The sequence below is a fragment of the Amblyomma mixtum genome, chromosome 7 (assembly GCF_055824585.1).
Source record: "Amblyomma mixtum isolate Tamu chromosome 7, ASM5582458v1, whole genome shotgun sequence".
In the NCBI taxonomy this organism is placed as follows: domain Eukaryota; kingdom Metazoa; phylum Arthropoda; class Arachnida; order Ixodida; family Ixodidae; genus Amblyomma; species Amblyomma mixtum.
The window spans coordinates 83433250-83569487 of NC_143018.1; the positions used below are offsets into that span (position 1 = coordinate 83433250).

A 136238-nucleotide genomic window follows, 5' to 3' on the forward strand; every position below is an offset into this window, starting at 1 on the left:
CGGCATCAGCAGCCAAACGTCAGGGCCACTGAGACACCGCGGCGGATAGTAAACATTAATTAGTATATCAGTCTTTTACTGTACCGAGAACACGAGCGGAAAGAAAGGGTGGACGCTTGCGTTCAATGCTTACACCTACTTATGCTAATGAAATGAACATACATCGTCCAATACTTGGAAGATAACATACACCGGCACTTCTCTGAATTCCTCTTTAGAGACTTTGTCTTATTTGCGTTGCAGTTCATCAACCGTTCTTTTACCGATACAAAGCACAGCTTCATTATCCCCTCGCCTTCAATACTGGCGGAAAAGAACTAAAAGGGCTCGAAGTTTTCGATTAGGACAGACATTTCATCGTATAAAATCTTGTTAATGGCAAAGTATACGTTCCTCTTTGAGAGCTATTTAGACGCATCTTAATCGCAATGAGCTGTTTATGATGGGAACCTAGAAAATTTTGAAGGTATAGCCCAATAAGAGTTCGCTTGAACGTATCGTCTCTCGTGCCATAAAGATGTTTGTTAAACAGAGTTAGAAAAATTGCATATAACGTGAATGAACACTGCGGTGTGTTCGTGATGGAAAAAGAAGTACTAGCCCGCAGAAATACGATTCATCGGCAGCGCCCGATATCTTTTGCACGTCACAAGAGGAAGGGTTGACATTCAACGCTCTACCTATAGGTGACGCCACCAGCTCGTGCGGCGTCCGGTAGTCGCTTGCGTCAGTGTATATTTCATGCGTTAAAGAAAAAAATTCTCCTTCTTATTATTCTTTAGAAGTTCGTTGGCTGAATTTAGCAGTTATACTATAAGGACAGCTTCTGTGGTTAGGTTTCAGAAAACACTTAACGCTAATGAAAGTTGTTTAGATTTTAATTGCGGAGCTCTAGCGCGTCCCAAGCCTCAAAACTCTCTATGCCAAATGTTTTCATGTTAGAAAAAAGAATGAAATGAAGGCAGATGACGACTTTGAGCCTTCACAAGATAATGGGTAAGGTCTTGGATCCACTTTTCCTGGTCTACTTGAGAGCTCTGTACGCGCCACCTATCGTAAACTGAACGGACCTCATAAAAGGGGGGGCATAGCCCTCCGAAGTTCTGCGTCGCTCACCCGCGCATGCCACTAGGCGTGGCTTAGCTGTCACAGACTCCGTTGTTATCCCGTACAACACGCATCAGTTATCTGCGAACGAGTTGAACTAATTCTCTGTCAGCTGACGCTTATTTCTTGTACGAAGGAAAATGAAAGAATATCCTGTACAATATAACTTCGCTGCACTTTGACCAACGTTATTAAAGTACTCATTTTTATTATAGTATTCACTGAACTGTGACGCTAAGACACTATGACCCATATGCATATTCACCTTTCCTAGTGGCCCATTCTTCCTTTAATGAAACCATGATATAAGCTTCCTACTAGCGAAAGGGGCTATCAAAGAATCTTGACTGAGGTAACCAGCACGTCCTTACTTGGATTTTACATGCATCATCCTTTAGAGTGCCGCCAGCGATTCTCGTGAGCATGGCATATGAAAAATAAATTAAATATATCATTCACGCTAGAGTCGTTTCCTCATTATGGAGAATTCCGACCACAGTATAGCGTCGGAAACTTCGGAGCGTTATTCTGCTACATCATAGCCGGCTCCGATGCAGCCTTACTCAATTCCATCGATTCGAGTCAATATCCGCGTCACGTGCTCACCGAAGACCTTCCTAGACCTTAAAACCAAACGTACAGCTACTATGATACCCCGCCGGTTAGATAGGGCGCATTGAAAACGCAATGAAAGCGCAATATCTCTATCAAGGCCCAACTTTATAAACCCATCCTCTATGAAGAGCTCCATGCTTTCATTTCCTACAGCTTCTACGGGGTTCCAAAGTCTGAGTTCTACTTTTAGCATCTAATTTCGACAATGCATGCGGTCAGCGAAGGCAAGGAAAGGATGAGAGGGGGGGGGGGGGGGGGCGAGAGGTCATTGGGAAGGGTACATGGAATAGACAGGGTGGGTCAGACGGGCGTAGTACAACACTCAGGCACCCACTAATGTACTCACGTGATGCTGTTCCCGTTACCGGACGCCGGTGCCTTGCGTTCACTCGCTTGGCTTCGGCGTCGGCGGGTGTCCTGTGTGCGCCGAATGCGTCACGCCCGCTTCCTTTTTTTTCCTCCTGGAATTGATCGTCGAGTCCCCACGAGGCCGATTCAGAAGATCAGAAGTGAACTGGCCAACCAACCACGGCAGCAACGCATTCGGTAGAAGAGGTAGTGGTAACAGGAGGACCGGCGACAGCAACTCGCGAGAACTAGTCCCGTAGGCCTCGGCCGTTGCGATTCCTCTTTTGTCCTTCTGCACAGGCTTCGGCGACACGACGCAGAAGGCCCGGCCCGGTAGTCACACGGCACGGTGCACTCGAATGCGGCAGTTCTAGGCCACATTTCTCTCCCCTTCAACGGTAAAGGAACTACGCGCCAGCTTCCCTTCCCTGCGTAGGATAAAGGCCTTCGGCCATCGTGACGCCGCCAGCTCGGCTACGGAGCGCCTAACGCGCCTCGGACTCCCGGCCTCTGATGACGCGACGCCGGGAAGCCAGGGGGAGCTGCTGCTAGCGTTTGCGCATGCGCAGATCCCAATCTAGGGAGCGCTCGAGCAGTGCTTCCTCGTGACGCGTGTCGCCCCGAGGCGAGAGAATGGGAGCGGGAGAGGAGGAAGTGAGGGGACGGCGAAGCGAACGAAGAGGGAAGGCGAAGTGAGCGGAAGAAACGAAGAGGCGGCGAAAAGAACGAAATTCCAGACTTCGAGCAGCAACGAAAGAATTGAAAGAGCGACGAGGAACGGCGTCAGGAAAAGGAAAAAGGGGAATGAACGAAGGTGCCAGGGTTTCTTTCCTCAAACGAAATCTACGGAGGCACGCACTGTTCGTAGAAAGAATTAGTCTGAATGAGACTTCGTGGACCGCGCTTTAAAACTATTTCTTTCTGTCCTGTTTTCTCTCTTTTTGTTGAGCTAGGGAAAAAAGAATTGAAGTACACGACAAGCAAAACCACAAGTTGCGATCCGATGGACAACAAAAAGAAATATAGAGAAAAGGACAGCCACTACCCTGTAGTCTATTGCACTCTCCCGCGCCTCTTTCACCGTCTGCCACATTATTCCCCCTCTACGCCAGCGCCTCCCCGTGGCCCTGAGAACGCCGCGCCGTCTGCCGGCTCCCGTCCCAACTAGGCAGCCGTAGGGAGGCAGGCCCGTACCGTTGTGTTGCGTCGAAACTTTTCAGGCTCCGCCGAGGACCCCGAAAGAACCCTTCGTACATATACCGCCTCTTTGCCATCGATTGAATGGGAGCAAGAAAGGGTGAGGGAAGCGGCTGGGGGAAGAAAAGTGCAAGTAGGGAGAGGAAGCAGCGCATGCGCGCACGAGACGGTGACGTATCTCCCGTGCTTGTCTTTTCAGCCGCCTGAAACTTTCCCTCTCCCTCTATCAACCTCTCCCTCACGTCGTCGAGCCGGCACCACGGCTGCCACACGACGCACGTGGTGGTTCCTTCGATCGAAGCGGCGCTGTGGATCGATAGACGGCGCGGCTCCTGCACGGTCGGCTGGCGTGCTTTCCCTTTCTCTCTCCGTCTAGGGAAAAAAGGGAAGCGAACGGGTAAACCGGCGCACCTCCTCGCCTGACGAGTGGCGAACTCGCTCCTGGCTGCTCTCCAGCTTTGCCTGTGTACGCCTTCTTCCTTTTGATTTCTAAAGTTGTACCCTGTTTTCTTAGCAAGGAGAACCATCCCTTTTATTTTATTGTAAAGCATAAAGAAACTTCTGCTGTTTCTTTTCCTTAAAGTGGCCGTTCAGCCTCTCTAGTTGTCGTCATAAAATCCTGCTCTTCCTTTCGCATTTTCTTGCCCAAAGCTCTCGTCCAGCTACCTTCTAACAGGTTTTGCCTCTATTTTTCTTTTCCTCTTTGAAGGGAAAGGGTGACAGGATAAGGAGGCAGAACCCTTTGTGTTGTTCATACATCCCTAAAGTCCCGTTAAGTGCCCCTACACACGCTCGTAAGGATCTCTCTCGCCTCTTTCATTTCCCTAAAACCGGTACTCCTGCCAGGTAGGTTCCAGATGGTTATTCCCTCATTTTTCTTTCGTGGCATGAGGGGATCGAACGGGAACAGTTCTATCCGCTCTGTGGAACACAACTCCTCTCTCCTCCACGAAGTCTTGCCGCAACCTTTTGTGCCCTCCCTCTGAACGAGCTTATCATCCCCTGCGTTCCACTTTCCCCACAACAGCCGGTTGCATGTCGTACATCTCGAGATGTTACGGCCCGTAACATCCTGCGCGTGCTCTTCGTCTCTTCTTTTCCTTTTTTGGCGGGAGACACGTCCTCCATTTCCCACAAAGAAGTCCGCCCTTGCTTTCTGCTGCCTTGCCCCCTTCCTTAGCTCCTCAGAATCCCCTCCCTCTCAGCCGTCTTTTCCCGTTTCCACCTAGAAACTCTTTCTAGTATTACCTTCCTAGAGCCCGTTCTCTGATCCCGTCACGCTAGCTTAGCGTTTTATTTTCCCCCGTGCTAGAACCTCGTTTCTTAGCGTCGGCCTCGCAGCAGCAGGTGCGCTCTCGGCGACGTTAGCGAGGTCCTATTATGCGGGTCGTAACTCCGAGGCGCGGCCGGTGGCTGTGCACGGCCGGCTCTATGGCAACGTCCCGAATAGATGGGAAGAGCGCTCGTCTCGCCCGCTGCGCGCCAGGTGTAGCGATAGGATGGAGTAGGGAAAGTCCTTCCCCTCTTCTCGTTCCCTTTTTAGGGAACGACAGGAACGCTCTCCCCCTCACTCCTTTTCCCGCGTGCAACCCCCTCCCCCCTACTCCTGAGGCATTTCTTGAAAAGCCTCCGGTGCTCTTCGGTGACGCGGCAAATGGCAGCTCGTTTCTTTAGGCTCGGAGGCTCGCGTTTATTCTGTGGTTCCCGTCGTTAGTTACATGCGTGCACGCCTCCCAGTGGCGGTAAATTGCGTGCACCGCATTCGGAACACGGCGAGGTGGGCGTATACCGAGTTGCGTGTATCAGTTGAGGCATAATTCTCGCCCTACATGACGACTGCTGCTTGCTATTTACGTCGTCTTCTCTCGAAGATGTGCAGCTTGTTTCTTCCAAATGTTGCCGCGAGCAGGAAACACTCCAACAGTGCAGTTTGAGTGCTGATATAGCGTGCATACCCTGCACAACGAAGTGCGCGGAAACGTTGAGCCCGAGTGCACACTACACCACCCGATGTTATAGAGTCCCGGTGCGAGAGGGAACGGCGAACGTAGGAAGGGACGTGCTTAACGACAACGCTAAAGCGTTCGTGCCCGTGCTTTGTAGGGTGTGCGGAGTCTTTCAATGCCGCCGCTCGTGCCAGCTGTCGTCTTCGGAATGCTTAAGTGCTGCACATACGAACGAGCAAGCAGATTTTTGTGTGTGCGGTTGCCAGCCCGGGAACGGAGAGGGAAACGAAAGGAGGTGGAGAGGGAGCGAGGCACCCATTTCTTTGTCCAGGACAGTGCATCAAAATTTTATGAAGCGTCGCTAGGTGCAACGATCTGCTGTTTGTTGAGCGTGAAATGAAAAGGGAGCGGCGTGTTTAATGACGAAAAGGTACTAGAGGTCGGGTAAGGGAACATCCCTCCGCCATGTTCTGGAAAACGGGAATTCGGGAAAGCATGCTGGAGGAACATGGGGAGAAGGAAGGTGTCAATGCGCGGGGGGTGAGGGCACGAACGATTTGAATTTAGTGCGAAGCTGCTGTTTATCACGCGTATATGAAGAGGGAACATCGTTGATGATAATGATAAATAAGTGCGACAGCGTGTGAATTAAGGGACGGAAGGAAACCAATTATGTTAGGAGCATCTGTCTCATCCGCAGCGTAGAGAAATACAAATGATAACGATGGAGGATTTCAAATGATACGAAATTAAGAATGGGCCAAATGTTGAAAGATGAGTCCTGTAAACTGGGTTCGAAGCAACGCACTTGTGCCCACATCTATCCAGGACCACTAACACTACATCAAGAGCAGTTCCGGTGGTCTCAGGTTCTGCATTACGAAAAGTTCTCGTTCACGCACAGTCGTGTACACAGCATTCCAAAAAACTCAAAGGACGGTTGGTAGTATACAGATGATCTGCGATGTATGCGTTTTGTGCTTATGCATTTGCTTTCGCACTGCGGCGGCTTGCCTTGCGGATGCGCAGAGTGTTGAGACGGTGTCACCACCATCATTGTTGACATTTCCGAGCCCCTTCTTATCACTATAGTATGCCGCGTCACAACGACGAGCTTCCACCACGTTGTTGTTCTGGTTTATCCTTGACATTGCTATTAGTGCGGCTCACCTACAACGTCGGCACTGTGGGAATGTCTTTCCCGTCAGAACGTACAGTTTTATTTATGATCAGTTTATTTATGAGCCGCTCTGTCGCTTCTTCTGCTGCGGCACACTTTATATGCACCGCCCCTTCGCTTCTGCTGAGGCCCCTTAAGGCGCCACCTATCTGCGCTACAGCGTCACTTCCACTCCGGCGCATACACACTCCTTGACCTCTCCCTGTCCTATACCTCCTTTTCCGATTTCTTTTTTCACTTTGTTCGAACCCCTGCCACATCTTCTTCACAGCGCACGCATTCTGCCCCAATACCTGCGTATCGCGGATGCTTGGGGGGACGGCGGCCGAAGCGAATGCGGGGGAGCATGCCTATAACAGCTAGCGCTGTAAAGGGCTGTAAACATGTAGTACAAAAAAAAAGAAGCGCTATGTAATAACGGTTGTGGACACAGCCGATTTGATAGTAGGCTAGCGTGCACGTAGATGCAAATGAAGTGACACTGTGGACTGTGCTGTCCATACAAAGCATGGTCATAAGTAAACTGGAGGCCGGTGACATTTACTGCACTATAATCACTGCTTTGAGTTACCACTAACGCAATCTCCCAACGTACTAAAAAAGGGAATTGAGCAGCTCTCCTTGATCAGCAACTTAGACTTACCCAGTGGGGCCTGCCTTGAGGTTCCCGTTTCTTCCAATTATTAACAATCCAAGCCCTAATTATTGAGAGAAAGCGAGGGAAGGAGAAAGGAGGTTCTTCCTCCTCTTGCTTCTCTCTCTTTATTCTTTCTGCAGGTGTATTCGATGGCAGCGAGGACTGGGATGTAACCCGCATTCAGAACAGACGTTCCAACAGTTTTCACGGGTCGCGATGTCATATCAACTTCCTAGAGAAAGTGAACATGGAATGCCAAGTCGAGCCGCCTCTCTCATGGTAATTTGCTTCAACAGTTATACGTTTTTTTCTGGCCCTATATTTGGTAGGTTACATATACTGCTTGCATCGTCGTCAGCTCAGGTATCTTTTCCCAAAGGAAGCGCCGATTCTTTCCTCGAAAGTTTAATATTAAACCTGAGACCTTTAACTTCAGTCACGGCAACACGAAACCCTTTCATACCGACCGAAGGACTGCCAATAGTTTACTTGCCTATATTTTCATCAAAGTATTACGTATGTATAAAGTAGAAGCAAGTTGTGTGGTTACGAAGGCGGCTTGACTTTCATTTTCGATGATATCTGAGAGGTCGGGAGCGTTATAGAAGTAAAATAAGAGAAATTCTACCCGAGATGCAGAGAGGAAATAATCAACATCAGAGCGATAAAAATCGCTATTATCAAGACTGTTCGCGCCGGCAATGACGCGGCGTCAGGATTCAACAGAAAAAATGTATTGAAAAACAGCTGCGTAACATGCACCGGTGCTTGTTGCAACGGGCATTAAATTTGTGTCTGACCTTAGCCATGGGAATATCATTTGCGGGGCTAAGCCTACCGCAATCCTTGACTTAGTAGAGTACAGATAGCGGGAAGTAGATAGCAAAATTAAGCGCAGCAGTTCAACCCAAAGAAGTAAACAATATACAAATGAATTAAACGCATGTAAATTATTTCCTGAGGGTACTTATCTGGACCTTGAGGTGCGTAGATTTATGGATTTTATCTTTGTCGAGATTATTTTGTTCGATAAAGACGGGTTGCGCTTTTGGACTTTCAACATCGAAAAAAATAATGGGGCTAAAGTGGGTTTTTTTTCTTTAAAACAAATGTTCTGATCAGAAGGGATCAATTACTCCATCCGCACATAGCTTTGGGGCACATCGTACAACGCCCTTTATTTCTAAGTTTTATTTTATCCAGAATTCAGGGAGTAAAAATTGGACGATATTTTTAAGTTCAAATTCGGGTACTAATCGGGTAATTCAATGAAAATTTCCATAATTTTGATTTCTTCGGCCCCTTTCTTTCGAGGAAAAAAAATTTACTACAAGCGCTCATTCTTGTGCAGGACACAAATTACCCCATTCTTTGCTCAGTATTTCACAAACATGGAAATGACAGGTCCGCAGAAAAAAACTTCACCAACTTAATTTTTTTTCCTCTATTACAATTATTTCGTTGCGCAAATTGTCCATCTCCTACGCAGCAAATCACGTGCATGCGAGACCTGCCTCTCTTGTACATTGCCAAAGCAGTCATTAAACGTAACAGAGGCTATTTTGAACAGGCAAGAGACCTCAAGCAGGACGTCGTTAGTGTGGTTAGCACTTTATACACGATGCCGAATAAATTCCTGGCCAATACCCGTGTTTTGGCCTCTCGCTTCTAAACAGTACTTTTCGAACATATATCCTCAAATTAAGCCACATACTGAATAGCAAGCGTCAAAACAGGTCTAAAATCGCGAGTTGAACGAACACTCCTCTGTAATAATTACACATGATATCCGCTAATATCCACGCGGTGTCTTCAGCTTTGTTCAGGAAAACGTACGTTCTCTATGCCCTTCATATATACGTGTATTCTGAACAGCAACTCATTCCCTTGCCCTTGTGTGTTCTCTAGAAGGGGAATTTTCGGGAAGCAATCGAGTTTAACCCGATTTTTAAGAAATGTCTTTGCGTTGCAAGAGTCGGGTGAAATTGAGTTTCACCTCAAAATGGAGGGCTGTACGTACACACGACGGGCTTCGGAGCTGACAAGGTTAGACCGGTGAGGTCGGCGATACGATTTGTGCTTGCCAGAAGCTGCCATTTTAAAGTTCTCGAACAGGCCTTCCCTTATAGAAAGCTCAGTAGACTGTCTCTAGACTTCTTACATGCTGTATTGCTTAAATATAAATATTTAATTTCGTCTATTCATTGTATATAAACTTTCTATAGACAAAAGTACACTAAAAGTGTATGGCCATAAATCGTCTATAGACTGTCTATAGGATCTGTATTGTCTATAGACTAGTATATAGGATTTATTTATAGAAAGTTCACACACTTCATAGCCAAAAGCCTATGGACAATCTATAGACTGTCTAGTAAAGTGCTTGGCTTTATTAGGCGCAACCTGCACTTCGCCAACTCATCTACAAAGATTACGGCATGCACTATTTCAAGCCCGCTCAAAACTCGAATACGCGTCGCTCATAAGGAATCCACATCATGGTTATCTAATAAATAAAGTTTAACCTCTTCAAAATAGGGCTACCCGGTTCGTCTCAAACAAATACTCACGCACAGCAAGCATGGCTGAAATAAGAAATAGGTACGCTAACTTACCACTCCTCGAGAAACGAAGGTTTTTGTGGTTTCAACTCTTGTCCTTCTTTCACAAGCTTTATCATAGTCGTTCAGCCTTTTCTGCGCTACATATAACTCCAGCCAACCGAGTATTACCGCGACTTGATCACAAGCACAAAGTACAGCACATTTCTTCCCGTACAAACCTTTTTTTCAGTCATCGCTTCTTCTCGCCATTCGTTACTAGAATCAGCTCTCGGAGAAGATTGTGTGAATAAGTCTTCTTGGCGCACTGTCGTTCGCTAAAAATCATGGCTGCATCTTCACCATGTGAATGCTATTGTGCGGGCTCATCCTAATATTGGTTTCACATGTTTCCATTTAAACATTCATTCTGCAAGAAACAAAGAGGAAGAACATTCTTTTCTGCTAGACGAGTTTAAATTCCACTTTGACTCAATTATGCTCACTGAGACGTGGTATACGTGTGATGGCCACATTTACAGGCGAGAAAACTATCAGACTTTTTTTTCTTAAACCGATCGAGCAGACAAGGGGGCGGGCTTGCAATCCTAATAGAAGATGGATTCGACTAGGACATCGTTTCCGAATTCACTTTTGTGAATAAAGAAGTCGAATTTCTAACGCTTATTTCACACAGCCAGGTTTTTTTCTGCTATGTATCGACCGGCTGATTCTCATTTAAATTACTTTATTGATCGCTTAGAAAGCTTGTTCAACTATATTACTGACAAACACTTAACTGATTCTTGGGGGCGATTTTAATATACATTTATCGAAGCCCTATTCTACTCAGGCGATGATTTTATCAACTCAACTGGAAAAAATTATTTTAGCAAGCACAGCGTCACATCATGTCACACTGCGCGACACTCATTGCTTTCTTTATCAGCAAAATCAACCAAATCACTTTGCTATCAGAATAAGTATGCAGTCACTTAAGCGACCATTTTCCCATATATATGGCCGTCGAATACGTAGACCAAAAATGTTGCGACAACTTTGAAAAGTTAATAACAGCACAGACTATTACATTTCTGACTTTTGATGGTTTTCGTTCAAGCCTCATAAATGAAAATTGTAATGCCGCATTTGCTGCAGATACAGCAGATGCTGCGTATGAAGCATTCACTGTCATCTCCAAGCATCTTTACCACGACCATTTTAAGGAGAGATCCGATAAAAAGAAGAGTAGAAATCGCAAACCATGGATCATCAAAGAATGCCTGAAGATGATAAAAAAATCGAAATATACCAGAAGTTTCCAAAGACTAAGTCATCCAGTGATTCAACAGAATACAAACGATGCCGCAATAAAGTAACCGCCTTTTTTAGAAGCGAGAAAAGGAAATACTTGCATGAAATACTTGCATGGTCCTATTTTCACACCCAATATGTCATGGTCCAAACATATAGATTTCATAACCTCAAAGGAACTTAAAAAGTTAGGATACCTCCGACGCACAATAAGAGCTGCTCCTTACGAAACTACTAATGTTTAAATCGCTAATCCGTCCACTACTTGAATACGCCTCCCCTGTATCGAACACGCACAAACAACGCGAAATTAACGAAATCGAGGCAGTGCAGAAGAAAGCCGTTCGCTTCATATGCCACAGGTTTGGTAGGGATTTTTCGCCTGCCACAGCACTTTCATCACTGGGCCTGCAACCACTCTCATCTCGACGAAGGAGGACTGAGTTTTTAAAATTTCTGTATTGCATTATTAACTCTTCCTGCCGGACCTCTGCAAATGATTACCTAATCCCTGCTGTACCACCTAAAAGTATAAGTCACCACAGCCTAAACATCACGCCTTATTTTGCGCGCACTGACACTTTTAAATACAGTTTCTTTCCGCGTGTAATCGAATGTTGGAATAGTTTACCCGGTTCTACTCGCTCTCTTCCTTTAGAGCTGTTTTTAGCGGCTATTGAATAGTTTTTTCCGTTTTTTGCATTTCACTCATACTGTATCGGATGTTTGCCATTGTTGTGCCCCATGTTTTTCTACATTGTTTTGTTCACACCCACCCCTGCAATAGCCCAATAGGGCTGCAGTATGTATAAATAAATAAATAAACAACACTTCCAAATGGACTGCCGTAAGGGCAGCGCTCAAATATGGCAAATCCTAATAAACTGCTTTACCGCACAACATGCACTGCACGTATAAGACAACTTATCGTTGAGGGCCAATCGCTACAGGGATCAGTACTTGCCGAAAGATTTGATAAATTCCTTAGGGATGCTGTGAGCAGTGTACCATGTTCTCAAGTGCAGATGCATGGGGATAAGAGACAAAACAAAACTATATTCCTTGAACCTACCGATGAGCAGAAAGTAAGCAGCATATTTTTTCTTTGCTTAATAATAGCAAAGCACGTGATACAGATGGGATTCAAGTTGCTCCTGTTAAATATATTTTAAACGTTATAACTCCTGTGCTTTCATATATCTATAACCTTGCCTTATCAACAGGATGCTTCCCAAAACTGATGCGGTGTCAAAACTCATTGTAATTTTTTTTAAACGGAGATAAGAAGGACGTGCTAAACTATAGACCGATATCTATTTTGCCAATTTTTTCCAAAGGTTTAGAAAAAATTATTTGTAACTGACTATTCATATACTGCAGCAAATTAAACTTGCTGTCTGCCTCTCAACATGGTTTTGTGCAAGGCCGATCTACCGAAACGGCTTCACTGGAGCAAAAGAGATAATTCTTGAAGCGTTTGAAAATACAGGGGTATGCACAGGAAACTTCATTAATTTTTCAAAATCCTTCGGTCGCCTCAATCGCCATAGACTAGTACAGAAACTTGAACTCTATGGCTTACGTGGAAAAACACTCCTCCTCCTAGAATCTTATGTGAAACACTGTTTCCGATGCGTCGATATAGGAAATGACTGCCTCCTTTCAGCAAATCACGAATGGGGTTCCACAGGGAACTATTTTAGGACCATTACTTTTCATCTTTTTCAATAATAACATTGTCAAAATAAGTAATAAGCCACAATATGTCATTTATGCAGACGGTACCAGTATCTTTTTTAAGGGCAGTACTATCGAATCCCTTGTCCCAATCATTGACAGTACGTTAGATGGCCTGAAAGACTGGAGTGCCCCGCCGCGGTGGCTCAGTGGTTACGGCGCCCGGCTGCTCACCCGAAAGACGCGGGTTCGATCCCGGCCGCGGCGGTCGAATTGCGATGGAGGCGGAATTCTAGAGGCCCGGACACTCTGCGATGTCAGTGCACGTTAAAGAGCCCCAGACGGTCGAAATTTCCGGAGCCCTCCACTACGGCGTCCCTCGTAGCCTGAGTCGCTTTGGGACGTTAATCCCCAATAAACCAACCAATAAACACTGGAAAGAAGAAAACTGCCTTGTTCTAAACGCAAAGAAGACAAAAGCTGCTATTTTCCACGCACGATATAGGGGGATCATGTCAGAATTTCAGTTTACCATTGGAAATTCGGCCATAGAAATTGTAGATACCGTCATAACACTTGGACAATTTTTCGATAAGACTATGGTCTGGGACGCTCACGTTGTTACAGTTCTATGTAGTCTTGCAAAATGTGTAGGAGATTTCGGTACTTTGCTCCGACGAGTAAAATAAAATGATGATCTACCTCACTTAAATTACTGCTTCTTGGTATGGGGAAATATAAAGCAGGCATATATCAATCAAATATTCATGCTGCAAAAGAAAGCTGTCCAACAGATAGCGAATGTGGATTACCGCGCGCACAGAGAAAAATTGTTTGCTCGCTTTCACGCCACACCAGTTCGGGATCTATACGAATGTAATTTAGAATTTAGCTGTATCCGTTACAACGAAAATACCTTTTTAGAAATATCCTGCCTCAAAGCAACCATTCCAACATATGCATTTCGCAATCATTTATTTTGGTGCATTCCCTTCTCCCGCACAGAATGCGGACGTTCGAAGTTGGGTTTCGCTGTTCCACATTTATTAAATGGTTTGGTTTATTGGGATTTAACGTCCCAAAGCGACTGAGGCTATGAGGGACGCCGTAGTGAAGGGCTCCGGAAATTTCGACCACCTGGGGTTCTTTAACGTGCACTGCCATCGCACAGTATTAAATAAACTGCTGAGTAAACGCATATCTGTGAAAAGAGCAGAACGCGTGAAATTCGTGACGCTCTGATACGGTGACTTTCATGCTTTCTTTGATATACGTGCTGAGATACACGAGATTTTTTTTACCTTTTTTGCTTAGCCAAAGTTTTATGCATACATTTTCCGCCATAAAATGACATGTAAATAGTCTCAGTAAGTTTCTTTATCTGCGTATTGTCTCTTTTTTTTTCCTTATCAGATGTACCCGCACTGTTAAATGTTGTTGACTTCATCTTCCTTCTTGCCCAGCTAATCTGTAGTGTACAGAGGGCAAAACACATGCCTAGAACATCCAAACTGTGTGTTCCACAGCTCCCAAAGCCGCTGCGATGAAGAAGGCAAAAAATGACGATGAAATTCTATGAGTTTAACTGCACGTGTTTACAACCAGACCATTTTCAACCAAATATTATCGCTAGTTATCGTGTGTTAAGCATGAAACACTATCAGAACGTGTTCTAGACATGTGTTTTGCCCTCTGTACATCAGTTATTCAGCATGCTCTGTCGTTTTCATAGTATTTTGTCTTGTACGAGGGTGCTCGGGCTGCTTCAAGTGAATGGTGTTTCACTTTTTTGTTCGGGCCTACCTACATCGTCCTAATGTAAATAAAGACGACTTGACGACTTAATGTGGCGTTTAGAGAGAGAGAAAGAGCTCTTTAATGAAAAAAAAAGAACAGATCTTAGCCGGCGAGAATATTCGCTGGCATGCTACTCTTTGTAGGTAAGGGAACAGGGGAGTAAAGATGGAAGAAGGGCGGTAGAAAAAAGTGCACTCACTGAAGAGGGCTGTAAGCAATAGGTCACTGCATGATGGATTTTTGGATGAGGCTGAAGTCAAGTTCTGTGCATGTACAACGGGGTGATCAAGTGTTCGGCAATTTAGAGTCTGTCTACAACAGCGATAGCCTTCAAATAGGCAAATAAGAATATCGTTGCACGTCGCTGCTGTCTGTAGCAGCCTAAAGGACCTGTATATAGAGTCCACTGTGAGTGGCACTTGGGTGACGGACTGCATGCATTGTTCGCAGTGCGCACGTTCGTTGGCGTACGCTGGACATGCGAAGAGAATATGAAGTACAGTCTCAATTGAGCCGCTGTTGTCACAATACGGACTGCCTGCTTGCTTGAAACGGTACTGTGGACTGTTCTGGACTGTTCGTAAACGCAACATTAATACGGTGGCGATAAGTTGTTTCTAGATGACGCGAAAGGTTTTATTCAAGTGATGTGACAAAGGCAATGACAGTCTCAATTGCAGATCTCTGATGACGAAACCCGTTGGTAATTGACCATGAAACGTGGCGTCTATAATTGGCCATGAAACATTTATTGATAGCCTGAAGTGTTTCATGAGGCTGTGAATAGTCTTGGAGCTGCACATTTTTACTTGCAATGACGTGTTTACTTCATGTACGAACTATCTGAAGTTCGCTTCTTATTGTGTATGTTCTCCATATTAAACTTTTATTGCAACCCCCTCCACCTCCATGTAATGCCCGCTCGGGTCCTTACGGTAATTGAGTAAATAAATAATAATAAATGGACGATGAAATTTTTGTAAGAGAATTGCCATTGCGCGTCACTGCAAGTGAAGAAGCGCGCTTTCATTGATAGCTTCGTGCATTAGATCTTGCATCTCCTGTTGTTGTGGCTTGCTCTTTGTTTTTTTTTTTGCATGAGCGGCCTGTTGTGATTATTCTGTTCTCTTTCAGTTAAAGTCCGAGTTGCCAGTGCAGCGCTGTCCAGCTCACATTCGGAAGACTGCATTTTGCTGGTCAACCGGGCAAAAGCGGCGGCAAAAACCAGTGGGCTCCTGTATTGAGGGCCCGCCCAACCATTATATGCATTAAACGTTTCTCTCTCTCTATGTTGTTTATACGTTGTGTTCTTTCGGCTTCGTTCTCGGTGCGCTGTTTATCCGCCAGAATGAGGCCTGTTTGACTCACAGTGTGAACTCGGTTTATGAAGGGGAAAAATGAAGTAGTTTTTAATTAACTGCAGAAAGGCCAACGACCAGCATTCATTTTCTGCTTCCTTTGCCACCGGCAACAGCCACTCTCGACCCCTATTCTAGCGCTGTGAATAACAGAACCTTAACGCGAGGTGAACACGTAAGCATGGGACGATTTAAAAGAGGCCGGCAAGCGAGAACCTGTATTTTTTGTTTAGTTGCAACACCTTTGGCGCCTTGAGAGAGCAGCTTCCAGCGGGAAAACTCCACAGGAATATTTCAAACAAATATAAACAAGCTTTATCTGTGAAAGGTCGTCTTTAAGGTCACTACGCCACTTGCCCCGAGTGTTCAGTCCCCCAAAAAAAGAGAGCAGTATATGGGCCAGTCGGTGCGTCACGACTTGAACCTAACAGAGGTGAAGGGCAGAAGGTTTGTTTGGTTTGATTTAAGGGGTTTAACGTCCCAAAGCGACTAAGGCTATGAGAGACGCCGTAGTGGAGGGCTCCGGAAATTTCGACCACCTGGGGTTCTTTAACGTGCATTGACATCGCACACTACACGGGCCTCTGGAATTTCTCCTCCAAAGAAAGTCAACCGCCGCGACCGGGATCGAACCCGCGTCTTACGGGTCAGCAGCCGAGTACCATAACCACTGATCCACCGCGGCAGAAGGTTTGACTGGACCGCTATCATCATCATCAGCCTGACTAGGCGCACTGCAGGGCAAAGGCCTCTCCAATTAACCTTGTCCTTTCCCAGTTGCGGCCACCGTATCCCCGCAAACTTCTTAACCTCATCTGCCCACCTAACTTTCTGCCGCCCCCTGCTACGCTTGACTTCTCTTGGAATCCACTCCGTTACACTTAAGGACCACCGGTTATCTTGCCTTCGCATTACATGCCCTGCCCAAGCCCACTTCTTCCTTTTGATTTCGACTACGATGTCATCAACCCACGTTTGTTCCCTCACCCACTCCGCCCGCTTCCGATCTCCTAACGTTACACCTATCATTTTTCTTTCCATATCTCGCTGCGTTGTCCTTAACTTAAGCTGAACCCTCTTTGTTAGCCTCCATGTTTCTGACCCATAGGTGAGTACCGGTAGGATACAGCTGTTGTACACATTTCTCTTGAGGGATATTGGTAGACTGCCATCCATGATCTGAGATAACCTGCCATATGCGCTCCACCCGATTCTTATTCGTCTAGTTATTTCCCTCTCATGATCCGGATCAGCGGTCACTACCTGCCCTAAGTAGACATATTCTCTTACTACTTACAGCACCTCGCTAAAAATTACGAACTGATGTTCCCTTGCTAGACTGCTGAAGATTACTTAGGTTTTCTGCACGTTAATTTTTAGCCCCACCGTTCTGCTCTGCCTGTCTAACTCATTGATCATGATTTGCAGTTCATGTCATAAGTGACTTAGCAAGGCAATGTCATCAGCGAGTCGCAGATTACTTAGGTATTCTCCATTAGCTGCACTCCATTCCTAGGTATTCTCCATTCCTTGCAATTTCTGAACCAGTGAAAGTAACGAGCAGCATTTTCGCATTCGCTTTGCCAGTGCGGCGCGCGGCCACCGCACCTCTGTATGCGTTTTTGTGCAAGTGCAGCTGTAGCGCAGCACTGTGGCGGAGCCAATGTGTAAGAGAAGACATGACCGCAGTCTTAACGAAATGACAGTTCTTTCTTGATATGAGAAGGTTAGTGGCTGTTAGTGGCTTCAGAATTGTGAAGCTAAGCGGTCAAGTTTGATTGATTTGATTTGATTTAATTTGATTTATTTTTCGTTTAAAGAAAATGGTGGAAACTGAGGCAAAAGCTGCATAAAGCAGCTTGAAAGGCCCTCAGTCCCAGTACAGTTTAGTAAGTTTAGCCCCGTGGGCTGCATCTAGGAGCATATTCGTAAATCATCTGTGCGGCATACATGTAACGACTTTTTTTTTTCAGTAAAACGAAGATTTCCTGGGGCTGGTTCATGCCAACACTTGCTGCGATTTCCTGTTTGAAAATTCTTCACGTGGTTCAGCATTTTGGCGGCCGTTGATGTCGATAGCACGCAGCTGGCTGTCATTTGGTGGCGGCACCAAGGCTAGCAGACGACTAGGCCTGCACTCGACTATACGTTTTGGAAGCTGCCATGGCGGCAAGCTGCATTTGAACTGATGAACTTGACGGAACTGGTGCATCGAGTGCAGCCAAATCGAAGGTACCTTATGGGTGAGCACATGAACTGCGCCGTGAGGGAAGGGATGAAAGAGTGAAAGAAGGGAGAGAGAAAAGGATGCAAGGGTACAGCCTCGGTTAGAGGCCTTCGCCAATATAGTTTGCTTATGGGCTGTAGAGTTAGCCACTTGCGGCATCCCTGAGCACTAAAACATCTTGAAAGAAAATAACGAGATTTCGCCACCCCCCCCCCCCCCCTCTTACGGAGATTAGAGCTTCAGCGGTGGCGCAGGAGGAGGAGGAGGAATAAGAGTAAAGGCAGGGAGGTTAACGGGAAGAATAATCGTTTTGCTACCCTATACGGGGGGAAAAGGGAGAGAGGATAAAAAAATGAAAGAGAAAGGAGAGTAGAAGAAAACTGAGGTAACTATGAAAAATCAGCGTTCGTTAAAGTCACAGCCTATCATGCAGGCCAGAAGTTCTCAAGAAGCGGAGCAGTGCCTTGGAGGCCTTCACCGCCGACGATCGCCGCGGCCAGTCGCCGAGTATCTTCATTTCCGTCAGTGGGCGTGGATCTAGACGCTTCAGCGCACGGCTGAGAGGCTGCCTTTCGGCGCTATAGGCAGGGCAGTCACAAAGAATAATGGTGATGTAGTACACGGCTGAAAAACAAGCCACGTGACCTGAAGACCATTGACCGAGACTGCACATATCATGCACAGTCTAGTGCATGTGTGGGCGAGTCTAACCTAGGGACAAGGGATCCGCAGCTCACAACACACCTGCACTTGGCACGCACCTCCTAAAAGAGGGACTCAAATAAGTAGCAAGATCGCAAGAGATAGAGCACAAGACGCACAACACTCGTCCTCGTTTGCGTCCTGCTTGATGCTGCCTGATGAGTTGTGAAGCTCAAGTAACGTTGTCCCTAACTGCTCCAAGACCTCGATGTGAACCCCCTGCATTATGAGGCCTCGCCTGAACGCTCGGCTCCACGAAAGGCTCTGCGCGAATCACAGGCACGCACGGGTCTATCCATAAATGGGGCCGCCGTTAATTCATAGTAGCTCCTCGTGGTTCGCGCTTCATGGTAAGCAGGCAAGAATAAGGCACAAAATTTGCGTTCCCAATAGTTATTACAGCAGGCCACTGACGATTCCGAGAGCGCCACCGTTAATCCTGAGTTCCTTTCATGCAAATAACAGCTGTAAAAAAAGTATTTATTTCCGCGTTACAAGTTCGGCGCTACGAGGTACCTGTTTAACCTACCGCGTCCTTAATGTGTTGGAACCAGCAAGGGCCAGAAAGACTACGCTATATTGTCGCTGGGGAGAGCGGTTCATGCGTGAAAGCCGGGTGGGCAATGTTGGGGAAAAGGGGAGAAAAGGAGGGGGGCAAAGAGTAGGCAGTGCAGTCGGAACTGTATACACCTAGTCGGGGCCAGAGGGTGCGAATCCCGCAGCGCGAGGACCCGCGGGAAGAGAGGGCAGCGGCAAAAGGGCATATCCGTGCCCGGCGCTTTCCAGCGCCACGCTTCGAGCGGAGATGGCGGAGGTTCGGGAGACGCGGGAGGGGGGAATAGGGAGGAAGGGAGGAAGCCCGTCCCGGTGCTGCGCAGCGGTCCTCCGACGGAACGCAGGGTGCGCCGTTGCCCCTGGCAACGGAGGAGCCGGCAACGGCTGTGGAGGAGGCCGGAGGGATAGCAGGCACCTCGGAATCGATACCACGCGACTGTAACGGGTTCAATTTCCAGAGCCGCTGCTAGAGCGAGCCTCCCGGCCAAGCCAGGGGGCTGCCCGGCCGCTGCCACGGCCGACGACCATACGTGTACGGTGCTTGCGTTGCAAGCGCAGCTCTGGCAGTGGACGCTCTGTGGGCTCCAACTCCGGCGTGGTGTACCGTACCTACCCGTCCCATAACATACGCGCCTGTGCAGCCAACACGGGCAAGCCTTTTTTTTTTTAAGAAACGCTGGTCAGCCTGTGAGGTCAGCTGCTGGGTATAGCTTGTTCTCGATGGAGGTCAACAAGCTCTTTATTTTAAAGCAAATAGTTTTGCTTTACAGGAGCCTAGACAGTAATTTTTGAATGTGTGACTTTTTTTTTAATAGTGCGCAAGGCAGTTGCAAACGTGAGACATGACGCGGAATTCTTCAACGCTAGCTGGCTAATTTATAACTTAATTGTTTTTTTTATGTTGTGTCGTTTCGGTTTCACTTTCAACAACTGAGCGATGACTTTGATGTACAAAAAGAGATGTCGCGCGAGGCATACAAAAGATGCGACATTATCGCTGCTTGTTCATTTCTTCTAATTCTAGCTCTTGGGCAGGCTTGCGTAAAAGTTGGTGTGAAGTTAAACGAAGGAAGCTGTGACCACGAATTAATGACTGAATGAATAAATTTATAAGATGGATAAAGCCTGGAGCGTCCCTGGTAGGGAAAAAGGGAAGCGACCATAGTGCAGTAATTTCATGCCTAAAGTAAACCAAACTCACCTCTTAAGTCAGAGACAAGGTTCGGCTGTTGAAACCGAAACTGAAACAGCCTAAGAGATAAAAAATTGATAGGGGCTTAATGTAGTTAAACAGACTAGACCTGCGAAAGCAATGCTCATTCTTCAATTGGAGAGGGCACTTAGACTCCGCCTTAGGGGTGTGGCATGATATCTTTAGTGGGTTAATTCCCATGTATGCTGTATTGGTATTTCCTACTGAAGACTCATAGATGGCAGCGAGTCCTCATATACCACTACCAGCGCAACGGTTAAGCGATGCGCCACTGCACTGGCAGGTGGCTGTTCCTATCCCAGCCACCTACCGTCGGGATTGTGCGACCCATGTTGCTCTTCCCGAGCAACCTCTCGCACAGATGGCGCGACGCTCGTCCGAACTTACCCGAGTTACTACCCGAGCTTACCCGAGTAACTCGTGTAAGCTCGGGCAGTAAGTCGGGTTGCTAGGCAACAGCAACGGGTTTGGTAGCCGCACCGCCACGAGGATATGCGACGAGCCGAGCTGAGCTCCAGTAGTGTTGCTTCCGCAACAAAAGGTCAATTATAAATTATTTGCAACTTGCGGACGCAACCCACATGGCTGTCCTGTTCATATTTTCTGCAGGTCATCATTGCAAAGAAAGAACGAAAAACTAAAATTTGATGCCTCTACTCTGAAGTACAGTACAGTGAACATGCTACAGTGTGCGTAGAAAGGTGTTCAGGGAGTCTATACAGTCCTCTATTGAGCAGTCAAGCAATTTCATACCTCCAGCTTACAAAATATACTGTTGGTTCCGCGGCACTTGCACATATTAGAGAGTTTTAGCATGGCGGATACGTACAAGCGCAGAAACACCCTGAACCAGTACGTGTGCAATGGCAGGTGTGCGCCGCCACACTGTCACTGCACACGTTCACATGGCACCGGTATACGTCTATACTCTGGCACGTATTCGTTTGGCACTGCGCTAAAACTCTCCAATATATTTTTCAGCGCCCGAAAGGCGCGTTAAGCGAAAATATTTTACACTTTAACCTTATTGCTTCTTCTCATCTTTACTGTTTCTCATGTTACTTCGATCACGCTGGATCACGTTGGCAACGTTAGAAACGGCCAGTGCCCAATCGCAAAAGCGTCCGTGGCGAGCGGGAACCCACGAGTTCATATCGGCTTCCCTGAGACATTCGAAACGTCTGAACGCGCAAATGGCTCTTTATCGAAACTGATAATTGGATCCCGTCAGTTAATTTATCAGTTAATCAAATTTGTTTTACATTAACTACACATGCCCGGGACGCCCAAAAAAACGCTCTCCTCCCGAACCCAAATAAAAAAAACGAATAGTGGAAGAGCTGATAACGGCGTGAGTCCTTTCTAAGAATGTCGCATCTGGTAGTTGCAGAACGCAAGTTTGAGACCAATACTGTTAAGTCCCTAGTGAAACCAATACTGCGAACTTCAATCGTTTCGCTTTATTATTAGAGTAAAATGAACGCCGTTACTTCTAGAGTACTTAATTTTGCTCGCGCTTAGAGTTATCTACTACTGCACGTAGCACACGCTTGACGTGTGCAATCATAAGGAGCGCCACAGGATATTTTTGATGGTCTTCCGGCGCAGAAGAAATGCTTCTTCCAGCTCCTCATATGTTGATTGCCCTTTTCTTTAGCTTTCTTTCTTAGTGGCTCTGAAGCTAGGGGCACGTGAAAGGCTGCCTATGACCGGGGCAGGGAGCAAAGTCTGGCCGCGCCACCACACGACAACTAATTGCTGACCGCGAACAGTTTTGTCTTGCGGAACACTCAGAGTTTGGCTTGGACAAGGATTTATAGCTCTCTGGACAATTGTCACCATACCTATCTAGAGAGGATGCATCCGTCCGTACGTTCGTGCACCTGTCTGCCTGTCTCCCAGTTTGTCTGTGTCTTGGCACGGACAGGGACATTTCTTTTAATGCGTTAGCATTAGAGCCCGCGAATTGGAAAAACCTGTCCGTCCGTCCGACCGTCCGTCTGAAGCCTCGGCTGGCAGACGGCAAAGTGGAGCGAGAGAAATGCCCCTCTCCACTTTTAGGGGAGGGGAGGGGAAGGGAAAGTGGGAAATTAAGAGGAAAAGAGGGTGAGGGCGACGGATGGGGTGGAGGAGAGTAGAGAGGGGGTACGGCGTGTCGCGCGGTGGCTGGTGGACTGGATCACGCACCTCTTTCTCGCTGTCGGAACCTGTCAGCGACACCGGCTGCTGCGTCCGGGGCAACACTCATGCTAACGCACACCTTGTCGCATAAATCGCTCGTCGCAGCATACTCTGCCTGCCTGCCTGCCTGCCTGCCTGCCTGCCTGCCTGCCTGCCTGCCTGCCTGCCTGCCTGCCTGCCTGCCTGCCTGCCTGCCTGCCTGCCTGCCTGCCTGCCTGCCTGCCTGCCTGCCTGCCTGCCTGCCTGCCTGCCTGCCTGCCTGCCTGCCTGTCTGCCTGTCTGTCTGTCTGTCTGTCTGTCTGTCTGTCTGTCTGTCTGTCTGTCTGTCTGTCTGTCTGTCTGTCTCCTATTGCTCCTCAACAAGCGAACAGTGAACGATAAAAAAAAAACCCTTTAATTTCATAGCTGGAGAATAAAGTTTTAACAGGCGCTTCTGCCTAGCTGTGTCCGATGTTTTCCCGGACTCCTTCTTTGTTCAAAAAGCTGCACAGTGGCACTGGCATTATCGCAGGTATAAGGGAACGTATTCGTACCGTGGAGAAGAGCGGCGCACCCGTTACAGCCGGGTACAAACGGTACACGCAGCTCTGGCGCAATATTCCAGACAGGCCCAGCACCGAACGCCTCCTTCTCCCCTCCGACGCAATATTCACGCCTCGTGGACACCACACTTGCGTTGCCCCTCGCCTGTGCATGTGCGCTGCCGCTTGCTGTTCGGTCTGGCGGAATGCCTCTGTTCCCCGGCAATGTCTTGCTGCCGGCCCGCACTCTTCTTTGCGAGCCTGTCTTTCCTCTGGTACGGGTCAATGTTTGCGTGCTGTAGCTGCCGCGGAAACCCGCTTTTATTTCCTGCTTTGTTGTCTCTTTCTTCGCCGCTGAGAGTTTTGTTTGTTTCGGTTCTCGCTCACGCACTTCGTGCGGCGGCAATCCCTTTCTCGTGTATTCTCGCACTGCTCGCGCTTTTACGGCACGTCTGCCCGTAATAAAAACACGGCCCGAGAGCAGTTTCAATATGAAGTGACTGGCGAGAGAAAAAAAAAATCGCTTACTGGCCGTAAACACGACGTCGACGGTTTGTTGTTGTTTTTTTATTCGTTTAGTGGAAATTTCTTTTATTCTTTTCGCCGACGACAGGAAAGAAAGTAAGGAAGCAGAAAAATGCAAATGAATGAGAGGAGGCTGAAATGTAACAAGAGAGAGAGAATGAATAGAGAGGACTGTACTCTTGGCCTTCGGCATATTCACTTTTCCTGGGCGGAACAGCGGGGATATACTTATGGGGCGAGTAGGCGTGAGTTCAGTACATATACTGCGGTAAGCTTCGCTCCGATTTGCGCGACTTTGAAAGCGCAGTATCAAGGCCACGCCTAAACCGACGCTATCTGTGGATCTAGCAGCAACCTGATAGAGGGAACAACATAGATTGTTGGCAGGGAAAGAAATAAATAAAAAAGAAAGAAACAGTCACTAAAAACTTGCGGGATACTTAAGTTCCCCTTAAGAGTATGACCCTATAGCGTTAAGGGTCCCTACGGTCGCTTGGAGGTCCACTGGAGCACCCTTTCGTGGACATTGATGCGCTCGTTGTCACCACATACACTGATTTAATGCACATCATCGTCCATATTAATTGGTGACGCTAATCAGTGACCCTAATTAACTAAGTGTTCCTGTAATCTAGTTCGCCTACTACGCAGTGTAAAGTATTAGTACAAGGCCCCCATTTGTCCCACTGAACTAACGTTCCTCAATGGTGTAGAGGTAGAGCTCCTCCCTTACAAATTTTTTAGACAGTCTATAGACTGTCTATAGACCTTTGTCTATAATGTCTATAGACTCTCTATAGACAAATCCTCGAGAATGGTCTATAGGCAATACAAATGCTACAGACAGTCTATAGACAATCTTTAGATTTATGGCCATGCACTTTTAGTAGACTTTTGTCTATAGACAGTCTGTAAACTATGAATAGACAAAAGGAAATATCCATAGGAAGGCAATAGAGTATACGAGTATAAGAAGTTATAAGAAGTTTATAAGAAGTCTTTATAGACCATTTTTATAAGGACTGGCCCCCGACCCAAAGGAGAGCGGTTCGATTCCGCTTAACCACCTTTCCGATTTTCAGGCAGGCTGCTTTTTACGGCGGTTCCTCTCGACCAATCAGGATTTTCCAGACACGAGACCGGCGTCGTGTTTTCCGCCTAGCGAGACCTTCATCACTATGGCGTTAAAACCGCTAAAACGGAGAACTCAAGAACACTCGGTAGAGACAATATATTAAGACTATATAACTGCATTAGACTATAACTATATTGGACTATATTGGAATATATAAAACCAGGTCTTATCTTTTCCCTCGGTTTCCCTTATCTTTTCCCTTGGAAGTTGGATCGAGCCACCGTAGCCTCGACACAGAAGAAAAAGCGGATAAGGAGGTGTCACGAGTCCTAGTCATTTTATATAATCTGTTCTTGTTTTATATATTCTATAATCTGCTCGGTGCCCCATATACTACGTTAGCGACTATTCAACAATTAGCCTTCAGTGCACCTATTGGTAGCCCTACAGACAGTAGAAGTTTAGAACGGCCTTGTGATACGTCAAACAAAGAGATAACTTATTTTTCTGCACTTATCTTAAAGCTTTTCCGTGGTTTCTACCTCCCACGTGTTCAGAAAAAGCAAGAAGTGAAGGGGAAAAAAGAATTAAACTGAGCGGTTCCAAGCAGTAACAGTATAAAGCAGTAACAGTATAGTTTCCCTCGGCATTAAACGAACTGTGCACGATATAGTGCGCAATAAAAAGAAAGTGATTGCGTTTAAGCGATTACGGCGGATTACATTTCGCTCAGCAGAAAAGGAAAAATTAAATCAGTCTACCAGGCAAAGGGAATTTATACATAACAGCGCGACGTTCGGTGCGCGGTACTTCAAAAGGCCGAGCACTGGGCAGGAGAAAAAAAAATGGTGCGCCAATGTTCCGCGGACGTTTTTCACTTTAATGAATACATGCGCCTCAGATATCGGGTACGGAAAAGAAATAATTATGAGGCAATGCGGGCGAGAAGCGAATAAAGAAACTCGCAAAAGTGCAGCTTTCTTAATAGAGCTCGGCTAAGTAAGACAGACAGCCTGCAGTTACACCAACCACTTACTATAACAAGAGCCTCTTAACGAGAAAAACGCTATAACCAAACTGAAAAGCCACTGTATGTGCGCTGAGTCCTGCATTTTACTAAACCACGGATCATATCGAATTCCCTTCTGCCTTCTTGACTTTGCAGTTACGAACATCTGTATAGTGTCAACGTTTAGAGCGTAAAAAAAACACTACCGAAAACACACTAACGTCCACTCTGGACCGCTCGCACATCTGCGCATGCTCGGTCCCGTTTACATCCAAGCGCACAACCATGTGATAAGCCGAGACGTTGTATGGTTGCACGCTCCCGTCAAAGCCGCAACGGTTTTCAACGCCGGCGCTTCTGAAAACAAAACCACAAATATGCGTTCCTGCTCCTTCTGCTGAATGTACGCCCGTCGGCCGTGAATTATTCATTCGCGTCACTCGGCGACAGAGTCTGTTTACTTGCGTACGGTACACGTCACAACGATATGGAAAGAGACGCAGAATGACTGACTCCCTTAACGCTACGCGCAAGCGGCGAAGCGATGCTATGTTCACAAGTAAAACGAAATGAGTCTGAGGAGGTGGGTCTTTCATGCAACGAAAACAAAAGGAGATCGTGCCCGAGACGCTGTGAAGAACAGTGACATAGCAGTAAGCACGCGATGACAGCGAACGTTCTACCGCATCGGCCCACCACCGCCAACCCGCCCACAAGGACCCGGCGGGCTTCTTTGAACCCAGCATCCGTCGACGTCTTCTGGAATGGGCGGAGAAACAACCATCGACTGCGACGTACAAGCAAAGTCGGGAGCACAAAGGGAAATCCGGCAAAATGGGGAGAACGGGGCAAGGCAGTGAGAGGGGAAATGGGGAAAAGGGAAGAGGCAGTAGCGCGGTCTAGGGAAACGAAAGCCAAAAAAAAGAACTCACACGCACGCACACAAAGAAACCCATGCTGAGGGATGTGGCGGCTGCTGGCTGGTCGATATAGAAGAACCCCCTCCTCCCACAATCCCTCCCCTCCCCATCCTCCCCTTTAGCCCTGCCACCACCGCTCCCGTTGTTCCCGTCGGCGCGGGTGCTCCCTCCTTTTCCCCATTCTCTTCCCGAACTCCCGGCCAGTCGCCATGGCAACGGAGGCACGGGATCTCGGTTCCGCACCAGCCGCTGCCTCGCAGACGGTCATCAGCGCGGACGTCGTCTGCGCTTTCGCGGCAAAGACGAGCCTCTTTTTTCCCTCTCCCTCCCTTCGCATCCTGTACACAGCCCGTCGCGCTGAGCGTGCCAGCGCCTCTTAAATTGTTGATGGCAGGCGTTGGACGTAAAATAATTCACCGCTCGTGACACCCCTCGGCGTGGAACGGCCGCCGAGCGCATAGCTGTACGCATACGGTGGAAGAGGCGGGGTGCTGAGCCTCAACCGGCGTATGCGCGCTTGTATACGTAGTTGCTGAAACGAGCGGTTTCTTGAGGAGACCCGTAATGGAGAGTGTCTAGCGCAGAGCTTTCAGAAACCATGACGCTTCGCCTGGATGAGCTCTGCGAGCAGTGGCGAGAGCCAGAAGCATTGTCATATTCGCAGGGAGACGTCTGCGCCTTCGGTGCAGTACTGGTCGTCACAAAGTGTCATCACTACCCGTATACGGATCGCTAACTGCATTTTTACCCGCGTCACGTGAGGCATAAAGCTACGACAACTTATGAAAAAGGAGATACTGCGCAGACAAGCCAAGGAAAGCTCCAGGTGACAGCGATAAGGAATGTTGTGAAATGCAGGGCTCGTACAACAACCCCCCCACCACCACCCCAAGAAAAAAAAAGAAATGCGCGCGCTCCAGGTAGTTCACGTGACAGTTGCTGAGATATGTATATCGTAACATACACATCTTCGCTTGCAAGCATAAGGTGCCGCTTCCCTAATGTCCAAAAACACCAGGTGAGAATAAGTCAGTAGAGCCAGTCCGCAATGCGCAATGACAGAAGTGACTATCTTCTACAATGACAAAAACGGTTGCAAATGCAAATTGCGCGTTCATAGTCCTCCCGAACATTGCAGACTGTGAACATAGAGGAGTGCTCGACTGTCTAGTTTTTAAATAAAAGGTGATCTACATAAGCAACATTCAAACGTACGCTGAAGCTTTGTGCGGGTTTTGTGCAAGCGCTACATAGTGCTGCGCGTGTACACAATTGTGCGCATGCTGTACCAATAAGCAGGCTTAGTCAGCTTAGTTAGGCTAAGTTACGAGGTTGCTGCGAGGTACTGTGCAAAACGGTGCAAGGACACAAAATAAAAGGCCAATACGCACGTATATAAGCGGAGACTTTCTGGCGCGTAAAATACGGGCGGCGAACCTGATCCTAAGCTACACTTAATAAAAACGAAAACAGAAGAAACGAGCAGAACTGTAGCTGTGAAAAAAGCGAGCAAAAAGTTATAAGGACGCGTCCGAATGGAATGCGATAGCGTTAAATTTCACCTTTATCGCAGCTTCTCTTGCAACTGTGCTATGCTGTGACGGGGCCGACATAAGTATATATCATTATTTCCTATCATTTTTTATTTTGATTCTCTATGCTGCTCACAACTGGGTGGGCAGGTTGTGATGACGTCACAAGGTCACGTGACCTTTCTCGATCAATCATTAATTTAACTGGTGGACAGCTCGTGATGGCGTCACAAGGTCGCGTGACCTGTGTAGACTAATCAGGGTGGCCCATCAGGACATGTCGTGGTCGTCTCACAAGGTCACGTGATCTCTATCGACCAATCAGCGAATTTCATGACTCCACAAATCGGCGGAGCTTTGCACATCAAGCTGGACAGGTGATAAAACCTGAGTAGTCGTTTAAGGATGCAAAAAAAGGTTTTACGGATCATTAATAATTTGCCTAAGTTTCACTCAAGTAAACTTATCTTCAGAAATCTTAAGGTCATTCCAATAACTAATAAGTATCATTATAAACTCCTACACGAATATAAACTCAGCATCATGAAAAATCAAAGGCTGTTTTTGGACATATCGAACTTAGAATTAATAGGCAACGCGGCCTATAATACGAGGACAACAGACCGTTGGAACATCGCAAGTGTGCGATGTTTCAGAAGCCGACTGAGCCGAACAAACAGTCCGTGAGACCAGAAATGGTGCCTTATGTGCACAGGGTCGCGCACAATGTGAAGAAAGTGGCAAAGCGACATGGCGTGCCGGTCGTGTTTCCTGCCCCACGAAAGCTTGGCCAGCTATGCGCGCGCATTGGGAGCGATATAAAGAGCTCCTGCAACAAAAAGCATGGCAAGCAGTACGTGAAGTGCTGCACAGGTGGGGTGTATGAAATACCACCGACCTGCGGAAAAGCCAATGTGGGGCCAAACGAGGCGGTGCGTTAATGACCGCGCGGCTGAGCACGCCCGATCTCTAACAAATCTAGGAGGTGCACATCTTTCGCAGCACTGCGCTGAGTGCTTCGTGTGTAATCATGCGGCAGAACATGGGCCGGGGCAAAAAAGATGCCAGCAATGCAAGAAGTGTGAGCCACGGCTTCGGGAGATAAAGATTCTGGGCAGGAGTGGAGATATGAAGGCGCGGAAGCTTTTGGAAGCATTCCACATTAGGAAGAGGGGATTAGATTGCGTGAGTGATAGTCCGCCTTTTCAAGACTGAGATATCATATCTTGAACAGTTTTGCTGATGCCTGTTGTACCTGTGTTTTTTTTTGCGCATGCCTTGAATTTTCTATATATTTGCTGGCTTTTTAGTAAATAAAATCAGATGAAGTTAGCGCATGTCCTGTGTCAGTCTTTCTTGTTTACGTTAAGGTTATTGCAGCGCTTTTACCATTTCTGTCTCAAATAATGCACCATCTAGCCCAAATTGACGTTCTTCAAAACTGTCCTTATATGCGCGAGCTGCACCGCAGAGATTCTGTGTGGAAGGTTTTCGATACAGCTTTTCTTGGCAATGAAAGGAAGGCTACCGGTCCTACGTAATTGTCACTACGCCATACAGTTCGGCCGCACGGCGGTACTCCTGCCTGCCTGTCATCACGTCGCAGGAGCTGCTGGCGCCATCTGCTGAAGCTTCTTGTAATTAAACGTGCCTAGTAAATTTGTTGAAATCAAGGAAGTTCTCTATCCCTTGACTTTCAACGCTGATAGTTGGCAGTTTTGTTAAAAAGATGTATTAAATAACGAATATTGTCATATAGGCATGCTATAAAAGGGAACTATTAACTCCACGCGGGGACTATTCCGCTGCGAAAGGGAAGGGATGGCATGTTTAGGCTCCGTAGCCTTCGCTAATTAGCAGAAGAGCGTACAGGGTATTCACATGACGTCACTCTACAGAGGTGAAGGCCAAAGAGGAGTGGCGATAAGCACACTTAACACGAGGCTGTCTTTCGCCGTGCTCCATGTACAAAAAAAAAATGGTGGCCACAATGGCCTAGGTGAATACCCCCTATAGCTCCTTCTCGATCCTATTTATAAGTGAAACGAGAGCCGTACTTCTTTGCATTTCTTCGCTTTCTTTTGTTTTGGTTTTCTGTCACCCGCGTACTGTGCGATGTCAGTGCCCGTTAAGGAACCCCAGGTGGTCGAAGTTATCTGGAGCCCTCCACTACGGCGTCCCTAATAGCCTGTGTCGCTTTGGAACGTCAAACCCCATAAACCACATGTCATAGCTTCACGTTGCCGTAGGCCGTAGCGGACTCCAGTGAGAGAGGATCAAACCCTAGACCAATTTAAAGAGACTCCATAGATTGTCTATGGACTGTCTGAAGAAAATTTTGTGAGGGAGAAAGCAGTAAGATGGAAATTGGCAGTGGTTTAGCTCTGGTTAAACCTGGAGGATTGCGAAAGCAACGAGGAGAGAGAGAGAGAGGCGATGGAGAGCGCGCGGCAGCGGCCTCGGCACGCTAGCTATGCGCCGCTACTGCGCATGCGCAACTGGCAAGCGCGGCGGCGGCGCTCCAGCTGTGCGCCGTGTGACGTCACTGCTCCTCGCGCATGCGCAGTATATGGCCCTTCGTCAGCTCCGTGAAATGGCTAGGCTACTCGCATAGTGTTGCTTACGCAACAAAATTTCACGAAATACGGCCCCTGTGCCCTGAAAATGTGGTTCGCGTCCAAAAGACCAGAAATTAGTGGTCAAGTCACAAGGCAGTGATCCTGGCAGAATTACAGTTGAAGCTTGTTATGATGAGGTTGAAGAGCCCCCGCGATTTCTTCGTTATGTCCGTTGTTTCGTCACAGCCGCGTACGATTTTGGCAGTAACAGTCGCATGAAAGCGGGCTAACCCGCCATCGTGTATAACAAGTACTACATAGCAGGCGTTTGGTCTACTTACCTGTATGTGCCTTGAGCCTTCAGCAAGAGCACTGACAGCTCACCACGTGGCCGAATATGCGTACATGAACCGAATGTGTCAGCCTTTATAACGCGCCCTTTTCCGCAGGCAGAATAGCCTACAAAACGGGTCTTGGAAAGAATAACATCGCATAGTAGCAATGCTGTGTGGCTAATGAGTACAGCGGCGTATAATGCGTATACCTACTCTGAAAGCCCTACCTGCTGCCTGAAACCTGGTGCCTTGCAGTCACTCTTCTCCTCCAGCTGCATCAGGACCAGTATATCCACACCCTCATGGCCATCGCACCCCTGAAGCTTCCAACTTAAGCCGTGATCTGCCGCTACCTTCAGGTCAGGATGATTTTTCTGATTCGTCAGATTCTTCTATCATCTACATGGACACTACTGCGAAGTCCGGATAAGGGTCTGAGAGATTTATTCACGTGCCTTCAAAGCGTCGTCGAAGCTCAAAGCGGTCACTTTTGAGTGTAGACACTCCGAACGTGTCGCAGCTCAAAGCGGTCACTTGTCAGTCGGTCAGTGTAGACACTCCGGACGTAACTCAAACACCTAGACACAACCTTACAGTTGTCATCAAGCAGGTGGATTCTGGACACGGCGTTACCCGCTTCAATCCACTGATATTGAGGCAAGGATTCTAATATATGGCTCCAGACGATGTTCTTCAAGTTCGTCCCAACGAGCGCCTAAACCTTCTGGCAGTTGACACCCATACAGCGCACGCTACTGAACGCCTTTTGCAAATAACAAGTATAGCTGGAGTTGCAGTTCAAGCCTATGAGCCCCGTCCCAGCAACTGCGGTGTTGGTGTCATCAAGGGTGTCCCCCTGGGTCTTCCTCAATCACAGATCTACTCTGCACTGCTACAGAGAGCTCTGATCAAATCTGTCCGCTGCTTGGCAATTCAGAAAACATCCGCATTATATTTGCGACAGAATCTGCGCCGCAATACGTTATTCTCGGCTATACGAGGTACCGTGTGTGCAAGTACATTCAAAAACCACGCCAGTGCACCAAATGAGCGCTTCGGCCATGTGGCTATAGCTTGTCGATTGCCTTGCGCTGCTCCCGTTGTGGTGGCAGCCATGACCGAAATGAATGTGCAAGTGATAACCCCCTTTGTCCTAACAGCGGTAACCAGCATGAGGCGACGTTTATCCGCTGCACTGCCCACCAAAAGGAGATCATCTACGAATGCAAGAACTCCAATAATACAAATTATAAGACAGCAAAAACTGCTTTAATTGAGCAAAATCAAATCCGGGGAAGTCACCGCAGAAAAAATTCAACGACGGGGAAGAAAGCTTCGCAACCACCGGACAAAGATAAAGCAAGTCACCTGCGCATTGAGGGCGTGGTTGAGTTGCCTCCTCTTCCACCACGCCAAAACGTTGAGCCACCTCCAGTAGCGAGTGCACATGGAATACTCTACGGCAGCCGCAGTATGCAACCTGGAACCACTCGCGCGAAGGATCTATTCGCCAAAACTCCGACAGTACCAGTTTTCTACTGTGCTCGCTTGTTGAGGCTTGCTGTGCTCGCTTGTTGTTGACAACACTCCTCGCCGGTGGCGCAGGCCATCCTTACAATCCTTTACTTCATTTCACCTCTACTTGCACAATGGTGGTAGCAGTCAATAGACCAGCTACTCTCCCTAGCGTGCAATGCACCCGTAACAAAGCCACCATCTTCCAATGGAATGCCTGCAGCCTTCGTTCACGATTGTCTGATTTGCGACAATTTGTCTCAGAGCACCGTTCCCCGATTATTCGAGCAATTCGCCACAGGTGCAGAGAGACGAGCACGCAGCACGAATAATAGAGAAGACTTCAGCGTTGCTAGGCGCGCACAGAAGCATGTTCAGCGCGACTTGGACAAGCTGGCAAGACGGGAATGGCGATCCTTCAGCGCAAAGCTTGATCCCAGAGAGCCTCTTTTTAAGGTATGAAGCACTGTACACAGCCTCAGTAGTCAGCCCGCGCCATTAAATCCTTTTCAGTGCGTAGCTGTGAACGCGAATATTTCTCGTCTCGACGCAGCGGAGGCTTTCGGTTCTAACATCACTGCTCAATTAACAGCCATATATGTGCCATTACCTCCCCAAAGCTTTATCCCTTCACCTAACACTGCCCTTCTTGACGAACCGTTCACTATGGATGAACTTCCAGCGGCTCTGGCAGCTACCAATAAAAGATCCTGTCCAGGACCAGACGGTGTAAGCTGCACTACCATATCTCACCTGACAATTAGGGCCAAAGTTCAGCTGCTCGCAGTTTATAACACCTCCTGGGAGTTCGGCTTCCTTGAAACGTGCTACCTATCCTCAAGCCTGGAAAACCATCAACTGACTTAAGCACCTACCACCCCATAGCGCTTCTAAGCTGCGTTCGAAATCTGATGGAGAAAATGGTACACTCCCACCTAACCTGGGACCTGACGAACAGGACGATTTACCCTCCGACATATGTCTGGTTTCCGAAAAGGACGCAGCAGCATTGACAGCGTTATTGCCCTTGCCAATTGAGTCAAACGCAGCAAGGCAGTGCGGTCTACTACCATTGCTGTGTTCCTTGACGTGAAGGGAGCCTTTGATAACGTCACACATGAGGCAATTCACTCAGCTTTACAATCAATTGGCAGTAGTGGGTGAATGTATAACTGGCTGCGTGACTATCTTCATGAAAGATCGGTTTCTATGTCAATAAGTGAAGGTGATACAGCTCTGCATCAAATATCTCGCAGAGTACCTCAGGGGGGTCCCACCCTTTTCAATATCTCACATGTTGGCTTGGAAAAATGCTTGCCACCCACAGTTGAAATCTCCCTTTATGCTGGTGACATCTGTATATGGTGTTCCGGACGCAATAGGCGCATTGTGCATGCCCGACTACCGAGGGCAATAGGCTGCATTAAATCATTCTTAAGTAAGCGCGGCCTCACCATGTAGTCAGATGAAAGCTGAGCAATCGCATTTTCGAGGCGCGATCTTTCGCGCTACGTGCAGAAAGTTGCAGGAACTCCAATACCGTACGTCACATGTCATAAATTTGGTAACGTTTGACAGGTCACCGTCATGGTCCCCAGATGTGCAACAGCTGAAAATCAAGCTCTGCTCTTACGCCTATATGTTTTTGTATGCTCTCCACCATCAGAAGAGGTTGTTCTACACCTTCATTACTTCGACTGTATGGAGCGCTCTGTGAAGTCCTTCTGCGCTGCAGTCTCCCAGCTATTCAGGGTATTTCGCAAACAAATATTAAAATCCTTGAAGCTATGCAAGCTAAAGCCTTGCCAATCTGTCTCGGCCTCCTCAAAAACACCTCCACTGTGGGTATTCGAGCAGAGAGCAGACGTCTATCTGCATCAGTACTGTTAACCCAGGAGCTCCTTCGTGCCCAGGTGCGGTTTGTGGCTCGTGTACCTAACCATCCACTCGCAGAGTACTGCATAGAGGAAGTTTCTGACATTCTCCCATCCCAGTACCAGCGCCTTGTCTCAACCTCCTCCGCACCTTGGAGGTACGCAGCATGGCAAATCAAGACCAAAGTTCCTGGCAATAAAAAAAGAAACACCCTCATCCTACACTAAAATGCTTTGATCTTGAGCACATTTATGGTTGCTACAGTCCCAACAAACACAAAACCTCCTTAGAAACTCCAAAAAAGGATGGAATGTCCCAGACCCAGTACAGCATTTATCAAACGTTTCCAGACCATAGAGGCAAGACATAGAAACACAAGAAAAAAGGCAGTGCTCCCTCTAAAGGACTCGAAAAGTTCTTTCGAGAGTTTTAAGGAGCAACAAAAAAGAATTAATGCATTTTGGTCTCAGAAAGGTAACTGGGTATAACGTTTTCGGGACCAATGGTTTTCAACAAGAAATAAAAATTGACAGCTCGCTCTCTTTTCTCTCTCCCGCGCGCCACAAGCTGCGGGGAGAGAAGGTTTTCCTCTTGCACTCGCCGTTTTGAGAGATGAAACAGCAGTTTCATTCGAACAGCCGAAGGAAACGGTAAACCCCGCATCTCTCTCGGCGCATGCGTTTCTCGCACGTGGGCCGTCGGCTCCATGCTGCAGGCAGGCGGCGGCGGTCTGCATTTTCATCGCGCCGCCGGCAGCGGCGGTCACCAGCTTTCACGTCTTCTAGCGTTTTCTCAGCTTGCGCCCAACTTCAACATTGTGTGGTGGTCACTCCAGGCGTCTCCGACTATCGGCACTCCTCGCTGCGCCGCTGTCTAGCAGAAGTGCAGTAATGGCCTCCCGTCACTCGCCCGGTTTCCTCGCTGGACGGACGCCATTTTGCGCACGCTTATTCGCGCTGCCCCAGACGTTCGAGCACAAGCCCCAGCGCCCGGCAGTTCTTGCTCTCGTCACTGCGCCAACTGGAGTGTCGTGGACTTCGTAGCTACGGATTCACGGAAGTTTTCCCGCGCACCTCGGCGTGCCCACACCATTCCATTTGGAACTAATGCCGCGGCGGCGCATCGCAAGTCCTTTGCGCAGCTCCACGGCCCTACTGATGCCGCTGTTCGAGGCGGCGTTCGCGGCAGCGGAGTTCGTGGCAATAGGTGACTCCTCGCACGCACCCTGCATTCCTCAGCGCTTCCGACGACTGCAGCACGTTGGTGGTGGCAGCGTGGCCGTCTACTACGGTCCGAGGCGGGAAGGACCTTCGGAGACCCACCACTCTCTTTCTGCGAGTGCCCATGGATTAGCCTGCTCTACCTACTTCGCCACCGCGCAGCCATCCTGCCGCAGCGGTATAGTTTGTGCAGTGTTCGCGTGGTTATATTGACTCTCTCCCACTGGATTAATCGTGCCTTGATCTCGACTCCCAAGCTGGACTGTGCCGCATGCGCGGTCTGCCGCACCATGGATGCAGCGCGCCACCGCACGTACCTGAGCACGTTCACCTTCCCGCCTGGCTCCAAGCAGTCTTATCCCCACACTTAGTCACAAGAAAATAAAACTCCCAGGATCGTTACGAGGGTGTAACGCGTATGTTTGAGCGCTCGCTGTGCTGTGAGAAGGCGCAGGACAGAAGCCTGCGTTTAATTTATGGTTTCAGCTGTTGCAGCCTTGTATTTCATCCCTGGGTTTCCGTAGGCAACGTCGTCAAGGTATGTTGGTTTATTTATTTATTTATTTATTTATTTATTTATTTATTTATTTATTTATTTATTTATTTATTTATTTATTTATTTATTTAAGCATACTGCAGGCCCTTTTCGCACTTTCTTTATTTTCGCCTAGTAGAACTAATATTTTTTTTCTGTTTTGATAACACGTCGCTGAAGCTTGCTCCGAGTCTCTAAGCGTGAGGGGGGTTTCAACTTGAAGAAAATCCGTGATCTGAAACTGCTTGTCTGCAGCGTACGCCCATCTCGTCTTTTCTTCTGTCACCCAAGTTGCTCTTTGCATACGTTTGCTTTTGCGTGTGCATATCTGCTTTTGTAGCCCTTAGAATGCTCGTTTAAGGTGCATCAACTTTCAGCCTGTATTCTGTTTTACTTGCTTCATATTGCAGATTTCTCAGGGCTGGAGAAAAAAGTGGCCATCATTATATGCATGGCGCCGTAGTGTTATGTACACTGTGTATTAAATGGTGCATACGTTTGCGTCTGCTGTTTGTATTCATTCAGATTTGCGCCGTTGAACGTAAGTTTTCTTCGGCACGGACTTTCAATTCGGTCTGTATTGTTTTTTGTTTGACTGAAACATGAATGCATTTTGATTGTGGTGGTGTATGGTGCGGTCGCCGGCATGGACGACAGGATGCAATTTGTGCTGAGAGCGCAGCTAGTAAACTGAAATTACTGCTGTATGGCGCTGCTATTTGCTCTTATATGGGCCAAATCGGGCGAGTTTTTGAGTTCATATTTCCTTTGTGTGTAAAATGCCAAAACATTTCACGTAAACGGATAAGTGCAGAACGGCCGAGCCAGCACGCATTCAGACGAGTGGAAAGGTGGATTACACCACCTGTAACGTAAGTATGCACCTGAAATTTGGCGCATATGTGCGCTTGGATGCCTGCAGGCTGCATGAAAAAGGAGGAATAATTTTATGGAACCAGAGCCGAGAAATCGAGCATTAACCTTTTGGGGCTTTCCATGGGACGCACAACTTTTTGGACATTGCTAGTTGTGGGGACGTTTTTTAGATGTGTTCGGGAAAAATGAGCACCTCCTGGGGAGATTCCAGATGTCCCGATGGGTCATTTTTGGGAGATTTTGAGGAGGTTTTGTGTTTGTTGGGGTGCGTACCGCCACATCTACACTGATGGCTCTGTCACGTCCTTCTCATCAGCGATTGGCGTCTGGATTCCGTCAACTCGCACCACAATTTAAACGACACTCAGTCACCGAACCTCGACTACTGCTATCGAGCTGACTGCTCTGCAAGCAGCATTTACTTACATTCTACAACAATCGCCAATAGCGTGGGTTATCTTCAGTGACTCTCGCGATGCACTACAATCGATAAAGTCATCAGGAAGCCTTCAGGAGCAGACCATCGATGACTCGAACAGATTACACACAGAGGCCTGTGAGCTACGTCACCGTGTTGAGCTTCAGTGGTTACCTGCACACTGCGGCCTCGCAGGCAACGATCGTGCTGACGGTGCAGCGAGGTCGGCGCATGGCGACTCCTCCTTGCTCGTAGCATACCCTTTTCTCGTAGTGATGGCGCGAGACTAGTCATCATCATCAGCTTGACTACGCCCACTGCAGGGCCTCTCCCATGTCTCTCCAATTAATCCTGTCCTTTGTCAGTTGCGCAAACTTCTTAATCTCATCCGCCCACCTAACTTTCTGCCGCCCCCTGCTACGTTTGCCTTCTCTTGGAATACACTTTGTTATAACCCTTAAGGACCAGCGGTCATCTTGCCTTCGCATTACATGCCCTGCCCAAGCCCACTTCTTCCTCTTGATTTGTCATTAACCCGCGTTTGTTCCCTCACCCACTGTTTGTTTTTTTGTTTTTTTTTTTTTTTGCTGGCAGCGGAGGAGAGGAACGAAATACTGCCGCGACCAAACAAGCTTGATTACGAGGCAGCTTGGCGACGTCGGAAGGGGAACGAAGAGGATTCCGCGTGAGTGAGCCCAAATGAGTCGCGAGTTGAGATTAGTCATAAACACCTCTTTTTGGGCTAGTTGGTGCATACCTGAAGTGGTGAAAAAAAAGCGCCAAACCATGCAAACCACTAGAAATAACGAAGACGAGACACAGGAGCTTACTGACAACTCACAACGCAGGTATGCAGAATAACAGAATGTTGAATGGTGTTGTTACCTTCTTTAGGCACAATAGCCTTAATCTTGTTCAAGAGAGTCTGGGTTTGTCGTTATGCCTGATGATCTGGACAATCAGAAAGTGCATGTGGCAGTCATTAAGAACTTTGTACAGGTCAAGAAAAGTGCTGTTAGATTTAAGACTGAATTCCTAAACCTTTGCAAAAATTTAAATCTGGAAACTCTTGCCAGGGATATAAAAAAGAGCAGAGGTAGTAGCCTGAATGCCTTCTTTACAGCCAAGACCCACAAGCCAGAAATACCATTCCGAACTATTGTCAAGGAAGAAGGATCGTGGCAAAAGAAAATAAGTCGTTTCTTGCAAAAGCATCTTAAATTACTCGTTTTGGATGACCCCTTCCTCACAAAAAAAATGTCGCTGAGTACCTACAGAGTACTGACGATATCAGCTTTGGGTTTCCGGTAGATGCGCAAGATTTGTTTTAATCTGTTCCTCAAGAGCAGCTTTTGCTGGCTGTAAAGGAATGCATAGAAGCAAACAGCGACGTGTCTTTCCAGAATTCTTCAGGTTAATTTGTCGGTTGATAATTTTACCGCTTTATTGCAGTTTTACCTAAGTTCTACTTTTATACATTTTAACCTGCCTTTTTTGCAGGGCAACTGTGTGCAAGGGTCCTGCGTGGCCCCTATCCTTTGCGACATTTTCTTAACAAAAGTTGATCAATCTTTAGAAATTTTTAGGGGGGGGGGGGGCGGGAGGGTTTAAGGTTTTTAGGCATGTGGACGATTTTTTAGTGTTAAAAAAAAGCAGACTTCCTTCACCCACCGCTCTACAATAGGTGAAGTTTTAAACGCTTTTGACAAATATGGACTTGGGCTCTCTTTTGCCCATGAACTGCCCGACACTAGTGTTTTACAGTTTTTAGACTTAAAACTAACCTTCCTTAAAAGACACGTTTGATGAGGCTGTAACCCGCGTGCAAAAAAAAAAAATTCCGAGGGACACTTTGCTCTCACTTAAGTGCGATGAGGCGAAAGCCATTTCCACCTCTGTTGCCCCTGTTACTTTGGGAATGACGTCATGGGTGACGTCACGCACAATACATTTCCAGTTGCGACATACTGTGCCATTTGATGACGTCATCCGGTCTTGTTAATTATTTTTACTAATTTTTAAAGTTCTTTCATGAATTCTAATTTCACGTTGCGACATACTACGCAGTGTAGATGACGTCATTGTTATTATTTTGATTTTTAATTGATTTTGTGTTACGGCATACCAGACCATATTAATGACACCATCAGCTTTTAATTGACAGCTAAGGTGAGACAATTTCGTGTTACGACATACTACGCCATGCTGACGACGTCATCAGTTTGACAGCTAGGTTAGGACAACTTCAGCGGAAGCACACGCCGGCGAGTCATGAGCCTATAAGGCCTTTCGCCTTAACTTACGATTCGGTGCACTCCAAGATTAAAAAAAGCAATAGTGTCGCGCTGCTTAGTCTTCTTTCCAGAAATCGTGCGCGAATCCGTTGCAAGCTAGCTTCCAAAAATCAGATCGGAGGCTGGGTTCCCCTGCTCTGTGTTGATTGCTGTTTGCAAAACCCTCCTTCGAAAGCTTAAGCACGGAACACGAAGAGATATCGGAGAGGATCGTCGGAGGACACAGAAGCCGCTGGTTGTGCCTTACTCACACAGAACCTTACACAGCTTGAGGAAAGTGGCCAACAGGCATGGCGTGAGTGTCATTTTTTCGGCTCCTAACAAGCTGGCAAAGTTGCTCCCCCGAATCTGCAACTCAAGAAAGCGGGGATGCCAGATAAAGCACGACACTACGTTTACCAAGTGTTCCGCAGGAGTGGTCTGCGCCATCCCCTTAACGTCTGGAAAGTTCTATGTCGGCCAAACTGGCCGCTGCATCCACGAGCGTTTGGGGGACCATGCTCGAAATTTATCAGAATTAAAGGATAAGTACACACATTCGGTTGCGCACGTAGTGAATTGCGACAGATGCGAGGCACGGTTAAATGAGACGAAGATTCTTGGCAAGAGCACAGATAAAACGACACGTGCTTGTCTGGAGGCGTTTCACATAAAAAAAATTTTGCAGTATAGGTGTGTCAGCGCCCCATCATAATCTCTTTTTGTCTCCGAATTCAAATTTTTAGTTGCAGCTATGAACCTATTTTTTTCTTTTTGTGCTTTTTTGGCTGCTTGCTTGCATTTCTTACCTAGATGGTCGTATTTGTTCACTCCTCCTTTCTACCCTTCTTTCCCCTTGGATATTCACCTCATGTAAGGTGTAAGAGAACTTCTTGCCGGGCTAGTTGGTAATTCATTGTAAAAGTAAAGGCGCCAAAAACCACACACACACACACAAGACAAGAGAACGGGACAGAGTGCCACTCACAACTGTTGTGAGTGGCGCTCTGTCTCGTTCTCTTGTCTTGTGTGTGGTTTTTGGCGCCTTTTTCATGGTGCCTCCTCGGTTCAATAAAATTTTAGCTGTGAGTAAGCGCCTGTGTCTAGACTTCGTTTTGTCTTGTGGTTTGCATGGTTTCGCGCTATTTTTTCAGCAATTTGAGATGAGTCAGTGAGCCCAAAATGAGTCGCTAGTCGAAATGAGTCATTGAGCTCAAAGTAATTGACTTGAATTGAGTTGTGAGTCCTGACGAATGGCTGGCCTCGGATTAGTCGTGAGTTCACATGAGCTGTGAGCCTAACAGAGTCTGAGCTCACGAGTTCGAGTGAGCCCGAGACTGTGTTAGTCTGAGTGAACCCATTGGTTGACAAATGTTTTGTGAGTGAGCACTCGTGATTTTACCGAGGTATGCCAAACTGCGAAAACGGTAACATACTGCATACGGCACACAAGAAGCAAAGAGCGCTCGCAGCGGGCCGTGTGCAGCAAGGAGGTTGGTAATGTGTACAGGAGAACTCGGTCCAGACGCAGCGTTGCATCGTTAGCGAGCAGTCCACCTGATTTTCGGCAATTGCCGTCATCGACGGCAGACCACGTGTCGAAGCTCACGGAACATCCAGAGAAACATTCCATGCAGGCCCCGCTTGAGGAGGGGAAGTTTTCCGCTTGTTTTGTGCGGTATTAAACGAGCACGGAATGCCCGGTAATTTGCCACATGGAACGGGTTAGGAAGTGTTAACACCGTTACAAATCGGCATGCTTAACTCGAAATGGCGAGTGGGGTTCATTGAGCTTGGTTATATTCGTTTGCCGGAAAACTTTGCTAGATAAAAACGAGTTAGCAAATACATGGGCTTTATGGGAGCTTTATGGCTGTTTTCCTTCATTGCATACATTTTCCTATAAACCGTTTTCTTATAGCGAGGTTTGACTGTATCCCTGTCGCCATTATATGGCAATGGCCACCCTCCCCTTGGTGAACAATGGTCGCCATTATAGGCAAGAGGAAGGGGTGTACATTTTGTCCTTTTTTCACCTGTTTCCCCAAAGACATGACCTGGAAGCAGTTGTCATGCACTGTGACCACCCTCACGTACTGTTAGAAGCGAGCAAGAGCTGCACTTTTTTTTAGTAAATAAACTTTGCCTCGTTCCTCATGGAGGAACCTGTGTACGACAATGGTTAGACTTTTTTGCGAAATTTCGTATCGAGGTTAAAATGAATTATGCTTAAGGAACACCGAGGACAAATAGATGTTGCCCTGTATCGATAGAGTGTAGTGTTCTGATCACAGAGACCACTCTCATCGAAAACGGAGCTATCGTAAGCTAGTAAACAAAAAAAAACGGAGTAGAGGTGTCGCCATCACCGGCCGAATTCCCAAGTAAAATGTGTGTGGCGACACCGATTTCGTGTCACAGAACCTAGAGGCTACACTGTAAACAAAAATAAACCCAATAGGGAGTGTAAATGGTGGCAGCCACCCTTTTTACTCCATTTGTGAAAACATTTTCTCCATGAGTGTGTAGTAAAAAGGTGGACTGTCCTCCATTTTACTTTCATGAGAGAATAATAGAGTAAAAATGAGGATTTACCTTCCTTTACTCCTGTCTTGAAAGGGAGCTAATTGTGCCAAATACTCCACCAGTGCCAAAATGGAGTAAAAAAACACCACTTTGTGCAATTTGCCCCGCCACCTAGCGTCTCATCTGCTTCTGGTTATTCGTCTGATAATGGCGGTGAGTGAAGACCGCTTGGTTACCATCGTCGCTGGATCTCTGCTCACTTCTGCTCCTTCACGGGCGCCTGCCGCGGTACAAGATATCGGCTTGTCGCCATTTTCAGCTACAGTATGCTACATAATTGAATTGCTCCTGTGAAGCCTCCAGTGCTCTAACCATACCTGACTTTCCTTTGTTAGTGTCACCACCACATTACAGCCCCTGCTTAGGCCTAATTCTCACAGGCTTTTTTCAGTGTGGCTCTTGCAGTGTGTTGCAGCAGATTATGTGTTGCATGGACATGGAACTGTGACAGAACATAGTGTCAATGCTGAGCTCTTGGTTGAGCTCACGAGGCTACATTTTTCTTCAGTCATATTGAAAAGCCAAGCCTTAATGAACTTAATATGAAAGCAAACACTGCCATTCCAAACTACCATCAGAGGCGCTTTCAAATTTTCTGCGCTGGTTTTTAGTCTAATATAGCGTGGTGCATGACCGTGAAAGCAACCCAGCAACTCCTTTTCAGTTTTGAACTATTGGTTATAATGGTACATCCCTTTATCTACAAACACGTCCAACCAAACGAGCTTGTACAGCAAAAAGAGACGACAAGCAGACGACTCCGCCGCCTACGCCGCCGCTGGGCTTGCAGACTGCGAACAGAATGCGTGACGCGGGGTCACATTAGGGCAGCGCAGTTTCCCAAGTTGGGTTGCAGGCGGCCCGCAGAGCTACTGCCCGTTTCCGCCGCTGTCACTGCTGTAAGAATGAGGATAAACAAACATGACGCCATTTTTAAGGCGGAAGCCTTTAATGTCTCATCGTTGTAAGCAGCAGTTGTCGACAGAAAATGTCACGCTTTTCAATTGGTCGAAACGGTCGTGACGTCACAGTGCGCGAATTTCAAACGGGGCCAATTGTACTTTGGCTAGTAACTATGCAACCAATTGAAGGGATCGTATATTGATGCTCCAAGTAAGTGGGACTGAGCTTAGTTAATTGCCTAATTACCCAATTAGCCTAGTTAGCTTTGCTAGTCAGGCCATATAAATAAATAAAACCGATTAAGAAATTGGTCGAGCTCAGGAATCGAACCCCGGTCTTCGACGTGAGAGACGAGCATGCTATCCACTCCACCATGCCAGCTCGATGGTTTGGAATGAACAAAGGCGCGTCTAGTATATTACGGTGTCTTCACTCACTCTCATCCTCCTCCATTCCCTTCCGGCGAGGTTTAGGTGTCCACCAACAAATGAGAGACAGATACATTTCCTTTCCTCAAAAACCAATTTACCGGCGAGCGAGGCGTAGAACCGAATGGGCTATGGCGTTCTATGGACTCCTTGGCAGCGTTGCAAGACGCTGTCGCGTTCCACTCTTAGGGGCGAAGCTTAACATCTTAACCACACATCAGTGACCACACTTTAGGTCAAAAAAGTGCCCCCCTGAATTTTGTGAGACAGTTACTGCGTAATTTCCTTTCCTCAAATACAATTTTCATTTTCTTCATTACGGCTCCTCTTTATCTATCTTCTTTCACTCCCACTTCCTCCCTTCCTCTACGGTGCGGTTCAGGTGTCCACCGAGATGACAGAGAATTACTGCGCCATTTCCTTTCCTCAAAAAAGCGTTGCGTTCAAAGGGCAAGGCATCGCGCCGAACGGGTGGTGGCGTTCCGTGGACTCCCTGGCAGCGCTACAACGCGCTGTCGCGTTCCACTCCTAAAGGCGAAGCTTAAGCGTCATTAATTAGAAGTTAATTAGCATTCAGGCAATAATCAGAAATTAACCATTAATTAGTGATTTGTCATCACTTATTAATTAGTACTCAATTATATGTGACGCCACCAGTGCCACAGAAACAGCGGAGGTGGTGCGGAAAACGCTTCCGCCTCTACCCACTTTAGACAGTCTAAGTGCCCCCTGAATTTTTGGGCTCCATTTCTGTGAGAAGTAAAAAACTTACTCCCTTATACTCCAAAATAACTCCCTTATACGAGGGGTGTTCAATAAAGATTTCCCCTGACTCACTTCTATTTATTGCAGGATGCTGAAACTGCGCATATGTAATGCCTCAAGTCACTATAGGTCACGTGTCAATGTGCAACTCTCAAGTAATGATGGTCTTTCTTTTATAGGTGCTGAAGTGGTGTGAGGTGTGATAATGGATGCAGTGGAATACAGAGCAGTCATCAAGTTCCTGTACTTGAAAGGCCGCACTCCAAGGGAGACATTCGATGAGATAAAAGAGGTTTATGAAGACTATTCCCCATCATATGAGGTAGTGAAGAACTGGCATCGTCAAATGAAATCTGGTCGGATTTCGGTGGAGACGGCTCCGATTGCAGGACGACCCCACTCCGCTATCGATGAACACACCACCCAGCAAGTAGAGGCCGCCATTTTAGAAAATCGCCGCGTAACCGTTAGATACCTAGCCGAAAATGTCAAGATTAGTGTGGGGACCGTGGAAAAAATCGTTTAGGACCATCTTCATCTGCGTAAGGTATCCGCTCACTGGGTTCCCCGGCTGCTCATGCCTTTCCAAAAGCAGGAACGAGTTGAATACTCCCAGGCTATTTTGACCATATGCCATGGAAACCAGGACTTTTTCAACAGACTGATTACACAGGATGAAAGCTGGGCTCATCACTATGATCCGGAGACTAAAGTCCAGTCGATGCAATGGAAGCACTTGGACTCACCGCCTCCAAAGAAGGCACGCGCCCAGCCCTCGGCGGGCAAGGTCATGCTCACAGTCTTTTGGGACCAGCACAGAGTAGTCTTGGATTTCCTAGCAAAGGGTGCCAGGTTACTAGGGCATACTATGCCTCACTGCTGCGGAAATTGCGAGAGGCCATCAAAAGCAAGAGACGTAGCATGCTCACCAAAGGTGTCCGCCTTCTGCAAGACAACGCCCCAGTTCAGAACTCACATGTCGCCCAGATGGAAGCACGCTGCTGCGGCTTGCAAGTTCTACCGCTTACCCCTTATTCACCCGACCTCGCACCATCGTACTTCTATCTCTTTCCAACAGTGAAGTCATATTTGAAGGGCAAGCATTTTCCAGATTATGAGGCTCTGATTTCTGAAGTCACAACGTGGCTTTTGGAGCAACCTGTCGACTTCTACAAGCGAGGTGTTTACAGTTGCATAAAAAGACAGGAGAAGTGTGTGTCCTCGGGTGGCACCTATGTAGATAAGTACTAATAAATCTTCAAAGTTTCGTTGCTCTCCGTCCACAGGAAGTGGGCCAGGGGAAATCTTTATTGAACGCCCCTCGTATAAGGGAGTAAATAAAAAAACACCATACATATGGAGTAAAAAAAAAACCTCCTTTTGGGTGTGCATTGAAGGACAAGCCATTTACTCCGTTTTTTTGGTAACAGTGTATGTTACCTCGCTATTCATTTCAAAACAGCAGCAAACCGTCCTATTCACGAGTTTGAACATAGTGGGAAAGCTTCTCAACTGAATTTTCTCAGCCACAAATGCGTCTTTTGTGGACGGACAGATATGAGTATAGCTAGTAAGAGCCAGATAATCAGTTTTGGTGCACAGCTCTTAGCCATTCCTGCGTTGAGCGTCGCCGTAACCGAGTGTGTCGGAGGATAAAAAAAAATGAACGCAGAGCGCAGCGGAGGAGGAAAGACGGCGATAGCAAAGTGAGCGTGAGGAAGAAAGCGAAGAAGGGTAGTGGGGCAGACCGAACAGTAGCGCGGACCGCAGTCAGCTCGCCAGTGACGTCACCGATAAGGTATGCAATGCATCGCCGAAGACGGCGCCACTGTGAGAAGACGGTCGGCAACTACGGAGCTTGCGCCATGGCAATAGCGAAGAGAGTGCGAAAGGAAAGCGAAGGAGGGAACTGCGGCAGCGTGAAGTAGCGTGCTGGTATTCGACCGAGGAGAGGCTAATCAGGCAAATCGCTGTCCAAGTCGAAACCCAGTGCCGCCTCCGTTTGGCACGTTCCATATGCGGTCGCCTACAGGTCGAGTACTGTAGCAGCTGCCTCAAGAATCGCATTACCGAGAAGCGTAACTTTTTTTAATGAGAATGACTGTGTGGAATTGCCTTCAGTGTCTCTTTAACATGCAAGTGAAGTATACTTGCTCCATTCCAGTTTATCTTTTACTCGTTCTCTCTCAATCGCACATCTGTTGCGTATGGAAACTGCTGATATGCCCTTCACCTGCAGGCAGGAGGATTAACTTTAATAACAAAAGTCAAAACCTTCCCGGAGGGCTCCTCAGTGCAAGAGCTCACCAGCTCGCGTGGCGTGAAAGACAGTTTCCCAGGTGGTCGAGATGGGTACATGAATTAGCGGTCTCCAAGTGTCCCCTGCTTTCGCACATGTACTCGGTTTAACTATGTTAAACCCCACCACTTTTCTTCCACCTGTTATCCACCCTCACTTTTGAATCCAAAACCTCTTCAGCAATCTTTACGGCTGCCTTCAGGGCCCTCTGGGTTAATCTGTGAATGAAAACAAATATTCGAGTTGATCTTCAGAAATGACAAAGTTGAGAAAAGCACACACACAAGACAGGATACATGAAGAGCCCTTGTCCTGTATCCAGCCGTGTGTGTGTGTGTTCTCGTGCAACTTTGCCATGCCTGAAGAATTGCACCAAATAGCCCAACAACATGTTCTACTCAAGTATAGTTCTAACAAAAGAACTATAGCGCAACCAAGACGAACACAAGAAAGGACCACACAGGACTAGCGCTAATCCTGTGTGGTCCTTTCTTGTGTTCATCTTGGTTGTGCTATAGTTCTATTGTTACAACATGCACCATCTAGGCCAGCAAGAAGTTCTAATTAGATAAAACAAACCTACACACTTTCCTTTTGAGTGCACAGAAAAGGATGCAGATTGTCAATACTGAACCATAATAGTGTGGCCTTTAAAAGAAGATACTGCAGAGTATTAAGCGAGCTGCAGACACACTGGACACAGCATAAAAGTAGATCTTTTTTTAATCATAACAGCTAACAGTTCAAGATTCCAATTCAGTACACAACAGTTTCATAACTCCTGAGCATTGAAGCATCTTCCAGACTTCATCACAGGCATCACCACAGACGTCAGAAGGTGCAAAATTTAAAAGAAGAAACTGACCAAAACATGCTGAGAGATTATGGCATAACTGAAAAGCTGGTGCCTTAAATTAGAAAATCAAGCTCGGTACTACAGGTTAAATCAGGAATGTTAATTCTGACACAACAATCACAAACTGATAAGATGCTCTGGTAATATCTGCTCTTTGGCACAATGAGACTATAAATCGATGCACAATAAACAAACTACTGTGTGATGCATCATTCTTCTCTTACGAGGAGCATATGTTAGAATTTGTCATTCCTCCGAGTGCTCTCCAATGTTAAAAATTCATCAAGAAACAGATCTGCCTTCCCATAGACAAGCAGAATGGCAAAACAGCAACCGACCCAATACCATGGCATCATGAATTTTTTCTCGCGCATGCGTAACGGGAGGAAAAAAGAAAACAATGCTACAGATGCGAAAACGAAACTACGTCACACTACGCTGCACGACATTTTGGCAGAATGGAGACAGCATTGGCAGGCTGATAAGAAGTGGTTCAGAATGCTCTGTACAAAGTTGTAATTTGGTTCACTGAACCTGTCTTCCTTCTTGCCCACTGCCAAGATGTCAGCTTCCTTCACTGACACATGACGACTATAATAACAAACGTTCAAAACTGCAAAAATGTTTTTTTTTTTCATTATCCTGCCCACAAACAGGACTATGTGCACCTAATCACACTTCAAAACTTTTCAAATCGTAATTATCCTCTGAAATGGGTAAAAGCTGAATTGAGCAATCATTTTAATTAATTATTCTGTTTCATACATCAGGTGCAACACTGTGAAGGATGAGGAAGTAGTCCGCATGGAAAAATAGAGGCGTGTTGCTTCACGCTTTCTTTGAACTCGAGTGGTCTAAGAAACGAGAAAACGATAGCATGCCGCCACTAATAAGAACGCATTTAATCAACTTCATGACAAATGTGTCATGTAATAAGCCTGCAGGCAAAGCAGTTATCCCTTTTTCCTCACCACAAGGAACTTTTTGGTCGTGGAAGTAGGCATCGCAAACAAGAGCGCTAGCTTTCAGCTCTTGTTTTAGCATTGTCCACGTTACACAAGATACTTGGTACATTAGAGCACTTATAATGTAACAATTCTCCAATGCAAGATCCCACACTTTTCCTCATTAAATCTAAACTTCAAAATCGTGATGTCACAACTGAACAGAACCAAAGCCAAAATATGAACAGCCCTAGCATCAATGCCTGGCGTCAGTGTTATCTTGTGACATCACTGACGCTCCATTTTGCTCTGGCAGTTTGCATTTTGTTAGAGACAGCACACCAAACACTTACGCACTTACACAGATAGGATTATCACAGGGTACACATTATACCCGCAACGTTAAGGAATTGTAACAGGGCTTTCGCAGCATATTGTGCCGATGCTTTGTTACACGATCATCCAAGAATTGGGTAATTACAGTATTCAATGCAAGATGGTTTGGTTGGTTTATGGGGTTTAACGTCCCAAAGCGACTAAGGCTATGAGAGACGCCGTAGTGGAGGGCTCCGGAAATTTCGACCACCTGGGGTTCTTTAACGTGCACTGACATCGCACAGCACACGGGCCTCTAGAATTTCTCCTCCAAAGAAATTCAACCGCCGTGGCCGGGATCGAACCCGCGTCTTTCGGGTCAGCAGCCGAGCACCATAACCACTGAGCCACCGCGGCGGCTATTCAATGCAAGATCATTATTGCACTTACTTAAGGCTAAGTAACACAGAACAGTACCAAATGAATCTGCAATAACTTCAACCAACGGTATCAGATCGGTGGCCAGGATCAAAAAATACACAAGCTGCCACTAATCTGGACTAGCCAGATACTGATGTCCGTTGTTCGCGACTTCAGAAGCGGTGGCTAAGTCCAGCGAAATGCAGCATAGAAAGCCGAAGTGGTAACTACTGTGTAAACCTAACCATACTGGTTCATTCTACGTGGATCAACCATTAGGGCTAGAAAACTTGGACAAGTTGATTTGGTACAGAGGCCCCACACATCAATCTCCCTGGTGAGTTGGCAAAAGAACAAAAAGTTGGGTTTTGTGCAGCTACCACTCAAAACTAAGCCTCTAAAGCAGTAGTCCGCAAAATCCAGCAATCGAATACATTAAGACACATAAAAATGCACATGACCACTGATACAAAAATTCCCGTTAAAGAATATTTCGTGGAGCTTCCAGTGTGACATTCGTGGGACTAGGTACAAAGGGCACCATGTTTTCTCTGATTCCAGAAACATCAGAGGTTCCTGAAGGAAATTAGTAGTTACCGTATTTACTCGCATAATGATTGCACTCGCGTAATGATCACACCCCCGAATCTTGTTGCCAAAATTGAGTTTTTTTTTATTCCCCGCGTAATGATCGCACCCCGAACTTGCGGCGGCAATTTGTCGACGATGTCGAGTCTAGCCGACGATGATCGTACTTGCTATCTGTCTGACAGATGGCACGTGCAGATTACCATCTTGCTCTGTCAGCATTGCAGCGGCAGCCACCTGTTGGTTGACCTGCGGTCACATGGGCAGTCTAAATGCGGTTATGCTTAACCGCGGATACCAAACTTAACTGCGGTTATCTCGAATCACGGTTCGCCGTTGTCGCAAGTCTCGCCACCGTTCTGGGTTGCGGTGCAACGAAGTGACGCTGTGATCCGGCTAAACTTTATTGTTCTTGTAAATAATAAGCCCTGGGATACGGGAACGTCAAAAATGAATCCTCCTTGAGGATCGCGGGCCTGTACCGAGTTGCTGGTAGGAGTAATAACTGCGATACAAGCTAGTTTTACGTTCGCAGCCGCGTAGCCGCTGCCGCCGTTGCAGCGCGAGTGACCCGATTTGCTTGGCCAGCTCCGCTGTGAAGGCGTCGCTGAAATCGATCGTATATATTTCTTTTAATATGAAACAATGAGGTTGTCAGTAAAGCAGCACCATAAGTAGAACATTCATTACAGTGTTGGTCAATTCAAAAGCGCCGTCCACTGTGGCTTCGATACGAAACAAGTTAGGCCTAGCGACGACTAGGGTGTACAGAGCGCCGTCGTCCGCCGCGCTCGTGGGCGGCATCACTGCGGTAAGCGCGCGCAATCCAGTGCTCCAAGCGTTGCGAACATGTCACCTAAGTACATCAACGATGCGGCAGGGACTGGACATTTTTCGGCCTAACGGTGGTAAAATGCGTTGCTTGAGCGCCGCGGGACGTTGCTGTTGTACGCTGTTGCCACGCTATCGGACGAGATCGAAGGCCGCATAAAAGCGCCGTCGCGCAGCACTATACACACTGCCTATTTTGATGCGTTGCTCTTTGAACGTGATTTAGTGTGAAGAAAGTACGTTCTTGAAGTGGGCCAGCTCTTGCGCTTTTCGCACTCTACCTTCCCGGAGCCGAGATCGCCGAGATTGGTTCTCAACAACCGCGTTTAGCGGCGTAACCGCGGGTAGCGCGCCCGTGTGATAAGGGTTGTCTACCTGTGACTTGTTTGCGTTTTCGGTGCTCAAAAATTTTCTGTAAAAAATTTACCCCGTGAAATGATCGCACCCCCAAAATTGCGTCAAATTTCAGAAAAAAAAAAAGTGCGATCATTATGCGAGTAAATACGATACTCTCTTAAAGTCAACCACCCTCGCATAACTCAACCAAACTGTTATTGCACTACTAGAGCACAGGACTCTCACTGCAACAGATGACATAATGATAACTTTTATATTACTATTATACATGACTGAAACAACGCGCTATCACAGAAGTGGCCTAAGAGATATGAAAAAATATATATACAAATGGCAAGGTGCGTGGAGGCTGGTCTTAATGGTACAGCTGGAACCAGAACTGCAGCCTACACAATAACAATACCGAATGGAAGAATGCCTTTTCAAAATGAAAGATATGATACTTCACCCCTTTGCATCTAGACAGTGCAGAGAAGCCTCCTTGGTAGGCTATTGTCACTGCGTTTTCTGGCCGACTCGAATTTACTGCCTGCGATTTTGAGTGTATGGCCTGGGCAATCGTAAGAACAGGGAACATATCACTGAGGTTCTAGTTTGTAAAGTCATTACAAAAGGGGTCAATAAGAATCTTTAATTAGAGCCTGAACAAAGATCCACATTAGGTACACTGGGAACTGTGCAATACTTTGACTACAAATTCACATAATCATTGTTACATTATATTACTAAAAATAATTTACTATTGCAAAGTGATGAATGCCACTCCGCAAAAATAAGTCACTAAGCAGCTTTCTAACAGTACTGTTCGCATTTTTGAACAAGTGTAGGCACTTTCAATTGACAATTAAAATGCTGCATTAATATCACATAAAATCAAACCATTATCACACACTTCTCAACACAACTTGGTGAGAAAACAAACATCATTCTGAAGACACGACTACTCGCTTGCGAGGCGAGCAAACTTGACGATGGCTGAACAAGCCCTGATACAAGTGGCAAAGTTTTTGCACGATGATGGTAGCATCCCTTGCAAGACACGGCAAAACTTCGCAAAGGCGATGCAAGATGAGACCCTATACAATCCAGCTCCATGCTGACATTAATGATGAGGCTGCATATTAGGACCTCCCTGAAAGATAAAAGAAAAGAGACAATAGATCACACTTTTCTCAAGAAAAAACAAAATCACATCACAGGGACCCCAAACCACTTCCCTTGCCAGCCCTTTTCAGTGCATACACTGACCTTCACCCTTCACTACAGCATTGAGTGCTGCTCGCTACGTTACATAGGCACAAAGATGAGGACATGGTACTTGACTCCTTTAAACAAGAATGACACATGTAGTGCCTGGAAGAGAAGCTGACCAATCCCAGGGCCCGCACTTCAAGATTCAACCCTAACGTAATGCTACTGAGTGTACTATTAGCTCTTTTCACTCTCTGTCACCTGCCGCTTTGGGCACTTGAGCCATGGCACGCTAGATAGCATGGCAGATGACGTGAACAAAATGGAGACACAAAGTCTGCCTCTTATGTCTCATACATCCATCAACAGCATCCCGGTAGAAGCACGGGAAAAAAACCTACCTTTTTTTTTCTACAAAAATGGCCACCTGAAATTGGAGGCTTGACCTAGACCCATCTACAGGGTCTAAGGTAATTTTGGCTGAACCCCAGATAGCACACATCCTACATCAGTGCTTATTCTCATCAGGATCAACGAAATTCCATGTCTCAAAAAAAGAAAAATTGTTGATTCAAACTGTGCGGCTTTTGCCCAGCTCACTTGTGCTTGCTATTGTTTTCACAGGCGAGCGATAGGTAGAATGAGAAGAAACTTTCCGTAACTTCCAGAGCATGCAGCGTGTAGAAATCCCTAACAACAGGACCAATGGCAGTTGGGTCACTCGGTCTGCCAGTTTCCATACTAGTCAACAGGGCCTTAAGCAAGTGTGGAGGGCATGAAGGTGCGCCGTTTTGCCACTTTCTATTTCCGTTTGCCTCAGACCGCTGGCTTCATGACCGCATTGTTACGCACCTATTGCTTTTTGAACTGCGGGCGCACCATGTTGCTATCCCATGGGAAACAGTACAGTGCACTCTAGATGCACATCTTCCTTCTTTTTGGCTGGCCAGGGCAGGCAGGGGATGCTGACTCATACTCGGAGTCGCATTTTTTTTTTGCCAGCAAGAATTTTGAGTTGGTGGGTCAACTTACATGCAACAATACAGTAGATCCCCGCTGTTACATTCCTCACTGCTGCGTTTTACCGGCTGTTATGTCGCTTTCGCTTCTTCGGGTCCCGGCATAGCTTCCATAGGATCCAATGTATTGGGAACCCCGTTGTTACGTTTGAGCTGAGGAAACGCTCCCGTCTGATACGTCGCAACCGCCACCCCGAACCCGCCTGGGCAATGCACGCCAACCGCCATTTTGATTTTTGACGAGTCTTGGCCAGGCTTGGCTACGGAACTGGCTGCAAGAAGCCGCACGCTAGTTGGAGAGGCCGCCACTAGATGGCGATCTGCCTCGTGAACGTCGAACTTGTAAACACAGATGCCGCGATCTTTGTCGTGCTTTGATGACGTCGTGGCGCTTCCCCTTGAGGAAAGCTGGACGTACTAAACACAGTCGACAGGCAGCCAGCACGGCCTACGTGGAGCAGCGCAGAGAGCAGCCAACGACCATTTCAGTGCTTGACGCTGAGCACTACGTCGCTTCGGCGTGGACTGCAGTGAGCGCGTCAAATGCACAGCACTGCAGTGCGCGGTGTGGCTTTCACATGGAAGTGGAAACTACCATGGAAGATGAAGAGTAACAAAGCAGCCTCTTGTGATCAAGAGCTCACTGAGGCTATGAATTGCGCTGGGTGCCACGGGAATCACACGCGGCGACTACGTCGCCGTGGATGCTGCTGTCGTGACGTCGGAGTGCTAAAGCATTGCAGAGATCATTGCGAACTCGGCTGTGAGTGAAACCGCCGACTGCGATGACGACGAGGAGCGCGAGCCGCACGATTCCTGGGAGTTGGCGAGCCGCACGATTCCCGGGAGTTGGCAGATCCGATTTTTGGAGAAGCGTCGCGGCTCTAGACCCCCTCCGCAGGTATGTGCGTCGCACCGCAAAGCTATGCTGACAGCAATGCGGCCTTCCAGGCTATTGAGAAACGCGTGGTGCTTTCCAGCGAGCGAAAGAAACTGCAATCCACCATTTTCGATTTTTTAAACTCCTAAGGTCACTTTGCGGAAATAAATTGTTTCAAGTCAAAGCTGCACTGTTTTCATTCATTTCTGGAGCTTTCCTCACTGTTGCATTTTCCCGGCTGTTACGGTGAAAAACGTATGAACGGGGTTCTACTGTATAACACCATGGTATTTCAAAACAGCAAAAACTGCAAACAGAAACCAAAACTATACTTGCAGGCAAAGACAATGCTTTGCTCAACGCAGCGACGACATCGCAAAACGTTATTATGAAAAAAACTCGTATACATGTTGAATGGCTGGAACAGCAAATGGAACATAATGATCACTCCATTCACACAATACCTGAGACGACCGAACACAAGCTTCAAATCTCTTTTTTTTACATTTTTACAAACAGGCAGCGAGCATTAATGTGCAGGTAACACTTGTAACAAATAGTGCCCACAGAAATCACTATATTTTGACCCCCTGAGCAAAAACGAAATTCAACATGGCTGTTAAACTTGCTGGAAATGGTCAGGACAGAGAGGAAAACATACAACAAATGTTTCATTGGTAGTGAACATACAAACGCAATAGCCGCAGAGCTAAAAAAAAACAGGGTTATTCACACCACAGGGTAAAGTCAGTAAAGTCTGCCTATTTGAGGCATTAACAGTCACTGACCCGACTGATGCTGCGAGAGAAGAGCAGCCGTGGCGTCCACAATCCGTGGCCACAGCTCGCACCGCAGGAAGGTCTCCTCGGCGCAGCGCTCAATGTTCTCATCGAGGGACAGATGCAAGTCCAGCATATAGTCCAGCATCCGACGCCAGCGCCAGAGGAGGTCCGCGTCACGCTTTGAACACCGAAATGACAGCAGCTGCTGCTCATCAATTATCAGGCACGCTTTGTTCGATGCTGCTGGCGCCTGGGACGAGGCGTCGAAGATGTAGTCCTGGAAAACGGAGCCAAAGCATGTAGATTACTACAGCAGGGATGATACCTACGCTGTGTTTTGCTCTCAAAGCAGAAAGAAGCAAAAAAGAGACCGCAGGAAGTGCTTGAAAGGCTCCGACTGCAGGAAGTGCTTGAAAGGCTCCCGAGAGCTTTTGAACATTTAAGTGCCTAGCATTTAGGGTTAACAGCAGGCAACCAGCTTGTGGAGAAAGCACAGAGGACCCTCCTTTGAACCCTCTTAATTCATTACGAGGGTTTCAAATGGTCATACATAACTGTGCTTTTGAAATGACGGGAACAACACAAGACTGACGCAAACGCTCGTGCGCAAACTGTCAACGGAAGTTTATTGTGGTGTGCACACATATATACGCTTTTACAAGTAAAAAAAAAATACAGGTATCCCGAAAGACACAATTACAACAGCAACTTTGCTATCATATCAACAAGCATCAGTAGTATACTTGACCCAGTGGATCAGTTTTCCTTTGGTTTTACTTTCCTAAGAATTGCTTTTCTTTTTTTTGAAAAGCAAAACAGATGGGTCGCTCGCACAAGTCCCTTCTTTTCCAGATTCCGTGCAGTAAGCTTCCCACAGCTCCCTGATTAACTTATCTCTGGATTTCCGCAGAACCGTAGTCAGTTGGAAGTGAGGGTTGCATCTCTCGCACCTGGCACATTGTGCTGCCAGATTTCCAGGTGAATTAATCTGGCCACAGTTGCGGTTGTGCTGTCCAAGTCTCATTTCGACATCTGCCTGTCTGGCCCACATATGCTCGACCAGTTAAGCTAATCAAGCGAAACGTGGCACCTTCATGTTTCGAGCAGGCCATAAAAAAGGTCTTGCAGCCACAAAATGAAACGAAGCCTCAGCAACCAGGCAGCAAGACTGGAAAAAGTTGGTTATCCGAGACCCCTGCTTGTGTCAGAAGCAGAAAAAGTGCTTAAAAGATTTGTGAAAGGATCGGACCAAGTTAATCAAGGAGCTGTGGAAAGCTTACTGCATGGAATCGGGAAAACAGACTCGTGTAAGCGACCCATCTGTTTTGCTTTGCAAACAAGAAAAGCAATTCTTAGAAAAGTATTAACAAACTTAAAACTGATCCGCTGGAACGAAGTATACTACTGATGCTTGTTGATATGAAAGCAAAGTTACTGCTATAACTGTGTTTTTCAGGATATCTGTTTTTTTACTTGTAAAAGCGTATGTGTAGGCACACAGCAATAAACTTCAGCTGACAGTTCATGCACCAGTATTTGTGTCGTTCCTGTGTTGATCCTGTCATTTCAAAAGCGCGATTATGTGTGACCATTTAATTCCAAGATTCCAGTTTATCACAGATGATGCTCAGGTCAAATGAACATTCAGTGCATTAGAAAAGCTACCCTTAAAATTTTCGGCCTCCTTTGAGAGAGTGAATCATCAAAGAGTCAGCCGCAGTTCCGACTGTGAAGTGCTGCTCACATACAAAGCTGCCCGGTGAGGCCCCATTTTGTGACGCTGTAAGCGACCAGTCAGTTCGAAACCTGGATATGTCTCCAGCAGCTTCAACAGGGTAGTCCCCCCTGCTCCAAAGACCATTTCTAACAATTATAAGAATACATTTGATACTGGTGACATGTTTGAGAACCCGAAGCATTCCCACACTACATGGACAATGCTCTCGCACTGCACTGGCGGTGCTGCAGTACATAAGATGCAATGCTATTGTGCTGCATGTGCACTGCTGCCACAAACACCACAAACACAATACCAGAAATACCAACCTGCTCATAGACAAGCACAGCTGTTAGGCAGCAAGCACTCGTTGCTTTAGGCTTTACAGGACACAAATGGCTAAGGCTGTCATGCACTAAACAGTGCTGTAAAATGTCTATACAGTAGATTCCCGTTAAGACGAACTTGCTTAAGATGAACCCTTGGTTAAGATGAACAGTGGTGGTCATTTGTTTGGTTTCCCATAGAGTCAATGCAAAAAAAATCTGCTTAAGATGTACACTGCACACGTGCTAATTGGTTAAGATGAACTTTCACGACCAGCCGTGCCCAAGCCATGCAGCTTTACTCGACCATTCGAGCAGCATTTCAGCGGAAGGAAAGAAAAAAAAAGCTAAAACATTGAAAGCTTTTTTGCACCGCCGATGATCCATGCGACGCGGGGAGGCACAGAGACCTAACCACGTCTCCGTTGAAAGGGCGATTCTGTGAAAGCAGAACTGTCGCTGCTCCTCCCCTCTGCGGGCACTGAAAGATATCTTGGCAGGTTAAGTGATATGCCTACGCTTGTAGCAAGCAGACGATTTTCTCGACAGACACAAAAAAAAATGACAGACTGGGCAACACTCAACAGTGCCTGATGCACTGCACTAGTAGTGCAATAAATGCTTATGTTGCAATTATTTTTTTCCTAAAAGACTATTTCATGGCTTTGTTCACATATACAAAGTATTTGGACACACACTGCATGCTCGAACATCATTTTAAGAAGCACTCCTAATTAGATGAACTTCTGATAAGATGAACAGTCTTCATGGTCCCTTGGAGTTCGTCTTAAAGGGAGTCTACATTGTGTTAAGAGACAAAAAGGTTCTCAACACTAAGAGTTTATTTAAAACATTTTCATCCTTCGGGAACATAAAGACACAGAACTAACCTGTGTGGAACTAAGTGGAATGTCTTTCTCATAATATAAACTGCGCTTCCTTTTTTTTTTTGCATTTCTCACATTTTGCACATGTATATAAAATGCTCCACACAGAGGTTTGCCACATTTCATGAGCCTGAAGCTGCGTGCAAAGAGCACGTGATCAAGGTGAGCCGCTCTCAGAGGATGATCCAGCATAAATGCACCTCCAGATCCGGACAACATGCAAGGCCAAAACAGATGTTTTGAGTCCCACATCACCCAACAAAAAGAAGAGGGCAACATCGCCTGACCCACCTCGACAATGTGGACGCCCTGGCCGGCAAACAGCAGCAGGTGCAGGGAGCTGACCATGCTGCAGTCGTACATGGTGATGAGCTGGTGCTTGGAGGGCTGCAGGGCACTGTGGTACACCAGCCAGGGGTGCTCGTACACCGGCGGCACCCGGTGCAGCAGGGACTCCTCCGATATGGTGGCCCGCTTCTGGTCTCTGCACCAGTCCAACCACCACAGGGTGCAAAAGAAGCGATGCACCAGAGAAAAAAATGCGCATCAATTGTGCATGCATGGTGTGCATCATCATAATTATCCCCATCATCATCATCAGCAGCAGCAGCCTGACTACGCCCCCTGCAGAGAAAAAGCCTCTCCCATGTCTCTCCAACTAACCCTGTCCTTCGCCAGATGTGCCCACCGTATTCCCGCATAATTCTTTATCTCATCCACCCATCTAACTTTCTGCCATCCCCTGCGCTACGCTTACCTTCTCTTGGAATCGACTCCGTTACCCATCATCATCATCATCAGCCTGACTACGCCCACTGCAGAACAAAGGCCTCTCCCATGTCTCTCCAACTAACCCTGTCCTTGGCCAGTTACGGCCACCGTATCCACGCAAACTTCTTAATCTCCTCCGCCCATCTATCTTTCTGCCGCCCCCTGCTACGCTTGCCTTCTCTTGGGATCCACTCCATTACCCTTAATGACCATGGGTTATCTTGCCTTCGCATTATATGTCCTGCCCAAGCCCATTTCTTCCGCTTGATTTCAACTAGGATATCATTAACCCGCGTTTGTTCCTTCACCCACTCCGCCCACTTGAATTCTCTTAACGTCACACCTATCGTTTTTCTTTCCATAGCTCGCTGTGTTGTTCTTAACTTCAGCTGAACCCTCTTTGTTAGCCTCCACGTTTCTGCCCCACAGGTGAGTACCGGTAAGATACACCTGTTGTGTACTTTTCTCTTGAGGGATATTGGTAAACTGCCATTCATGATCTGAGAGAACCTGCCATATGCGCTCCACCCCATTCTTATCCTTCTAGTTATTTCCCTCGCATGATCCAGATCAGCGGTCACTACCTGCCCTAAGTAAACATATTCGGTTTGGTTTGGTTTATGGGGTTTAACATCCCAAAGGGACTCAGGCTATGAGAGACGCCGTATTGAAGGCCTCCAGAAATTTTGACCTCCTGGGGTTCTTTAACGAGCGCTGATATTGCACAGTACACAGGCCTCTAGAATTTCACCTCCATCGAAATTCGGCTGCCGCGGCCGGGATCAAACCCGCGTATTTCGTGTCAGCAGCCAAGCACCATAACCACTGAGTCACCGCAGCGGCATGTAGACATATTCCCGTACTGGTCAAATGTTTAGGGGAATCCCGCAAGGTGGAGTAGATTTGTAATAGAGTAATTATTCATTGGCATCCACCCGAGCACAGCCATGTGGCTACAGAGGAAAGCTATACAGCTTTCTCAGAAACTTTGTAGTTAAAGAAAAATTCGTCCTGGTGCGGGGTTCGAACCCGGGACCACCGCTTCACCGGAGCAGTCGCTCTACCAATTAAGCTAACCGGGGCGCGTGTTCGCCAAATGCAGCCGGTACAGCCAGCGATGACAGCGCCGCCCACCGGCAGGTAGCAGCCGCATTAAGGCTGGTTATAAATATTCATTCAGAACGACAGCTTGACATCCCTGCTATGGCGCAGTGGATTAGAGGCTCGTTTTGCGTATGGAAGGTCGGCCGTTCGACTCCGCTCTCTGTACTGTAGTTTTATTGTTTTTTTTAAATTCATTTTTTTCAATTATTTCCCTTTTAGGTCGCAAATCGTGATGCTTAGTGGCATATAACGCCGTTTAAGAGGATTTATTATCCCTTTTAGGTAAGGCGCAGTGACAATCTTCAGTCACCGTGATCAATTCACCGTGGTTTCAAGCCTTGTGGCTGTACAGGCTGCAGTTGGCGAATACGCAACCGGGACGGCAAGCTTATGGTATGGATGGCAAGAACTAATAAAAATGTGCAGCTACACATCTAAACCAACAGCACGTATTAAACCAGCAGTAGAATTCAAGCTGATTTCTACGCCTGCTGTTGTAGCACTTGGCCCATTGAAGTTTTCTAGCTTATGGCTCACTATGAGGCACAACATATTTGAGGGATATGGATAATTACAACCAGTCGGGGTTCTTTAATGCGCACCGACGCCGCACACAGACCTTTAGCATTTCGCCTCCACCGAAATTTTTCTGTTCTACCAGTAGACTTAGGTTCTCAGATGACTACACCTACAGCCAGCCTCCTGCCATTCAGGTGGCTAACATTGACTGAGAAATGAATTCAAAAATGCAGTTTTTCAACACTCTGAGGATTTCGAAGCAAAAGCTTCACTACACCATGCAAAGCCCAGGTCACGGACCGGAGGACCGTGACCTTCAAGCGAGCCAGAGGTCAGACCAAGAAGCAGCCGTGGTTTACCGTAAAAACCCGCATATAATACGAACCCGAATATAATACAAGGTGAAGTTTTAGAGACGCGAAATGGGAAAAAAAAAGTTTTACCCGCATATAATACGAGTGACGAAAGCTTAGAGAAGACATTTATTCAAATCGCATCCCGCACTTCAATCACTTTCTTCTTCAGTAGCGCTTTCTTCGGACATTTCTATGTCCGACAAATCATCCCAAATGTACTCATCTTCCGTGCCATCGAGGGTGTTCCGAGATGCCGCACTTCTTAAGCCCGCTTCAGCCGCCCGGTTGGCATCACTGCAGGCTCACCTGAGCGCATCCACTCTGTGTAGCACCGCTTGACTGCGTCCTTGAACGGTTTGTTTACACAACCATCAAGGGGCCGCGAAAGCTTCGTCGCGTTCCACTGCACGTGAAAAGGGCTTCTTTCTGTCGTGGCCTTCCACGAATGCTTCCTTCGACGACACCAAACTGCCTCCCGGCCGCACCGTTGCCGATGTTCTCCACAGCTAAAATCACTTTTCGCTCAAAAGCAGCTGAGTACTGGTTTCGAGACCCTGACATCGTGCTCCCCAAAACAATATCCACTTCACGAAGCATGCCTTACATGCGAGCACATGCGTTGTCAACAGGGACTCAGCTCACCGCAACCCCCCGGCGCACCCAACAAATCAACAAAGAAACGACGTCGTGACCAACGCTTGTCGTGACGTCGTTTGTCGAGAGTAACGAAGCCAAGCCGTAGCCACGCGCCAATAGCAAAGCCAAGCCGTAGCCACGCCGCAAGAACGAAACCAAAACTTCGAGCACCTTCGAAAACTTTTGTTCGGATCCGCAAATAGTACGAGGCGGAAATTTAGGACACTATTTACGGAAAAAAAACCTCGCATTATATGCGGGTTTTTACGGTAAGTATGGTGTCCTACCAAATGGCACCAAAGTCAAGATCAAAGGAAAGGAACTGAAAGGAGGGGATGACTGTGTGTCGATTCACATGACAACACAGCCTGCCTTAGTGGCAGGGTGGGCGCGGTGCCTATCCAGTGTTCAGAACACACTCAGCGTTACAGACGCCATGCCATGTATAGTTGGCCGATACGCCTTAGCTTTCGCTCTCTAACCAGGTTCAAGAGTAGTTGAACCAAAGCTAGTTTCTGTATCCTTTTTGCAAGAAGGAGTGCAAACTATTGACATTTTGAGTCTGTGTACACTAGATTCTCATTTATACGAATCTAGATTGTTCCAGCAATGCAACAGGCAGTAAAGCCAAAACATTTCAAATGTTCAAATGAGCATTGGAGAAATACCTAAATCTAAGTTCGCAACTTTTATCTGACATTCACTGCATGGGCATTATGAGGTAGGTTAGTTGGTAAGAACTTTACTAAGTCACTTAACTCTTTCCCTACCATGGGGGAAATGACCATTTTCTGAAGGCTTCAGTACATTTCTTTTTCCGGCAAAACTATTGCATTCAATATTGATTGCAATACCCAAAAACAGAGCTGAATGAAGGTGCTCTCTATAAATATACGTTTAAACAACAAATTCCATGTTGCAACAAAAAAATTTATTTCCTAAAAACGAGATTTTAGAAAAAAATTCAACAAAACTTGCAAAAACACGCTTGTATTTAAAAAGAAAAAAATGTTAAAAATTTTCTGAAATATGCAAAATGTTTGTTTCTCTATTGGCCACTCTGCAAAAAAAAATCATTTCTATGTTGAATAGTATTGTTGCTACAAAACTAACTGGAAACCCTATAGTTGTGCATCGGAGCACGGCCGCCTGTGTTTCAGGCTGGTTTCCATCATCACTGATGTGAAAACTGAATCATCTTCAGCACCTTGCAGCTCGTTGTTGCACAAGACGTCGATTAGATCACTCGCAGACGAAACGGAGTCCTGAGATTTGCTATGTCTTAGAGCGCGTGCCGCGCCAGCGGAGGCTGACAAGCGTCTTCGATGGTACCGCATCCTCTGAGTGCGTTCAAAAAATGCTGTTTTGTAGCGGTAAAAAAAACTATATCGGAAACAAAACTTCAGTTCTCCGGCTACAAGCCAGATGCGCATCGTGCCTGTAAGCAACGCGGAGGGCTCCGAAGTCGAGCGGCGAAGGCGTCACCTGCGGGCAACATGGCGAGCAATGAGCGCAGGTCCGCGTCTTCATTTCTTCGCAGCGCGTTAGGAAGTGACCCCTCACGGGACAAAAGAAAACTACATCGGAAACAAAACTTTGCTTTCTGGCCTACAATCTACATCTGCAGCGTGGTCATTAGCAATGCAGAAGGTTCTGAAATCAGGGAATGAAATGATCGTTAGCCCGCTAACGATGCTCAATGGGCGCGGTAGGGAAAGAGTTAAGTGGATATGGTAAGGTGGATCAGGTGAGCACGGGAAAGGGGGAAGGAGATGAGCAGGACGGTGACAGGCCCTCAGGTCACTCTAGATGACCGGACACTGTTTAGCCGCGGCGACTTTTGAGGCCCAGCCCAAGATGCAGAGCTGTAGCTCTGGCTGTGAGCTGCACAGAGCTGCCTCCTGCGATTCTAGCCTTGAAAGGGGTTTCAGTTTGTTAGGGCAAGTTTGGTAAGTGTGCTTAAAATCTGCTCTGGTGCTTGGGCATAACTAACAGGTTGGAGATTTGTCCCCCCATGTATGAGGGAGAGTATAGGAAAGGGGATGGCATGGTGGCGGTTTCTAATCGTCGCCATACCACCTGTTTGGTTTTGGTCAGGGAAGGGTGAGGATGGGGGTATATTTGGCGGGAGTTTCTATAATGCTGAGTATTGTCGTGATAGGTGAGGGGGGGGAAGGGCATAGTTGACAAGAGCTCAGGCTTGCTTGTGGGCTTTACGAGCTTAAAGGGCAACTGCAGCACTTTTCTGAGAATTTCGCGATATTCAAGGAACCAAATCTATGTAGGCTGTAGGTAAAGCATGCCAAGTGTTTTTGCACTAGCATTTAAAATAGTAACGTAATAGACGATTGAATTTTGCGCTTCTCCTCAATGCACCAGAGGAATGCAGCAAAACTCAGCGTGACGTCACGGAAGGTATGGTTTCAAATTACCGCTGTCGTCAGCCACACCCTGCCCTGACGCGTTAGATGCTGCCAAACAACTCTCGGCAGGGTTCGCCTTCGATGGCGTTGGTTTTTTTCCTTCACAGCAGGAGTTCGTGCGTTGGAAATGTACCGATCCCTTCGATGACGTCATCATGCGCCCCCCCCCACTTGGCGTTGTGCGCTGCGGAGAAGCTTGAAGGGCGTCCGGATTTTAATCAGCGATTACCTCACTATTTCAAGTGCTAGCCCAAAAAGACTTTGCATGCTTTACCTGCAAGTTTTACACATTCCACCCTCTTAAGCTCATTGATTTCTGAAACCTATGCAGTTTCCCTTTAACTAAAAAACAAAGTCTCGTCAAAGGACCACTTACAGGCAGGCAAATTGGACGCTGTTCTGGATCTTGCCCTTGAGCACACGCAGCACGTTGGGGTAGAGTCCAGCAGTTAGTGCCGCCAGCGTGAGCTCGCAACGATCCGAGCGGCTGTTGACTGCGAGGCCCCACTCCTTCTCGCCGGCAACAGGCGAGGGGTCCACACGCATGCACCGGATCAGCTGGCTCACAAATTCCACGCACTGCCCTGCAGGAAAGGGGGTGAGTGTCAAACTCAAGCCAAGTATTCATTTACATCAGATCGACGGGGGTACGACCAGACGAAAAGTGAAACCTATTTTGCTCGAAAGTAGCCCGGGCCCTCTTGTACACGGCAAACACAATGGGTCAGCTCAACTTGGCTGCAGTGGCTGCCCAAGTTCAGCAAAGTTCCACGGCACAAAACGTGCAGCGCCAGTTCAGGCAGTTCAAGTGCAGCTCGGCAGTGGCTGCTTCCAGAACGAATAGTAGAGCAGGCCTAGTCTCCTACTAGCCTTGGCGTCGCCACCAAATAGCAGACAGCTGCGTGCCACTGACATCCACGGCCGCCGAAATCTCGGACCACATGAAGAATTTGCAAACAGCACATCAGAATGAGAGTTGCCGCTTCCCGCCATTGGTAACCATAGCTTTCCCGAGTCACTCGGGTAAGCTCAGGCTAGTTCGGAGCACAAGACAAGATGACAAGATTCTTGCTCAAGGTTGGTACGTCTGGAGCAGTGCTTTCACACTAAAATGAGTATACGTGAAACTGGAGGTCACCTTCGAGCACACCTGCCATTCACCTCGTGAGCTGGTTTCACAGCGTTAACACTGCCAGCAAGTGCCCATGACCGAGCTGCAGAACAGCCTCCGCCGCGCTGAGAAAGTGATCAAAGAACGCTGTTAGGAGAAGTGCCACCTGCAGGGGCACGGTGCACAATTCAATATATCAATTCACAGATGAAACTGCATTCCTATATACAGCCCGATTTTTCTATATTTTTACACAGGATTTTCAAGATAATCTGTGTTAAATATGATCACTAATTCAAAATATCCATGCCTGATGCATCCAGGCTCAACGGTACAGCTTGGTTTTGGGTGGAAAAACAGCGCGAAAGGGACGGAAGACAAAGATGAAGGAAACCACACGGACAAGCGCTCATCCGTGTGGTTTCCTTCATCTTTGTCTTCCGTCCCTTTCGCGCTGTTTTTCCACCCAAAATCAACGTATACCAACTCACCCAACTTTCCGCGGCGGCTAGAATTTCTTTGGAGGAGAAATTCCAGAGGCCCGTGTACTGTGCGATGTCAGTGCACGTTAAAGAACCCCAGGTGGTCGAAATTTCCGGAGCCCTCCACTACGGCGTCTCTCATAGCCTGAGTCACTTTGGGATGCTAAACCCCATAAACCAAACCTAAACCAAACCAAACCTGGTGTGCACCATGTTAAACCGTGTCCACGTCATTGAGCATGACCAGTCAATGACCAGTCAATGACCAGTCAAGTGCCAGTCAATGAGCATGCACGACCAGTCAACCTACCTTTGCTCAGTTCAAGGCAGAAGGCATTGAGGCCGTTGCGCCGACAGAACGACTGCTGGTCGTTGGGGTCGTCTTCCAGGCCGTTCCAACGGCTGAAGATTTGAGAGAGGGCCACGTGGTCACTGCGCTGCGTCTGCTCGTAGCCTGCTTTCACCTGAGAGCGCCACGCAATAAATTGTCACATTCATGGCACAAAACATTTCCACCCCAATTCTCACTTTTTCCTACGCTTCACTCTCTCAGTTATGCAACATGTGAGATTCAGAGATATCTCATCCTTGCAGGCCAAGTCCCGGAGCAACACAACATGAGAAAATAACAAAAGCATAATAAGCAAATTGTAAGAACACACAAGACCAAGACAAAAACAAAACAGGAGACAAAGCAAACCCAGTTTACAAAGACAGCACAACAAAAAAAAACATTATAAAAGTCACAAGAGCAACCGAGAAACGTTACAACACACCGTGTTCATTTTAAAGCGGCTGGATGCCAACCGAAACATCTAGCAAGATTGAGGGTGTGCCAATATTCGAAATTTCGAATATGAATCAAATATCTTTGTTATTCAGACCATATTTGATTCAGGAAACTGATATGGTGGCGTGTTGTAAAATCGAGGTGAGCGTAACTGCAGCAAAACGCACCACAACCCCGGTTTGTATATCGTAAAGATGTCAACAACAGGCATTTTTATGACAGACATTGTGCCAACCCATTCAGCACAGCACGTAGAGGCTTTACAGCATGGGAGCATGGGCATCACCATATTTAGTCCCGTGACCATGCCGCCATCACTGGTCTTCGGGCCTTCTTGTTTCGACGACGTAAAGAATTACAGCCCTCTTGAACGCAGCCACGACTGATTGCCGAACGCTTACCGGACATGAAGTACTCGTGACAATTGACGAAAAAGGACAGTAAAAACTGATAACGAGGCCGGCAATCAAGTCAAATGCTCCATACAAAGACAAAGAGAAACCATGTGTGAGCGGCGTTAGCTTTTCAATCAGCTACTGACACTCCCCAGAAGTGCTGCTGTTCTAAGTGGCGGTGCCACCGTGACTGGAACAGCGGCCCTTCCATCAACTATGAACACTCCCATTAGCATCGAGTGCTCATAAAAGCAAGAAAAAAAATCTGAAAATCCTTCTGAACAGCGTGCACAATGGCAGAGTGACAATGGGTAGAGCCGCAGAGCAAAACATAAAATGTTAGCACACAGCAGAGTCCCTGATATCTCGTTTGTCTTAGCTTCATTGATGGTGCCATGCTTTGGATTTGATTGAAAGTCAACTCGCCCTCCACCAACTTCGCATTTTCAAATTAAAAAAAAAAATAGGTTAACTTAAAATCGTGTAAATACAGTATATACATTAGCAAGGGCAATATACAATATAACAGTCCTGAAAGCATGTGCTGAGGCAACGATCCCAATAATCGATGCAAGCTTACTAGCACATAGCTGGTGCGAATGTGTTTTATGTTTTACAGATTTTGCCATCATCCAAGCTCTAGCACACTTATCACTGTTTGCACCATGGGGAAATGCGAAAATAAGTGTGTCCACCGGTCGTAAAATTCATCAGAAAAGTGCTTCCATGTTTTTCACAGTCGTTAAGGGACTGAACATTTCTGACACCCAAGGTTCCTGCTCTACCAAGACATTCTGGGTGCTTAAAACTCATTTTCCTGACACTTCAAACAACATATGCATACCCCAAACAAAAATAACCAAATTTTCAGGCTTCTTTACTAAATTTTTGTATTTACTATCTTTACACTTGACACTGTCTTTAATTCCCTCATAAAGGAGTCAGACTTAAAAATAAAATACACAATCATGAACCATACCTGTTTTGCCTTGGAAGTCTTCTGAGTGTCCTTGTCGAAAAGCTTAGCAGACTCTGACAGGATAGCAGCGATGGCAACTACGGGGTCCAGGCAGCTAAAGCAAGTGCATAGAATAAAGACAGCTCATACACTAGTTGAAAGCATAACAACAGGAAAAAGAACACTAAACAAGGCATAGAGTGTAATTCAATAAATGTAATGAGGGCAAAAACATCACTCCAAGAAATACAAAAATATGCTGATAATATCGAATAGAAACGAGTAGTACCTCAAACATACACTTATATGGCGCACTTTTAAAGGAGCGTAGACACTTCACTCTTGGGTGCGTATTTTCTTGTTTGTAGTGATGCGTAAGGCATTATTATACAAGAATCACCATGTGGAATTCTCCTATGGAATGGGGTCGGCATGAGAAGTGTTTTGACAGGCACTCCAACTCAACATGACAGCAACAGAACTGCATGCACAGTGCACACCAAAAGGTTAAAGCACACCAGGTGACAAGTGACGTACGGTGATGGTAGATGCCCAAAGAAACGGATGCACACATTTATGACAGAACCGAAGTGTCTGTTCAAATGAACTGGGTATCAACTAGATCTGACTGACAGCCACAAACAGTACTGCTGTTTCATTCAGCTTTATGATGCTTAAGTGACTGAGGCTTACCACGCACCAAGCACAGGGATAAGAGTGCTAAAAGCACACAAGCTTTCAAAAATTGTTGCCTGTTTAAGGGGGGACATGGGTCTTAGAGCATTTTTTTTTATTTACAGAGCAAATGCAATGAAACAGCACAGACTTATTCAGTTTTTTTCTGCTGATTTCAAATATGCAATTTGTTTATTTCTAAACCAATTAGTTCCTGACATAATAATATATATCATGCCATTGTCTGCTCAAACAATAGAAAAAAAATGGGCCACCAGAAATTTCATTTTAATACGTGGGTAGATACTTCAATGTGTGAGGAATGCAACGCTGGAAGCAGTTTTCAGTTTTTTGTCTGTGTGGACAAATCGGCTTAATAGTTAGTTTCATGTGTGCCATGTGTTTTCTGGCACTGTATGTCTGGTTAACTCCCTTGAAAACTAACTATTAAGCCCATTTGTCCACATGGACAAAAAACTGAAAACTGCTTCCACCATTGCATTCATTACTCACACATTGTAGTATCTACCCACATATTAAAATGAAATTTCTGGTGGCCCATTTTTTTCTATTGTTTGAGCAGACAATGGCATGATATATATTAATATCTCAGGAACTAATTGGCCTAGAAATAAACAAATTGCATATTTGAAATCACCGGAAAAAAACTGAATAAGTCTGTGCTGTTTCATTGCATTTGGTCTGTAAATAAAAAAAAATGCTCTAAGACCCATGTCCCCCCTTAAGACATGCCCTTCTTTGCAGGGAACACATGACCTGCGACCAATCTACGACTGCAGAGCAAGCCGGGGTCGGATGTGTGGTGAAAATGACAGGAAACAGGAAACAAGAGCCGGATGCAAGAATGAGGCTCACGCACCCGAAGAGAGCAGAGTAGATGATGGCCTTTGCCAGCTGCGGAGCCGTCGCGAAGTGGATGACATAGTGACCCAAGTCGGTCAGCTCTTCATTGGCATCCATCATGCCCATTCCCTGAAGGTCCTTGATGGCCTTTTCGATCCGCTCCGGTGCGGGCGGGTCTGGGGCCAGCACAAGGATGTCCTTCACATTCCTCGCGGGGCAGAACAGCTGCACAAAAACACACACAACAGAAATTCAGGGGGCACCTTGATGATCTAAAGTGCACGAGTGCATGGGCAACTAACTTGGACTGGCTAGTCGTGACTAATTCAAAGAGTATCAAGAGTTTTTACTGTGCACGCGCTTCAATGGGGGTGGAGTTAGGGAATTGAGAAACTTCATCACAATGAGGGATTCACTACATGAAGGTTAGTTACATCCAGGTTTGACTGTATAACAAAGAAATCATTTTAAAAACAACTATTTGTGAGTTATTTGTGAGGCAGAAAAAATTTTCCTGCTCTTAAAGTAGCTGATGGCGAGGCTACATACTCGCCAGGAAGTGTGTTCTGCGAACGCTCTCCAATAATAGTGCACACTTGAGTGACACCTCAGTAGTGCTATTTCGCTTCGCCAGAGTACACTTATTGCAAGTGACACTTCCCATTAGTGCACCTGACATGCTACTTGACGAGGATATTACATTGCAACATAACCCAAAAAACGTTGACACGTTGCCCTGAATTCAGCGTCAAATAGTAAGCTTTTACGTTGCAATCCTTTCTTTCCTCTATGCCTTTCCAGATTCTTGCATTTGCATTTAGAGGAACCTCCTTGCAACTTCTCAGACACCTTAGAGTGCTTTTGTCAGCCATTTCCCGGCCTTCAGGCCTTACCCTCCTTTGTAGCAAAGGCCCACACAGTAACCACACCACAGTAATGCTGCCACAGTAACTGAGTTAAGGGGGGAAGAGGGTCTTCAAAATAAATTTTTATAAATGAGTCACAACTATGAAATCTTCAGGGAACATGCATTTCTACGTGCTGATTCCAAATACGTAATTTAATTTTATGCACAAGTCGTTGTGCACTTATGCAATATGTTAGATAACTTTTGCCCTTAGCTTGAAAGAAATTCTACTGCAGGAAACTTGTTAGATTGCATGCCATTGGTTTCTCTTGACAGCAAGCTATGCAATAAGGGTAAAATTATCATCCTGCCTGTTATACAAGGCCAGTTATATGATTTTGAAATCCATCAGTTTCTTCCAGTTTGCGAAGTGGCAAATTCAAAACCCTGTAACTCGAACTTCTATGATAGGCACGATAATAATTTTGCCTTATTGCATAGTTTGATGTGAAGGCAAGCCCATGGCGTGCGTCCTAGCAAGTTTCATGCAGCAAAATTTATTGAAGGGTCTTGGCAAAAAGTTACCTAACATATCATATAAGTGTACAAGGACTTGTTTTACATAAAATTAAATTACATATTTGGAATCAGCGTGTAAAAATACACGTTTCTTGAAGTTTCCATTATTGTGACTTCATTAACAGAAACTTTTTTTTTTCTGAGACCAGCTTCCCCCCTTAAGGGGGGACACGGGTCTTAGAGGTGAAAAAATCGTCAAAAAGCGATTTTTTGAAAATGCTATTTTCGAAATCTGCTGCCAATTCCTCACCAGTCTGCAAAATTTTCATGCCTCTAGTATCAGTAGTTTTCGCGCAGTACCAATTTATATCGCCGATGTCGACTGAATCTGATCCGAAATTGACATCAAAATGGCACTTTTTCCGCGGCCCGCAGCTCCTATTCTATGCATGCTATCGGGGCCATCTTGGTCTCGTTTGAGAGAGCGGCCTTTCCTCTCCAATTTCCCGCCTCCGATGTCTCCGTCCGCTCATTGGTTCGAGAGAAAAAAAGCGCCAAAAAAAAGATGCGACGCGCAACCTCATTCGTTGCTGAAGGCACGTGACGCGTGTGCGCTAGCGGATTGGCTGAATCTGTCTTCGTCGTCTGCAAGACGCTCGCGGCCGCGGCACACCCGAGTGCCATTTTGTTTTTGTTGACATCGACGCTGTGCACGATGAATCGCAGTTCAGTAAAATTTCGCGCCAGACATCAGTTCGGGAAGAAGGTGAAGCGTTCGTTGAGCGAAAACTTCAAACCGCGCACCGCCTCACCGCACTGTGCCCAAGAAGAAGAGCTTCACGCGCCCAGTGACGGGGCCGCCGGCACTGCCGCGCTAGGCCTCACGGACCCGACACCCGCAAGCGATACCATCAGCGGCTGCGTACGCCACGACACGGTATTTTTACAACCATCTGAAGCAGAAGAACGCAAAAAAAAAAGCAGCGGAAATGGTAGATAAGCTTTCGGGAACGGCAGCAACAGATCGGAAGAAGGAGCTTCTTGCTGACAGCGACGACGCCGCGGTTCAACTGCACGACGGGACTTCGTTCACGATTGTGTGTTTGAATTCTGTGAACGCTCTGCTCGAGATCGCGAAGTGCAGATCCTGCTCTGGAGTTCTTAAAATAATGCGGGATGAACGTGAATATGGCCTTGCGGTCAAGCTGCACATTGTGTGTGAAGATTGCGGCGACTCGTCGTCGACATGGAGTTCGCCGCGCGTCGAAGGTACGCAAAAAGTGAATCCTTTCACCGTGAACGTCCTCGCCACGCGTGCGATGCTGGCCACTGGCAATCGCCAAACAGCATTAAAGGGACCATGAAAAGAATTAAAAGCCGCTTGCAAATGTTAGAAGTGATGCTCAGAAGCATTGACACCAAGTATGAATCTTCGGAACTGAGCCGGCAATTTATTATGAATTTTTAAAAATCGTGTTTTTTAAATTTCGCGGGCCGCTTGGTGTCTTCGTAGGGAGCAATTCTGAAACCAAAATCGGGAAAACAGACGTCACTAGTCCCATGACGTCGGCAGGCCACCACACGCTGTCATTCGCTAGAGCCGCGGCAGCTTCGACGTCACGGGCACACTTCCGGTAGCGGTGAACATCGTCTGCTCGAGCGGCCGCGCGACCCCCTCGGGCAAGCACGAGCGAGGGCATTGCCTTCGCGCATATGGTTTTAATTTACCTCTGCCGCCTCTTTCTATCGCGAGTTCGGGAGCCAAGAAAGCGCAGAGACCGGAGAGACGCTGCCGACACACGCTGCTCCTCGGGAGTGGGACAACCGGAAGTCGTAAACCGAACGTCAGCGAATGACGTGTTCATGGGCGGAGCCCAGTCCCGGAGCTGTTTTCTTTATTTTTGTATGGTACCCCGCGCGTACGAGTTGAGGGGGGAGAGGAGGAGCGTGATTTTTAATCTCCTATAACTTCGTTGTTATTGATGCTAGCTCAAAAATTCTTGCGCTGGAGTGACGAGTGATGAATTGCCTATCTTTACGTAATCTCAATAAATTTGTTTCACTGTCTCTTTAAATGATATTTTTTTCTTCAATGAATATCAGCGGTCGGGGTCTGCACACAAAAACGTGGCAGTCGCATCTGAAAAGCAAGCTGATGCCTGCTGCTAGTCGCGCGGCGCGAAAGCTAACCACGAAGTGCGCGCAGCCCGTTCGCGAACTTTACTCAATACTGAATGTGAGTAATCCCGGCAATATCGCCGTTTCTTACGACGGGTCGTGGATGACGCGCGGGCACACTTCCCGCATTGGCGTCGGGGCAGTAATTGAACTGTTCAGTGGCCTGGTGCTTGACTATGTCGTGCTGAGCAACTTCTGCGCCGGATGTGAGTCAGGTCCAAATGAAGATGACCCTTTGTATGAATCTTGGGCAGCCAGCCATGTGTGCCAAAAGAACACAACAAAAAAGGCAGGAGAGATGGAAGTGGAGGCCGCCCTGATCCTGTTCAAGAGATCCCTCGAGCGCCACAACCTGCGTTACACAACCGTACTTAGCGACGGTGACAGCAGGACCTACCTTGCATTGGAAGAAGAGAAGGTGTATGGGTATATACTAGGGGTGTGCGAATATTCGATAATTTCGAATATTCGATCGAATAGCACGGTATTCGATATTCGCTTCGAACCAAATTCTCGGTATTCGAAATTTCGAAGTATTCGCCTCGCGCGAATAGTGTTTCTGGGGCGCTTGCCCTCTTGCTTTATGTGGTTTCAGTTCCGAGTATTGCCGCATAGATGGCTTTTTTTTATCGCGCTTTCAACGCTCGGGGGTCAGTCAATACACGAATCACAACCAGGTCGGGGTGCGAACCCAGCTACAAACGAAATAAAGGTGAGGGCGACGCGCTCTTGCAGAAGATCCTGCGTTCTGGCCGTCTCCGAGCCTCCCCACTAAGGCTGCCATAAGCCGCGTCGCTGCCACCGTGTCCAGGCAGACGCAAAGAAGGAAGAGCACAGCCATCAGTCGTCTAAGCTTCAAAACAAGAAACCTCAGTTTACTGTTGTTGTTGTTGCGACTGAGCGAAGGATGAAAAGGAAAGTGCACGGGCCTGCCAACTGGCTCAAGCCGAGCCACCACCGCTGCCACGTGCAGATAGCGGAGAGTTCAAAGATAAGAGGAAAGAAAGAAAAAAGACGCGCGTCACACAACCCAACAACCGCGTCCGCCGCGGCGGACGCTGGCTGGAAAATCAGATAAGCACCGAAGCCTCTGGCTGGAAAATCAGATAAGCACCGAAGTCCTCTGGCTGGAAAATCAGATAAGCACGGAAGCCTGGCTGGAAAATCAGATAAGCACGGAAGCCTGGCTGGAAAATCAGATAAGCACGGAAGCCTGGCTGGAAAATCAGATAAGCACGGAAGCCCCGCTGCTCCACGACCTCTCGATTTTTTTCCGTTAGAGTTGCGGAAAAGATTACCAGATAGGACAGATGCGAAGATAAACACGCAGCCCTACCGCGCTATCGCTTCACCCAGTCAGGTGACGAATCATGTGTACGGAACACGAGTGACCGTTCTCGGCAGCTTTCAAGCAAGCCATCATATTACCGGCGGAGGCGCGAAAAATTCAGCGGCAGCGCGGGGATTCGATGTCGCCGAAGTGTATACTTACATCAGCCAATGGGAAGGGCGCCTTTAGCGTGCGATAACGCTAAGCTTATTGTGCACCCGTGGAGGATTACTGCCGTTAACGCTGGGCATCTACGACTGGCGTCTTTTCTTGCTATTCTGACTGCTTGCGCGTTGATGGAACGGAACGCCGCCGCCGTAATCAGGGCATTGAGCCATCTTCGGTGGTGTGCCGAACTCCGTCCGTCGCCGCAACTCGGGCACTCTGATACGTTGGAGGCTGAGAGCATTCTTGATGGAAGCGCTATGCTGAGTGCTGCTCAGAGGTACTACCAGGGACAATTTTGCCAGGACGCGCGAGCGGTGCGAATGACGTTTCGCTTGCGGCGCTAGAGTTTTGTACAGCCGCTTCCATTTTTGCTCGAGGGAATATATGCTAGTCTGGGAATGTAAAAATTGTTCTTCCAGTATAAATTGCCAGTAAAAATTGTTCTTCACTCTAGGTGTTAAAATTTTGAACTGTAGTTTTAAATAAAGCCTCAGTGCAGTGTGTAATGGCATCGTGTGTTGGGAAAATAAATGGTTTTGGAAATGCCTACTGTCACTCAGCCTCTTTTTAGTGCCAGAAGTACTATTCGAACTATTCGCTTCGAAATTATTCGAAGAAAATCGCTATTCGCTTCGAATTCGCTTCGAATCAAAAAACCACTATTCGCACACCCCTAGTATATACCCATAAGCAAAGAGGACTGCGTCAACCATGTGGAGAAACGCATGGGTACTGCTTTGCGGAATGCAGTAGCCAAGAACAAAGGCCCTGGCTCCAAAAGCCTCAGTGGAAGAGGCAACCTAACGGGAGACCTCATAAACAAAATGAGCTCCTATTATGGATGGGCTCTAAAAACCCACAAAGATGTAGATTCGATGCAGAGGGCGGTGATGGCGACATTTCATCACATCACGTCCAATGACGCAAAGAGCAACCACACATTTTGCCCAACGGGGCCGAACTCCTGGTGCAAGCAAAATGCAGCAAAAGCCAGGGGTGAGCCAGCACCAAAGCATCCCAGGAACCTGCCCCCCTATGTTTGTGAGGCCCTGCTTCCCATATGCCAACGCCTTTCAGACAAGAAGCTGCTGGAGCGATGCTTGCGTGGCAAAACGCAGAACAACAACGAGAGCCTGCATTCGATGATATGGGCACTTGCTCCGAAGCACACCCATGCCTCACTGTTTGCGGTGGAGGCTGCTGTAGCCGAAGCTGTAATAAAATTCAATGCTGGGAATGTGACGGCATCAACAACGATCCTCGGAGAGCTGGGCTTGAATCCAAGCAACGAGAGCGAAAAGCGCATGCTGGAGAAGGACCTGCGCAGGAGGAAGGCATCAGCACGCAAGCGTGCAGAGAGCGAGAGCACGCAACGGGCCCTAAAAAAGCGCCATGGTGGTGGCAAAAGCCAATCAGATTATATGCCTGGTGCCTATTAGCTCTTTTTGAATGTAAATATGTAAATATTTTCAGCTTTTCTTGATTAAATATTGTTCTGCTTGTTTTTTGCCATTTTCTCAAATCTGTGTTTTGTGTCAAGTTCGAAGTTTGCTCAAGGTGTATCTCTGCACCTAGAGCAGCTAGAGCTACAATTCTTTTTGCATTGTGCAGCTGGAAGCATAAGGCATGCAACGCTGGGAACAGATTTTTAATTTTCACCTTTCAAATTTTTTTATTTTCTTGTTTTTTTCTTCACTCTAATGACCATGTTGCAAGTACCAAGTTCATTAGGCTGCTAAATCTATATTATCAACTTAAACTGAAAACTGCTTCCAGCGTTGCATTCCTCACACATTGTAGTATCTATCCACATATTAAAATTAAATTTCTGGTGGCCCATTATTTTTCTATTGTTTCAGCAGACAATGGCATGATATATATTATCTCAGGAACTAATTGGCCTAGAAATAAACAAATTGCATATTTGAAATCAGCAGAAAAAACTGAATAAGTCTGTGCAGTTTCATTGCATTTGGTCTGTAAATAAAAAAAAATGCTCTAAGACCCATGTCCCCCCTTAATAGTGGCTGCGTTTGGGCGAGTTTTGTCCCCCCAAAACTAGACGGACAATCCCTTCAATACACCACACATTTAATGCACGAGACAACACGGGTGAAACAATGAGCAAAGCCAGTGCACACACCTTGCAGTCAAGGACCACCCTCGTGAGGTCGATCGCCTGCATCTCGGGCAGCGCAAACTGCTCTCGGGACGCCAGGTCAGCGCGCGTGTACAGGTGGAACGACTCTCCGGGTCGCAGCCGACCCGCCCGGCCCATCCGCTGGCGGGCGCTCGACTGGGACGTGGGGAAGGTGCCCAGCAGGCTGACACCGGTGGACGGGTCGAAGCGCTGCTCCCGCTGCAGCCCCGCGTCCACCACGTACACCACGTCGTCCACCGTGATGGAAGTCTCCGCCAGGTTGGTGCACAGGACCACCTTGCGCACGTCTGCCGACGGAATGCGGAAGAGGACGATGGCACACTGCTGCAGACCTTGGTTCCATCTGGTATACAAGAGCCGCGTGAAGAGTCTCTAATCCACATGAAAAAGGGCTGCAATAAAGTAGGCATTCTTAACCTGGTTCCTCTGGAGCCCTTGGGTTCCTTGGAGTTTGGATTATGGGGGGTTTAAACACTGGTCTTGAAAAAAAAATTTTTTTTAATGAAGTCACAGTTATGAAATCTTCAGGGAATATGTATTTTTGTGTGCCGATTCTAGATATGTCATTTAATTTCATGTAAAACAATTCCTTGAGCACTTATGCACCTTTTATGCTAGTATTTTGAGGAGAGTTTTGAAGAAAATTTGCTGTGGGAAACTCGCTGAAATGTATGCCATTGGGTTCTCTTGACACCAAGGAATACAATAAGGGTGAAATTGTCTTCCTGCCTATCATAGAACTTAAGTTATAGAGTTTTGAAGGTGTCGCTTCAGAAATAAGAAGGAAAGTGTGTATTCCTGTTTCTGAAGTGGCAGCTTCAGTACCCTATTAGTCGAGTTCTATGAGAGCCAGAATTATAATTTTACCCTTATTGTATTCCTTGGTGTCAAGAGAACCGAATGGCATACATTTCAGCGAGTTTCCTGCAGCAAATTTTCTTCAAAACTCTCCGCAAAATAGCATAAAAAGTGCATAAGTGCTCAAGGAATTGTTTTACATGAAATTAAATAACACCTAGAATCAGCGCACAAAAATACATGTATGTGCCCTGAAAATGTAATCACTATGACTAAATTAATAAAATTTTCTTTTCAAGACCAGTGTCCCCCCTTGACGTCCCAAAGCCATTCAGGCTATGAGGGACACCGTAGTGGAGGGCTGCGAAATAATTTCGACCACCTGGGGTTCTTTAACGTTCACTGACATTGCACAGCACACGAGCCCCTAGAGTTTCGCCTCCATCGAAATTCGACTGCCGCAGCCGGGATCGAACCCGCGTCTTTTGGGCCAGCAGCTGAGCACCATAACCACTGAGTCAACGCAGTGGCTCTGGTTTCTTGGAGTATTACAGCAAGTTTTTTTCATTATACAGCCAGTCATTAATACAGTAGACTATTCAAGATGAACTCGAAGGGACCCCTAAAATTTGTCCGTTGAATAAGAGGATCACCTTATTAGAAGATCTCCTAAACTGCCCAACAGTCTAGCCATGCTTAAAACGGAACTGAAAATTGCTTTTGAGAAAAGGAAATTGCACAGTAACTGTCTCGCTTATCTTGGTGGACACCCAAACCACACCATAAGGAAGGGATAAAGGAGCGAATGAAAGAAGAAAGGAAGACAGATGTGCAATAGTGGGGGGCTCCAAAACAATTTCAGCTACCTGGGGAGCTTTACTGCGCACTGACACTGCACAGCACACACGGGCACCTTATTGCCTTTCGCCAGCATCAAACGCGGCCATTGTGGCTGGGTAAATCTATTGATCAATTGTCTTTTCTTTTCTCTTGTGTCGGTCCTTCCGCGCTGTGGCTGTTACCTACCCTGTGAGTAGGTTTACAGAGTGTTTCCGTCTGCCGCAGGCCACGGTGATCTTTGCAAAATTGCATCAGTTGAAAATTTGGCTCCCGCCAAACTGTAAGCCCCATGTCAACAAGCAGGTGCATTCCATGCCTTTCCATCCGGTGTTGACAATGAATGCATGTGCCACATCGTGATCTGGCAACGTCCGAGCTCTGCACCGAGCGCAGCTGCCCTGCCTCCTCCACTCCTCACAAAATCGGAGCGTGGGGAAGCTTTTTTTGCGGGGGGGGGGGGGGGGGGGGGGTGCTCGCTCTTGCAAGGAAACATTCTTTTATATTTTTTTCCTTGCTTGCCTAATAGCATCAGGTGGCCTCTCCACGAATAGCATCACACTGAGTTGCCATGATTTGTGGTTGCTTTAAAAGTTCACCTTAACTCAGATACACGCAAAATGGCTTGACTCACAAAACTATAGGCACCAAATTTTTGTTTGCATGATTTCTTCTTTCGAATGATGCCTTAGACATTAATATAAACTTAACACCCCATGATATTCGCCTATGGCCACTACATAATTTACAATGTGTGTGGGCATAATTTGCGCGCCCCACTCGGATGGTATTTGCACACACTCTTTTAATTAATGCCCACATGCGGAACTGGTTATTCCCCACTTTACATTCATAGATCCCTGGGAGTCTTCATACCGCTCCTGGCACAGTGGTGCAGCGGTTAAGCAATCTGTGTGGTTAAGCGGTTAAGAGGTCTGTGCTTCACATATAACAACTCAGACTGACCTGGAGGTGGTGTATCGAATATCCTCTGCTGCTCCCTGTACCGCAGGTGAGAGTGGAGTGGCAGAATCCACTCGTGAAACCTCGCCGGGGCCACCTTGCAGAGTTCCTTGCGGACCCAGGTGATCTCGCTCCAGCCGGGCAGAAAGCAGAGGACTGCCCCAGGGGGCTTGGTCTCCATGATGAACGTCAGGATGTCGGGCACAATGCGCACTGGGTCAGAGGCAGCCTGAGTGGACAGTTAGAACGTGCGGATTTCTAACACATGCTTCCTTCACCACACTGAACAAAAAAAGATTGCCACAATCAACACTTGATATACCCAGGTAGCATCGAACATTAGAATACTGTTATAAAAATGTTATGTAAGTTGCAGTAATGTTACATGTTGCATTGTAACTTTACATTAACATTAAAAATTAACATATAACGTTCTAAGTTACATAGGAAACGTTACTTTCACGTTCTCAACAAACATTGTTTTAATATAATCTTCTAAATTTTGTTATAATGTTAGAGTCGCAACTATAACACAACATTGCAAATATATTTCGAGCACAGATTTCCAGACATTTTCTCACTGTTCTTAGAGTGAAGATGTTTTTCAACTAACAGTACCTTGTAACCACATCTCTTAGATAGTACTCTCCATAGATTACATGAAGAGCCCCATTATTTTGTCACAAAACTTTAGTTATTACCCATTCCCCACTGTCACTCATGGGACATCCCGCAGTAGCGAGTATATAAGCTCAACGGCATGATATACGTTTGGAGGTGAGTGAATACGAGTTGCTGTGCTGTAGTGTGTCGCTCTTGTTGTTGGTTCTTGCAAAGCGTTGTAATCTGTGTGTCGTCACCACTGGCAGGCCTGCATGCTTGTGCGGGGCTGCTTCACCATTTTCGGGAAAGTTCCATTTATGTTGTTTACATGTTTCCTGAATGTTTGGGGAAGGTTATTCGAACATTTATATGTAAAATTACAAAAACATTAGAAAAAAAGGACATTAAGTATACATTGAAATAACATTTGAGCATAACAAAAATGTAACATTATCGCAATGTTTCGGTGCTACCTGGGTAACAGACACAAAGGAAGCCAAGATTATGTGAATTTCAATTAAGGGGAGCCTTTTTAACGCCTCTGACACTGAGACCAAAGCATCAGATCAAATGAACCTGATGTTTAAACTAAGAGAGTATTAATTAACGAGAATTTAAAGCAATGGTGCAATGTCCAGCAATGGTGCAAAAAGATAAGCCAGAGACAGACAGGAAAGTATCAAAACTCTATAGTGTGCTTGGAGGGATAGTATTTGAGAGCTTCATCTATTGATATGACTGACAAAGAAATGTCTTTTGTTGGCAGGTGAGAGGTTTTTCGTCTTGATATCTTTGATGTTAGTCTGAGCTTTTCTTTTCTTTCCTCCAGACGCTTTTGCTTTCAGAATGGTTACATGCGCAACTGTTTTACGTTAATTATAGCTAAAAATTACGTAAATTAGTAAATTATAATCGAGTCATTTGTGTTCATCTCCTACCACTCCTCTCTCCGCACTTCTGGCGGAGCTGACTCAGTGGTTAGGACACTCAGATACAGTCGACGACCGATTTTTCGGACTCTCTAGGGACCGCGAAAACGAGCGAAAAATCGTGCAATCCGGAAAATCAAATTTCACCGAAAAAATCACTAACTTATCACCAATATGCCGGAGGAAGCGGCCAGTTGTATTGCACACATTCTAAAGCATCACATGACTATATTTCGCTGCGCAACATACCGTATGAACGCGTATAAGGGCCGCAATTTTTTTCCAGATTCGAGGGCTAATTTTCAGGGTGCGGCCCATATACGCGATGTGCGAAAAAAAAAATTTAAGTAAAAACACACCAACCAGGGAATGAGCGACATTTATTCTATGCTCAATCGTCACTCGCGCACGCTCATCCCAAAAGAAGCCTCGCAGCATGTCCGCTGTGAACGCATAGCCGTTGTTCCGCACTTCCATCACATAGCAGCTCTTCTTCCAGTTCGGGAAACTCGCACGGCTTGCCTCGGGAAAGCGCGCTTTTTGCAGCTTGTGTTTCTCTTTAGGTTGCACCATCATCGGACGCACTTCCCGGCCACGTCGAATTTCCCGCCCGCCACACGGTTACAGTGTTCGAGAGCTGCCTCCCGGCCGTGTAGCTTAAGGTGCTTGCCTATTGCGCTAAAACTACGAAGCTCAGCGGCAGCACGCGAAGGCCACAATCACAACTATTACCATAGAGAAAGATATTCTTTCTCTATGCTATTACGGCGAACGCGCTCACATGCTACAAAAGGCTGGAGCTGGCGATACTGATGCCGATGTGAACAGCGGAAAATCGCGGCGGAGAAAAAAGTTGATGATGATGATAATGGTCACGGCCTCGGGCGCCATCCATAGACGGCACTTGGAAGCTCCTGTGTGCGCGCGTGGCCTCTGCGAACGGCAAGGCGCCGGAGCAGATCGCGGCGTCCACGGCGCGCGCGCAGCCTCCGCGATCGTATTCGCGTTCCGTATTCGGGACGAAAGACTCGGCACAAATGAGTTCCGTGAACTCAGACTACGGTTCAAGTTCGTGCGGCGGAAGACATTCAAGAACAGTACAAATTCGAAAACATGCGAGCGCAATGTGCCGACTCGCGCAGAATTTCAGCGTCGCAAGTTAAGAGGCTCCCTTTAAGCTTGAATTTCGTTTTGTTTGATCAAGTTTTCGATCTCTCCTGCAGTTTGAATTAATGAGGTTCCCGTGTAAACATTATATGGTGGCTTGGGTACTGGCGGCGAGTGGGAACGAGGTCCGAAAAATCCGAGTGGTCAGTTGCGGTGCGTCCGAAATTTCAAGTGCTCTTACACATTGGCTCTATGGGCCATGTCGCGGTGCCGCGAAAAAGTCCGAATAATCAAGCTTGTCCGAAAAATCAGGCGTCCGAATTTTCGGTCGTCGACTGTACCAAGCTTAAGGGCTCAGGTCCGATTCAGACCTCAGTGGTCACGGCTAAACACAAAATGCGCTCATGTGCTGTGCGATGTCAGTCCAAGTTAAAGAACCCAGAATGGTTGAAATTAATTTGGAGCTTTCTACTAAGACTTATGTCATGGCCCATGCGTCGCTAGGGGCATTAAAACCAACAGTTTTTCTTTTTTTGTACTTCTTTTGGATACACAGCAAAGGCAGACAATGCCCATGTCAACCATCACCACACTTACCTTTCGCAGTGCATCTTGGGACACCAAGTTGTCAGCCACGAGGTCCTCGAGAAAGTACTGAGTCACGGGATACATCTTCCCAGGAATCGTGATGATGGGCGCACCATCGAAGTACTCGGAAAACTTCTCCGCATTGATAGTGGCGCTCATCAGGACAACCTGTTAGGTGCACCAAGAAAAGTGTCAGCCTGTCAAAAGTGAAGCAAAATTTCATTAACTAGAAGTCATCAGGACCGCAACCAGCCAAAAAAATTACGTGTTCTCAATGTGAGAGCATTAGAAGCTGTTGGTGTCATAACCGGAAGAACAACACATCCCTCCAGCCAATGAAACCCACCGCGGTGGCTCAGTGGTTACGGCGCTCGGCTGCTGGCCCGAAAGACGCGGGTTCGATCCCGGCCGCGGCGGCTGAATTTCGATGGAGGAGAAATTCTAAGAGGCCCGTGTGCTGTGCGATGTCAGTGCACGTTAAAGATCCCCAGGTGGTCGAAATTTCCGGAGCCCTTCACTACAGCGTCCCTCATAGCCTGAGTTGCTTTGGGACGTTAAACCCCAATAAACCAAACCAAACCTTCAGCCAATGAGAATTAACTGGTCTGGTGACGACACAATCCCTCCAGCCAATCACCGAATTTTATGACTGACGCACAGTTTGCCCAAGGAGACTTCTATGCTATCGCATTAAAATGGGACCCAGGCAAAAAATTTCATTGTGAGAATGCATTACCCCTATTGGACGAACTTTGCGATTAATTGAAGTAATCAGTGACGTCAGCAGCCTAACCGCCTAACCACGGCACACCACTCAAAGGAACTGCGCAGGCTGGCATGGCGCACAGTCAGCCATCAGTGGCATGAAGCAAGAATGGTCACATCACTGTACACATACTGACACTGCTAGGGGCGGGAGGTGCTTGGCTGCTTGTGCCTCCACTAGACACTTCCTAGATGAAGTACCATCAGCATGTGACACTGGAACTGGTGTTCCCTGCAGCATTGCATTGCAGTGAAGCACATCTTCTCTGCAGGCACATGCTTCAGAGGACCCTGAGCCGTATCCTGGAATGGTTTTTGAGCTGGTAGTATTAGGAGCGAGGGTGCTTCGCATATCAAGCATCGGCATTGCTCTGCTGTGCCATCTCGTGGCTTTGAAGGGCAATCGCTTCACCAGGGGGTGATGCACTGGGAGACGTTCGCTTCTGCTTGCGTCATCCCGTGGGCTGCCTCTCTGTCTTCGCAAGGGTCGTTGCCCAGGGAACTGACTTCTTGCTTCACGCAGCGCATGCATTTGTTTCTGGCATGACCTGCGGCCATGTCGTACTGTCCGGTATCGTGACGCAAGGTGGTGCGGACATTACGATAACATGACTGCTCCAGAAACAGTCCTATATTATCGCTTGCAAGCGGAACATGAGGAGCGGCGAATTCCGCTATTTTTAAAGCCAGTTTTTCACAAAAGGCTTATTTTTTGAAGTTCGCGGACTTTTCAGACTGTTCAATTATTCTGACCATTTTCCAAGTCTCACCAAGTCCAGAAAATCTGTTGGAGACTGTGTATTGTCACTGGACTACTTTTCCACACTTGCACGATCGTCCTGACTAGTGCTGCCATCGTCATCACTGCTGCGGTCCCATAGCATGTCATTCTAACGTAGTAGTCCAGTGAAATCCCCCACTTCACAAATGACCACCACGTCGTCATCTCGCAAAATTCCACTGCACTTCACAAACTGCACCACATCACGTGGAACAGCTGACAATTTCGCCTTGCATCAGCCACCACACCTGCATCACCGTAAAGGCTGACGTAAAGAACGGCAGCCATATTGAACATAGCCATAAATGAGCACCAAACACTTACTGGCACTGCAGCACAAACGACGATTGACGAAGCACATTAAGAACTGGTCAAACGTGGCCGGCAGCCAAGTCAAATGCGTCCAACAGAGCAAAAAAGAAAAGATGAGGTGCGTCGGGGAGTCGACCTAAACACACAGCAGACACATCTGTGCGGTGTGGGACCACTGCCTGCTGGTCTTGAAGGGGGCTGCGAAACACTGCTTGGGGGGATACCGGCTATACTTCAGGTGGGTTCTTTATGTCACACAGATGCTGACTTAAAAAGAATTACAGGAATCGATGCACAGGAACGGGAGTTATTCAGTGAAGAAATTTCAAAATACAAGCAAACAAAACGCTGCCCTCAACTCGATTTTGGCGGGGCTTCCCACTCCTATTTCGCTCTCCCAATGACGGCACCTGGCGCAACCAATCAAAACAGCCTGCCAGAGCACGTCGCGGAAGTTTGTACTCCATGATTGCCTGCTCTCTGCAACTCATTCTTGCTGAGACTGGCAGCGTCGTTTCCATGCCAGAGCGCCCCTGGTGGTGTATTTTTACTTTACTTGCTTTGCAGGGCTTTTATCTAAGACAAACAAGTTGTTTTTGTTGATGTAATATAAAACGCAGACAGGTGACAAAATGTGTCTCTATTTATTCACACAATTTGCAGTATATTTACTGTTTGTACAATCATAAAGCTCGTGCCAGGTGATGTCATATCCGCTGCTAAAAACCCGCCACTGTGTGGCGACACCATCAGAGCCATGAAGTTGTTTTTGAGAGGACATTAAAATATTAAAAAACGGAATGTCCGTGGTATTACCAACGCTAATAGCACCATTGTAACTCACTGTATGCAATCAACAGGCAAAACAGTTAACTAAGATTGTGTTTCTGGGCCCCTTTAATCACATCAGCTGCTTTGAAGAGGTGGCTCCATGGACACATGCTAGGCATATGCACCATGTACCCAGCACTGCCCAGCGTTAGGAGTCAGAAAGGGGCACCCATCTCATTGTGCCTTGTGATAGAGCCCGCAAAACCCAGTTCGAGAATCCCTAGTCTAAGCTATGGTATCGTGCGCATGTGGAACCTTCCCGGATGAGCCAAAACCACACGAAGCAATTGCTACAAAAGCAATATTCACTTGGAAAGAATACTTCAGAGATTTAAAATACCAACATCAGGTTCACATCAAATATTGATTGGCCATTCTCTCACCCTTTCCCTCAGACCCTTGCCCTTTACCTCACTGGGCATGTCAAGCTGAACGCCTGCCTTACATAAACGGGTGGGCAACCATGTGTCACGCACGGTGCGACCCCCACACACCCCCTCAGCTCACACCCCATGATTGGTTGCTGCACATGGCTGCTCCTACCTGTGCCACTAATGCCAGTGTAGCGGCAAGGTTAAACACACAGCAAATTACTTAAAAGGCATTCAGTGCGGCAGCGATTTTCAGAGCCCAAATCCCAGTAGACCATGGCCCACCAGTGGGCCACCCTTAGATTTTTTGGGGCGCAGCGCGACTGAGTCTCCGGCAAAGTCAATTTATTGGAACCAACAACAGATGGCAATAGGTACAGGGTCCATCAAAAGTTCCCAGGCCACATGGCCCGCTTTTCATCGGTATATCCTGGCACTTAAGATTCCGATAGAGCTATCGAGGTTCTCAGATGGTAGAACGATCCTTCTTCTATTCTCTACAGATATTTTGAGCTTCGAGGGTACCTCAACAGCCCGACTATGCTGCTCAAAAGCAAACCCTGTGGCCTTGGAACTTTTGACAGACCCTGTACCTACATACGTGCTTTTCACCGGCTCTTTGAAAAATCTGAGCTATCCCATGGCTTCATAGCCCCACTCAGTATCCGTGCTGCATAGCAGGAATACCCGACGTGACCCACCGGTGACCCACGACACTGTTAATGTGTTCGTAGCATCCAAGTCTGTGGACATCGCATCCAGTACATGAAGGCTTGTCAGCATGCAGGCCAAAGGTGGTGAGCGAGTGAACCCACCCTGAGGTTGCGGTTCAGCTCCATCACCCCCTGGAGGAGCACCAGCAGGAAGTCAGTGCAGACATCCCGCTCATGCACCTCGTCCACAATGACGTGCGAGACACCCCGCAGCCTGGGGTTCCCCTTGAGGTGCTGCAGGAGGATGCCCACGGTGCAGAAGAGTAAACCCCCACGGTTGGACAACAGTTCCTTGGCGAGCCGCACCTGGAAGCCCACCGTCTCGCCCAGCTGCAAGGCAACAAACATGTACACCGCACTTGTAGTCATAGGTCAGCGGACTTACTCATGAGTCAACTCACCCAGGATCACTCTCAGACACATTCATATCATGATCTGAGTCGTGAGTGAGCCCGGGTTCACATTCAGATTGCAACTGCATTGCATCGCAGCGCAACCACAGCACATTTCATAATCATCTGGTCAAACATTATATCGATAACACCTAGCACATTTTCATCTTTGCCCGAGTCATGCCTGTTTTTTTTTTTTTTTGTCACACCCTGTTTATCTGCCCATTTGCCTTCCTGTGTATTTGCTCATGTTCTTTCTTTTTTCCCGTTACTATTATGTCGTATTTACATTATTTTTTTTTATCCAATGTTTTTCTGCATGTATTTTGTACTGTTGTGATACAGTATAATGTCGTTACTACGAACCTCACACTAACAAATTTTTCATATTTACGAACTTTTTCAAAATCCCCGCCAAAATATCTATATTTTCAATGTAAAAATATTTCACTACTACAAATTTCAAAATACTGAACATTTCAGAATAACGAGCATAATTTATTTGCCCACCTATTATAAATGCACCTCATTATTACGAACTTACCTCGGAGAAGTGGGCCAACTCCCCGAGAGGCACACGCTAACTCTGCTAATCGCCAAGGGCAGGCATCCGATACAATCCAGTCCAATCCGAAGCTGCCTCACAACCGGAAGTTGGCTAGTCTCTCCTCCTCCGTTCTTTTTCTCCCACGGTATGCATGTGACTACCTCCGCGCTTTTCTTTTTTTGTGTGCGGCCGCTGTGAACGCGAGGCCTAGTCGTTTCTCACCGCTGCGTGTTGACTGTGCTGACGATGAATTCTGCGGGCGCCAGCGTCAAGATGAAGCAACGGCAGTTCACACTTAAGGAAAAAGTGGATATTCTTCAACAAGTGGACGGCGGAAAAAAAGCAGGTCCACATTTGCAAGGAACGCGGCATTGCACCATCGACTGTTGCGACCATCCTGAAAGATCGGGAGAAAATAACAAGCCTTCATCGGCAGTCGCAGCTTGCTCCAACTAGAAAACGGCTGCAACTGGGGAATTTCCAGGACGTCGAGGCGGCAGTATTGACGTAATTTAAAGAAGCAAGAAGTCAGAAAGTACCAGTGTCTGGCCTGATGCTTCAAGAGAAAGCGCGTGGATTCGCCACTGCCTTCGATTTCTTCCACCCAACAACACATCGTTGCTCCAACCCTTGGATCAGGGGATTATAAGGTGCCTAAAAACAGAGTTTCGGAAGCGCCTAGTGCAGAGACTGCTGTTAAACCTGCGGCTCGGACTCCCGACAGCCATAAATGTTCGCCAGGCTGCCGAAATGGTAACTGGGGCGTGGTGGAATGTAAAGGCCTCTACCATCAACAACTGCTGGAGGAAAGCTGGCCTTGTGAAATCGCCGCTTCACACAGAAGACTGCGATGATGCTGATAGCACGGATGATGACAGTGCAAAAGAGATGTGGGTTGAAGTCACTGAGAAACTCTCTGTAGACTCTTCTGTAACTTTTGCCGACTATGTCGAGTCGGACAACGCTGCCCTAACGTCAGCAGAGCTCACTGTAGAAGACATCGTGAGCAGCGTTCGCGAGAATGAAGAGCGCAGCGAAGAAAATGAACTGGACGATGATGCCGACTCGCCGCCTGCAGACCAAGCGGACGAACCTGTGTCTAGTGCGGAGGTTCTTGCATCCATAGGCAAACTTCACACATTCATCGGACGTTGTAGCGATGTGCCTGATTCTGCACCAAAAAGTTGAAGACGTTGTAGCGATGTGCCTGATTCTGCACCAAAAAGTTGAAGACGTTGAAGAGTTCGTCCTGGGGCGCCTGTGTCGCACCCGCCAGAAGAAAATCACGGATTTCTTCAAATAAACGAGCGCTGAGCCTCTCGTTTGCGTTCCTGTTTGAAAATTACATAGCTTGTCGTGTGCCCTTCCTGAAGGTACAGTATTTTCATTGTACAGTAATACTACTACCTTTTTTCGCGAGTCTTTCATTATTACGATATTTCAAAATAACGAATGATTATTCGCGACCCTGCGAAGTTCGTTGTATCGAGATTTCACTGTAATTTGTAATCAGCTTTTAGAACGTAACAGTGTTTGTTTCTATGCATTTTTGGTTTTTTCTAGCTACTGTTACACATATTTATTGCTCCCCCCTTACACAATGCCTCCCTGGAGGCCTGTAAGGTATCTGTAAATAACAAATAAATAAAATAGATCATAATCTGTGTTTTCACAATGGCATGCGCTTTTTCTACCTTCTCATTTGCCGAAAGCGGAGGAACTGCCGCAACCAAAGACGACTGAGGCAAGGCGAGGTGACTTCTTGATGTCTGTGAGTGACTGAAGAGGACGATTCCGTAGAAACGAGGAAGACTGAGTTTTGTCTCATTAGTTCACGCCAGTGCAGTAATGAGCCGTATGAAGATGTGTCGGAAGGACCACGTTGCACCGCGTCTCGGCGCAGAGGCCGTGGGGTCTTTTACTCACCTCAAGCCCATATTATGCAATGCATTCCCATGCTCGTGAGAGTCGAAATGAGTGAGCGAGCCCAAATGAGTCGACAGTCCAAATGAGCGAGTAAGTCGTGGTGAGTCATGAGTCGAAATTAGCGAGCGAGCCTTGACGAGTCGCGAGTTGTTATGAGTGGTTGACCCCATGACTATAGAGTCTGAGGGAATTGTGAGCCTAAATGGGTTTGAGTTCATGAATTCGAGTAAACCTGGCCCTCTGTGATTACAAGTTTGAGTGAGCCTGTAGGTTCACCAAACTTTTGTGCATGAGACTAAGTGAGCATTCGTGATTTTGATTGGTTTGGTTTATTGGGGTTTAACGTCCCGAAGCGACTCAGGCTATGAGGGACACTGTAGTGAAGGGCTCCGGAAACTTCGACCACCTGGGGTGCTTTAACATGCACTGACATCGCACAGCACACGGGCCTCTAGAATTTCGCCTTCATCGAAATTCGACCGACGCGGCCGGGATCGAACCCGCGTCTTTCGTGTCAGCAGCCGAGCGCCGTAACCATTGAGCCACCGTGGCAGGGCGCATTTGTCATTTTTGTGATTTTGCTGAGGTATGCTTTCAGTATGCTTGCATTATGCGGCACCATGAAACCAGGAGCAAAATGAGTCCCTGCTGCCTGGTGGTTCCAAATACAGTTTGAATACATCAGAATGTTTGCTTAACATTATATTGTACAGAAAGTGTTGATAAGTCATCTGGATCCTTAGCCATCACGAACAGTGATGGATCCCTTGCAAAAATCTTTCAAACTTACAATTTTTTAAATAAATAATTGGGAATTAACGTTTCAAGGCGACACATGGCCTATGAGGGGTGCTGTAGCGAAGGGCTCCGGGATCAGTTTAGACCACCTGGGGTTCCTTAACGTGCGCCGACATCACACAGCATGGCAGCCTTTCAAAATTTTTACTCCAACGGTAAGAATACAATTCATTACTAAAAATTTTTTAGTACTGGACCAAGTCTTGGGTAATGGAACAAAAATTTTCAAATTTTACTCCCAGTGAGGACACAAAATTAGATGTTTGTTCCAGGGGCCAAATCAGAGAACAATCACTAACTGAAACCAGTCATAAAATGGTCAAAAAGCCGCACTCCTATTGGTCGGCACAGACAGGTGGACATATCGACCAATAGGAGCGGCGCTAGTGAATCCTTCTGTGATTGTTTTCGTAGCGGCATTGCGCGAGCCATGGCAGAAGTGGCGGCGGCTGCTGCGGCAGTCGCGCTATCAGCATGACCGCGGAACATTTCTCAGTGTTTATAGCTTCGAGTAATGGGGTTTTCTGTAAACATTTTGAAGTTGATTTCACCTACTTATTTTGATTTCCGTTCTGCACTGCCCTAACCGGTCTTCTCACGAAAACTACATGTAACAAAAACCTGGATGGAACGAAAAAAACCTGGACTTTTTTCAACTTCTTTATATCCAGGTTTAACTGTGTAGGCGAGATTTGTTAGTGTTCAGGTCGCGTCTACAGTGGACAAAGTGCCGGCAAGGGATAAACAATTACTATGATAGGACCCAAAACAAAGCACTTAAGGAAGAGGGGTGGTGGGTTGAGGCTTGCATGCACTTAGATGCTAGAGGAACCCAAAAAAGTACACCATGCGCTTTGCTTTGTTGCGTAACTAATTCGCCGCGACCACCCAGCGTCGGAGGGAGTGTGGATCGAGCCCCGGTTGGCCCCGCAGCGGACGCGCGCGTACACCAAGGAGCCCAAAGGTTCCCTGAAACACTTTCTGAGAACCCCTGGTCTAAGACACAGAGATTCTACTATCGAGGACAGCAAGTTGACGCCTCTTGTGCAAAGGCCAAACCTCAGACCGTTCCCTAGAGCAACCCTGACAGCTCCCCGAAAAGGAACGAACAACAGGTTCACCTCAAAAGTTCACTTTGATTCCATCAAGCTCACTTTTAAAAATTTGTGTGCCTCTGCCGCTCCACAATGCAGTTGCCAAAAAAAAAAAAAGAAACCACCAACCTCATCGCCTCGCTCCAGTGCCACCCGCTTTGCTATGCTGATGGCTGCCATCCTCCGCGGCTGCGTGACGACGATGTTGCAGGCAGAACCCTCGCCTCTGCGGATGAACTCGTCGAAGATAAACTGGGGCAGCTGCGTTGTCTTCCCAGAGCCGGTCTCGCCACAGACCACCACCACTCGATTGCGCTCCACCATGTGAACAATGTTCTCCCTGCAATGCGAGTGCAAGTGTTAGATTCCCAACACAGCGGCTATTCCCAGCAATGCCGCCCGACTGACGGCCGCACCAAACAAGGCCTACTCTTAAAGGTGCACTGAAGAGGAATCTGAACTCGTCTTTTTGCCGCGGGAACTCCATCTGCACGTTCCTAGCATTCTTAGAAACTGCGACTTATTGCCCTGTGTGGCCGATTTCCCTAATTAAATCGAATTAACGCTCGGCTCCCACCTTTTTTTTAAAATTCTCCCTCGTACGGTGGGCGGAGTCGACCAACGCGGGGAGTGCCTTTCAGCCAGCTCCGTGGAGGCTTTGCTTTCGCTTCGTTTTGTTTTTTTAGGTTTCCGCGAATAAATAGTTTCATTTGCAGATAATATAACCGCAAAATAAGCCCGCAGAAATAACAATACGCACAAACTATTTGCTTCTACGGACTACTACGTATTACTCCGCCGATGGCAGAGCGGCAAGCCGCCACAGGACTGGGTGAAAGGCACTCCCCGCATTGGTCGACTCCGCCCACCGTACGAGGGAGAATTAAAAAAAAAAAGGCGGGAGCCGGGCATTAATTCGATTTAATTAGGGAAATCGGCCACACAGGGCAATAAATCGAAGTTTCTAAGAATGCCCAGAATGTGCAGATCGAGTTCCCGTGGCAAAAAGACGAGTTCAGATTCCTCTTCAGTGCACCTTTAAAGCTATGCCCACAATTTATTCCCGACCACTGATAACAGCACAAAGAATACAACAGTACCAGCAATGCTTGCACCTGTGGCCATGTTAGTACTCAGTTTCATACAACAGCAAAACGATATGTGGTGCTACCGTCATCAGGATCTGTATTCTGCAGCTGTCCGCTTAAGTGACACGTCTTAAAGGGACTATGAAACAAATTAATTGAGATTACGTAAAGATAGGCAATCCATCACTCGTCACCCCAGCGAAAGAATTTTCGAGCTAGCATGAATAACAACGAAGTTATAGACGATTAAAAATCACGTTCCTCCTCTCCCCCCTCAACTCATACGCGCGGAGCACCAAGAAAAAATAAAGAAAACAGCTCCGGGACTGGACTCCGCCCATGAATACGTCATTCGCTGACGTTCGGTTCACGGCTTCCGGTTGTCGCACTCCTGAGGCGCAGCGTGCGTCGGCAGCGTCTCTCCGGTCTCGGCGCTTTCTTTGCTCCCGAACTCCCGGCAGAAAGAGGCGGCAGAGGTAAATTGGAAACATATGCGTGAAGGCAATGCCCTGGCCCGCGCTTGCCCGAGGGGGTCGCGTGGCGCCTCAAGCAGACGATTTTCACCACTACCGGAAGTGTGCCCGTGACGTCGTAGCTGCCGCGGCTCGAGCGAATGACAGCGTGTGGTGGCCTACCGACGTCATGGGAGTAGTGACGTCTGTTTTCCCGGTTTTGGTTTCAAAATCGCTCCCCACGAAGACACCAATCGGCCCGCGAATTTTAAAAAACGCAATTTTTAAAAAGCCATAATAAATTGCCGGCTCAGTTCCGAAGACTCATACTTGGTGTCAGTGCTTCTGAGCATAACTTCTAACATTTACAAGTGTCTTTTAATTCTTTTCATGGTCCCTTTAATGGGCGCACTGAATTTTCTTGCTCCAAAAAAGGGCATACGCACCACCGTCGCAGATCATGTTAAATGAGCATAAGCTTCAAGAGCCTCTGCATATGGGGAATGGTTATACTATCCCCAAATGCAGAGGCGATGACTAAGTCATAACAGCTGACCTCTTTCCTGTTGCGTTATCTCAGCTCAAACTGCACTTGCCATAGACCCTTTAGAAAATTCAATCTGGCAACCTAGCAGAAATCATCATCATCAGCGACTCCAGTCAGTGCCGTGTGCCATTTTCTGGGCAAGGCTCTCGCCAAAGCACCGTTGATGGGGCATAAGCGGTGCCACAGAGGCGACGCCCAAGCGCCATATCCAACACAGTGTCTCCAGTACGTTTCGTGCACGTTGAAAGCAATGGCAAATGAGAATGTGCAGTGGTCATGAACATGGTGTTCACGGCCAGTTTGGCTGCGCTTCTCAACGCAGCTACAAGCTTCTTTGCGACGCTTAACTGCACCGCGGTTTTTGCTAACTGTGGCTACTGCTGTTCACATGGCAGACCAAACCACAATTAAGCTGCTAACCACGGTTATCGAGAACCAAGCTTGGCGACCTCGGTTTCTGTCGTTCACTGAGAAAATGGTGGTGCCTGTAGGCGCAGGGTACAGAGTCCGAGTGCAAAAACGCACGAGTTGGCCCACTTCAACAACGTACATTTTAGAGCACAGTTCTTAAAAGTGCACTGATGAGGATTCTGAGCTCATGTTTTTACCTATGGAACTCGATCTATACACTCCGGGCATTCTTAGAAATCAAATCAAACGTCCCAGCTCCCACCTTTTTTTTGCTTCTAGCTCACCTCTGAAAGTAGAAGGAGCCAACCAACGCGTGGAGTGCCCTTCAGCTAGTCGTGTGGCGGCTTCGCTTTCGTTGTATGTTTGTACGCTTTCGCGTACCAGCTTCTACCAACTACAGACACCCACTTGTGCTTTCAAATGTTTCAATATGAGAGAGACAAAAACATTAAGTATGTATAGCACAAGTTCTGTAACATTCGTTTTTGCACTAGAGCTAACTACTGACGCAAGTGTAAGAGCATTTCGGCCAAGATAATGCAAACTAGAAAGACGGGTCAGCTGTCATCACACAGACACAGAGAGAGAGAGAGAAAAGAGCTTGTTTAAGGCTACATCAAGACTTGTGGGTAATCCTCCGCAGCCGTTGCTATCAGCAAATGCCAAATATGCCCACCAGTGGAGAGGAGGGGATTAGGGTTATGAGGGGACTGTGGAACTGCGGGACAGGAGAGAAGGATGTGCTCCACAACTACACATGCAGCAGGGAAGCTGGGACAAGAAAGATCAAAGTGGTAATGGTGCAGGCATGGACATGTGGCAGTGCTGAGGATGTTCAGTTGGACGGCCTGGAAGGTGCTTACTAGTATGGTGGTTAGGGAAGGGAGCGGTGGGGGGGATTAAAGAGTGCCTGAGTTGCTGGTAGTGTAGTCTGACGGTCTTGTAGTAACGCGCCTCGCATGCCATGGGATCCCCTATGCCCAGCTCCTAATCTCACAGGCAAGATAAGGAACCTCCCCAATTTCCGGTAATGCGTGCATGACCTGACACCTACACCACACCAACCGTGGCACAGAAGAGGGAGAGAGTGCAAGACAGATCACCGTAAAGTTGGTATCACGAAGTGCCTAGACACCACCACAGGCTTCAAAGCAAATGTGATACGAAGTAGAACGAGGGTGACCTCTTATGCCACACAAGCGATCACCGCCAGTTCGAGGGATAAAGGGGAAGTAGGATGGAAATAAGGGCCAGCAGCAGCAGAAGGGATGAAAAGGTAGAGGGGGCGGACACCAAGAGACAAGCGGCAGAGCCATGAGCGCGATTAGTACCTCTACATCAGACATTCAAACCAGTCGCCATGAAGCAAAGTGAACCTATTCACTTACCGAATACTTCCATATTTCACGCCCAGGACCCACCAATACGGCAGTTGATCGGCATGGGAATGATGGGATCACAGCCAGCAATGACCGAAGGTTAGGGGAAGAGATGAGTTTAGTTTAGCTTAGTTTAGTTTATGGGGTTTAACGTCCCAAAGCGACTAAGGCTACGAGAGAAGCCGTAGTGAAGGGCTCCGGAAATTTCGACCACCTGGGGTTCTTTAACGTGCACTGACATCGCACAGTACACGGGCTTCTAGATTGTAAAGTTTGCTAGGATAGGGATTCATCTCATTTTTGTTCTCAGTACAAAAATTGACTGTTCAAGTCTTTGCGGTCATGTTGATAAATGTTATGAGGAAAAAAAGCCACGGTTATAAGAAAATTTGAGTTAAAAATGAACTTTTTCTATCTTGGCACCCTTGCAAACTCGTGACGTTGTTGAAAATGACTCTGCGATCACCGACACGAAGCCACCCGTGAGGCGGTGTAGCCGCAGAGATCCACAAACAACAAAAAAGCACCAACACCACCACAGTTAGTCTGTCAAACAGAAGTGTCCCGACGATTCCCGTATTTTGGCTTTTCTTACAAAAGCTCTGTTTTCAGCCAAAGTAGCCCCTTTATCATTACAGAACATAGCATTCCACTGATATGGGCCTACTTCAATTTGTCCTCAATGACCCTTGAAGCTGCACAAATACGGGCATAATTTATAACAGCCACCAAGCTCCAGATCTCTCACCTCTGTGGGAATATGGGCAGAGCCTGTTTGGCCTGCTGCATCGCGGACGAGCAATGGGAGGCCCCCTCAAGCCTGGCCAGAAGCTCCCTGTCCCTTTGGGGCTGAAACTCGCTGGAAACCGTGAGCAGTCGCCCAGTCATGATGTCATACACAGCACGCTGCGAGCTTGCACCAGTGGCTTCGGCCTCTACGCTGCAGTCTTCTTCTCTCACATCGTCGGGAAGGTGCGCCGCATTTGACACGACCGTCTGGGGAAAAGAAGAAAGAAAAACTTATCTTTCACCAATAAATTAATAATAATTTGGAAAGAAAAGAACAGTTACATATGAATGACGAGCGCAAAAGACCACATAGTGTGACAAAATTGCTAAAGAATACACGACCGACTTCGTCATAACCATTTTCTTACCAATGCAAAATCCAATTCTGGTTGCATGTTTATAGAGTTGCTAGACCGTGGTAAATATCTACCATGCAGCAGTCCAGAATTTGATTTGATTTGATTTATTGGGGTTTAACGCCCCAAAGCGACTCAGGCTATGAGAGACGCCGTAGTGAAGGGCTCCGGAAATTTCGACCACCTGGGGTTCTTTAACGTGCACTGACATCGCACAGTACACGGGCCTCTGGAATTTTGCCTCCATCGAAATTCAGCCACCGCGAGCAGTCCAGAATTTCAGTATTTTCAAGCAAACCAATAGTGCAATGATTTGTCATCAATGTGCACACACAGTACAACACCACTACTGGACAATGCACTGTTTTCAATAAATATAAATTAACTTTCCAACTGATAACACTGCACCCTTATTGACACACCGCACAGTTATGGAGATAGCACAGCATTAAGTACTTTTGTGACACCAGCATGCAATGCTTCAGTGTCACCAATTTTCTCCTCTTTGTCTTGGATAGCTGGGGTATGAGTTAGGATATATAACATGGAACATCCAAAGTAGAAGAAAATGCCGCCATGCAGCAGTCCCTATCCACCTTATCCAGGAGATAAGGATAGGGTGGCCAGGAGTGGAACAGGACAACGCTAACTGTGGATCAGCTTCCGGGCTTTGTAGACATGATCGAGCTGTAGCCAAAGATGACAATAATGCCAATCGCGACAACTAAAAGCTTAGGATCATAAGATTTTACCACATTTTAATTAAATTTACGTGTGAATTTACTAATAAAAGTGAAAGTGGGCTTCCTCTACCGAACTAATCTTTTTTCACTCACTTTTCCTCCTTGCCATCCGTCAATGGAATCAACTTCCGAGCACCACTGTGACTATCAGGGAAATCACGAAGACTTTGTAACCGGCCTGAAACATTACCTCGAGTCGCAATCTTCAACATTTTGTTCTGTACTTGTTGAAACGCTCCCTGAATGAACAAACCTTAATTTCTTTTTTATTTTTCATTGCATTTTTTTATTACTCTTTAGTGTTCGATATGCCTTTGTACACGGTGTTCATGGCTGTGACTTGATTACACATCAAAATTTTGTGTAGATATTTTTTCCCCCATATGTAATGCCCGGCTGGGCAATTCAGGTGTTTGAATGAATGAATGAATGAATGAATGAATGAATGAATGAACGAATTTAGTTTCAGGCCAATTAGAGCTGATGGGGTCGTAAGGCAGCGGCAATCGGTGGAGCGGAAATGAGATTTCTTTTATGCTCGTAAAATAGATTCGGAAGATGATGCCTCCAAGTGTTGAAAGTATATCCATATCCCTTTAGCGACAGAAAGGAAAATTTCCTTCCCTTTCCAATGATAAAATTGGAAATGAACAGGAGGGCATTACATCATCACATCTCACGAAAAATATGATTTCAAACAGTGTCTCCATAGGTGCAATTTCGTCAATAGTGTCTGCAGCATCTGCCACTTTCTTGGTCCTGATAAAATGCTCCGAGAGGCTACCAACTTGCACCTTGAACGTGGACGAGCATGCTCCAGGCGACGGACAGGAAGATCATTCCAATATGGACAGAAGAGCTGCTGGGGAGGGTAAAGTCAGGTAAAGTGAATGGCAATGAACCAGCTATGCTACTGTTTGCCTCTAATACTGCTGAAACCGCTCGTGGCATACAGCAGCACCAAAGCCAAAGGGGGGGGGGGGGGGCATGCGAAAGCGGCATGCAGAACTACTTACACACAATGGCAGAAGCAATTCACTAAGCGGTAATTAAGTTCCAATCGTTTCAAACTGCCAGCAGCAACAAAACAACAAAGCTGTCTGCCAGGGCGTGTCGCAAAAAGAGCCGGCCGCTATCTCAGCCAAGACAGTTCCCCATCAGGAATTACCTTGTTAGGTGGGGGGTGGGGAAACTGGAGGACTTAGTTGTGGCATTGTTGGGAGGAGGGAGTAGGGGGAGGGAGCACCCCTGTTTGTCAGCTCTTCGGCTTTCTGTCCCATTTCTTTGCTCTGTTTTTATACTTTCTAGATATTAACTCTTCACTCACCAACAACCAGGTTTGCCGGAGCTACGAACCTCGTGGCAATAAGCCCCCCTTATATTTTCGCTCCGCCCACTCAAAACTGGTCGTAAGGCGCTTCACCACGTATGAACCAACTGGCTCGGCTTCGCACCTCAGTGGGGCGCAGTGTTTGCAGGCACTGCAGGCTTGACAGTGCTAGTTGAAAAAGCGCTTTGAGGGTTATTTAAGTGACATTTCACAGTACACATCCTGCCTATCAATTACAGACTTCCCATCAAGTTTTCAAGAAATGGTTTTCTTCCTTCTCAGAACTCCAGCAGCCAGCAGGCATCAATGAGAAAAGTTGCAATGAGGCTAGCTGGTGTCACATTTTACACCGAAAGTCCTGGCACAACTTCAGAACACACGGCTGAAACGAGCACGAAAACGCAACGAACCTGACTCGTTGCATCCTCATGCATGCATTTCAGCCACTTCTTCTGAACTTGCACTAAGGGGCTTCAGGCATAACCCGAACTTTTACGTCCAACGCAGGAGACGGCAGAGAGGGAGTCAGGCACTGACTGTCAGCCCCTCACCTCAAACTGTGTGACCAGATCGTGCATGGTGGGCACGGAGCTCTCCAGCAGGGCAACTGGCACGGGCGCCATCCGCTGGTTCAGCCGCTTCCTCAGCTCCCGGTCCGAGCACGTCTTGGGGCTTAGGTTGCGGTCAATGTGGCCCTTCGCGACAAGGTACTCGAGAAGATGGGAGGCCGCCAGCGCTTCCGCCTCTTTCTTGTTCCGAGCGCTGCCATCGAATGAAAGGTTGGACGGCCACTTGACGGTCAGCGTACATGTCCAGAACGCATAGTTTTCTGGAAAAAAGAAACAGAAAAAAAGAAAATTCCAGCTGACCCCTTTACACAGTCCATAGACACATTAAATTTCAATGAAGCCGTGCACTTTTCTAGCCAAGGCTTGAAATTCTAGCAAACCATTCCTTTTTTTTGTGTGTGTGTGATGACGCATAGGACATTGGCAAGCCACATGGAATTTGCTGACACCCGGTAAAGGCCGATTCACACAATGGTCCGTTCGCCCGCGGCCCGCGCACTACGTGTTCATGCGTCAGCACATTGAGAGGCGCGCTGGATGGATGGATGGATGGCGGCCGACAGCGCGCCTCTGAATGTGCTGACGCATGAACACGTAGTGCGCGGGCCGCGGGCGAACGGACCATTGTGTGAATCGGCCTTAACAGCTTATACCATAAACGTATGCGAGGGCCGCACCCGTGTATGGGCCGCACCCTGTTTTCCCAAAGAAAATATTTAAAAAATAAATTTTCCATGTAAAAGCCGCACCCAAACTCAACCCACGCAGGATTAGCCTTTGAAATGCACACGCCGTGGCCTCCGCGATCAGCTCTGGCTGCGAGCAACTGTGCGCTTGACTGCAGAAGCCACGCAACACGCCTAGCCAATCTGGAGAAGAGCGCACGCACGCGCACGCCGCCACCGCTCCTCGAGCCTGGCCATGCAAGCACAAAGAAGCTTCCAGGTGCCGCCAACGGATGGCGCCCGAGGCAGCGAGTCATCATCATCATCAACTTTTTCCTCTGCCGCGAGCTCCTGCTATTCATATCGGCATCACCAGCTCCAGCTTTTTTGAGTGGTTGTGGTTAGTCCACCGTAGTTGTGCCTCTCATGTGCTGCCGCCGAGCTTCACAATTTTAGCGCGATGAGCAAGCACCTTAATAGCTTCATGGCTGGGAGATTGCTTTCAAACATGGCAAGAGTGCGGCGGGCAGGAAATTCGACGTGGCCGAGAAGTGCGTCCGACGATGCTGCAACCAAAAGGATGCACTGAGGAACACAAGCTGCAAAGAGCGTGCTTTCCGAGGCAAGCTGTGCATGTTTCCGGAAATGGAAGAGGAGCTACTCTGTTATGTGATGGAAATGCGGAACAACGGCTATGCTTTGGCAGTGGACATGCTGCGCGACTTCTTGTGGGATGAGCGTGCACCAGAGCACAGCACCAGCTCAGAGATGGAAGACTCCGCGAGTGACGACTGAACACAGAAAAATGCAGCTCATTCCCTGATCGGTGTGTTTTTACTTAAAAAAAAAAAAATCTGAACATCCGAGAAATTGGCCCTCGAATCTGGAAAAAAAAAAGTGCGGCCCTTACACACGTTTATACGGTAAGCGAAATTCTCCTCTCGTCAGACAGACTAGAATAGTGCCATACTGCAGCAATACAAACTGTTGATCAGCTAGCATATAAACTAAGTGCAATATCTGCACTGTTCTTGTGCGAGTATCTGGGAAAAAAAAACTCTTGCAATTAGGTAGCCCTTGCCTAACCTACTGGGGCAAGTTCCACTGGCAGAAGTGGAGCAACTTTTCCCACTCCACAGCAACAAAACCATGCTTCAACGGTCATTTCGGAACAACTCACTCCGCAACAAAAGTTCTCATAAACCACAGAGCAAAGGTAGATTTTGCTGAAACTCCAAATATGCAGTGCCACCGTTTCTGGAATGGTTAGCGATCTTCGCTGGCCCGGTTTGACACACTTTCAAGTAACTCTGGGCATTTGTTTACAATGCTAACATGGAGACATCAGACTGAGCAACTGTGTTACTCGCTTCCATCTACTCAGAGATGGTTCATGGTTTATGGGGGCTTAAGGGGGGACACTGGTCTTGAAAAGAAAATTTTATTAATTTAGTCATAGTGATGAAATTTTCAGGGCACATGTATTTTTGTGTGCTGATTCTAAATATGTCATTTAATTTCATTTAAAACAATTCCTTGAGCACTTATGCACTTTTTATGCAAGTATTTTGCAGAGAGTTTTGAAGAAAATTCGCTGCAGGAAACTCGCAGAAATGTATGCCATTGGGTTCTCTTGATACCAAGGAATGCAATAAGGGAAAAATTGTCTTCCTGGCTCTCATAGAACTTGAGTTATAGGGTACTGAAGCTGCCACTTCAGAAACAGGAATACACACTATCTTTCTCATTTCTGAAGTGACAACTTCAAAACTCTATAACTCATGTTCTATGATAGGCAGGAAGACAATTTCACCCTTATTGTATTCCTTGGTGTCAAGAGAACCCAATGGCATACAATTCAGCGAGTTTCCTGCAGCAAATTTTCTTCAAAACTCTCCGCAAAATACTTGCATAAAAAGTGCATAAGTGCTCAAGGAATTGTTTTACATGAAATTAAATGACATTTCTAGAATCAGTGCACAAAAATACATGTGCCCTGAAAATTTCATAACTACGGCTAAATTAATAAAATTCTTTTTTCAAGACCAGTGTGCCCCATGCCAAAGCGAATCATGCTATCAGGGACGCCGTAGTGGAGGTCTCCGGAATAATTTTGACCACCTGGGGTTCTTTAACGTGCACTGACGTCGCACAGCACACGGGCCTCTCAAATTTCGCTTCCATCAAAATTCGGCCGCCGCGGCCGAGATCGAACTCGTGTCTTTCGGGTCAGCAGAGAGCGGCAGCAAGAGTTCAAAGAGCTGCAATAGCAATGATGCTGGAGCAGACAAGCTCCACAAAGTGCTAAATGAAAGAAACTTTCCTGAACCTCCTTACAAACTAACGGAAGCCCCACAGACTACACATAGTTGGTTTTGTCACACCATGAAAGCATGAGAGCACAGCACAAGGAACACAAATGAAAGACACACATGCAAGCGGGTGACACAGAGAGACGGGTGCCTCCCTTTCACAAAATCAGTCACACATGGTGTCCACATTCTTGTCAAAGAACCTCAAGCTTTTGGTCTCGGAAAGCCTGGCGCATTTACAAAGTCCTTTCACAGCACTGCAACAGATGTATGAAATAAAGTACAGGGGCAAGCAATAAATCAGAAGTGCTGTGGCAGTCAGCTGCTAAAGTAGTTTCTTCGCAGTGCCTACAAGCAATGGCGTGAAACATCCAAAAATGACGCCGAAGAGGTCCCGGCTACTTTTAATACAGTGCAGTCCACTTATAACGATACCACATATAACGATATATCGGTTATAACGATAAGTTGACTTAAGAGTATCAACTTATGCATTGAGGCTATGGAAAAAAAAACCATATATAACGATATGTCCGTGACCGAATATCGGATACAACGATCAGAATTTTTTCTTCTGGGCATCGTTTTCCATGCTGAGCGTGACATTCGCGGTGCAAAGTTCCCTTGAACGATGCCGAGATCGGGCGAAAACTTCGGATACGCGAGTTCGCCGTGCCTGCCGCCATTTTTTTCGTGCGCGCCGATTGCGAAAGCCACGGAGAGCGAGCCGTGGCCTCCGTGATCGTGGCGCGCGCCGCCGCCGGAGGAGATCGCGGCCGCAAGATAGCGCCGCAAGATAAGCGCCGCAAGATAGCGCGAGTTGCTCCGCGCGTCGGCCGCATCGCCTAGGCTACGGAAGACGATGGGAAAGAGAGAGGGGAAAAAAAAAAAAACGAAGCGGGGGCGCCCTTCGCCCCTTCGCGCGCCTGTAAGAGAGGAGAACAAGCGCAGTGCCTGCAGCCGATGAGAGAGAGAGAGAGGGGAAAAAAAAAAAGAAGCGGGGGCGCCCTTCGCCCCTTCGCGCGCCTGTAAGAGAGGAGAACAAGCGCAGTGCCTGCAGCCGATGAGAGAGAGAGAGGGGAAAAAAAAAAGAAGCGGGGGCGCCCTTCGCCCCTTCGCGCGCCTGTAAGAGAGGAGAACAAGCGCAGTGCCTGCAGCCGATGAGAGAGAGAGAGGGGGAAAAAAAAAAGAAGCGGGGGCGCCCTTCGCCCCTTCGCGCGCCTGTAAGAGAGGAGAACAAGCGCAGTGCCTGCAGCCGATGAGAGAGAGAGAGGGGGAAAAAAAAAAAGAAGCGGGGGCGCCATTCGCCCCTTCGCGCGCCTGTAAGAGAGGAGAACAAGCGCAGTGCCTGCAGCCGATGAGAGAGAGAGAGGGGAAAAAAAAAGAAGCGGGGCGCCCTTCGCCCCTTCGCGCGCCTGTAAGAGAGGAGAACAAGCGCAGTGCCTGCAGCCGATGAGAGAGAGAGAGGGGAAAAAAAAAAAGAAGTGGGGGCGCCCTTCGCCCCTTCGCGCGCCTGTAAGAGAGGAGAACAAGCGCAGTGCCTGCAGCCGATGAGAGAGAGAGAGGGGGAAAAAAAAAGAAGCGGGGGCGCCCTTCGCCCCTTCGCGCGCCTGTAAGAGAGGAGAACAAGCGCAGTGCCTGCAGCCGATGAGAGAGAGAGAGGGGGAAAAAAAGAAGCGGGGCGCCCTTCGCCCCTTCGCGCGCCTGTAAGAGAGGAGAACAAGCGCAGTGCCTGCAGCCGATGAGAGAGAGAGAGGGGGAAAAAAAAAGCGGGGGCGCCCTTCGCCCCTTCGCGCGCCTGTAAGAGAGGAGAACAAGCACAGTGCCTGCAGCCGATGAGAGAGAGAGAGGGGAAGAAAAAAAAAGAAGCGGGGGCGCCCTTCGCCCCTTCGCGCGCCTGTAAGAGAGGAGAACAAGCGCAGTGCCTGCAGCCGATGAGAGAGAGAGAGAGGGGGAAAAAAAAAAGAAGCGGGGGCGCCCTTCGCCCCTTCGCGCGCCTGTAAGAGAGGAGAACAAGCGCAGTGCCTGCAGCCGATGAGAGAGAGAGAGGGGAAAAAAAAAAAGAAGCGGGGGCGCCCTTCGCCCCTTCGCGCGCCTGTAAGAGAGGAGAACAAGCGCAGTGCCTGCAGCCGATGAGAGAGAGAGAGGGGGGAAAAAAAAGAAGCGGGGGCGCCCTTCGCCCCTTCGCGCGCCTGTAAGAGAGGAGAACAAGCGCAGTGCCTGCAGCCGATGAGAGAGAGAGAGGGGGAAAAAAAAAGAAGCGGGGCGCCCTTCGCCCCTTCGCGCGCCTGTAAGAGAGGAGAACAAGCGCAGTGCCTGCAGCCGATGAGAGAGAGAGAGGGGAAAAAAAAAAAGAAGCGGGGGCGCCCTTCGCCCCTTCGCGCGCCTGTAAGAGAGGAGAACAAGCGCAGTGCCTGCAGCCGATGAGAGAGAGAGAGGGGAAAAAAAAAAGAAGCGGGGGCGCCCTTCGCCCCTTCGCGCGCCTGTAAGAGAGGAGAACAAGCGGAGTGCCTGCAGCCGATGAGAGAGAGAGAGGGGGAAAAAAAAAAAGAAGCGGGGGCGCCCTTCGCCCCTTCGCGCGCCTGTAAGAGAGGAGAACAAGCGCAGTGCCTGCAGCCGATGAGAGAGAGAGAGGGGAAAAAAAAAAGAAGCGGGGGCGCCCTTCGCCCCTTCGCGCGCCTGTAAGAGAGGAGAACAAACGCAGTGCCTGCAGCCGATGAGAGAGAGAGAGGGGAAAAAAAAAAAGAAGCGGGGGCGCCCTTCGCCCCTTCGCGCGCCTGTAAGAGAGGAGAACAAGCGCAGTGCCTGCAGCCGATAAGAGAGGGGAAAAAAAAAAAAAGCGGGGCGCCCCTCGTGCGCCTGTACGCGAGCAGAACAAGCGCAGTGCCTGCAGCCGTTGGATGCCGGTGTGATCGCCTATTTCAAAGCATTGTATCGGCGACGCGTGCTGGAATGGCTAATTTTAGCAACCGATCGTGTTTCTGGCACGTCAGAGCAGGCCGCGGACTTGAAGATCAAACTGCTTCAAGAAGGCGGGCTTTGTGCGCCAGGACGAAACCCCCCCTGACGTGGAAACTGATACGGTGGAAGCTGCGGACATTACTGAGCTCTGGGAGCACGCCGCAAATGTCGACGAAATGAATGGTACGTCCATGGAGGAGTTCCTAAGTGCAGATAGTGCTGCTACGTTCTGCGAGGAGGTCACCGAGAATGTGTTGTCATGGCAGAGTGCGGCGGCAGCAGCGACAGCGACGACGAAACTGACACTGGCCCACCTTCGACACCGATGACTACGCAAAGTGCGCTGTGCAAGATAGAATCACTGATCGACTTTATGCCCGCGAAAGGGTTGCCGCCAGTGTACGCGCAGCAGCTGGATGCTATGCACACTGCAGTAGTGAAACTGCAACTGTCATGCAAGCAAGTGCCCATATCAAATTACTTTAGCGCACCTAACGCTTGAGGCACTTGTTAAACGTGACGAATAAACGCGTTGTTTCACAAATCGTACGTTCTGCAATTACTGTTCTTCAGCGCAAGTGTAAAACTTGAGTCAGGAGCTACAGAGGTAAGTTTGGCAGCCATTTTTATGGCAGTCCAGATATAGCGATGATCGGTTATAACGATCGTTTTTTCCGGATTTTTCGATATCGTTATAAGTGGACTGCACTGTATAGCCGTTGACAGCCCAGATATGTTGCTAAGTTTATTTCGCACTAAGGAGAATGAAAATAACATAGAACTCTATGAACACCATAAAAGTTCTTCAGATTATGTGCAATCAATCGTTAACCCACCTTTATAGGTAGCCAAAGTGTCAATAAACGCCTTGGTATTTCATTCTTAGTCACGTTTGCCAAAACCTTTGGTAGTTTTGGATCACACGCTGTCCCAGGCAACAATTCTTTTCCTCACATTTTTTGAAAGCGTTTCAATGAGGTTTCATTGTATTTGCATTTACTACGCCAGTAATTCAGAGGCTTTCTTTGTAGCACTCAATATTATTCCAGAACTTTCAAGGACTTGCAAATGGTACTTCCAAAATTAACAGTCTTCAACAGTGTTATAGACTCATGAGAACTTCGTACTATACACTGAACTAGCATTTAGAGTTGGCAGTAAAAGTTCACGGGCTGTGGGTGTGCGGAAAACTCTAGTATTCTGGCACCATCACGAGAGCCAAACACATAAAGAGACTGCAGGTATGAGGGGCTGTGCATGCTCCATCCATTATTATCAATACCTGGACATGGTGCAAAACAGACCTGCGATGAATTTGTTCCTGAGCACTCGCAATCAGCAAGCGTTTGCTGCCGACTGCGCCAGCAGTACCAAGTCACATGGAACATAAGCTTCGAAAGCTGCGTTTTGACACGCGATTAACAGTAAAATATACAACCAGGGAAATAACTGGAAGAATAAGAATGGGGTGGAGCGCGTATTGCAGGTTCTCTCAGGTCATGAATGGTAGCTTACCAATATCCCTGAAGAGAAAAGTGTACAACAGCTGTGTCCTACCGGTACTCACCTATGGGACAGAAACGTGGAGGCTAACAAAGAGGGCTCAGCTTAAGGTAAGGACAACGCAGCGAGCTATGGAAAGGAAAATGATAGGTGTAACGTTAAGAGATTGGAAGAGGGCGGAGTGGGTGAGGGAACAAACGCGGGTTAATGACATCCTAGTTGAAATCAAGAAGAAGTGGGCTTGGGCAGGGCATGTAATGCGAAGGCAAGATAACCGCTGGCCCTTTAGGGTAACGGAGTGGATTCCAAGAGAAAGCAAACGTAGCAGGGGACGGCAGAAAGTTAGGTGGGTGGATGAGATTAAGAAGTTTGCGGGGATACAGTGGCAGCAACTAGCAAAGGACAGGGTTAATTGGAGACATGGGAGAGGCCTTTGCCCTGCAGTGGGTTTGGTCAGGCTGATGATGATGATGATACAACCAGCTGTCCCCCAAAGAGCTTGCTATTCTCAGTTCCGACAAGAAAATGAGCACCTTAGAGTCCATAAGGATAGGTGCCTCTCTTGCTGCCAGAAGCCGTCGGAAAGCAAAGAAAAATGGCCACAAAATTCCATCCAACCCAATCTACAAGGCCTTCACTACAATAATTTCAGGCCCAATCGCATCCCACCAGAAGTCCTGAGCCCCGAACCGAAAGAGTGAAGCCATGCACACGCGTAACTTACTGTGCGAGACAACCGCCGTGTATGAAGGCAGGAGCGTCTCATCGCCTTTCAACTTGCACACATAGGAATAGATGTTGTGCACCACGGACTTGGCTCGAGCCAGTTCTCGCTTCTCGGTCCAGGCGCTAAGTCTCTCACTTGGCACTTGCACCGTCAGGTTTCCATTCATGTCAGGTGCTGAAAATGTAAAAGCAATGACATGAGTTAGCAAAAAAATTTACAAGAATATCTGTGCACCTTTGAATTTGGAGTTATCAATATTTTCGTGCTAAAGCTATACGGCATTAGGACTTCAATGAGGAAGTTTCTAGGCGAAAATCTCGAAAAACCGCATTATTCCAATGAAGGAAGTCCAAGAAATGAATTGCATGAATAGGTCTTCCCCCCACAGCTGTCCCCCCCCCACCCCTCTTAAAGGTGCAGTGAAGAGGAATCTGAACTCGTCTTTTTGCCGCGGGAACTCAATCTACACGTTTCGAGCATTCTTAGAAACCTCCATTTATTGCCCTGTGTGGCCGATTTCCCTAATTAAATCAAATTAACATCCGGCTCCCGCCTTTTTTTTTTTAACTCTCCCCGTACGGTGGGCGGAGTCGACCAACGGGTGGAGTGCCTTTCACCCAGTCCCGTGGCGGCTTGCCGCTCTGCCATCAGCGGAGTAATACGTAGTAATCCGTAGAAGCAAATAGTCCACACGTATGTTTATTTCTGCGGGCTTATTTTGCGGCTGTATTATCTGCAAATGAAACTATTTACCGTATTTACTCGCATAATAGGCGCACTTTTTTTCCAGAAAATCCGGCTCAAAGTTCGGGGTGCGCCTATTACGCGGGGTAAAATTTCCGGAAATTTTTCGACTCTCAAAATTGAACACACCGCGTAAACGCACTCGTGTACGGGCCGCACCCCGTTTTCCCGAAGAAAATATTTAAAAAAAAGATCCGTGTAAGGGCCGCACCGAAACTTTCCACTACCCACGCGGGAATAGCCTTTGGAATGCACGCGCCGAGGCCTCTGCGATCGGCTCCGGCTGCGCGCAACGGGCGCTTGATCGTGGAGGCCACACACGCGCACAGGAGCTTCCAGACGCCACCCACGGAGGGCGCCCGAGGTAGAGCTTATCATCATCAACGTTTTCCTACGCGCGAGCTTTCGCAATCCATATCGCCATCAGCATCTCCAGCTCGTTTTTTTTTTTTTTTTTGTGTTGCTGTCAAGTGCGGGGATCTGCGGTAGAGCGATAGTTGATCGTGGTTTATGGCTTTGCCGCGGAGCGTTGCTGTTTTAGCTCGACGGCCAAGCACCTTAACAGCTACACGGCTGGGAGTTTGCTCTAGAACACGGCTAGCGTGCGGCAGGTCGGAAAATACGACGTGACCGAGAAGTGCGGCAGTTGCGACTGAGGCGTCCCTAAATTTTCGTACGCACTACAAGCGCACTCCAAGCGCAGAGGTTTTCGCGGACCTAAGTCGGGAACGTTTCCGGCTGGAGATGAAGCTTTCCAAACAGACGTTTAAAGTGAGCATCCCTGAAAACTGTGTGCGGCTGTTCTACGCGATGTCGTTGTACGTGCTGTGGGTCCGCAGCAGCACTAGTAAGGACTAGTAGTCAGTTCAGTGAAAACTTTGTTAAAATAAAGATTGGGGAGCGGGGGGTGGCGAGGTGTCGGCTTGCAATCGTGTAAATACAGTATTGATCACAGTGCCAAGTTCGGGGTGCGCCTTTTATGCGCGGAAATAAAAAAAATCTGATTTTTCGCGCCCAAACTAGGGGTGCGCCTATTATGCGAGTGCGCCTATTATGCGAGTAACCACTGTGGCGGGCAAGTCGAGATACATTTAGAAGAGAACACTTCACTGTCTTCACATGCAGGATTCCTACAGCCATGAGACTGACTGAAACTTAATGAAAGCATACAAACTTGCAAGACATTGTCCAGCCCATCACCAACATTGCAGCTTCAGGACAACAATGCCGACAAGCAGCCCAGCCACCAGTATGCAAACTTGCGGTGCTAAGCTGTGTGTTGTGATGGTGCTAAGCCAAGACCTAGCCAAGACCACAGCCTTGACCACATCCAACTAAAGCTGTGCACTGCTGTGGAATCTAAGGGTCACAGTGGAGAGGTCACCAGTGCATAAAAGGCAGGTCCCAGACTCTGACCACTCTGTATACTGATATATTGACAAACACTTATCTCTCAAGGTGGGTTCGTAGTGCGACGCGGTTGCTTTAGTCTCAAGAGCCAGACAACACACGTGCAGATGTACTTAAGCTGTACACCAACGACAAGCACCAATACATTCTCTCCTCTGAATTGTCTGAAACCAGCCACAGCTTCCATCATGCAGGGGATTTAATGCTGCTCCGAAGCAAAACATGAGCTATGAGGGATGCTCCAGGTTAACAAGACTCCCTGGAACTCCTCAAGGAAGCGTCTTTTGCTGCAATGCTGCAATTTTTAACCACTCCAACACTTTGTACCAACTGTCCACATGATTGTCGGAAACACTTCATTTTTTTCACATTAAAAATCTGGCTTTCATTAGGTCTAATTATACTATTAAGGCCAAAAAATCCTTTCTTGAATATAAGTGATGACTACGATCCAAAAGGAATACGCACACTTTGCATTTCAAACACCATACCAACAAGCTGTAAAGCTAAAAAAATTAATTTCAGCAAAGCATTCCGAGACAAAATTTGTAAAGATATATGCTTGTGATAACTTAATTAGCGAAGCTGGACTAGCCCAAAATGCCAAAAATAAAAATTAGCAGTGGAAAGGAACGAAGCACTCACCCTGATGAAGAACAGGAGAAGGCACAACGACGCCACTCTTGACCATGGTCCCAGCTGCCTTGGAAGCTACAGCTGACTTGGAAGCAACAGCTGACTTGGAAGCTACAGCTGTCTTGGAAGCTACAGCTGTCTTGGAAGCTACAGCTGTCTTGGAAGCTACAGCTGTCTTGGAAGTTTCAGCTGCCTTGGAAGCTACAGCTGCCTTGGAAGCTACAGCTGCCTTGGAAGTTTCAGCTGCCTTGGAAGCCACAGCTGCCTTGGAAGCCACAGCTGCCTTGGAAGCCACAGCTGCCTTGGAAGCCACAGCTGACTTGGAAGCCACAGCTGACTTGGAAGCCACAGCTGACTTGGAAGCCACAGCTGACTTGGAAGCTACAGCTGACTTGGAAGTTTCAGCTGCCTTGGAAACCACAGCTGACTTGGAAGTTTCAGCTGCCTTGGAAGCTTCAGCTGGCCTTCCTTGTAGCTCCCTCTCAGAAGATTTGGCCACCATGTCAATTGTCAGTGCCGCGAACTGCCGCGTGAGATCCCCAACATCGTTCCTTTCCTGCTTTTGCTCGAGCTGTTGCGCTGAACCTTTGACGCCCGGCCTCTTTTGTGGCTGCTGCACAGAGCCAGCAGTGTCGAAGACTCCCAGCTCCTGAAAAGGGACCGAAAGGCAGCGATGTCTGCACACCCAGCCTGCATCCAAATCTGCCATCATGTACACCGCCTTGGTAGGATTTGATTTTGCCCTTCATCTTGAATAAACAGCGCGAACGAAGACGAGCACACAAGAAAAGAAAACGGACGACAGAGCGCCAACTAGCCCGCCAAAAGCGTGTTAACGCAATACCAACTAGCCCGCCAAAACATGTTACCGCAACTTATTTCTTGTTCTACCAACCAGCGCTGTGTCGTCCGTTTTCTTTTCTTTTCTTGTGTGCACGTCTTCGTTTGCGCTGTTTATCCAAGATGATTAACCAACTAGCCCACCAAAACGTGTTAACGCAACTTATTTGCTCTTCAATTTGCTTATCATAAAAGTAGTGCTGTACCAATGGCACCCTTTGAATAAATTTCTGCGCGGTGAGGAGAACCGCTGTCCATGCTTTTCAAAAAACCTTCCGGTCTTCTGGAGTGCTGTATGCACTTCCACTGTGTGAGACCAAAAGCAAGCCATGTAGACCAAAGACGCCTGACCGAAGGTGTGCATACAAAGCGCAGCGTTGCATGCTATGATTGCGATGCTACGTTTGTAAGCGGACATCAACAATTTTCCAAACGGAGAGATACGACAGTTCACCGCAAGCCCCCTCCCCATTGACATCCAGCTTGTGGGTGCAAGGAAGCTGGTAAGGAAGGTAAGGAAAATTAACACTCCTCCACCTTTCAACAGAGACAGGTCGGTCTGGTTGACGACAAGAGTTTAAATTGGTTTTCCTTTTTTGTTTCTGAGGAAAGGAAATGGCGCAGTATGTGTCTCACATATCTCGGCGGACACCTGAACCGCACCATAAGGGAAGGGAGGATGGTGGGAGTGAAAGAAGAAAGAGAAAGCAGTGGCGGTCCAGAATAATTTCGACCAGCTGAGGATCTTTAACGTGCAGTGACATCGCACAGCGCACGGGCGCCTTTTGCGTTCCGCCTCCAACGAAACACGGCCGCCACGGTCAGGTTCGAACCCGGGTTCTACGGCTCGGAAGACGAGCGCCTTAACTACTGAGCCACCGCGGCAGGCAATACAGTAGCTTTCGGGGAGCTACCTCCTATTCTGCCTTCTTCACAAGGTGTGTTGGCAATCCGTTTAGCGACTGCTCAGAGGCTCTGCCATAGCAATCTAGCAACGCAGACTATCCAGATTACAAACATAATCGCCCCTTTATCTCCTTGCCAAGGGTAACCACGGACGCACAGTAACCACGGACGCACACGCAGGACGCACAGTAGCATCTGGCCCTGTAGAAATATTAAGTGCACCCTATATGTTGCAGCTCCTAAGAAAGCGTTTCTTGAAGACTCGGCTACCTCATACACCAAGTCTGTACTCTCAAACCTGTCGTCACTAATTCAAACCCCAGAGTAACCGCAATATTTGGGGACAAAGGTGTTGAGTTTTGCAATTGTTAGCATTGCTTTCTACTTGAGTCAGAATCTGCATAGTGGTGTAGTAAAGCTTTCCGTGCTTATCCTCCCGGAGACTCCCTTTAGCATCATTCAAAAATTCGTCCATTCTCAATTGTGTGCCTCATTCCTTGGTGCAGAGGAAGATACCTTTTTAAGGAGGAAGCTCACAAATGAAAGAGCCAACTTTTTTTTTCGTGCCACACAGCTTGAACCATGGTGCCAAATGTTCTTGACCATGTTAAAATGGAGACCGCATAAACATACTTATTTGTGAAGGCATTCAGAGTTGCGCTCCTAAGACTACTTAGGTATATGGCACTTGCAAAGTATGACAGTTCACGAAAGAATTGCAAACCGTGGGGCTTAACGTCCCGAATCAGCACATGTCTGTGAGGGACCGATAGTGGAGGGCCTCGGATTAATTTAGACCACCTAGGGTCCTTTGACTTTCGCTGACATCACGTGACTAGTACAAAAAAAAAATCACGTGACTAGCACATTTGCACGCCACGATTGTGTTGCTCTCGCGCACGCAAGCCAGTCTGCAAGCGCGATGGTGCAACTTGCACCGTTGCGCTTGCAGACTGGCTCACGCGGGCTTCGCAACCATCGTCGACATATCGGCCTGCTGGAGCATTGAGGGTCGTCGCGCCTTGCCAGCAGCTGATTTCATTCACTCAAGCCACGGCTGAGAGCAGCACAATCGTGGCACGCAAATGCGCTAGTCACGTGATTTTTTTTGTATTTCGCGGGCTTCCTTTGGAGCTCGGAAAAAAATATACATGTGAGGCTTTACAAGTCGCAAATAAATGAAATGGGGTGCTCTCCAACACTGCTATTCACATCTGCTGTCTAAAGTCAATAATTACGCATTTGGAAAACATTATCTTAATTGCTAATTAATTGCAAAACAAAAAATTGCCTAAGATGCGCAAGCTGGTTGGTAAGCAAACAAGGAAAGGGAATGAGGGGCTCGTTGTAAATATGACAGAAGCCAACAGCCACAGAAACCAAGGGGCACAGGGGATTTTTTTTTATTATTTATTTTGTGGTGTTGATCAATTTAGAATATTACTGAATATGTCATCGCTTAAAGCTAATTGATTAGAAAAGCAGAAGAAAAAACAACCACATGCCGCCGGTGGGATCCGAACCAACGACCTCCGAATTACGCGTCCGGTGCTTTACCTCTGAGCTACGGCGACGGCTGTCAAACCTTCTGCTTTCGGGGGTATTTATGTTTACAAGTAACCTAACCTTGAGTGTTCATCAGCGCCACCCACGTTCGTAAGCAGCGGACGTGGAACGTCCTGAGTTACCGCAGGTGTGACGTAGAACGTCATTGAACGGAGAGGGTGGAAGCTGTGTGAGAACCCTCTTATGCTTCCTATGACATCAAGGCTGCCAGAATCGAGGCCCCCGCTAAGCAATTAAGCAAACAAGGAAAGGGAATGAGGGGCTCGTTGTAAATATGACAGAAGCCAACAGCCACAGAAACCAAGGGGCACAGGGGATTTTTTTTTGTTATTTAGCTTCTTTTTATCAATTAGCTTTAAGCGATGACATATTCAGTAATATTCTAAATTGATCACCACAAAATAAATAATAAAAAAAAATCCCCTGTGCCCCTTGGTTTCTGTGGCAGCTGGTTGGTAGCTGCATGTAAGTGGTTTCCCTGGCCTACCTCAAATATCTTATTTTTTAACCCTTGGCTAAACATAGCGTGGACACCCTGTATATACCAGCTTCCCAGAAACCCTTGCTACCCCTTTTGAAGGGAACACCCATTCAGTACACAAACAAAGCAGGATTGCCCCCACACAAGAACACTCCTATCTAACACCTTAAACAGCCTTTCCCATCTTCCCTTCGTAGAAGAATGGCCAGAGCGCCGGATTGGGTGCTGGAAATGAAACTGCCGTCTCTCTCCATTTGCAATCTTCGATGGCATTGGCTGAAAACCCTGGCATGCCACTCACCCACAGAACATCACAGATACGAGCCCTCGCATACGCCAGAGACTCCTTCTTCGATGCTGACACGCCATCAACGGTCAGATGCTGCGGCCAGGAGACTGAGATTTCAGTCTTCCATTTTGATACACCACCTGCAAAGCAGTGAAGCAGTGTCTTAGCCAATAACACTATACTCATATATACACTATACATGTATATATATGTATATACATACTATACTCCAAATGCAAAGCAGCTAACTAAAAATTTCAGTGAAGCATCATAGACAGTCCATTTAAATATGTGTAGTAACCTGCATTGGGTGCAGTAACATAACCTGAGCTTCGCAGGGGCGAGGCTCGTGTTATGTGCGTGCGTTTTTCTGGAGTTGGCGATTCCCATTTTGTGCAAAAGATGCCCTGAAGACGACACGCACTATTCTTTTCAAGAGTTATCGGGCTAATGGTTTTGCTTCCCAGTCCTCCCAAGCTCTGGAGGGGTAAAAAATTCTCTTTATGCAATGATAAGCCACTCCGGGCAAGCAGTACAAACTGCACAACATGAATTTATAAACCCTGTGCTCTCTACTAGCAATGTCAGTTGGTAAAAAATTCAAACTGATGACGAACAAGAAGATGTCAATCTTCAGACACTTGCAATAGCCTTTTTGGTTCCGCCATAAATCCTTTCAGGCTTTTCAGGCTTTCAGAAAAATTTTTTTTCTGTCTCATTAGTCTATGCCAGTCTTAAGAGAGCCAATTAGATTAGTAATACAAAGCACAATAGTTGCTTTGTGGCACTTTGAACCGTTTGCAGGCATTGCAGAGTCGCATCCATTACGAATTAATCTTAAGTCCAGAACTGTTCACAGGAAAAGTGAACTATCTGTCTGCCTTCACAGTACGAGGTCCCACTGGACCAAATATCCCGATGGAGATTTAGCAGCTACGTCAAAACCTCATAAATGGTCTGGGGACGCCCAGGATTACTAACCTGAAGGGATGGGAAAGTTCATTTGTGTTCAATTCATTTTCTGCGCATTACAGTTTCCTTGTGCTTTTGTTTGCGATTTATTTTCCGTGCACTGCAGTTTTCTTTTTGCCAAAGGTAGGACTGCATTCAGTTTTGAATTTCATGAATGCACCTCCATGTTATTCACTATGAGTGTGTGTGTGTTCACTTTATGAACTTCCTGTATACCGGGTGTCCCAGCTAAATGTAACCAAACTTTTAAAAAAGCTGAAGTGTCCTAGTCCAGTGAAACCAACTCAGGGTTGTTCATAGTCGCGTGGCCTAGTCTTGAGTATTTTTTTGCTCTTCAAAGTTAATTGATTAGCTAAGTTTAATTAGCTAACTTTTTAATTATTGACTTCCGGAAGAAAGTGTCAAAGCAAAAGTTTTAGATCACCTCGAAAAACCGTTAGTAGTGCTGTTTCTGTCAAGTTACGATTTACGTAGCTTCATTTATTGGCCTTAAAAGAAAGTTGTCACGTGACCAGCTGCTCGCTCACTACTCTTCCCCACTGTGCACCCAAAGTCTCATCGAGGAGAGGACTTCAGAAAAAACGGATGTTATTCTTTAAGGCGCGTCTTGGGACGTTGAAGTGGCACAGTTGTCATGTGGAAGGTTTTTCTTATTGTGCGGGTTATGGTTAAAGGCCGGTAAAAAAACTACTTTACGTAAATATTACTTTGCTGCAAATGTCTCAGTAAGCTGTTTCTCAAACCAATCTACAACTTTTCCATTGGCACTTTGTTCCTCAAGTCAATAATTAAAAAGTTAGTTAATTAAGCTTAACTAATTAGTCAACCTTGAAGAACGAAAAAAATACTGTAGACTAGGCCACGCGACTCTAAACAACCCTCATTTGGTTTCAGACGGCTAGGACACCCCATGTTTTTTAAAAGCTTGGTTACATTTAGCTGGGACACCTGGTATATCTATATTACTTCTTCATGTGTTGATGTTTCAGTTTCAAGAATGATTTTGTCTTCTACAAGGGAGGGAGTATATGTAGTCTTGTTGGTTATGGTTTCAGTTACAGTTCAGTGGATTGTCTTGTGTCATGCCTTTGTGTATGTGCACGGTTCAACAGAATAGTATAAGTGCCACGTGATTTAAGGTTATAAATACCAGTGTCTTGATCAAATAAAGGATGTCCAACGTTACCACTCGACCAGTGAACACATTTGAAATAACTGAAGCAGACAAAGCAAATTTACACTACAAATGCAACCATAAACATTTCAAAAGCTGGGCACAATGAAGTCATCGAAAATGCATGTTATTTACATGCAGCATGTTGTAAACAAATAACAAATCAATGCTATGCCACAGTTTAATTAAGCACCAAAAAACCCCACCTCCGTGAAAATTCAAAATAAGTGAAAATAATAATAAAAGGAGTCTAGTTGCGTCAATTACGAAATGAGACCGGAGGATAGAGAGAATGTGTTTACACATTGACTGCACAGTGCATGTAACCGGCCATGAGTTGTTCAAAGGAAATCAATGACGCAACACTGCAGCGGCTTGCTTACGCTAGTCGCTATCCACCCTAAACTATAATACAAGAGTGCCAGGATGACGCCTAAGTTATACGGCAAAACTAAACATTTTCAACAAATCACAATCGCTAAATAATTCAATACACAGGAAAATGCAAATGCATTAACGATATCTTCATTCTTTATCGTGCCACTCAAGAGAGCCCGGTGACATCAGTTTTTCGAGCGACTGAAACAGAAAAATCACTTCAGACACTAGAAAGAGTCACTATTCATGCTGCATGGCATGTTCTCTACATTTATCGTCGCGGTCGGTTTTTCAAGCAGCCCGCGTTCAGTAGCGTGGAAATGGCACAGGATAAATTGGAAAAGACTCGTACGGTATTTGCAAAAATTTCGACAACAGACTCACCCTGGCAAATCTGGCGCGTCGTAACACTGTGACCTTCGCCGCTTCTTTTGATTGAAACAGAATCAAATTCTTGGAGCAGGAGGGCAGGGTCAGTGGTCCCTGAAACAATGACTGCACCCACACACAATATAAGCCTTAGTGGCGCCGATGTGACGACGCTGCTAGCTTCAAAAGTTAGAACGCGGCTAAAGAACCGCACCGCTTTCGACGACAGCGACAGAAATCTTCGCACTCGGGCTCTTACCTGGGCGACACATGCGGTCCGAATACATACGGTCCGAATACATGCGGTCCGAATACATGGCTCGAGCGGCCTTCTGCAGTTGCAAGCATCCGAAAGAACGTGAGGCAGTCAAATACAGCCGAACGCAAACGGGCGCGTTCATCCCGAACTGTGCACGCTACCTCACACACAAGCACCACGCGCGCCATGTGCTAGACGATTTTTTTTTGCCGCGGTTATCACGTGACCATAATAAAGCGGCGGGAGCCGACCGGCGGGACATTGCAAAGTTCTGTCAGTTCCGTTCCGCGTGCAAAGCAAGTTGTTAGGAAGTACCGCCGCGTCAGCACTCACAGAATGTTAAGCGTATCAGAGCGCGGCATCGAAAGCGTATCACTGAATTCCATGCTGAATTCACTTCTTCCAATTCAATCGGCACTTCGCAGTTCCTCCGTGGTTGACAGAGCTGAAGCATCACGGATGACAAGGAGATGATGCATGATGGGATGGGTATGCATTGGTAATGGATGGATGATATCAGTGTATCTCTTTGAAGACCATAGAGTTTATTTAGAAACTCTACCGACACTACGTTGAAGAGTCACTGCGTAGTGGCTGATGCGCTCCGCGCTGGATCAAATGGAAAGGTCGTAGGTGAATGCGAAGAGTTCGTCGCCATCGTTTACACGTGACTCTCCAACTGGCATATGAAGAAAGCGCTTCAGTTGCTTGCGCTACCTGCTACCATGCCGCTATCTATGGGCCAGTGAATGCGCGCCAAGTTTGAACGCTGCGCTCGAGAAAATGGAGTACGTCATGCATCTCTTCATGTCGATCCCGTGCAGCTCGAGGGGCTAAAGCTGCATTTACACATTTACACTACTGCTCGGAGATTAAGTAGTTAAACACCATGATCTCCATCACAGACACTTTCCTCCAAGCCAACGCCAGAAGCACACATATACAGTCGAGCCCACTTACAAGTTATAACGAACGTGATGGTCGAGCGGATTGCATTCGTTGTATCCGAGGTTCGTAGGAAGTGGGCTTCCCATGTAACAGACAAAAATGCAAAATCGAAAAGTTTAAGTCTGCTTATTCAAACTAGACCCTTTGACGGCGCTTTCAAAGCTCTCCAGCGCAGTTTCCATTACCCTCGCTACCAACAAGCTGGTGTAGGGACGCGATATAGCTAATCACGGCTGAATCCCTCATGGTAATTGCTGGTAGGCCAGTCTCGCGTCAAAGGAAGTCCTCACAGCAAGCCACAAACCTCTCAGAGACGTCTAGCTGGACGTCTCTGAGAGCTTTGTGGTTTGCTCATCAGATTCCTGGAAGCGCTAGAGTACTCGTACTTCGCGTATTATTTTCGTTAGTGTATGACTTTCAGATGTCATGCAGCGTCACCATCCGCACCACGAAGTCATTCCAGACGAAATCAGGTCGGGTCAGCTGCGCATCGACGACGCGTTGCCACAAATCCACATGCATCCGTGAGTAATACAGCGCGAATTGAAACAGGGACGAAGGAAGACAGACGAGGACGAGCTCTGGCTTACAACTTATTCATTCATTCATTCATTCATTCATTTATTGTTTAAAGGCCGTTTTCGGGCACTGCATGAGGGGGGGGGGGACATGTTAATAGTAAAATACAACGCAATGCAAAAAAAAGCAAATAAAATAAAAAACAAAAACAAGAATGTGAAATGTTAAGATGCAGTTCTAATCAATACATGGTGGTGGATAGGCTAAAGGAGGGAATAGTAACAAGAAAAATAAATGGTAAAAATCAAAGCATGAGGTTGATTTTTCATCTGCTTTAATGTTCGATTAGTGCATCTCTAAATTTAGTAGCGTCACGCTTGTTTACAATATGTGGTCTGGTAACTGGTTCCAATTTTCTATTGCTGCAGGTAGAAATGATTTATTGAAGGCTATTGTATAACCATGTAAATGCTGAACACTCAGGGAATCAAAGAGGCGACGCGATGTTCTGATGGGAGGTAGGAGTAATGAGTCGCGGAGGTCAGGAAAGTTGCAATACAATTTATGAAAAAGGCATGCATAGTCTTTCGACGGGTTGAGTGTTGATTTAATCCTGGTGATGCTGTAGTAAGTTTATCATGCTTGGCCCATGAAAGTACATGATGGGCTCTACCAACAATTAGAAGGTTGAACCCGTCATTTATTTCGACAGGCCAAGCAATAAACTTCAGTTGTAAGTCAGCACTCGTCCTCATCTCTGAATTCCTTCGTCCTTGTTTCAATTCACGCTCTTACCAATTAGCCCAAGCTTCAGTTTTAGTCCGGTTCTGCAGCGTCTTCCATCTTTCCCAGGTCCCTAAACGCAGCTTTAAGGAAGTAATTCTTGATGCAATGCGCGATCATTTCCATCTGCAGGACCTTAATCATTCCACGGCGGCGAGCAGAGAAATTCGAACCGCAGGACCAAAGCGGCACCTGTTCGGTGAAGAGCGCAGTGAAGCGCCGCCGGCAGGACACCCTGAGCCCGTGAATTATGCCCATGTCAATTGCTCGCTCTGCTCGTCACTTTTGGTGACAAAAAAGCGTGTCACCAGGAAGGCAGCATGTGAGCAGCAATGTTAATTGTCGAGCTCAAAAAGGACCTGAAATTTTTTTTTTTTGGCAAGTCATGGTCGAACTGAAGAAAACACTCGGCATGCACCAAATTTCATCCCCATGCCTACTCTAAATTCATGCCTAGTGAAACACTCGTCGAATAATAAAAAAAAGGCGCGCAATATTATTCAGGCCTTTAAGTTGTGCATGTAGCGTATGAAAACGTAGCTTCTAAAGCCCATATATAGCTGCGCGTTGCGAGTCTTCCGACGACAAATGGCGACCACCGGTCGCAGCTGTACATGCTCGTGCGCAGAGAGCCGTTATCGCGAAGCTACTGCACTTTCCACCAGTGTTAGGCATAGCTTTCATGACATGCGTTTTTGAGGGCCGCATATCTGGTAAAAAGTTTTGTCGGCATTCCACATTTCTTATTTATTTTTAATAAGCATTACTAGCTACATTAGCCGAAATTCTGTCAGCGACCGTCGTTGATGCTGAGGCCGAGAGATGGTCCCAAAAAGATGAAACCGTCACGTCATCTCCGAGCGAGGCGCACGCGTTGCGTCAAAGCCAAGAGTGCTATAGGAGGAGCAGATGGCGTCGCGTCTGGGGAGAGCCACAGCATCAAGGTAGCACCGATACCCAGGAATATGGACCCGATCGAACCTACACATGGTGCGAAGAGAAGCGAGCAGAGTATGTACTAAGAACACTGGCAACTAGAAACGACATAGTGTACGTAGACGCCAATACATACACTGAGGACAGAAACCACAAGAAAAGCAAAGTGGCAACGGTGATCAACTCGGACCTAAAAGAAATCACCAGCGCATCAATCCGGAACTGTACGGTAGTCGAAGCCGAAGAGGCAGCCGTGGCTCTAGCGGCAGTGGAGGGCTACCGATCCAACAGAATTAACCATACTCATAGACTCACAAGCTGCATGCCGCAACTACCTAAACGGCAGAATCAGTCACAGCGCGCTCCACATTATCCGCTCAAGTGGCAAAACCGAAAACAACCAGGCCAAACACATGATAGTTTGGATGCCGGGACATACCGACATTACGGGAAATCAGGAGGCGGATAGGATAGCTCGAGGGTACGCAACAAACCGAGCATCCAACAATACCGACCCCACTGAGAAACCCGAGCCGGTAGCCCAGAGGTATATACAGAGATGCTAAACTACTACACATGGATCAGACGAAAATACACCCGCTCCCACACAAACAACTAAACAGAGAAGACGCCGTAGCATGGCGACAGCTTCAAACGGGAACATTCCTGTGCCTAAACATATATGCTAAGCAAAATCTACCCCACGCAGTACGTGGTGCGGAGACAAACCAACATTATACCATACCACAAGGGCTTGCAAGAAAATAGATGAGCTAGCCATAATAGAAAACCCGTGTGCGGAACATTGGGAGAGGATGCTATCCAGCGACATCCTGAAAGTCCAACAAGGACTAGTAAGGCGTGCACGCAGGGCAGCTACCCTCAGCAGAGCCCTGGACTAAGGGAACCGACCCTGAAGAAAAGATGGCAGACTCAATCTGAAGCCGCAAAAACCACTGTAAAATAGAGCAAATAAACGTTTTCCAAAACCACCACTGCGGCAACAACCCTTCAAAGCCAAACGCGCGGCAGAGCGCTGCATAGATGAGAGGCCGCGGCGAGAGGGTGTCGCCGCCAAGGAATGTGCAGCTCGAAGCACAGGCGCCAACTGTGGGAGGGGGGGTGTGCTGCAGGCTTTCCCCCAGAGACTGACCGATGGGGTCAGGGGGGCAGCATAACTTCTCCATGGGCACAAAGAGCTCGCGTGCAAAATAATCTCATAACACCGCGAACGACTTTATTTAGAGGTCTATAGTCGGATACAACTTAAGAAGGCAGCAGCTTTTCCCCGTCAAGGGACCCCCCTCCAGCCAATGGCTTCGGCCAGTTTTCGTGACCCTGCTAGCGTGACAATGCAGGGAGCAGTGCCACAATGGAGAGAGGGGTCTATCCCCTATGGAGGGAGAGGACTATCACCTTTTATCTACCACTCCCTGCTTTGTGACACTAGCATGGTCATGAGAATCGGCTGACGCCACTGGCTGGGAGGGGATCCTTTGAAGGGGAAAAGCCGCTGCCTTCTTAAGTTGTATCTGACTATAGTGTGCGAAAAAACACATTTTGAATTGTGCGGTAGCTTTTGTATTGTGAACAACATTGAAGTTCATCATAGCAAAATACGCCAGCTTTCTTCAAGCTGCCATTGTCCATGAGCTCAAATTAGACCTTCCCATAAAACTGCCCTCAATTCCCTGTGTTGCCGCTTCACCACCTTCTGCTCTTTGACTCCTGTTTGTGTCTTCGTTGATATTTTTGAAAGATGCATGAAGAGTTCATATTCCTTCTTTAAATTTTAAATTGTTAGCTTGTGAAAATGTTTGCATGGTCCATTGTTTCTCAGACACGAAGAGTTTAAAATATGTTTATATTGAAATTGTAATGTTGTCATCCAGTGTTGTGTCTTTGTAAAGTGCTTTTTGTGTATCCGGAATAAACCGGTGTTTTTAGAAGTCTGGAGTCACCACTGTTCGGGCGAGATCATGGCTCGCAGACCCATTCTTTAGAAGGCGGGGCTTTTAGTATACAGCCTCTCCGCCTGTCCACATCTTGTACTAACATCGGCTGAAGATACAATGTCGCACTAATATATATGCCCGGCTTGAGCAATTATGATATTGCCGTGTTTCCACCAGCAGTCGCTGGGCAGCTGCTCTTCACAAGTCTCGTGCACTGGCGAGTGAAAGAGGCAGAAGCTCGGTCTCAGCCTTCTCTGGGCTGCCATGTCATTTGGTCCCGCTGCGGGGTAGTGGCTAAGTACCTGGCGGTGTTGTGCTAGCTTGCCCAATTTCTTCTTCTAGTTTTCTGTGCCTGCTCCTGTTAAAGGGTGATTGGGCACGGGACGAAAGCTTAAAGTTTACCTCTTCTCCCAACCACGGATTTTCCCCTTGGTTGGCCTCTCTTCCTCAGGACCAGCTCCCCATTGATGTCTTTTTTCGCAGTGGAGTAATCAGCATTCCTGTGGCTTTAGTTCCTTCAGATGGAGGCGCAATCCATTTGAACAGCCCGGAGGCAGTACAGGCGGCCCTTCACACCTACATGTGGATCACAGATGTGCGGCAGTTCGGCAGGGGTGGGATATTGTGCAGGTCACCGGACAAGGACCGGGACACCTCCTTCGCCAATCACCCGGTGAGCGCATTCATACTGCCTCATGTGGCGCGTTCCAAGGGCTTATTTCGAGATGTTGACTCTCGATTGAGCCCTTTGGAAATGCTTGAGAGCCTCTCGTCTGCAGGCGTCATTGCTGTCAATCGTTGCTGCAGAATAATAGAGGAAGTCAAAATTCCTACAGAGTCCGTCATAGCCACATTTGCAGGATTAGTGTGTCCTTCAGAGATCAAAGTGTCGCCACTGGTCTTTCGAGTGGATGCATTTAACTCTAGGCCCCTTCAATGTCAGAACTTTTGGATATTTGGCCACAGCGGCAAAGCCTGCAAATCTGGCTTATGTTGCTGTGCATGTGGCGAAAGTCATGCTAGAGAGGAATGTCCCGAACAGCAAGAAAAATGTTTTCTGTGTGGTGGTGCCCACTCTGCTAACATATCTGACTGTCCTGCATGAGCTCAAGAAGTTCAGGTTTTAGAAAACGCTGATGCACGCGACGAGAAGCCTTTGCCGCAGTCAAAGAGAGAGCCTATGGTTATTCTAGTGTGGCTGCCAAATGTCCACCCGTAATGGACACCTCTTGGTCACAGGCAATCACAGCGGCAGTTGAAAAAGCAATGACAAATGCAATGGAACGCATTAAGGAAACCGTATCCACATGCATTTCCCAGGTCATAGCTACCCAGATGACCAATCTGCTGCAGGCACCCACTGCTCCGCTCTTGTCCTCTGTGGTTTCGGAAGCTCCTTCACCATCTGTGGTCATCAATAGCGCTCCACAGGGCCAAAGTCAATCTGAACAACAAACGACTGCTGAAGTGTTTCTCCCTGACAGCATTATAGATGCGTCCTCTGTTGAATGTGTTGACATGGAACTTGATATCCTTGCCCAAAAACGAAGTGAGTCTCATTTGAGTATTGCAGGTCCATCTTGTCCCCAGTCCAAGTCAAAGAAAAATCACGCTAGTCAAAATACCAAGACCAGGATTCTAGAAGCGGCAGTTGCCGCTGGAGCACTCCTGCCAAGATAGGGTTGTTAAGTGTACTCCAGTGGAGAATTGCCGATCTATATTCTCAGCTTCGACAGATTTAATTTGTTAAGTGTACTCCAGTGGAGAATTGCCGATCTATATTCTCAGCTTCAAGAGATTTAATATGTCTATGCAATCAACTTTTACCGGATTTAATTCCGTTACAGGAAACATGGCTTACTACAGATTTTAATTATCATCTCAAACTCTACCATTCATTCCGGCTTGACCGGTCTTCAAGAGAGGGAGGGTTATTAGCGCTAATTTCTTCAAAGTTTTGCCACAGCTAGGACATCCATTTCTTTTAAGTATGCGGACAATCAATGTGAAATCCTTGCGGTTGATCTCAATAGCCCAGGTCAACAGCCCTTTACTGTAGCTAATGCATATTTCCTTTCAGGTGTGCATGACACTCGGCCCCTTGACTCACTCATGTCTAGCAGCAGATCTCAGGTTTTATTAGTTGGGGATTTTAATTCGCACCACGTGTCGTGAGGGTTTAAAACAGATTGTTTCGGCTCTAGACTATTTGATTGGGTTTGCGACGACAACATTGTCTGCAGCAATTCAGGAATCCCTACATTTGTACATGGTCAATGCCGCTCTACCTTAGACTTAACTTCTTCCTCCCCAGGAGTCTCTGTTATGTCTTGGGTGCCTGTTGACTGCACAACAAACAGTGATCTTCTACCGATTAGTTTCAAGCTTGCATGTAAATTAACTCTTTGCTAACGACAAAAGCGCTCCTTCATAAACTACAGTCGCTTTAAAGACACCCTCAAATCAGCTCTCACAATTAATTCAGACCAAAGCACCGAGACAAGTTCTGAATGCAAAGCTACACATCCATGCTCAGTGTTGGAAGGTGCAAGTCAAAAGTCTGAATTCATTGTGACTGGAACCATGGGTGCAGTTGCCAATAATTGGTTGAATGCTGAGTGCACGCGTGCCCATAGACGATGGAAGGCAGCCTGGAAAGACTTCTCATAAATCAATGCCAAAAAAATTGGTTGGATTATAAGTATGTCGCAGCAACACTTAAGCGCACTGTCTCCCGTGCGGAGGAGGAGTATATTACAAGTCATTATGATTTCCTTTCTCAATCAGGAACTAAACGGGCTTTGTTTAATTTCATGAGGAGCAGGGAAGTGATTCCTCTGGCTTTTAACATTGAATCCCTCGTTCAATCCCCTGCTAACATCGCCAAGGCCTTAGAGGGAATTGCGTGGGGCCTAGAACGTTGATTTACATCTGCACTTTGTTCTCCAGCTACATTCACATGCATCTCAAGTGGTTTCATTGAGGTCACTATGCCTGAGCTTTCACAAATTGTTCTGCAACAATCCCCAGCAGCTCCTGGCCCCGACAAGGTCACTACATCTATGATTAAAATTTTGTTTAATGAATCTCCTGAAGACCTATTGGCTGTAGTTAACCATTCTCTTAAAGGTCCTTGGATACCCCATGAGTGGTGCCTTCTGGAAACAGTTCCACTACTAAAAAAACAAGGGGAGAGTTTCGCTTCAGTCAACATTCGCCCGATTTCATTAACATCGAATTTAGTGAAATTAGTGGAACGGGACCTGCTGCATCGTATCATGTATTTCATTTCTGCAAATGATCTCTTGAATCCTTGTCAAATTGGTTTCAGGCCGGGCTGTTCGATTTGGTGCGCTCATATTGACCTTGAGAGCCGTATTAAGTTAGCTCGAACAATTTGCCATGCTTGTCAGTCTGAATATCAGTAAAGCTTACGACAACTTTGAGCACTCGATGCTGTTACACAGATTACAGGACCTTAATTTCCCAAACTATTTCGTAGCCTGGACCTCCGCTTTCTTGAAAAACAGAATTTTATTGCTGCCGAAATGGCATTTCTTCTAGGAAATTTCGACAGACAAGAGCTAGGTGTACCGCAAGGGTCAGTCCTTTCCTCTGTTCTTTTTAACATCTTTCTAAGCTCAATTCCATGCATCCAGAATGTGAAAACTTATGTGTACGCCGATGACATCACATTTTTTGTCTCTGCAAGTGATATTCACTCTCTTTATCAAACCTTGCAGGATTACCTCAATATTCTTGGCAACTGGTTGGGAAGCATTCATCTGTTCCCCACTCTGAATAAATGCGCGTTGTTGGTCTTCCTGGTTTCTCATCCTGTAAATATCTTATAGAAATCACATAATTCGTCAAGTTCAAACAGTGAAGTATCTTGGAGTGATATACGACTCTACTCTTTCCTGGAGGGCACATATTGAGCAAGTTTCTACAAAAGCAGTTGGGGCAGTTGGCATCCTGCGTTGGCTTTGCAGCGCTAGGTCAGGCATGAGAAGGCACACACTCCTGCTGGTATATAAAATGTATGTCCGCCCAATTTTGGAGTTCGGCTGTGTTTTATTCTCAGGAGCTCCTGCCTATAAACTTCGCCCTCTTGTGCTCCTGGAGCGTGCGGCGTTGTGCCTCTATTTGGTACTTCCAAAATATGTAGCCAATGTTGTCCTGCACCTTGAGACGCGAATTCCATCTTTATTAGCTAGGTTTCGCCTTTTAACAGCCCAAACCATTTTAAACTTGTGCGACTCACCTCTTCACACCTGCAGTATATTTCTTAGTCAACCTGCAGTCTTTTTAAATGCCACCTGGTCTCGTTTGCATACTCCACAGATATGTTTCATGCAGTCTCTCCTTGATCCCTTAAACATTCATTTCACAGATCTCCATCCAATGTATAACATCTCTCCTTCAGTCAAGATTGCATTTGATGACATTTTTCCCATCAAATGCAAAGCCGCAGCCCTTTACTCTCCTTCACGGTTTGTTGCAGGACCACCTAAGGTCCTTTTCTTCTCATATTCTCATTGCTACCGATGCCTCGCAGGATCATGAAAAGGCAGGTGTGGGCATTCTTTCATCTACATTGGGATGGTCTTTTTCTCTCCGTCTTCCTGACTTCACTCCAATTTATAAGGCTGAATTATTAGCAGTAATATTAGCCTTACGTAAACTAGATCCTACTGTTTCTCAAGTCATGGTTATGTTGGACTCTTTTATCTATTTGCTCTACATCTGAGTCTCAGGTATTGCGCCTCTTCAAACAGCTGATCCCGCTCCATCTGAATTCGGTGCAGTTGCTTTGGGTACCGGGGCACATGGGCATTCATTTCAATGAGGTTGCCAATTCCTTAGCAAGGGCCTCTCTCTGCGGCCCAATAATTGCTGTCCTGCCAACCTGCGCATATACGGCTGCGGTAAGGTTTCACAGTTACACATTTTTTCAGGAATTTTCAGCCTCGGCGCTTACTTCATCTCTCGAATATCAGCATCTTCTGCATCCTTGGAATAGCAAAGACTGGCGCTCGCGCAGACTGGAGGTCTCTTTCACGTGTTTTCGATGCCGAGTTCCTCTGCAAAATTTCTACCTTCACAGATTTGGTCTGGTGGTTTCACCACTGTGCCCATTTTGTGCCGAGCCTGAGACAGTGGATCACCACCTGCAGTTCTGCCACCGCTTCTCTTCTTTGAGGAGGTGCCTATTAGAAATTCCGTTTCACCAGCTGGGCCTGCCTGTGTCCACTTTGGTTGTTCTTTCCTTTGGCGCTTCTTCGCTTGGACGAAGCAACAGGAGTGCGCGCTGTGCTGTTCAAAATTTTCTTCTAGAAACACAGAGACTCCCATGCTAACTTTAATTTAATTTTATTTTTTTTTCTCTATTTATTTTTATTTTTCTGATTTTAAAAAATTTATTTCATTATTTTATTTTTCTCGCTTTCATTGAGTGCAAAATTGAACCATTACATGTGTTGCATTCAAATTTGCACACAAAGCCATCGTCCCATCTTCGATCTCCCAGCTAACAGGTCCCCTGTCGTTGCGTACTAGTCCAATCTGTCAGCCTATACCCTATTACTACTCCTTTTCCTCTATAAATGCTCCTCTTTCCAGCAGTTCACCGCCTGTGTCATGGCCACTCCCCCGTAGTGGGTATACACGTGCATGCCATTTTATTTGAGGCCAACCAACTCTGGGTGCTGTGCTCTTGGCTTGCTCTCCGGTGCTGCCAGGTCAACCCCTATTGAAGTCTTTCGGTTACGAGCCCCCACGGATAACACTGGTGGAGGTGGATTTGAGATCTCATGTTTCGGACATCTCCTCGCAGGGGATCGTCGAGTCTCGACCGACTCCCGCTGGTGTCGACGCCCATACATCGCAGCAGCCGCCGCCTTCACGGCCTCGCCCCAGAGTTCGCGGTCTCCTTCCCGAAGCGGCGCCAATCGACCGCCCCGTTGAGCTTCCTCCCATGGCGCAGGCGAGTTCCCCTCATCTAACCCTTCAGCAGCGCCGTGCGCCGACCAGTTTCCATGGCGCTCCTGCTGAAGACGTCGACGACTGGCTTCAGCAGTTTGAACACGTGGCCAACTTTAATCCATTTGCCATGAAGCTGCGAAACGTGCACTTTGCGCTCGAGGACGGCTCCAAAACCTGGAACGAGAACCGGGAGAACGGTCTTCAAAGCTGGGATGCCTTCCGCCAGCGATATGTTTGCCGGCCCCGACCGCCGCGATCGAGCGCGCCGCCTCCTGGAAGCCCGTATCCAAAAGCCCAACGAGAGCGTCGCCATGTTTTCTGAGGACGTGACCCTTCTTTGTCGGCAGGCTGATCCCGACATGACGGAGGCCGCGAAGTTGCGCCACGTGATGCAGGGGGTAAAAGAACATCTTTTCGCTGGTCTGGTCCGGAATCCCCCCCAGACCGTTGCAGACTTCATCAGTGAAGCAACCCTCATTGAGCGAGCCCTGCAGCAACGCTGCTGACGTAAAGAGTCTGCGTGCGTTCAGCCCTTTAGCACGGTGGCCGCTTCGTGCAGCGCCAGTGAACATTCATCTTTGTGAGAGCTGATCTGAGAGTAGTTCGCGACTCCACATCGTCTCGCCTGATCCGACAGCCGCTGCCCTCACTGAAGCCGTGCGCGAGGGCAAGCGTTTACACCGCCTCAGTTGCTGCCAGAGCCACCCTCTCAGTTACGCAGCAGCTGTCCGTCAGCCCGCGGTGCCTCCCGCACAGCGTCTCCCGTTCGATTCGCAGCCGCCGTCCATTCTGTCGCCATCCTCCTACCAGCGGCCACCGCAGCCGGGACTCGCCATGCAACCACCGGTTCGGAAGGCAGACATCTGGGGCACTCCTCGTCAGCGGCCGCTCTGCTTCCACTGCGGGGAGGTCGGCCACCTGTATCGGCGCTGCCTCTACCGCGAACTCGGGCTTCAGTGATTTTCACGTCCCGCCCCGCGTCCACGGTTCGGTGAGCGACCTCGGGAAATCGAGGAATACCTTGCCACCCGGCACACTTCACCGAACGGCCGCCTACGGTCCCCCTCTCCCGTCCGCTACTCGTCACCTAGCCGTCTACATTTAGCCATACGCTGAGGGGGCGGTTGCCGAGCCCACGCCGGGGAAACTGAAGGCGGCGACCTCAGGGGGGCAGGTTGCTGACAAACAAAACCGACGTCCCGACTCACAAAACAGAAAAAGTGCTTGTAGAAATCTACAAGTCATCTACACCAAGACGCTTTGACGTCTTAAAGAAGCATAGACAAGATTTTATATAGCCGTTCGAATTCTTGAAGACCTCCTGTAGCCTAGGCTAATGCAACGCTACCTGTCGACTACAAGACATTTTCCTTGACATCTTGTAGATTTCTAGCTGATACCTTGTTTAGCTGTAAAGAAGTGCTTTAGCTCTTCTGCAGCTGTGGTATCCGATGCTAATACAGTAGTTGGCTAATAGAAGTCTTACCTAGCTGTACATAGATGTATTTTAGCAATTTGTATCGGTGGTAATGTAATGCTGTTAAATGAAAGGCACTTTACGAAGAGCCCATCCTTGACGTCGCACAAGCAATAAGAACTGTGAAGAAAGTGCAAATATCTTGCACGCTTGGGAGATAAAATGTGTGCATTGAGGATGTGAGAAAACTTGTTGCTTTACTGTCTCTTGCCCCTCTTGTCTGACATTTGACTTGTTGCCTGCAGATTAAAGGCATATTTGCTTCAGCAGAAGTCTAGGCACCAGATAATTAGTTGAGAAGATAATGCAGCAGCTTCTTTTCCAACAAAATTTTGCATATCATGAGTGCAAAAGAAACTGCTGCGTCAATTCATGTATTCATTGCCAGGTAGCTAGACCTCTGCTAAGTGCAAACACTCCTTTAACCCGTAGACAACTGGCTAAATGCGAAGCAAGAAGGACAAGAGAGCACAGCAACAGGTTTTTTCACACACCCTAAATACACACATTTTTTCTCCCAAGCATGCAAAAGACCTGTATATTCTCTTAAACTGAGCTCTTATTGCTCATGAGACATTAAGATGAGCTCTTCGTAAAGCACCTTTAGCTCTGGCTGATGCGTAAATATAAGCCAATTGTGCAAATGGGACATAGCCTTGCAATGCCTACTGCAAGATGAAAACTTCGGGCAGGCAAACTGTGTTAATTAAATGCCTTCATAATAGAACTACAGGTAAAATTCAGATTAAAGAAATAAAAAGAACTAATACAGTTGGTTCTTAATGCAGGCACTGTTCTCGGAGCAAAAAGAAAGCAAGAAGTGGCTTCAATCAAAGAATCAAACATTTTATTGCCTTAATAAAACATACCCGCTGTTCAAGATAAAAAAAAAGTGACACGAATCAAAACACATGACAAATACCTCAAGAGAACAAAAAATGCCATATGGTAGGAACAGTTGATAGCTGTTTGCTGTGTACATGGTAGGCACCAGGCCCATGTCTCCCATGATGACTTCAACACAGATGTTTGCAGTCGCACTCTACAGCGGGCATAAAAAAGGCCATGGTTACTGGGTGAACAGAAAAATGAATTTCAATTTTCAGCACTCAATATTTGCATGTGACTGCATGCATCTAAATAGACAAAAATACACAAGACAGACAGCAGCTAATAACTGTATTTAACATTCCATTCATGATTCTTATGTGTGCTGCTGTAAGTAGAGTGAAAGAATAAAATAACGGAAATCTGCTTTACTTTTGAAACTTGAACGAGATTAGTCCAAATGCCCTCACTTTATAAACCACTGCTATTTCTGAAAGGCTTACATAGTTGACTTCTCTTGGTTGAGTCATTATAAAGACACTGCTATTTTCCCTTCAGTATTCCAGTTATTACTGTCTTCAAAACTCAAACAATGCAATGTTAAGTTCCAGTGTTCATAATCTGCTCCCATGCATACCTGTGCTCATGCAGTAATTCATTCCCAGAGGTTCACATAGGCACAGTTTCCAATCTGGCCCAGATGGAGGCAATCACCACCCTCCCTCTTTTTTATTCCTTCCTTGAAATTAACCAAAGCTCTTTTGGCAAACTGTAGAAGGTCTAACAAAACCAAAAGGTCTGGTCAAGAAAACAACAGAATTCGTGAACTTAACTTTTGCTAACAGCTTGCACCTGTACAAGAAAGCATGAAGTGAAAGAAAAACACTCAGCTGTGAAGAGTGCTTACCAAAACTTTAGAAGTTGAGCAGGCAAAGAGGTTCTTTGAAAACCACTGGACAGCCTGCACCTAAAAAGAAATGTACAGAGTGAATTCACTGACTACACCACCTGTGCACACTGCAATGGCTTACGAAAAATTCAAGGAGGCCTCCCTGCCAAGGGGCTACTTCCTGACATTGTGAAACAGCCAGCACGCATACAGAGCAGTACCACCGAGTAGGTTTCCTCAGTGTTGCAGCTATCAAATCGTAATAAAGGAAAAGCTTGACAGTGTGGGGTTGAAAATCGGGGAGATAAACACGTTCTCCCTTTTTAACCGCGGCTAGTTCAAAACCGCGCGGACCCCACCCCGTGGTCGCGTACGCTACCGAGCGCACGCCGACCACGGCGGGCCTTGCTCTGCGGGAACAAAGGAACGACACACTGGCTGACACAAACAAGGCATTTATTAGGTCTGTTCGATTCAGAACTGGTTCTCTGCACTAATTCTAAAAAAGTTCCGTTGGTGCCGGCGCGGTGCAATTGCAGTTTCTTGGTGCAGGTGCAGCGCGTCAGCAGCGTCACAAATCTTCAATCGAGCGCGTGCACGCACAGGCCTTGTCGTCTGCTATCCGGTTCTCGTCCGTCGTGCTGTGTTGTGTTGCTGTGTGCGTCGCGTCTGTTTTTCGTGCCTCGTGGAGTCATGGACTACGACATCGCCGAATCCACTTTTATGGAATTTTCTGAGTCGTCAGACAGCGAAGATGAGGAAGCCGACGTGGTGCTTTCTTTTGCAGCAACACAGTTCGGACAGACCGCAACAGAATCCCCAACTACTACGAAAGCAGCTAGGTATTTCAGCTTCGAATTCAAGAGCTAGGCTGTTCAGGCTGTCGCGAGAAACGGGAAAAACTTCCTTTAGTTGGCCATTGATGTTAACAAACAAAACGTCGGCTGCGCTCGTCGTCTGCTTACGCCGTCAAACACGTGCACCACTATCCTGCACCTCCGTCTCTGAGGGTGCCGCGGTTCTTTGCACCGAAGCGGCACCACGACTGCACCAAAATCAATCGCGGACGGTGGTGCAGGGGGCGCTGTGAATCGAGCGCTTTGGTGCAGCGCACCGTGAACCGGTTCCAGCAGTGCAGAGAACCACGGCTGAATCGAATGCAGCTATTGCTTTAACAACAATAACGCCAGCTAGCAACAAAATACACTGAAGAATCGATGATTTCCGACTCACCAGCACGGTTACGAGCGAATGTTCGCCCACGGTAGGGCAGAGGGAATAACTCCGAGGCCGAGCGGGACGTGCTCGGCGGGAGCAAGTTCCGACCAAGAGGCGCCCGTCGACGAAGAGCGGAGCTGCGAGCGAAACGTCCGGTCGCTTCCCGATCCCAGGGAGAAGAGAGCTAACCTTCCCCCGCGCGCGAGCGGCAAAACACGCCATCCGTGGCGCTGCTGTCGCTGCGACGCGAGCGCCCTCCCCTGTTAGCTAGAGTAACCAAACTAAAGGGAGTGCTTTGCGGAGGAGCTAACTACAGTAGGGGGTGCAATGCGGGAAAGTGAACGCAGGGGACGAAGGCGTCCCCACAACAGGTACAACAAGTTAATGCAGTAATGCATCAGGATTTTCACGGTTCTCTCAGCTCCTTTATTTTTTCTCTATGGCAAAACACAACACTTCCATAACCTTCAGCAACTAGGCATATATAAGTGCAAACAGCAAATGAAATAGCTCAGGGTAGCCCTGCTCAAATCACCAGAAATCAGGTAACCATAGTTAACTGACAAGGTATTCTTCCATATTTTCATCAAGACCTGGAACAGAAGAAGCCATCAACAATATATAGCTTTTGTTTGCTTTGCTTCATGAAATTCAGTGACTGCATGCATGCTTCATGAAATTCAGTGACTGCATGCATAATCATGCATGCAGTCACTGAATTTCATGAAACCAATACAATATCCGCTACATAATTACTTGTAAATTGTATATTGCGGGGTTTAATGCCCAGAAGCGATATATGAGCAACTAGGGATGCCGTAGTGGAGGGCTCTGGATTAATTTGGACGACTAGGGGTTCTCTAACGTGCACTTACTAAAACAGCACAAGGAGTTTTTGTATCTCGACTTTAACGACATACGGCCGCTGCAGCCAGCGTCAGATAACTTGCGGTCTTGGGATCGGCAGCCGTACACAAAGCCACACAACTACCATGACGGGTTTCATGATTGCTTCATGATAATGAATACTGCACATTCTATTCCGCCATTATAACCATAACCAACGCCTTCTAAACATGAGTATTTCTGGTAGTAATCAAATAAAGTTGAATTCGAACATTCACAAGGAAAGAACATAGCTGGCAACAATAAAATCCTACCAGGATGCAGTTGAGCAGACTTCAATGTGTAGAAAGAATTTGTGCCTTTCCTACCTGTGTTTAAAAAAAGTTGCTTTGAAGCTATGCAACAAATGATTACACTTGATTTTTCTAGGGTTATAATTTATGGACGACTTTTGTAAGAAAGGATGTTAAATATGCGAGAAGAACATAGCGGTACCCACTTAGAGATCAAACGCTTAGAAATGCCCTGTTTTCGTACATCGAACGTTACACTTTGGTGTGAAAAGAGAAACTGAAGGTGACTTACTGTTGCGGAAAACGAAGTGCGCCTTTCAGTGCTGTCCTGGTAGTAAAAGACATTGCGGAAAAACTGAAAACAGCAGCATGAAGTGCCTACAAGCACGAGACAAAGGCGGCACAGAAACGTTGTGAACGTCCATTTGTACGCATAGCAGGCAACCGCTAGAGACTGCAGTGCCAAATGACCAGACTAAGTACCGTATTCCAAAAATTCAAAACAAAGCAACAACATAAGAACATATTACAAATTGAATCTTATACTTTTATGTGGCGCTAAGTATTTACAACTTGCAAAAAGGTTTATTTTTGTTTGAAACAGTCAAATTTACGTAGACAGACTGAAGACTCTATCGCCACTGAGTGGAGTGACACCAAGGAGCAAGCTGAGGCATGCAGGACGCGAATGGAGGAATGTGCGCGAGCCACAAGCGGACTGCACCAACATGGCAAAGACAGCATGGGAGAAAGTGGCGATGGCACGACGGCAACATTCGCTGCTCGTGGCCAGCCAAGGCGGAACGAAGAGGCGTTCACAACAGGAAACAAATTTCATGATTCGCATAAATTTAGCACAGCCTTACGAGTGGTGGGCTAGTTGTACTCGATGTGGACCGTAATTAACATGATTTCGGATTGCACAGGACAAAATGCACTGCCAGAGTTCGAGCACAAAGTGTGGTCTTTGCACCGGCGTGCCTCCTCTTCAAAAAGTCAAGTGGAAATACCGGTGTAGTGCACAGTCATCTAACTGTTTATGTGCTGTACTTGCATGTTTCATTCACTGGTTCGAATAAAACGTGCATGTTGAAAACTCTTGCCGTGATCAATATCATGTTTAATCCATGGCGGCAGCTTTCTCCTAATCGCCTGAATGTATAGGCCCGACTTCTTAACATGATTTTGAGCTAGATGTTTCAGAAACCATTCTGAAGAAACGTCTTACTGCGGACGTCTTAAAGAAGTTTCGAAAAAGATGTCTTGCCATCGACGCCTATGAGACATTTCAATCTAGCGTGACATGTGAAGCCATTTCAAGTTGTTTCAGGGTGCTTCTAAGACGTTCTGTGTTCTATAGGGAAGACCCCGCCGTGACGACACAGCGCGATTCCGTGACATCAGTGCCTCCGCAGTGTGACTCCATGACTCCGTGCTTTCCTCGTACCGATGACACAGCTAGTGCCGACCTTCCCATGCTGGTTGATGGGCACGCAGTGACCGCTTTAGTAGATACAGGAGCAGACTTCTCACTAATCAGCAAGAATTTCGTGGATCGGCTCTCAAAAGTTAGGACTGAATGGCCTGGACCCCAAATTCATACTGCTGGTGGCCACCTTATGACACCGTTAAAACGTTGCACTGCACAAGTCACCATTGCCAACTCCGTGTTTGTTGCCGTTTTTATTATTCTGCCTAACTGTTGCCCAGTCAAAAAAAACCATTGCAACCAATTGGATTTCCAAATGGTTCCAATTGGACTAGTTGAGTTCCCAACTGGTTCCAATTGGAATGGTGTTCTAATTGGATGGTCCAATTGAACTATCCAATTGGACCATTTGGGTTTCCAATTGATTGGCCCAATTGGTCTTACCCATTACATCCAATTGGGCCGCCCAACTGCACCCAATTTTTCCAATGAATGTTAGCATTTTTGACAAACAAGGTAGAACCAATATGGTTCCTATAATAAGAGCTATCAGCAGCTTAACCTACTAAATTGTACTCATCATCTGCACCACCACTGTAGCTGAAATTAAATAACTGCACTCAGTGGGCAAGCGCCACTGGCCCCAGCATGAGAGCCTCACAAATGGGGTATATAAGTTGGAGCAGAAGTATGTTCTCTTGCTTGCGTGTGATGTATTTGTGCCTGTTGACTTTGATTTCCATAAAATCTGTTAATCTAAATTCCGTAGAACAATGTTGATTGGCACTAGGCACGACATCTCGGATCCCTGCTGTCCTCATAAATGAGTTTTCCTTTTGCATATTATATGTTCAGTTGTAGAAATATTTGTCCAAGATTCTAGAGCATATTATTCACAAACATTTAGCTACCTCTCTCAATGAACATAACATATTTTGTGAATATTTTCTGGGTGAAATAACTGCCTGACCTAATGGGTCCAATTGACTAGTCCAGTTGGGTCCAATTGGTCGGGAGTCCAAAAACACCACAGGGATCAATTGGTTCCAATTGGGAAATCCAATTGGAACCAATGGGAATGTCCACTTGGTTCCATTTGGAATGTCCAATTGGTTCCAATGGTTTTTTTTTGACTGGGTGCAAGGACCTCATACTCGGCCTTGACTTTTTACGATAGCGTGGTGCCGTTATTAACGTTCCTCGCCGTTTGGTCATGTTTTCACTGCCTGCACTGACTTCCTCAGACGCCGAACGACGCCACGCACCTTTGCGCATCCTTGACGCGGATGTAACCATGCCACAGCGCTCATGTACCCTTGTTATCGTCAGGTGTGATGACCAGTCCAGTGCTGCAGGGGTTGCCAAACAGAACACTGAGCTGCTGCTCCATCATGGCATCTGTGTTGCCCACGGTATCGTCCATCTGACCAATGGCCTAGCAGATGTACTTCTAAAAAACTGCGGGAATGAACGGCAACGCATCGCAAAAGGGACCATGGTCGCCTACTTGGAAGATATCGCCGAAACTCCTGACTGCGTCGCACTCCAGAACGGGACATCCGCCAGAAAAAAAGGGCCCAATTCGTCCTCGATGTGAACCTCGCTCTATCACCAACCGAGAAGGATTGACTCGTCGGGCTGCTCTGTCAGTTTCAAGATTGTTTCTCGTCTGTCTCCGCGGTCAAGCAGACACCCCTCACCAAGCACTGCACAAAAACCAACGAGCATATCCGACCAGTTCGACAGAACCCATACCGAG

The 136238-nt window shown here is 47.2% G+C and overlaps 1 protein-coding gene and 1 pseudogene across 1 annotated transcript; one reads left to right on the forward strand and one right to left on the reverse strand.

Moving 5' to 3' along the window:
* Window positions 1-54943: 54943 nt before the first annotated feature.
* LOC149336645 (ATP-dependent RNA helicase DHX30-like) lies at window positions 54944-116817 on the reverse strand. Its single transcript, XM_089553036.1, has 18 exons — window positions 116374-116817; window positions 116130-116240; window positions 113234-113361; window positions 109149-109788; window positions 106347-106523; window positions 98164-98441; window positions 95143-95390; window positions 90647-90857; window positions 85863-86090; window positions 81997-82155; window positions 78764-78989; window positions 76145-76449; window positions 68976-69184; window positions 67442-67535; window positions 65588-65741; window positions 64061-64268; window positions 58167-58359; window positions 54944-55222 (listed from the first exon to the last, which is right to left on the reverse strand). The coding sequence occupies exons 1-18, from the start codon at window positions 116513-116515 to the stop codon at window positions 54944-54946; spliced, it is 3990 nt and encodes a 1329-aa protein (XP_089409162.1). The 5' UTR covers window positions 116516-116817.
* On the forward strand, window positions 70601-75846 carry LOC149336646 (uncharacterized; annotated as a pseudogene).
* Window positions 116818-136238: the final 19421 nt, after the last annotated feature.

Bases quoted from the DNA above. Each gene is read 5' to 3' on its own strand.
- LOC149336645 (XM_089553036.1), bottom strand. From the start codon at position 116,515: ATGAACGCGCCCGTTTGCGTTCGGCTGTATTTGACTGCCTCACGTTCT. The intron at 90,858-95,142 runs GTGAGAGATCTG...CTCGCATTGCAG, and splicing joins CTGCCCATATTCCCACAGAG to GGAGAACATTGTTCACATGG. The intron at 76,450-78,763 runs GTCAGTCTGAGT...TTCCGTCGGCAG, and splicing joins ATTCGATACACCACCTCCAG to ACGTGCGCAAGGTGGTCCTG.